Source organism: Struthio camelus, chromosome 28, assembly GCF_040807025.1.
Source record: "Struthio camelus isolate bStrCam1 chromosome 28, bStrCam1.hap1, whole genome shotgun sequence".
In the NCBI taxonomy this organism is placed as follows: domain Eukaryota; kingdom Metazoa; phylum Chordata; class Aves; order Struthioniformes; family Struthionidae; genus Struthio; species Struthio camelus.
Window position 1 is genome coordinate 4,783,356 of NC_090969.1, and position 137,023 is coordinate 4,920,378.

At 56.2% G+C, this 137,023-nt stretch overlaps 1 protein-coding gene and 3 long non-coding RNA genes across 4 annotated transcripts; all 4 read left to right on the top strand.

The window, feature by feature from the left end:
• Window positions 1-27,805: 27,805 nt before the first annotated feature.
• LOC138062659 (uncharacterized) lies at window positions 27,806-29,947 on the top strand. Its single transcript, XR_011136569.1, has 3 exons — window positions 27,806-27,915; window positions 28,975-29,084; window positions 29,682-29,947. It is a non-coding gene; the product is annotated as an uncharacterized lncRNA (long non-coding RNA).
• Window positions 29,948-31,723: 1,776 nt separating this feature from the next.
• On the top strand, window positions 31,724-35,951 carry LOC138062569 (maestro heat-like repeat-containing protein family member 7). The gene is made up of 7 exons (XM_068921341.1): window positions 31,724-32,295; window positions 32,790-32,966; window positions 33,565-33,690; window positions 33,887-33,988; window positions 34,378-34,480; window positions 34,712-34,771; window positions 35,080-35,951. Exons 1-7 carry the CDS (start codon window positions 32,185-32,187, stop codon window positions 35,244-35,246), a joined length of 846 nt encoding a protein of 281 aa, XP_068777442.1. The 5' UTR covers window positions 31,724-32,184; the 3' UTR covers window positions 35,247-35,951.
• A 35,084-nt stretch (window positions 35,952-71,035) lies between these two features.
• On the top strand, window positions 71,036-72,816 carry LOC138062595 (uncharacterized). The gene is made up of 3 exons (XR_011136544.1): window positions 71,036-71,119; window positions 71,807-72,236; window positions 72,709-72,816. It is a non-coding gene; the product is annotated as an uncharacterized lncRNA (long non-coding RNA).
• A 4,264-nt stretch (window positions 72,817-77,080) lies between these two features.
• LOC138062594 (uncharacterized) lies at window positions 77,081-80,286 on the top strand. Its single transcript, XR_011136543.1, has 4 exons — window positions 77,081-77,185; window positions 77,857-78,109; window positions 78,264-78,368; window positions 79,947-80,286. It is a non-coding gene; the product is annotated as an uncharacterized lncRNA (long non-coding RNA).
• The last annotated feature ends 56,737 nt before the right edge of the window (window positions 80,287-137,023 follow it).

The following is a 137,023-nucleotide window of genomic DNA, read 5'->3' on the forward strand; positions in this document are numbered from 1 at the left end:
GGAAACACAACGGTATTCTCACATGATAAGGTGTATGTTCTCACACATTAAGGTATATAAGAGAGGATGGACTATAAAATAAACAATCTCGCTTCACTACACACAAGGTTCGTGTCTTCAATCCCCACATCAGAGCATAAAACAACGGTACGTAAGCCTTTCTGCAGCAACCGAGCAAAACTAGTTGGTGAGCCAGTGGATCCTTGTGCAAGTCGCGTCCAGGTCGGCTGTTGTCCTTTCCAGGGAAATGCAAACAAAAGTTGACTCTCTTCTCCTGCAGGTATACTAAAGAAAGCGGAACTTAAATCTATTACTGTAAACCCCTTAGCCCATACAGGAATTGGAGTTAAAACTGACAACATAGTGATGAATAGCACGTACAGCCTGTACAAATCAATACTCAGGATCTCCCTCACTGTCCAGGCGATGTTTACGTGTACTGGTAAAATGGGTGTATTAAAAGGAGAAATGCAGGGCTTCAAAATCCCCTGTTCTAAATAGGTATCCCTCTGTTTTGGAATATTTTACTCTACCTCATGCAGGACAGCATATTGTTTTACAGCTGGAGGGGGACCTTTTATCTGTATAATTCAAAAGAGACAAAGTAGCCCCTGCAGCCACTAGAAAGGTTACTTGCTTTCCAGCAACTTTCCTGGTTATGCAGCCCTGACTAGCCAAAGGGATTGCATCCAAAAACATACATGCACATTTAATACAATTGTACTCCTCCTCAACGAGTCATTGATCAGTTCGGCCGACATCTTGATTTTCTCCCGAAGGAGGATTCACCCCCGACTGTGGCTGAATTCGTGCACAGCTTGGGCACTCACGCTGCAGATGTCCTCACTTCCCACAATAATAACACTCCCGAGAACCTAACCCAGGTGCAGAAGTTAACGGAATTCCCCTTCCTCCCTTCATGACTCCTCATCCTGCTGCCATCCCACCCATCCACCATCCAGAAAAAGAGCCACAACCTTGTTCAATCACAACTTCATGGGCAGAGAGGAACCTCCTGAGGTTCAACAAAGGCAAGTGCGGGGTCCTGCACCTAGGGAGGAAGAACTCCATGCACCAGGACAGGCTGCGGGTTGACCTGCTGGAAAGAGAGTACAAGAGAGACATGGCCCTACTGGAGAGAGTCCAGCAGAGGGCTACAAAGAGGTTGAGGGGCCACCCGGAGCATCTCTCCTGTGAAGAAAGGCTGAGAGAGCTGGGCCTGTAGAGCCTGGAGAAGAGAAGACTGAGAAGGGATCTCCTCAATGTGTACAAGTGTGTGAAGGGAGGGTGTCAAGAGGATGAGACCAGACTCTCCTCTGGGATGCCAGCAGCTTCTGAGGAAGGCTTGGCCCAGCCTGGGCCATCTCTGGCCCGCTGGAGCCCCCAGCATTTGCGCCCCTTCTCCTGGCAGCCCCTCCCACAGCAGTGGCCCTTCCTCAGTGCCATCCCCGTGGTGAGGGCTGTGCCTGGCTGGAGGGTGCTCACAGCCCCTCAGGACCCCTCCACAGAGACAGTCGAGTGTCTCCAGGTGACGTCTCCCGAGGGGAGCGTTGGCTCCCAGCCCCCACCGCAGCCCCCCCATGCACTCGCCTCTGCCCCACGGACACCCCCCGGCAGTGGGGCAGTGTCAGAGGCCACCTGCATGTTGGCAGGTGCTGTGGAGCAGCTGGGACAGGGCCGGATGGGGCCAGCAGAGGTGCTGCTGGTGCTGTGCGTGGGCAGAGAGTGCGGGAAGGCACTTCCTGAGCTTCCTCGCTGACCTGCTGGTCTCTGCATGGCCTTGGGAGTCTCTGGCTCTTGCCCAGGCTTGGCAGCTCCTTTTCCCTTGCCCCCAGCCCAACAGCAGGGAGCTGAAAGTGGAGACTCAGGGAAGCTCCTTGCCTTTGGTGTTGTCCCTGCCTTGAGCATCCTCCTGAGAAGCCCCTGGGGAAGCGTTCTGGGGGTGAGCGGGAGCTGTGAGCAGCCCTGCCCCACGCAGCCCCTCTCTCCCTGGGGGAATGACCCTGCCCTGCCGGGGCCGCTCCTTCTCCCAGAGCTTCCCCAGCCAGTGTTCAACCAGTTATGCCTGGATGTGGCCTGGAGAAGGCTGCGTTGTGCTTTGTGCCTGCTGGGAGAGCGATGCTGGCGAGGTGTGACTGAAGGACCAGAATGAAAAGTGTCTCTGGCTGAAAGCTGAACTGGAGGGCACAGGCATTTCTTGCCGCCTTGAGTTTTACCTTCTGAAAGGTACAGGCCACTTGGGAGGAATACAGGGACGTTGTCAGAGCGTGCAGGGATGCGACAAGGAAGGCTAAGGCCCAGTTGGAATTAAATCTGGCAAGGGATGTCAAGGACAACAAGAAGGCCTTCTTCAAATACATCAATAGCAAAAGGAAGACTAGGGAAAACGTGGGCCCGCTGCTGAATGGGGCAGGTGCCCTGGTGACGAAGGATACAGAGAAGGCAGAGTTATTGAATGCCTTCTTTGCTTCCGTCTTCACTGCTAAGGCCAGTCCTGAGGAATTCCAGACCTTGGAGACAAGAGAGAAAGGCTGGAGAAAGGAAGACTCTCCCTTGGTGGAGGAGGATCAGGTTAGAGATCTTTTGTCCAAACTTGACACCCATAAATCCATGGGCCCCGATGGGATGCACCCACGAGTGCTGAGGGAGCTGGCGGATGTTATCGCTAGGCCACTCTCCATCATCTTGCAAAGGTCCTGGAGATCAGGAGAGGTGCCTGAGGACTGGAAGAAAGCCAAGGTCACCGCAGTCTCCAAAAAGGGCAAGAAGGAGGAGCCAGGAAACTCCAGGCCTGTCAGCCTCACCTCCGTCCCTGGAAAGCTGATGGAACAGCTCCTCCTGAAGGTCATCACTAAGCATCTGGAGGACAAGAAGGTGATCAGGAGTAGTCAGCATGGATTCACCCAAGGGAAATCATGCTTGACCAATCTGATAGCCTTCTATGACGGAATGACTGGCTGGGTAGATGAGGGCAGAGCAGTGGATGTTGTCTCCCTGGACTTCAGCAAGGCTTTTGACACTGTCTCCCATCACATCCTCCTAGGTAAGCTCAGGAAGTGTGGGCTAGATGAGTGGACGGTGAGGTGGCTTGAGAACTGGCTGGATGGCCGAGCTCCGAGGGTTGTGGTGAATGGCGCAGAGTCAAGTTGGAGGCCTGTGGCTAGTGGTGTCCCCCAGGGGACAGTCCTGGGTCCAGTCTGGTTCAATATATTCATCAACGACCTGGAGGAAGGGACAGAGTGCACCCTCAGCAAGTTTGCTGATGATTCTAAACTGGGGGGAGAGGCTAACACACCAGAAGACTGTGCTGCCATTCAGAGGGACCTGGCCAGGCTGGAGAGGTGGGCGGAGAGGAACCTCCTGAAGTTCAACAAAGGCAAGTGCAAGGTCCTGCACCTAGGCAGGAAGAATCCCATGCACCAGGACAGGCTGGGGGTTGACCTGCTGGAAAGTCGCTCTGCCGAGAAGGACCTGGGAGTGCTGGGGGACAACAAGTTAAACATGAGGCAGCAGTGTGCCCTTGTGGCCAAGAAGGCCAATGGTCTCCTGGGGTGCATTAGGCAGAGTGTTGCCAGCAGGTGGAGGGAGGTGATCCTGCCCCTCTCCTCAGCCCTGGGGAGGCCTCACCTGGAGTACTGTGTCCAGTCCTGGGCTCCCCACTACAAGAGAGACATGGCACTCCTGGAGAGAGTCCAGCGGAGGGCTACCAAGATGATTAGAGGGCTGGAGCACCTCTCCTAGGAAGAAAGACTGCAAGAGCTGGGCCTGTTCAGCCTGGAGAAGGGAAGATTGAGAGGGGATCTCATCAACGTGTACAAGTATCTGAAGGGGGAGTGTCAAGAGGATGAGGCCAGCCTCTTCTCCGTGGTGCCCAGCAACAGGACAAGAGGCAATGGGCAGAAACTGAACCACAGGAAGTTCCATCTGAACCTGAGAAAAAACTTCTTCACTGTGAGGGTGACTGAGCATTGGAACAGGTTGCCCAGAGAGGTGGTGGAGTCTCCTTCCCTGGAGATATTCAAAAGCCGTCTGGATGTGATCCTGGGCAAGATGCTCTAGGTGAGCCTGCTTGAACAGGGAGGTTGGACGAGATGATCTCCAGAGGTCCCTTCCAACCTAAACGATTCTGTGATTCTGTGAAATCCCAGCAGGTGCTGACTGAGAATGTATTTGTGTAGGAATGGATTGGCATGGAAAGTCAAAGCCACCCTCCCCTGTTTTTCTGCTCAGGTCGTCCTGTAGTGATGGTGGTGCCGGCTGGGATTGGGAGCATAACAGTGGAACAGAAATGATGTTGTTGAGGAAAGAGCAAAGTATCCTTGCAGTGTCTGCTGTTCTTTTTGGAAGGCAAGAGAAAGGAAAGCTTAGAAATTGCTTTCCTTCTCTGTTCCTGCAGTGGAAGTTTTCACAAGACTTCCTCTTTGTCTGAGCTGATCTGATGCTTTGACTCGTGCCTTCTGCTCTAGTGGGGAAGTGTGCAGCCGAGACTTTGTGAAAGACCTGGTTCCTGAGCACTGCTTTAACAGTAGGTAATTAAAGTGTGTGTAGGAGTTGTTTTTCCATCTTCCTCACTTGCTTAGACATTTCTACCACAGCTTGTGGTGTGTTGAAGGCAGAGATGTGTGGAGCACCTTTGGGTGTCTCTTGTTACTTAGAGATGGGTCTTCCGGCTTCTCTTGGAGATCTTCAGAAGTCGTGTTTAACCTGATGCCGTGTGCCTGCAGCTGCTCCCTCCCTCTGCGAGGGTCAGCCACAAATGTGGCTTCAGGGTCCGGGCGCTCCTTCAGTCCTGCTGGGGTGATTGTCTGTGGGAGTGGTGTGATGAGGCCGATGAGTGGTGCAGGCGTGAGAGCAGTCCAGCCAGAGCAGTCTGTGATAGCCCTGTGTTTAGCGCGCTGGTCCCTGCGCTGCCTCTTGCCCTGTTCAGTTCCCTTCCATCCCAGGCATGGAGGTGCTGCAGGCACTAGGTCTCAAGCACGTCTCCAGGTTAACAGTGCTGAACAGTGCTTCCCTGCAACTTTTCGGAACAAGCTGACGGGCCAGGGGAGGGACCGTTTGTTCAAGTGCCAAGAAGGAGCTGTTGCTCCCTGCCAAGTAATTGCTGGACATTTCCCTGCAGTCAGTTGTCAGCGCTTCCTTGCCCCGGTGGCAGCAGCCACCTCCACTGTGTCCTGGTGGGGCGAGCATGGGGCAGTGCCCACTGCCCTCCCTCCCAGCCAGGTTTCCTGTGTGCGAGCCATGGCTGGGGTGAGCGCAGCCGCAGTGCCCGGCCCGGCCAGGACCCCCGTCTGGGTTATCCCTGCCCCTGGGTGGGGGCAGGGGCAGCCCTGCAACCACCCTGTGCAGCCCCTGCCTGCTGCAGGGCCAGCCCTGGCCCCCCAGGGGCCCTGGCGCCAGGGGGGAGGCGGGTGTGCCCCCTCTGTGACACGAGCAGTGGTCACAGGGGACATCCCGGGTCACAGTGACAGCTCCCCTCTCCCGTGCCACCCTGGCCTCTCCCCACACGTCCCGGTGAGCCCGAGGGAGCCCAGACGCTGGGACTGCTCTCGGCACCACTCTGCTGCCAGGAGCCACGGAGCCTCAGTGGCGGGGAGGCCAAGGCAGCGTGGGGCTGTGGTGAAGTGTGGAGGAGGAGGAGGAGGAGAGGAGCTGTTTCCTCGTCACCTCCTACTGTGGGGTTGACCCAGGGCGAGGAGGACCAAGATGGAGCTCTGGGAGGCTGGCCACGGGACACGGCGTGGGCAGAGGGTGCCAACACTCCCCGCCCAGGGTAAAGACTTCAGGAGCTCGTTCCCAGGAGCTGTCGCAGAGATCCTTAACTCTGAACATGGCTGTGGAAACCCGGGGGCCGGGGGGAGGCTGGATGGTCTGATGGTCTGACTGATGGTGCCTTTTGGCTCAGATGCCAGTGTGGCCACCAGGACTCCTGGCTCCTGGCCCTGATGCTGCCCCTGCTGTCCTGGGGCACCCCAGGCAGAAGTCCCTGCCCCGAGGGTCACTGCTGGCCTCACAGTGGGGATCACCCACCTGAGATCCTGGTGTGGGAAGGAGGTGGAGCTGCTTGGGTGGCCATGCAGAGCCTGCGTGTGCAGGGATGCCGTATGGGGAAGCTGGCCCCACAGGGGAGCCTCCAGGGGATGCCCTGAGCCCCCGGACTCCCACGGGCACAGCAGCATCCTCTCGCTGGGGTGGAAATCCATTGCCAATATCCCTAGGGAGGGGCTCACCGTGTGAGAGCTGCATTTGTCAGGAAAGGAGAGCTGTGTGAAGAAGGCTGAGGGGTCCTGCAGCTCCTGCTGGGCTCTGGAGAGGCTGCAGGAAACTGCTGTGCTAGAAATGAACCCTTGCACTTTTCCTCAGCTCAGTGGGGCTTTCTGTCCAGGAGCCCAGCCACTGCCTCGAGTCCTTCCCACTGGCTCTCCTTGTACCTCCAGCCTGGCAGAGCAGGCTTTGATCTAGGAGACACACTGTGGATGTCCGGTAGCATGATCTCCATGCCTAATGGCTCTGTTTCAGGTCCCGACCTCGGCTGGGGTCAGTTGACAGGTTCTAGCCTGACGGCCCCTGTGAGGAATGGGGTTAGTTTGGGGAGGGGGTGCTGTTTGATGATGCCTGCCCTCCGCCTCTCCTTGGTTAGGCACGTGCTGAATGGTTGTGAGCCGGCTCACCCAGAGCATGGTGTGTCTTTCCCTTCTTTTCCAGAGACCCTTGCTGTCTGGGAAGGTGTGTGTGACTACATTGTACAGCAGCTGATGCTGAACCAGGTGGGTCTGCCCTCCTGGGCCTCGCCAGGAAGCCCTTCTTCTGGCTCTTATGTATCAAAGGGACGGCTTCTCTGCTTTTACTTGTATTTTTGAGAGGGTGAAGAGGAGAGGGGTGAAAACCTCGGGAAAGGTCTTCACAAGACCTTCTGCAAGGCTTCTCCAAAGCTTTCCAGGAGTAGGGAAAGGCACCGAGCACCATCCCCATGCCCTGACAAGTCACCAGCCTGTCCACCGAAGAGCCTCCTCATTCTTCTCTTCCTTCTTGTTTTCAGGGAGTCCGAATTATTCGCCTTGGGACCTTCGATGTTGTTACGGAACAGATTGTTGGTGGTGGGAAGCGTGGTCTTCTGACTGTGCGCAGACCCCTGTTCCGCCTGTCAAAGAATATCGCGGAGGTCCAGGGCCTCTCCGATGATAACGCCTATGCTCCTGGTAAGAAGACAGGCTGAAACTTTGGCTTCCCCTTGGGGCATCTTTGGGGTGTGCATAAGTGCTGTTCAGCAGTGACTGTTAGAAATCTGGAATTCCTTCACCAGGCCCTGAGAACAGCTTCAGATTGTTTTTTGACTACTCCGGACATCCTAATGCACAGTACAATTACACTCGCTCTCTGCATGACTTGCTTTCACAGCTGGCTACATGCCACATGTATTGGGGCTGCTGCTTCTCATCAGATTTAGTTAACACCGTTGGTTCGTGTTTGTGCCACGCTGGAGCTTGTAAAGGCAAATGCTGGCATCCATTCTCCTGCTCCTTAGAATTAGGTCACAGGCAGCTGTAGAGAGCCCTGAAGCAGAGATGGGAACAGTAGTGTGTATGCAAAGCCATGAGAGGGCAGCTGTTCTGTGATTGCTGGTCAGTGGTAGCAGCACTGCCGCTGTAGTGCACATTGGGGATGCCTGTGGGGCAGCAGGAGCCCTCTGACCCCAAAAGCAGGGATGTTTGCTGTGCACTGCTGAGGGTGCTGCGGGTGACTGGAAGGATCTAAAGAGGAGCGAGGCAGTGCTTGGGTTTTCCTTCTTCCTTGAATCCCTGTGACATGGCACAGCCAAATCTCTCCCAACCTGGAAGGCACTGAGTGCGGGCACAAGTGCTGTGGTGGCACCCACTCCCCCATCATGGGAAGTGGCCTCCTTTCTCCTCTCCTTCTTCTGCCATCGTGTCTCTTGTTCGTAGGAGATGGCTAGGGCCCTTTCTTTCTCCCTGTGTAGGGAAGGAAGCATTGCTGTGCTCTTGGCACATCTGGTTGCAGAGTGCTTTGACCTTCTCCTCGGGAGGCATGGCATCAGCTTCCCACGTGAGCTTTACCAGCAGGGTTAAAGACGACAGCTCTGTAGCAGTGTCTTGCGGGAAGACCTCAAAGCTGCCAATGCTCCGTTGTAGCCTGCTGAACTGCTTTGTTAGGCACTGTGTTCTTGCTGTGTTGCTTCCTAGGTCATAAGCAAGCCGAGCCCCTGAAGTATGCTCGCATAGCCTCGCACATCTCTGTTCCTCGGAAAACAGTGGAGTCTTGCATAGAAGAGAGCACGTGTCTTTTCTCTCGCTGCCTCAAGAGCGGGAAGAATGTTGCCTTTGTGTGGAAGGACATTGGCCTGCTTGTCATTCAAGGAAAAGACGTGAAAATGAGGTTTTACAGAGACTTTCTGCAAAGGCTAAATGGGACTGGGCAGCTGACAGCAGCTCTTCTCCGGGTAAGGTTTCCCTTTCTCCACTGCTGCTTCTAATCTTTTGGGAATCCTAGCAAAGGGCGAGTGAGTGGATTTCGGGTGGCCTGCCATGACCTTTCTGGGCGCGTGGTTAGTCGTGGCCTCGAGTAATACCAGCTCCCTGCACTGCTCTTCTCTGGCATTCAGAGGACTTGGTGACATAGAAGACCTTGGGGATTTCTGTCCTGGGTCAAAGCAAAGCTCCCTCCTGCCCAGGATCCCATTCCAGTGTGGTGAGGGACAAATTCAAAGAAAAGGGCAGGTCTGCGGTCTGTTTTCCCCTTAGATTTGTCTCCTCCCAGAAAGCCATGGTTTCGTGCTGCAGCCGAGCCGTGCCCTGCTTCCCAGCTCTGTCTCTTCCTTCTGTCTTAGTCCGTGGTGTCTTTTGAGGCTGTTCTCTGGGCCAAGGCTGTTCTCCAGCCTTTGTTCCAGTGGGTCCCAGAGCAGGGCCCTCAGCTGCTCCTTGAACACCCACCAGAGGCTTGGCCCTCACAGTTGTTACCCGCTGTGCAAAGGGGAAGGAAGGGCTGAGTGCCTCTATTCCTCCAGGGTGCAGAGGCAGCCATTTGAATGCTAGGAGAGACTGTGGGGTTAAGGGCACGTGTGACGCCTTTGTTCTCAGCTCAGGAGGCGTCAGCTGAAGCCAGCAGGGAAACCACAGCAGCCAGGAAGCCTGGCTAGTGAAATGCCTTCCGCTGTGCTTGCCTCCGTGGCCTTCGGCATGAGGCAAGACCTGGTCCCTGGGCTGAGTCTCTGGATTGTCAGCCTTGCAAAAAGCCTGACAGTGTGCTTGCCCTTTCTCGTTTATTTCCCTCCAGTTGCTTTGCTGTAGCACTGAGGGGCTGCTGTAAGGAAGCGAGTGCTTTGTTTCAGCATTTCTGAGAGGCAGGTTCTTCTCTGAGCCATGGGAAAGTGTGCTGCCCTTGTGAGCACGGACCTCGTTTTCTTGGCATCATCTCCCCTGTGTCTCTCACCTTGCAGATGCCAGAGATGAGGGATTCAGTCCTGTCGGGCACCAAAACTGCTGCTTCTCTCACCCTTTGTGGCCGTGTCATAGTCTTTCCAGAGTGAGTATGTTTGCCTGTGAGCCCCTGGCTGCCACAGGAGATGGCAGATGGTCTGCCATGGCAGCACAGGGGAGGGAGGTGAAAATGAGCTTTCTGCCAGGGAGGATGGGGAAGCTGATGCCCCTGCAGGCACTGGAGGACTTCCTGATGTTACTCAGCTTGCTAATGGAGTCCTCCAGGATGTGGCATATTCTGCATCTTCTGCTTTGGAAAAGGGTGGACTTCACAGTAGCTCCGCAGTGCCACTGCGTCCCCATTCTTTGCCCAAGGTGCAAAGGAAGCGGGCTGCCCTCCCTTCACACTGCTGTGTTTTGCCTGTGTCCAGGTACAAGCTTGAGAGGGTAGTTAGAAAACCCCGCGTGAAGCCCGCGGCACCTGTGAAGCCCACATGGGAAGAGGAGAGGAGAAAAGCTGACTCCAGGGGCAAGCAAGGTAGTGGAAGAGCTGATTCGTGGCAGGGCTTTGTGCCTTCTCCTCCTCCTGTGCTCCTTGGTAGGGCATAGGAGCCCAGGTGGCAGTGCCCAGGTGGCCTCAGGTAGCATGAGGCACTAGGCTTCCGCAATATGGGCAATCTCCGGAGGGAACAAGACCTTGGGGCAGCCCAGCACCCCTACCTGCAGTGGCTACCTCCGAGTTAAACTTGCCCCCATTTCCATGGGGGTCCTGAGAACAGCTGGCCCATCTCAGGGAACCAATGTGTTTTCATCTGATGGGAAAAGTCACCCCGAGTAGATGGTAACAAGTCTAGGAGCCTGTGCCAAGGCTTCCTTTCATTTTCAAAGCAAGGAGTAACCTTTCTTTCTTCATTTCTCATCATCATCCCCAAAACAACGCCTTTGGGTTGACTCTGTCAACAGAGGACTTGTAGGCAATATGAGAGGAGTGGGCAGATGCAAGGTTCTGTTCCCTCGTGTGCAATGATTACCTCTCAAGGGACTCTGGTCACTGGCACATCCCAGCAAGTCCCCTTTTGCATCATGTGACTGGGACAGAGCATGAGAAAATGAATAGCCCAAGAAATGCTGTGGCACAGTACAAGCGGAAAGTTGGACAGGCGGCAGTGCCCAGAAGGGCCTAAGACCCCCCCAGAAAACAAAGCTTCAAAGGAATCAGCTTGAGGCCTCACAGTTTTACCACAGGCTTGCTTGAGCAGATTTGCATCTCATTCCTGCTCAGAAGGAGTCCACAGTGCTGTCCTGAAGTGTTTTCTTGTCTCCTGCTTGCAGGAAATCTCCCTGCCAACCACCTGCTCTTCAGAGAGCAGCCTCCTCCACCCAGAATGCCTGCTCTCCACGTGGACAAAGGAAAGGGAGACACAGGCAAGGGCAAAGCTCCTCCTGGCAGGTGAGGCACTTGGAGAAAGGGCTGAGGGTGACCCTGTACTCTTGTTGTTTGAGTGAGACAGTGTCTCCTTTGGAGACAGTGTTGATGGTAACTCTGAAGGCCTTTGACCACACGCCACAATGACCTCTGCTCCCTTGCTGGATGGCCAGCACACAGCAAGTTCTTGGGAGACCCCCGGGTTCGCTTCATGGTTCTCCTGACTCTGCCTCCAGAGTACAGGCTTTTTGGCAAGTCAGTGCAAACGTAGCTTCTGGGAGACCAGGACCCTTTTCTCATGCCCTCTAGAGGTAAGTAAGCAGCAGCCTTTCTTTCTTGGTGACAAGAAGGTTGGGGATGCACAGCCATTTTCCAAGGATGACGGAAAGACTGAATGCTCTTGGAATGGCTTTCAGACAGAGCAGGTGTTTGTCTGAGCTCTGTGCCACTCTCTGGGCTCTTTGCAATGGCCACTGAGTACTAAGTCAGAAAGGATTAAACAGGGAGGAGCTCTTTCTTTGAATGGAAAGGACATTGCTTTGCAAGGCAAAGTGAAGTTGCAGTTCTCCTGCCAGCCAGGATACAGAGCAGGAGGGTCTGCTAATGATTTGGTTCCCTTTAAGCCTTTTCATTCATCTGAAGAGCTGTCTTGTGCCTGGCACGAGAGAGTGCCAGGGATGGGTAAATGGCAGGCGTGCTTTCCTCCCCTGATCACTTGCTCCATTCTTGACACTGAGTCCCCAGTGAAAAAACATTTCCCATCCCCAACCACAGAGTATTTTGGACCACCGAGCAGTGATAAACATAACTGCCAGGAAGGGGCCTGGATGTGGGCGTCCGGAGCATTTCTGTGGGCATGTTGTGCAGCCCGGGGTGTTTCAGCCAGGGGTGATCTCTGTCTCTGTGGCACAGAGAACACATGTATTGGAACGCACGTCATTCCCCTGCACAACTGTCTTGTGCTGCAGAGGCAGGTGGCCAGCTCGTGAGTGCGGGCTGGGGAGCAAACTGCCCCTGTGCTCACACCACCTCCCCGTGATGTGTGTTTTCAGCGTGCTGCCAGCCATCCGAGGGAGCTCCTCAAGGAAGGTGGAGAAAGGCAGGAGGAAGCCAAGTGCTGAAGCCAGACTCCCAGAATCATCGGGAAAGCAAAAGGAAAAGAAAGCAAAGGCGGCACTGAAGGCAGAGAGAGAAATGGAAGAGCCAGAGAGAAGCCAGGTACCGGAAGCCTTTGTAAACCTTCAGGCAGAAAAAGCCTTTCCTCTACTCCAGGGAAGCTGAACCCGGAAGATAGCTCAGGAACCTGTCACAGGTGCCTGGTGATGCATCTGTAAGAGGCCAAGGAGCCCCAGCAATGGGCTCCGTGGTCCAAGAGAAGTGCCAGTGGTATGAAAGGCCCATTGCTGGGCTGTTGGGTGTTGGGGAAGCAGCAGGCGAGGCCATGAGCACTGATGCTGATGGTGCAACCAGGGGTCACTCTTGATGTGCTGAACGCCACAGCAGGGCTGCATTCATAGTTCCTGCTCAGCCTACAGCAGTTTCCTCCCCTCCTTAGCTGGGCCATGAGAGATGTGTGACTGAGCTAGAAAGCTTGTCTGGCATCACTGTGGAGCCTTGGTGAGGCTGGGCCGTGCCCTGAGGGCTGTGTGGAGTTGGTTGTCCAGCTTCTGGCTGTCCAGCTACGGCTGGAGCGTCCCTGCCTGAGCAAGGGCTTTCTCCTGCCTTGGGGTACCTGCGGCCCCACCAGGGGGGCTCCTGCAGGTGCCGGCTGCTCTAGTGTGGCATGTTCAGAGCATCCAAGTGAGGGGAGACCCAGCATACAAAGCCTGCTCTGATGCCAATGCAGGTTCGGCGGATGTCGCAAACACTGACAAACCTGCGGCCTGACCTCCGCCTACCCGAGAGGGCTGGTGATCGTCCTGCAGAGAGAAAGCCCACCATTAAGGAAGTGTACATCTACCACCTGGGGCCAGAAGAAGAGATGACAGTGTTCCTCTACTTCTCCCACATAGATGAGGAGGAGAAGAAAAAGCAGCAGCCATCGGAAGAGATGGGATATGACGTGAGTGTGTGTGATTCTGAGGGTGAAGGCTGAGCTCAGTAGGGCTTGTGAGGACTGTGGGCTGTGAGCTGCTGAGCCCGGAAGGAGGGTTTCATTTTGGAGTTGTGCTCTGGCAGTGGCAATGTTCTCTGCTTGTTGCTGAGGTGAGGAGTGCGACCCTGGAGGGATAGTGGGGGCCAATGGGGAAATTGCAGTGATGCCCTGGTCATGCTCTAGCATGCCCCTGAGAGCGTGTGGAGGTCACTTCATGGGCTGTAGCGCTGCTGCGGAGCGCTCCTAGGGGAAGTTGCCTGTGGATCTGTGGGCTGGGCAGCAGCACTGCGCAGTCTCAAGGTTGTATGAGAGTCTCTGCGCATGTGCAGGATTCCTTCACTTGCTGGGTGATGGAGGAGTGGGAGGAGTATAAAGGCGAGTCATCTCCAGAGGACAAGGCCAGCGGCAGCTCCCTGCAAAGGTACGTGTGCCCCAGCTGCAGCAAGGCCTTGTGGCATTTGGATGGCAGTGACCCCCCTGCAGGGTGAGGAAGCCACATTGCTGGGTGGTGGGGCTGAAGTGCCCCAGGAGCCTCGGATTTCTCTGGGCAGATGAGAAATGCCTGGGGTAGAGCCTGCTGGCAAGTGCCTCTCAGCATCCTCAACCAAGTAGCAACAACTTGTCCGGTGCTGGGGGCTCTCAGTCCAATTGGGAGTGTGTGTGTACAGGGCCTTTGAGAGACAGGAGGGCTCCGCTCCTTCCAGAGCGTGAGAGAGACTCTGTCCCTGCTCTCGCAGGATGGTTTCCAAACAAAGGCTGCAGGCGCTTCGAGCAGCAGCGAGCAGTCTCGACAAGGAGGCAGAGAAGAGTCAGGTGGAAGAGATGGGAGCAAGGAACGCTGCTGAAGAAGGGGAGTGCCTCAGGTGAATATCTCCAAAAACAAGTGTTGCTTCCCCTTGGGCAGTGCCCTTCCTTCTGCCCCCAGCAGCATGAGGGAAAGAGGGTCTTTTCCGGAGAGCTGTCACGGGACAGAGAGCAGCAGGCTTGCACGTCTGTGCCCTTGAATCGGCTCAGATAGCCCTTCCACCCACCAGGCAGTTTTTGGACACTCACAGGAGGCTTTCCATGTGGGACAGGAGTGATGGAGGACTGCAGAGACAAAGGGAGAGAGCAGGGTGCGTTGCTAGTGTTTTAGGTTGACTCAGTTCCTGGGAAAGCTCTTCTTTTGTATTACAGCCTGCTTTTATGCCTGGCACGAGAGAGTGGCAGGGATGGGTAAATGGCAGGCGTGCTTTCCTCCCCGGATCACTTGCTCCATTCTTGACACTGAGTCCCCAGTGAAAAAACATTTCCCATCCCTAACCACAGAGTATTTTGGACCACTGAGCAGTGATAAACGTAACTGCCAGGAAGGGGCGTACTGGTGTCTCTCGGAGCCTGTCCTTGCACATGACGTGGCGCCACAAGTCCTGGCTGCATCAAGAGAGAGCCTGGATGTGGGGGCATCCGGAGCATTTCTGTGGGCATGTTGTGCAGCCCGGGGTGTTTCAGCCAGGGGTGATCTCTGTCTCTGTGGCACAGAGAACACATGTATTGGAACGCACGTCATTCCCCTGCACAACTGTCTTGTGCTGCAGAGGCAGGTGGCCAGCTCGTGAGTGCGGGCTGGGGAGCAAACTGCCCCTGTGCTCACACCACCTCCCCGTGATGTGTGTTTTCAGCGTGCTGCCAGCCATCCGAGGGAGCTCCTCAAGGAAGGTGGAGAAAGGCAGGAGGAAGCCAAGTGCTGAAGCCAGACTCCCCGCTGTGAGCCCTCTCAGTAAAAGCGGGGAGAGGGCAGGACAGGTAGGTGATAGTGACTGAGGTCCTCCTTGTGCCACATGGGCTTGTAGAAAAGTGCAGTTCTATGGGCCGCGGGTATGGAAGCCTCCTTCCTAAGTGTTCATTAGACCTTGGATTGGCCTCTTCAGGGGCTTGCTTTAAAGGGCGCAGGCTAGGCTCTATTTTCTCTAGGCGTTGGTCACTACTGCCTTCTCCGGAATCACATCAAAAGCCCCTCTTTGGCCCTGTTCCTCGTGGAAGTGCACCTGCTGGGCCTTTCAGGGATGGAAGGAGGGCACCTTCTGTTTCTCTGAGTGGTTATTTAGCTCCCTGGTCAGAAGAAAGCAGGGATTTTCTGTCTGGCCAGAACTAGCTTTAGGGCCTAAGAGCGCCCAGAGAAAGGCTCAAGACAAAGGGCTGCAGAGAGAGAGAAATTACCTTCTGGCCCTGGAAAGAAACAGATGCCAGTAGTGCTCCTTGCTGTGTCTTTTCTGTGGCCCTGCAGCACGCAGCCTTTCTGTCTGTTGTGCAGGGGCAAAGAGATCTTTGGGACTCCTCAGCTAAGCCAAAAGAGAAGAAAGAAAGGGCAGGCCTGAAAGGCAAGGGAGAAAAGGAAGAGCCAGAGAGGAGCCAGGTACTTTGTAAACCTTCCGACAGAAAAAGCCTTTCCTCTGCTCCAGGGCAGCGGAGCCTTGCAGGTTCCTCAGGGAGCCAGGTTGGAGGTGCCTTGTTGCTGCCAAAGAGCGAGGCAGGGGAGTCCTGTCTTTCCTAAAATCTGAACGCCCAGGAAGATTTTCCTTTCCTGTGGGTTTGGCTGAAAAGGCAAGCAAGGCAACTGAAGACAGAGGAGCATGTTTGAAGAAGACCGCCGTATTCCCTCTGGAGCTCTTTTGCAGAAGCATCCATAAGAGGCCAAGGACGCCCAGGAATGGGCTCCGTGGTCCAAGAGAAGTGCCAGTGGTATGAAAGGCCCATTGCTGGGCTGTTGGGGGTTAGGGAAGCAGCAGGCGAGGCCATGAGCACTGATGCTGATGGTGCAACCTGAGGTCAGCAGGGGCGCTCAGGGTTGTTTGGTGTGGCGTGCTGAACGCCACAGCAGGGCTGCCTTCCCAGCTCCTGCTCAGCCAACAGCAATTCCTTCCCCTCCTTTGTGACGACTGTGTGCTCTGAGCCACTGAGCCCGGTGGGAGGATTTCATTTTGGAGTTCTGCTCTAGCACTGGCAATGCCTTCCACTCATCCATGATGTGAGGAGTGAGCTCCTGGTGGGAGAGGGGGGGCCAATGGGGAATTGTAGTGATGCCCTGGTGATGCATCAGTTTCCCCTTGAGAGCATGTTGAGGTTGCTTTCTAGGTAGAAAAGAGCCCCTGTGCAAAGTTGTGGGCTGTGTTTGCTTAAGGGAGTTGAGGCTTAGTATTGCAAATATTAGCTTAAGATTGCTGACTGGATGGCTCAAGTCAAGCGGCAGAGGAGACAGTTGTGAGACAATTGTGCCCTGTAGGAAGAACGAGCCCTGCTAAACCCCATCCCCAGTCTTTGCCTGCGATGAAGGCAGGGCAGGTGTCCTGCTCTGCAAGTCACAATTCCCTTCCCTCGTTTGTGTTGCCTCGGGAGATCCCAGCTTGAGAGAGGAGTGCCCGTGGGAAGCAGCAGTGACACCTGGTCAGGCTGTGACATAGCTAGGGTATGTTGCAGTGACCCTGCCAGTTCTGTAGCTACAGTGGCAGTGTGCCTTCATGGGGTGCCTGAGGCCAGGCCAGAGCAAGGGGTCTGGTGACAGCAGAGATCCTGCAGGCACTGGCTGCTCTCTTGGTGCCTGTAGAGAGCCTCTGAGCGTGCTCGGAAGTGGGGCTAAAACCTTCCTTGACTTGTCTTGCAGGTTCAGCAGAGAAGTGAAACCCAGTCAAGGGTCCAGTCGGGCTCATCCCTAGCCCCAGCTGGGAAAGAGGAGGAGAGTGCTGGGAAGCTGCGTGAAGAAAAGCCGCCTTCTCAGGATGTCCTCCAGTACTGCCTGGCACCAGATGAGGATGTGACCATCAATGTTTTATTCTCCCGCATAGACGAGGAGCAGAAAAGAGCAGCCGAGAGGCTGGGGGCACAGCAGACGGAGTAAGTGTGTGCCAGCTCCAGGCAAAGCCTGGGAGCGTGCAGGGGTAGTGACCCACCGAGGTGTCAGAATCCCAATCCCAGAGCCACTGGTTTGAATAGGAGTTGTTGTGACTTGGGATTGACCTGGCTTAGACCTTGATCCCATGCCCCTCTCTGCAGCCCCAAGCAAATGCCCAGCACTGCCTTGGAGGTGGATGCCTCAGACATGCCTTCCCTCCAAGGGGCAGCTGTTGGGCACTCCAAATAGGATTACAGTGTGGGACATGGAAGTCTTGAGCAACTGAACACAAAGGCATGTTTGTCTGCCCCTTTTCAAACCTCCCCCGGAATGCTGAATGCTGAATGCTGAATGCTGAATGCTCAAGCCAAGGAATGGGTTTCCCGCCCAGTCTTGGCCCCACCAGGCTCAGCCTCAGCCTGACCAACTGCTCCAAGGACTTTGGGTAGAGCCAGGGGCCTGTATCACAGCCCAGTGAGTATGGAAATGCCATCAGACGCACAGCCACAAATATATGGCCTGCAATCGCCTGCAGTGTTTCTCTGCCTTTCTGCCTGTGCATCCCACTGAGCCTCTTCCTTTCTTGCTCCTTAGCTCTGGAGAGAAGAGCCGCCTGCCGAGCCAACAGCAGAGGTACCAGTGAGTGCCAGCCATCCCGGCCCTCACAGAATTGTCTTCCTGTGCATTAAACCAGAGCTCCAAGGGGCTGTGGCTATTTCCTTGGCCTGGTGTGAACTCTGCCATTTGCAGCATGTGACTGTCCAGAGGGGCCCCAAAACAAGAGCTCAGCAGTCAGGGGTTGAGTGTCAGTGCCTGCTGCCAGGGCAGCTCTCTCCCAAGGTCATGCCATAACTATTTGTCGGCAGCTGTGGTCCCGATGGCTCAGGGACCTCCTACTCTTTGCAGGAGCCAGTCAGAGGAGTGGAGTCAGCCCCTGCCTGGCAGCACATCCCCTGGTGACAAGGGGACACTCCAGGGAGGTGGGAAGAGCTGGTGTAGCCCTCCTGAGGCAGAAGCAGGTGGAGCCAGGGCCTCCCTCTCCTGCTGCCAGGCCTGGCAGAAGGCTGCACCTTGATAGGCAGGCAAACAAACAGAGGTATCAGGCGACTGACTTGGCTGAGCCGGGAACTCATGATGGAACTGCAGTGCAAAAAAGGGAGCAGAGAGGAGGTGGAAGCAAGGAGCAGAGGAATACAGAAACAAGCCCCGCGTGTGTAGGGATGGTGTCAAGAAGGCCAAAGCTCAGCTGGAGTTGAGGCTTGCGAGGGACGTCGAGGACAAGAGCTTCCTCTGCTAAATGTGCAGGCTGAACTGGAAAATACTGGTACCTTGCTGAATAGGGTGGCTGAATTAAGGAGAGCAAAGCAATGAGGCGGAGCTACTGTGTGCCACCTTTGCCTCAGTCTTCCCCAAAAGGTCTCTGGGCCTCTGTGCTTAGGGAAAGGGTTCAAGGAGGAGAAGAACCGGCAGCAGTGGTGGAGGATGGGGTCAGGGCTCTTTGATCCAACCAGGCCAGCTCTCGGATGCCTTGGGTGACCTCCCAACAGCTGCCCTGCTGCCTGCCCGCTGCTGCCTTATCACATGGCTGAGACAGGAGTGACCTCACCGTCAAGGCACCAGCCATGTCCTCTCTCCTGTCCTTCCTCTCCTCTGCCCCAAATCTGTCACCTTGGCTGGGGCAATGTTCTGATGCCCTTGAGGACATCACAATGCCTGCCCAGCTGCCTGGTTGCTGATGACCTATGGAGTTGCTGTGATCCAGATGACCGCAGAGTTTGTCAGGGCCCTGAGGGCACTAACAGGCCTTTATGTCCCTGGCCAGCCCCACCTGGGGCCTCCTCTAGTAGCGTCCCCTAAAGCTTGCAGCCCAGCACCCCACCCAGACGGCTTTTGAATCTCTCCAAGGGGGGAGACTCCACAGCCTCTCTGGGCAACCTCTGCCAGTGCTCGGTCACCCTCACAGTCCAGAACTTTTGCCTTCTGTTCAGGTGGAACTTCCTGTGTCTCAGTGTGTGCTGAACATCATGCTGAAGACTGCAAACAGACTTTGCTTTTGTGTTCCCTAGTCCCTCGGTACCAGCTCACAGCACAAATGTCTCAGTCCTCCCCACTTCCCTTACCAAACCTACTCGCTCACCAGACTGTCCCGGCCAGCCCAGCTACAGCACCTTGCAGCCCTCCGCCCCTGCACAGAAGGGGAAGGCCTGCTCCTGCAACCCCACGAGTGGTTTCGGGCCTCTTGCCCCTCTTGCCAGCTCTTGCTGCTGCCGAACCCTGCTCTCCCGTCAGCAGCTCAGCTGCGACTGTGACCCAGGACATCCCACTCTGTCTCTAGTCTCAGCCTGTCTCCAGCCAACAAATCAGGCCAAGGCTCGAGCACAGCCTGGACTGAGAGCACTGTCCTCTCCCCCGAGGTTGCGCTCAGGGTGGATGAAGGACTGACCTTACCATGGCAGGGGGGTCTCTGGCAGAGCTGTCTGAGCATCAGGCAGATGTCTGAATAGCTCTCATGTCGCCACCCAGGTGCTGGAGCAGGGGGCTCAGCCAGCCTCTTTCACTGCCCCATGCCACTGCACCCTCCCTTCTCCCCGTTCAGTAACGAGATGTACGGACACGCCCACCCAGCGCTGACACACACTCTTCCCTCTTCTGTCCTTCCCATCAGGGAAGGAGATGGCACAACTCAGCTCAGCTCAGTGGCAACAGGACACGCGCGCATCCCCCATGCTGGTCTCCAGCTTCTCTGGCCATCCCACATGCTCCAGAAAGGACATCCCACAGCGACATGCATGTCCCAGCCACCAGCAGATCTGCTGTGCCAGAGCTCACTCCCCAGAGATGTGCCTCCAGGGAAGTTGGGCTTTTGTTGTGACTGACTCGGAGAGGAAGCTGCTGCCAGCTTTGAGAAGGAGCTTGAAAAGGCTTGCCTGTAGGGACAGGAACTGCAGGACTCTCACTGCCCCAACACACTCCTTCCAGGTGGGTCTTGAGCCAGAAACAGGAGTGTCTTTGAGGAGGATGGGGTTGGAGGCAGAATAGATTAGCACTGAATCCTCTTGGCCACCTCACCACCATCTTGCTGTTGTCAGTTTGTAGTTTCAACTTTTGACAAAACAAATTGAGCTACGGCACGTTCCTCTTGACTTTTGGTTTTGTTTTGGAACATCAGGGCTGACCAGCAGGGAGAAGCCTGAACGACATGTCCTGTGCTCTTGTAGGTCGTGCTGAGCATTCCTGAAGAGCCTATATCCCATTATTGCAGGGTTCCGGTGCTGTGAGCTATCCCATCACATGCCATTTTTCAAGACAAGCAGCCAGCCTCCACAATTTTATACACAGTCCCAAGGAGAGCGCAAAGCACACAATGATCACACAGAACAGAATCCCTACAGCATGCAGCAAACAATCATACAAGCCAGAAGTGGTGGGAGACCACCCAAACAAAGTTTCCCACCATTTATGCTCCGCGTCTCTTTTTGGTTCTTTCAAGTATCGCTTGACTCTGTTGTGTATCATGCTCTGCAGTCATCAGGGTACTTTTCCCTGTTTCTTTGACCTTCTGGAGTGATGTCCGCAACTGCTCATGGTGTAATCATTCTTTCACTGACCTGAGATGCATTCCAGTAGGTACTGGTGATAATTCTTGAATCCATGAATAATCTCCCTGGAGTAACTGGTGAGTTGTTACGGGGCTTGTAAAATTGTAGCCACATCCCTTCATCATTGTACAGTTACACATGCACAAATTTAAACTATTATTGTGATGCAACATTGCACCATCAAGTATAACAGTGCAACTGACTGCGCAAACATAGACAACCCTTTCCAGGAGAGACCAAAGTTGCCTTCTCATTTGCACTTTGGGTCTGCACCCCAACATGACAAACACTGTGTTCCGTGGCTAAACAAATGTCTTGAGTTTGTAGGCCATTACCTTCACGTACAAATCCTAATTGACCCCAACCCATCCAGGTGGCTAAATCTATAGTGTTCCATTTATCACGACTTTGCTGTGCCCATCCCCTGTGTTCCAAAGGACATAATGTAACATCCCCATGGACCCGGCCTAGAGGCACACTAGGAGAGATTGTAGAGACCTGTGCTTCTTGAATAGTGAGAACGAGAGCAGTTATCACTTTTTGCTCCTTATTGAATGGGAAAATTAAGCATTTGCCACCAAGCTGGATATTTCCCTTCAAATACAGTACTCTTTTCCCATATCAAGTTTCAGATTTCTACAGGAAGCATACCATTCTCTCCTTCCCTTGTGAGGGATGCAGCTACTGTTTGTAGCCAAAGTTGGGCTTGAATGCAACTAAGGGCATGTATTCCTTCACATACCCCTAAAGGGTCTACTATTAATCGGTGGTCTTGCTCATTCATCTCCTCCCACCGAGGAAACACGTCTGATATTAGCCATTGTCTTTTCCCTAATGCCGTCACAGAGGACCGCAATGGATGTTGCAACTTATACAAATCTGCTGTGGATGCACCCAATTTATCTGCTATAGTCCCAGTACTATGGTTCGGCATTTCCCAACAATGATTCCTGCAGCAGCCACCGCACGCATACATCCAGGAGTCCCCAGAAGGACAGCATCCAACTGTACTGAAGAATACGTGACTGGTCTGGGTTGAGGACCTAGCATTTGAGCCAGCACTCCACTGGCAAGCCCTTGTTGTTCATGAATGTACAGCTGGGAAAGTTTTTTATAATGGGGGAGCCCTAAAGCCAGGGATTCACCGAATGCCTCCTTAATTTTGTTAAATGCCAAATCTCTCTGGCTGTCCACTTTATAGCTTCTACTGCTTCCTCTTCAGCTGCTTCCACTAATGGGTTAACTAAGTCCCCAAGCCAGCAATCCATGGCCTACAGAAGCCTACTGCCCCTAAAAAACCCCTAATCTGCTTTTTCATCAGAGGTCGAGGTAAATCTTCAATTGCTTTCATGTGTTCAGGATCAATAGATCTTTTTCCTTCCGTTAGAATGAATCCTAAATATTTTCCTCTTTCTTGACAGAACTGGCGCGTAGGTGGGGATGCACGATGTCCCTTTTCAGCTAAGGCTGTACACAAAATTATTGCATGTGAGGTACAAGCAGTTTTTGTTCTCCTAGCAAGCAATAAATCGTCTACATCCTGTATTAGCATGGAATCCGAGTGTCGGGGGCGATGTGTACCAGAAGACGCCTGGGAGCAGCAGCAAAGTATTTTCTCAGTGCCACAAGCCCTGGGAAAGTGCACCGAAGACTTGAGGCAGTGCCAAGACGGACGGGGGCACCTGAGCTGGGCAAGGACGGCAGAGAGAGAAGAGACTCTCGATGCAGAGCGCCGCTTGTAGCAATGCAGCAAAATAACAAGTAACTTTAATCTGGAAACACAACGGTATTCTCACATGATAAGGTGTATGTTCTCACCCATTAAGGTATATAAGAGAGGATGGACTATAAAATATACAATCTTGCTTCACTACACACAAGGTTCGTGTCTTCAATCCCCACATCAGAGCATAAAACAACGGTACGTAAGCCTTTCTGCAGCAACCGAGCAAAACTAGTTGGTGAGCCAGTGGATCCTTGTGCAAGTCGCGTCCAGGTCGGTTGTTGTCCTTTCCAGGGAAATGCAAACAAAAGTTGACTCTCTTCTCCTGCAGGTATACTAAAGAAAGCGGAACTTAAATCTATTACTGTAAACCCCTTAGCCCATACAGGAATTGGAGTTAAAACTGACAACATAGTGATGAATAGCACGTACAGCCTGTACAAATCGATACTCAGGATCTCCCTCACTGTCCAGGCGATGTTTACGTGTACTGGTAAAATGGGTGTATTAAAAGGAGAAATGCAGGGCTTCAAAATCCCCTGTTCTAAATAGGTATCCCTCTGTTTTGGAATATTTTACTCTACCTCATGCAGGACAGCATATTGTTTTACAGCTGGAGGGGGACCTTTTATCTGTATAATTCAAAAGAGACAAAGTAGCCCCTGCAGCCACTAGAAAGGTTACTTGCTTTCCAGCAACTTTCCTGGTTATGCAGCCCTGACTAGCCAAAGGGATTGCATCCAAAAACATACATGCACATTTAATACAATTGTACTCCTCCTCAACGAGTCATTGATCAGTTCGGCCGACATCTTGATTTTCTCCCGAAGGAGGATTCACCCCCGACTGTGGCTGAATTCGTGCACAGCTTGGGCACTCACGCTGCATATGTCCTCACTTCCCACAATAATAAGACTCCCGAGAACCTAACCCGGGTGCAGAAGTTAATGGAATTCCCCTTCCTCCCTTCATGACTCCGCATCCTGCTGCCATCCCACCCATCCACCATCCAGAAAAAGAGCCACAACCTTGTTCAATCACAACTTCATGGGCAGAGAGGAACCTCCTGAGGTTCAACAAAGGCAAGTGCAGGGTCCTGCACCTAGGGAGGAAGAACTCCATGCACCAGGACAGGCTGGGGGTTGACCTGCTGGAAAGAGAGTACAAGAGAGACATGGCCCTACTGGAGAGAGTCCAGCGGAGGGCTACAAAGAGGTTGAGGGGCTACCTGGAGCATCTCTCCTGTGAAGAAAGGCTGAGAGAGCTGGGCCTGTAGAGCCTGGAGAAGAGAAGACTGAGAGGGGATCTCATCAGTGTCTTCAAGTCTCTGAAGGGAGGGTGTCGAGGGGATGGGGCCAGACTCTTCTTAGTGGTGCCCAGCGACAGGACAAGAGGCAACGGGCACAAACTGAACCACAGGAAGTTCCACGTGCACAGGAGGAAAAACTTCTGGCCTGAGCACTGGCACAGCTTGCCCAGAGAGGCAGTGGAGTCTCCTTCCCTGGAGATTTTCAAAAGCCATCTGGACGCGATCCTGGGCAATGGGCTCTAGAGGACCCTGCTTGAGCAGGGGGGTTGGACTAGATGATCTCCAGAGGTCCATTCCAACCTCAACCGTCCTGTCATTCTGTGGGTCTCCAGGACTTTGACAGGGTTTTCAAAGGAATTCGTGCAGCTACTGACACAAACCCCTCATCTAGGGGACTTCCTCTTGTAGTAATGGCCCCACCCGAGGTTTCCGAGGGGCAGAGTCTCACGTACATAAAGCAGCAAAATTAATTATTTCTTTGAATGGCAGTACAGCAAAACAACAGCTCCAGCTGGCTGCCTCCACAGAGAGACCCTGGACAAAGACATTCTGGGGTAATTCGACCCTTTACAGTCTTATTTCCCTGCCTGCCACTGAAGGTCTCCTCCAGTCTTCTTTACTGAGTCGGTGGTCACTCCCCTTCTGATTGGTGGCTCTCTCCTCCTGACAGCTCCTGGCCTACATCCCACGCTGGTTGCCGTGTCCTTCTCTTGCATAGTCCCTTATTGCCTCCAAGGTCAACCACAACGCACGTGCATCCCTTCTTGTCTCCTGCATCCTATTTTATATCCTCATTAGCTGGGTTTGCAGCCTTAGTAGCTGGGCTTAACTGGTTTTGCAGTGACATTGCCAGCAATGTTTCTCGAGTTCATAGAGGTCGGCCTTGAGGCCCGCAGCCTTCATCTACTTTAGGCACTGAGACTAAGCTGAAGCTCAGTCAGATACAATGTCCTTCTCTAACACTTCCCAATGAGCCAAGAAGGTTGCCTGTCCTTATTTAGCCAACTTCAGACTTCCCACCAATGCAATCCCCACTTTGAAGTACTCGAAGAGAGAAGAGTCACTCTTGCATTGCTGTTCTTTCTCTCATCCATGCCATCTTTCTCCTCCCCCATTGCATTGAGCTCGACACGGTAGGTGGAAAGGCCACTGGACTCCATGGGAAGAACTCCACCTTTGCAGTTCTTTGGTCTTACAAATGTCATCCATTATCAGATTGCATTTCTGTGGGAAAGGGCAAAGGAGCAAGCCACCGCTTCAAACCAGCAGTGCTTGCTGCACCAGCTGCAGCTCACCTGCGCAGCACATTCCCTCTACTGCTCATCGTTTCTGCTCCTGGAAGGATGGATTTCCAGCCTTCAGGGGTTTGCAGGAGTCCAGAGGATGCCTTAAAACAAAGGCCAGCCTGTGGCTCTCTTTGTGCTGAGATTCATCCAGCTTTCTTGGCAACACCTGTGGTCAGTCACAGCCAGGCTTCTGCCCTCCACCTTCTTCCATTGTGGGGATGTATTGCTTGGCCACAACGCAATAAGCAGAGAGAGTTCCACTTCTTGGGATAGGTGCTAGCATGCCACACTAGAAAGCACATCGGTGCCTTTGTCAACATCAACACCTACAGGTGTGAAAAGAGCCTACTAGGCTGAAATAGACTCACATATGAAGGTCAAAGAACACAGACTCAAGGGTTTGGAAAAGAAAGAGTGCTTTTTCTCCTAAAAAAGAAAAAAACCCTCAGTTTTCATGCAGTCATCCCAGAGAAATTGCTCCTTGAGTTCACACGAGGTTAGCTGTCTGGCTTTCGTGAAACACAGGGAAAAGGTTTTAGGTTTTACAACAAGTTCTTTTAGGCAACGGGCAGGCATCATTCTCCAGCTCCAACCGTGCCAGCTGAACGGGCCAACATCCTCCTACTTGTAGGAGTGGAGGGCGTAATTTCTACGCTGTATGACGTGCTCCAGCCTGAACCAGTGCAGGCTGCTCACCAGCTCTTTGACCGACGTCCCTGTGGTTTTCCGCCCACTTGGGAGCCCTGCCATGGCCCCGGGTGCCAGCAGAACTGGCAAGGCCAATAATCTGTGCCGTGCAGAGAAGGGGCCAGGTGCCGGGCGGGATGACGCTGCGCGGAGGCGGTGGGGCTGCGGGCAGAGCGAGCGGCTCTCTGCAGCCTCCTTTTCTCCACAGAGCTGAGCTGCAGCTTCTGCTTGGCGCCAGCAGCTGCCGCGGGCGGCCGGCTGGAGAGCCCGCCCCCTGCCCGGCCAATCGGGGAGCGAGGGGAGGCAGCGAGCGAATGGGTGCCCGGGAGGGGCGGGGTGAGCCCTGAGCGACACGCAGGCCGCCCAATGGCCGCCCGGCGGGCTGTCCCTGCGCCACGGCCGCGCCCCAGCAGCCTGCTGCGCTGCCTGTCCCGCCGCGGGGGGCCCGGCTGGTGCCCCGTCCCTGCCATGGCCCCGCCCCTCCGCCCCCGGCCCCGGCCCAGGAGTTTGGTGCTGCCCTGGCCCAAAATGGCGAGGCAGGAAATTCCCCCTGAGCGCAGGAAATGGTCCTGCTGGCCTTCCCTGTCCCCTCTCGCACCCCCCACGTCTCTCTTCCCCGTCTGTCAGCAAGAGGCGCAGAAGCTGAAGTTTCTAGCGTCCATCGGCAGCCTCTGCGGAGGCAGCAGCGCCAAGACCTTGTCCTGGGCCTGGAGGTGTTCTGCTGCCGACACGAGCTGGTCGAGCAAATCGAGGTGAGGGGAGAGGCAGCGGGTGTGAGGACAGGGGCGAGGCCAGCTGGGCCCTGGGTCTGCTGGTGCTGGGTGGTGGCAGTTGCCGCGCTGAATGCGGGTTGTGCTCTGCAGGTGCTGCTGGAAGAGGAGCCCTTGGAGCGCCTGGGCACAGCCGTGCGTCAGCAAGCCAGGCTTGCTATCACGGCAATGAGGTACCTAGCAGAGCCCCTGGTTTGGCCAGGACCTGCGCACAGCATGTGCCTGATGGCACCGTCCCTGGCCGGGAGGTGTGCACCATGGTGGGAGGAGGCTGGCGGTGCCGTCTGCTGCACTTCTGCTCTCCCCTGGCCCAGGCTTGTCAGCAGGGCAGAGGGCCCCAGGTAATCCAGGCACCGCTCCCAGCACCAGTGTCCAAGAGGCATTGCTGTCTCTCTCTCTTTCTCTTTGCAGTGCAGTGGAGCCGGTTGGGGAGGGCAAAAAGAGCAGCCTCCTCCATGCCTGCTTCAAGAGTGTCTTCTTGCTTCCTCCAAGAGAAGACATGGAGACCGTGGACATGTCCCTCTACTCCAAGGTAGGCGCTGGGTGAGCTACAGGGAGCCCGCCAGCCCCTCTGGGCTTGCCCCTGGCTCCGCTGTGCTGAGAGGCGACTGCCAGATAGATCCAAGGCTGGGCAGGATCTCAGACTTGTTTTCCCACCCTCCTGCCTTCATGCCCTTCCAGTGCCCAGGGGCTGGTCCGTGCACAGCAGGTCTCCTGCCCTGAGGCCTCTGCTTGGCCCGTGCAGGGCAGCGGGTGTCCTCCCTGGGCAGCAGGGGTCCAACTGAGTCTGCTGTGGGTCAGAGGCAGTGGGGAAGGAATGCCACAACCCCCTGTCCTCCTTGCCATGGACCCTCGATGCCATGGATAGCATGTTGGAGGTGCTGGTGCTCAAGTCGGCCACTTCCAGCCTCCTGGAGCTGCAGAAGATCTTGCAGGTGTGGCATTTGCAAAGAGTGGGCTGCATTGGGCCTGTTCCTCAGCAGAGGGAAGTGACACCCTCGAGTGGACATTCCCCACCCGAGTGCCATGTACAGGCAGCACGCTGCAGGCTCTTTCCTCCATGAACACTCCTGGGCCACCTCTGCCCCCAAAGCTCTCCTTGCACCAGAGCAGTGCGAGGACTGTCACCCTTCTTCTCTAGGCACCGCACAGATGGCAGCTGGTGCTGCTGCCCCCCTGCCTCCCCGTGCCTTGTGCTTTCCTTGCCAGATCGGAATGGGGCAGAGACCCACTGGGAGCTGCGTGTCCTGCAAGGGGAGTCGAGCCTGGAAGCTTGGTTCTTCTGCCATGCCAAGAGGTCGGAGGCCAGGCAGCCCACTGCAGACCCCTAGGGAAGGTGTGGCCTGAAAGCCCTGCCATCCTGAAGAGGGCACCCGGGGCCATGTGCAGGCACAGGAGCAGAGGCTGGGAGGGGGTTTAGGTGTGGCTGGCTGCCTGAGGGCAAGGTGGGCCTTGCAGGCTGGGGCCTGTAGGGGCAGGAAGGCCATTCCAGGCTTGGCTGTAGCTCCGAGGAAGCCTTGGTGCACTGTATCACTGCAGGCAGGCGCTTAGCAGAGCTGCTTCTGCTGGAGTGGACGTCAGCTCCCCGGGCAGAGCAGTAGCCTTTCTCCTTGCAGATGCTGCTGCCCTTCAGCAAGACGGAGAGAGCAGCTGTGCGTGAGAGGGCCGTGGGGAGGATTGGGAGGCTGAGCAAGTTGCTGGCCAACTCTTCCTCGCTGGAGGTAAGGAGCCAAGCACCGTGCAGCCCCCGCTTTGGCCCTTTGCAGCAGCCCAGAGCACCGTGCAGCTCAGGGGTCCCTCGGAGGGAAGCGTGGGCACAGGTTAAGGCAGTGAGCAAGGCTCTGCCCTGAAGCAAAGCTCTTTGGCGCTCTCTCCATGGGCTTTTCTCTGCAGTCCCTTTGTCGCAGGAGCCAGCTGTGCCCCCAGCCCTGTGCAGGGGAGCAGTGCGCACGGAGCATGATGTGAGCCGCAGCCTGGCAGTGCTGCCTGTGCTGGGCTGCTGCTTTGGCAGGCAAGGCCTGCAGGGCCCTCGAGAGCTTTGGCTCCCCTGGGATCCATGCCTGGGCAGAGTCTTGGCTTCAGGGCTTTGGTGGTGACTGCCTCCCGTCAGCCCTTCTACCTGTCCCACCCGCCTTCCGCCGATGTGGCACCCCTTTGGAGGAGTGGATGAGAGCCCTGCCTGCTATGGGAAGGCACTGCTGTCCCATGCCAATGCTGGGACAGCTGGTGGGCTGCCTCATCCTTTGCTGTGCGTACGAGGATGCGGAGACCAAGTGTGGGGCCTTGGATGCTCTCCATTGCCTCTTCAGATTCATTGTGCAGTGAAGACGTAAGAGAAGCAGTGCTGGGCTGTGTGCTTCTGCACGCGGCCATGCTGGCAAGGCCGGGGAAGGCATCGCACTGCCTTGGCCCCTCTGCTCAGTGAGGCAAAGGAGCAGGAGGCACGGCTGATGTAGGAGCAGGGGAGCAGGCTGTTAGTACCTGTCCTGGATACCACTGGCCTGGAAAATGCTCAGCAGCCCCTGCTCAGGGGCTACGGCTTGTGTCGGGCTTCCCACTGGAAAGTCCAATCAAATCCGTGGGGCTTTTAGTACCCTTTGAAGCAACTGCCCTTCTCTGCCCTGGAATAGGCCCCGACCCTCCCTGGGAATCTTGCTCCCCATACATTCCTGGCATGCCCTTTGTCTCTGCCAGGCTGGTTGCTCTCTGACGCCATGAGTCTGCCACCTGCAGCTCTCCATGACTCCTCCTGACCACTGTGTCTTTCTGCTGCTGTTCAGGCCGGGCGATGTTGCAGGATGATCCAGAGTATGTGGAGCCCCAGAAGGAGAGGGAAGCCGACAATGAGCTCTGCCTTTTGTGGACGAGCAACATCAGCGTGATCGTGAGGGTGAGGAGCACTTCCCTTGCTGGGACTGTTGGCCATGGGGTCCTGAGGAGACGTGGATGAGCAAAGGGATGCCTAATGAGTGGGGCTGAGGGGGCCTTGGGGTTGGTACGGAGGTGGTGGTGGAGAAGGAAGCAGCTCTGAGTGGCACCTAGAGTACTGGTTGCTGTGTGGTAGCAGCCCCGCTCTCACTGCTGTGTCTCCCACTGTCGCTGAGCGGGGACTAGCCAGAGGCTTGGCTCCAAGAGTCCCAGCAGCAGCTGCAGCCTGCTGGCCACCAGCAAGCTAGGGTTGCCTGCAGAGCCAGTGCACTGTGAGCCTGCTCCCAAGCATCCTGCCTTGCCCTGGTGGCCCTCTGGCCACATGCCCCATGGTGCTGCTACCCAGCACAGCACCTGCTCCTGGCTCTCCTGGGCCATGGTGCAAGGGGCTTCAGCTTGGTCACGTCGTGCCTGCCTGGGCAGGACCCTCTTGGGGCTCTCAGCGAGGAGGGGGTGGGCAGGGGCAGGGCTGGCACACAGCTGGGGACCTCCAGGGCTGGCCCAGGCTACGGTGCTGCGGCCAAGGAGGCACCACTGACAGAGCGCTCTTGGCCTGCAGCACTGCCGTGAGCATGTGGAAGGTGCTGATGGATAAGCCGATGCTTGCGCTGGACATGCTGCGGGAGCTGCTGAGCTTGCTGGAGGAGTGGCCACTGCACAAGCAGTCCAGCTCCAACAGGGACAACAACTGCATCCTTCCGCTGGCCATGAGTCAGGGGACGAGGCCTCCCGTGCCCCCAGGCTGGTGCCTGCCTCTCTAGGCCCCCTCTCGCCCTCTCCCCTGCCGGAGTGTCCCCAAGCAGGGACCTCTCCTGGGCCCATGGATACAACATGCCCAGTGCCAGGCCTCTGACTGCGCCAGCGCACAGGGCTGCCAAGTGCTGCCTGGCCTCTCTGCACACAAACAGCCAGGCTGGCCATGCCCAGGAAATGTCCATCCTGCATACCCTGTCCCTGCATCCGCCGACCTTGCTCAGCAGGCTGGAAAGCCAGGGTAAGGTTCGGGGCAAGGTGAGGGGCAGGAGTAGGGCTCCTGCAAAACCTGGGCAGGCAGCACGGCCTGGGACAGGGAGCCTGGCAGAGCGTGCACGCTACACGAAGCCTGCCGAGGTGATGGTCATGCTGAGGCAGGAAGGCTCACTGTGTACAACCAGGAGCTGAGGCCAAAGAGCCTGCGGGTGCTGGCCCTGGTCAGGCAGCCAGGCTGAGGCCTCCATCTGCATTTCCCATGCTCCAAGGCTGTGCCCGAGCCTCCCACCTCGAGGGCTGTGGAAGCATGCCAGGGGCTGCTCGGGAGTGCGAGGTGTGTCTGGGTGTTTTCTGCAGGCAACGAGGGCACTGTGTGAGATCGTCCGGGAGCCCGTCTGCCCAGAGGCGGTGAAGGCGTTTTTCCCCCAGCTCTTCCTGGCGCTGCTCTTGCAGATGGTCTTCACAGCAGAGTTCAGCCACCAGGAAGCAAATATGTTTTTGAGGGAATGCCAAGGGGATGAGTCCCGTCCCACCAGCCACGTCAGGTGCTCGATCCCGGTGGCCCTGTCTCTGCGCTGCACCTGGAGGCAGGGCCAGGCTGCCAGTATGACCTGGGCTTTGCTGTGCATGCAGGTGCGCCGTGCAGGCCATGAAAAGTCTGCTGCGCTGTGCTCACTATGAGACCATAGCCGTGGCTGTTGAGAGGAAGGGTGGCTGGGACCTATTTCTGCATGCGGACACCTCCCAGAAGGGAGTGGTGGTGCTGGCCAGGTTGAGCCCTTTCCGGCCTGCTGTGGCCCAGCACCTCTTCCCTGGATGTGGGGTGTGCCACCCCTTGTGCTTCTTGTTGGGGGAGGGGGAGCGCCAGTTCTCCAAGAAAGGGGCTGCAGCCTCAGCCCTTGTGGCAAGGGCTCGCCCAGCAGAAGGGCCCTGGGAGCTGCCATGCTGCCCAGCTTGGAGAGCTGCTGGGGGAGCAGGTGGTGTTAGGAGCTGTGGGAGAGGGTCGCGTGCAGGAGTGGTCCCCTCCCAAAGGCCTGGAGTGCCGTCCTGTGGGGCCTGGGCTCACATGACCGAGAGCACTGGGGACGGTGTGCCTGCAGTGCCCCCGAGGGCAGAGCCCCAGGAAAGGTGCAAGAGGCACAGGAGAACATGGGGAGGGCCCAGGGGCACAGGAATCCAAAGCGGGCAGGAGCGGGGATGTGTGGGCAGGCCATGCCGCCTGGGCAGGAAGGCTGTTTCTCCGGTCTCCCACCAAAAGGAACGTAATGATGACTGACGCTGGCTTTCTAATGGCAAGGTGTGGTAGGGCAAGAGCAGTGCTCCATGATGAAATGCCGCTGGCTGCAGGAGCTGCGTGCCAAGCACTGCCTTGGCCTGCCTTGCCCTGTGCTGGAGGGACATGGCTCGAGAGGGCAGAGAGATGCCAGAGGAGGTTTGCCTGCTCACCTGAGGCCCAGCACTGCCTTCTTGCCTCTGACAGAGCGATGAGGGGGGCTCCCAGTCACCTGCGTTGCTGGATCTTCCACCAGCTGGCAAGGCTGCTGAGGAGGGAGGACCAGTTTCATCAGCTGCCCGTCATGGCTTTCTTTGTCGAGGTGGGCCTCATGGCAAGCGGTGCCTCTCTGGAGGGGCCTCTAAATGCTGTAGCTCGCTTGTGCACATGCGTGTGGGGTGATGCTGGTGAATGGAGCTGGGGCAATGCATACGCTCCTGTTAGTAGCCCCAGCCTTGGCTCGTTTCTGCTGGGCGACCACTCGTAAGCACTTGTATTTTGTGCCTCCTTTGTGGCAGTTCTCTGTGTGTTCAATTGCTCCTCCAAGGGATGAGAACAAGAGGCTGCAGAGGGTTCAGGGGACGGGAGGAGGAGGCGAGCGGTGTGTGCAGCGTGCCATGAGGTGCAGGGCTGGGAGCAGGGCCCAGGGGTGTCTGCACAATGCCTGCTGTGTTTGGGCTGAGCTTTGTGAGGGCCTGGTGCCCTTGCCCTGGATGGTGGGTGGGATGGAGAGCTGCACGCTGCAGGCAGTCCTGCCGGCTCTGCCAGTCTTTCAGTGCTGAGTGCATTTCAGCTGCTGGAATGCCCTGACCTTGCTGACATGGATGAGGAGGTCCTGCCACTCGTCCAGAGTTATGTGCAGAGTGAGAGCCTGGAGATGTGCAGACTGGCGTTCAGAGGCCTCGTGACTCTGTTGAAGAGACCCAAGATGGTGAGGAGGGGGGCAGGCGGGTGAAGCCGTGCTGGCAGCCTGGGGCTTGACAGGAGACACTGGGTCAGAGAGTGGCTTGGACTTTGCTGGCAATCCGGAGGTGCGGTAGCTGCTCCCAAGTCTCCGCTGCCCCATTCATCTGCCCCAAGTGTCATGCCAGGCCCTTGGCCGTGCTGCACAAGGAGAAAGGCACCAATGCCCACTGGGAAGATCCGGGAGAGGGACAATGAGCTGGAGCACAGGGCCGGGCAAACGCAGCCAGGTGCTCCTGGGCCTTGAGGCAGCAGCTTTTGTCCTTACAGAGGCCAGTGCCTGCTGAGGGCCCCCTTGGAGATCTGTGCCCTGCACTGCAGCCTCTGTGCCCAAGGCCTGTGTGTGTGCAGAGCCCTGGCCCTGGCCACTGAGCCCTGATGGGAAAAGAGCACACAGAGCACTTTTGGGTGGGGGGGGGTCTGTCCTTGCTTCCCACAAAGAAAGTTGTGTGTTTCCCACAGAAAAGGAGAATGCAGAGCCTGCTCCCAGACAGCATGGAGTGGCTGCAGCATGCTTGCAGGGAAGTGTGTGTGGGAAGCCTGATGCTGCTGAGAAACATCCTCAGCTACCTGGAACAGAAGGGCTCCAACCCGATTGTTCTGCAGCTGGCCAAGAAGCTTCTGCCACGCTTTGATGACGTAAGGCTGGTGGGAGAGCCGGGGCTCTGCTGGTGTGTCCGGGGGTCCGTATGCGTGGTCTGGGTGCTGTGTGCCCCTCTGCATATGTGCCTGTTGGCGCGTCCCCGCACAGGCCCTGCTGTGTGTCAGGAAACCTTTTGCCCTGTGGTTCTCAGCCCATGGCCTGTGCTGGCCTTGGTGTCCTGGGCTGTGGGAGTAGAGCAAACCAGCCCCCTGTCTGCTCTCGGCCGTGGCCTGGGGCAGTGATGAGCAGAGAAGCAGGAGCAGGCTAGAGAGTGAGGGAGAGGCTGTGCCCCGGGGCTGTCCCTTTCTGTCCTTTTCTGTGCGGGGGCCCTGATGGAGCCCTCGGGAAATCCAAGAAGCTCCCTCCAGAGGGAGAGGGAGACAGAGCCCAGGGAAGCTTGTCGTGCTGCTGCCGCCGACAACCCTCATTGTCCAGGCTGCCTCAGCAGAGGCTTGTCCTCAGCTCCGACCTCTGGCCGGGCTGGGGGACAGTTGTGCCCAGAGAGGACGAGGCCTTACAACAGCAAACGCTCTTGTCGGGCCCCATTCCTGGAGTCGTTGCTGAGGCCTCCCCTCCTCTCCTCCCTGCCCGCAGGAAGACAGCAGAGTGCGAGAGCTCTCCATGCTCCTCTTCAAAGACCTGCTGGAGATTGTGGTGGGGAAGAACAAACGGAACCTGAAGCAGCATGCACAGAGGAGCCTGGTGCCGCTCTTCCTCCACGTGAGTGACAAGGTGCAGAGAGTGGCCCAGGTAGGGAGCAGTGTTTTGGGGAAGCAATGCTGACATGCCGTGGGTGGAGGTGAGCAGCAAGGCAAGGGCTGCTGCCAAGTGTGCCTTGGAACGCATGGCAGCATGAGGTGCAGCTTCCTGTGTGCTGTGGCTGCGGTGGCATCTCTTGGTCTCTGTTGCTCTGCAGGCCTCTCAGGAAGCCCTGGTCAGTGCTGCACAGTTCCTGAAGTGGGAGGAGCTCAAGCAGCTGGCCAGAAGAGCGGAGACGTGGAAGATCGGGGAGTACGTGGTAAGGACGTGGCCAAAGCCCCCGGGGCCCCGGCGGGACGAGGCCTGCCACCATGGCCAGTGTGCAGGGTGCACAACTGTGCCCCTCACGCACTGCTGCAGCCCAGAGCCCCCGCTGTGCTGGGCTGTGCTGCAGGGCCCTCTGCTCTAAGTGCCCGCTGGGGTGCTGAAGGGGCCCCTGGCCTGGCTGGGCCTTGGCAGAAGCATGGCGGGGATCTCAGCACCCACAGGCCCCGCTCTGCCCTCTGCTCCCTCTGAACCTGGCTACCAGCCAGCTTCTAGCTGGGAGGCGTGAACAGGAAGGAAGAGGAGGCCGGAGCAGGGAGGAGGGACAGGCCTGGCCTTCTGGGGAGGCTCGGTGCCAACCCCCTGTCCTTGTGCTGTCTGCAGCTGCTGAGGGACAGGAGCAGAGCAGAGCAACACCTGTGCCTGAGCCTGCCATACCTGGAGAACCCGGACGCATCCTTGCGGGAGGCAGCTGTGAGGTTCATTGGTGAGCCACAAGCCCAGGGCCATGCCTGCCCACCCAGACGGGCACACAGGAGGGTCTTCAGTCCCTCCCACCGTCCCTGGGTCCTGCACCCTGGGGACCCTGGGGACGGGGCTGGGGCCAGCCTTGCTCAAGGGGAGGAGGCTTCATGGCCAAGCTGGCAAGGCCAGATGGGAGCTGTGCTGCTCGGGGCTTGGTGAGGAGTATGAGGGGTGAGCGGAGGTGTTTGCCTAGGGCTCATCGGGCAGCAAGTGAAGAAGCGGAGAAAGGAGAAGGTGCAGGAGATGTGCACTGGTGAGTGAGAGCAGCGCTGTGTCAGGCAGCCCTGGCAGGGAGGAGGGAGGAGGCTGGGAAGTGAGCTCCAGTTCACTGGCCTGCCCCAGGCGAGGAAGGCTCTGTGTCCGTATGTGGGGGAGAGCAGGGGGTATTTGGGGGGCATCTGGGGCTTGGCCAACCGGCAAGTGCCAGCTGATCCATTTGTCCTACCTGCTGCCTCCTCCCCATGGGAAGAGCTGAGTGGGGCTGGCCCTGCCTGGCGGGGGATTCCTGGGATCTCTGCAAAGGTGGGAGTCTGTTCTCAGCTCGGTGCCTTTCTCTCGCAGCCCTCCAGCCCCTGGAAAATGATGCTGAACCTTTAGTCCGTTGCCTGGTGTCACAGACCATCATGAACCTGAGGGTGCCAAGGAGAGCATCAAGATTCCACCTCGGAGCACTGTGTCCCTGGCTCCAGAGAGCATGGGTGAGGTGGCACCCTCCCGCCAGGAGGTGACTCCGTTTGAGCAGAGCTGACGCAGCTGTGCCAATGCCATGGTGCTGCACAGCACGGACACACGCAAGTGTGCTGGAAGGTCTGGCTCATTGCTGGCATCTCCCGCCACCACAGGACAGCTCGACTCCTCAAGCACAGCCCCTGTTGTGCTACCACTTCATGGCTTTGTTGTACTTCCCGCAAAGATACAGCCCCGTTTCCTCAGCCAGAGTGAGTGTTCTTTTTTTAGGGAGCCAAAGGCAAGGGGCAAAAGTTGCTGCCTGCAAGAATCTGGCTTGTCCTGGGTGGGACGGGGTGTCCACTCGTTCCAATATCCCAGGCCAGCATAGAGCAGCCTGACACACTTTGGTTTTGCTGCAAAGCGTCAACTGCTCTACTGGCCTACAATAGCCAAGGGAAAGTGGGAGAAAAGCTTTGGCCTCCCCTGCCCTCTCCAGTCACCCCAGGGCAAGAGCAGGCCCCTGCTGTCTTCAGGGCTTGCATCTCAGGTGGAAGGGCAGAGCTGGGGTATGACATGCAGCTCTGTTTCTATCACCACTGCCTACCCTGCGCATGCTGGCCTCAAGGCCGAACCGTCCATGAACTCCAGAATCATTGCTGAGGATGTAACTGCCAAACCCATTAAAAGCAGCTAATAAAGATACACACCTAGCTCATGAGGCTACGAAGTAGACTGCAGGAGACAAGATGGGATGCACGTGGGTTGGGGTTGACCTCTGAGGAGATAAGGGACTGTGGGGAACAAGGACATGGCAACGAGCCAGGGCTGAAGGCCAAGACCAAGCAGAACGAGAGCGACACCAACCAGAAGGAGAGTAAAGAAGACTCAGTAAAGAGGATTGGGGGAGACCTTCCCTGGCAGGTGGGAAATAAAACTGTAAGGGGTCTAATTACGCCAGGATTTCTTTGTTCAGGGTCCCTCCCTGGAGGCACCCAGCTCCAGCAGTTACTATGCTGCAGCATCAGTTACATAAATCAAATTTTGCTGCTAGATGTGCGTGAGGCTCTGCTCCTCGGACACCTAGGGTCAAAGTGTTTCCACAGCACTTTGGCACCCCAGATGGGAGTGTAGCCAATCACCATTAGACCCTCTTGGCTCCAAACGTCCAAAATTAGAAAAGGAAAAGGAAAAAAGAAGACAAAAGGCAGTACAGTAAAGTTATGCAAAAAGCTAGCTGTCACTTGATGTCAGGATGATTGTCCATCTGACAATTAATGTGGGGGTTAACCCAAAGAAGGAGCCTTCGACTCTACGAAATTCGCTATGCTATGACGTATATTGGAAGATGAAAATCCTCACTGAATGGATTATTGGTATGTGTGGAATAACTGAGCACGGGACCGGTGATATCCAAGGAGGACAAATGGCACCCTGTGTAAAACTACTCTTGCTGCAGCAGATATAGGTGTCCCAAATAACTCCCCAGGAGCTACTGCTCCGCCTTACACTCCTCCGGTGGTGCCTCCTGAAGATCTGTCTATCTGTCCCTCTCCTTGCCTTACTCAGACTTCCCCTCCTCCCGTGGCAGGACTCCATCCTATGGTTTCTAATGTTTTACCTACTGCAGCAGCATTACAACCGAGTGCTGCGGGGGGAGCTAACCCCCCTCACGTGGTACTGCATGTATTCACTAGCCAGCCCTGGAGTCCGAGTGATTGAGCATTGTGGGCAAGCAAAATGGCCAGGTTGAGGGAGGATGCGGAAAGGAGCGCTCAGCTGTTTTCTAATATATATGCACTGGGTATAATCCAAACTGGCGGGACACCCAAGTACTCTTGAGAGAGTTGTTCTGACCAAACGAGCGAGATAAAATAGTTAATAAAGAGGCAAAGTTTGTACAACAGACTGGGGGAAACAGAAATCGTTAGCCAGCAAACGATCCAAATTGGGATTACAGTAACGCAGGGGACAGAGTCACTTGCCAGACAGGACTCCGGAACTTGGTAGAAGCTATTAGAGCATGTAGGAAATTAGGAGTGGATTGGACTAGAGTGCAGGAGCGTAGACAGAGCTTGGACAAAGAGGCCAGGGATTTTTGGGGACGACTAGGGCAAGCCTTGTTGAACTATGGGGGAATGACTTTCCAGAACTGGAATGATGCACTAGCCATTAGTGTCTTTGTCCATCAGGCCACTCCGGAGAGCCCGAAATAGTTGAAGGAGCACATGCCAGGGTGGCAAGGCAAACTTCACAAAGGATTTCAAGTGTAGCAGTATTGGTCTATGACGGGAGAGAGGAGAAACAGAAAGTGAAGCAAGCAAAGGAACGGAAAAAGGAAAAACAAGAAGAGGCTAATCTCTTAGCAGCAGCTTCAGGACGGAACTTGCAAATTAGAGGAAGGGGTAGAAGAAGAGACAGAGGAGGCCGAGGAAGGCTAGGACAATGCCAAGGGCAAGGACAAGAAGGAGACAGGAGAAGATGGGGAGACAGTGAGGGACCGGAATGTTATTTCTGTGGAAATGTAGGACGTAGGCAGAGAGAAGGTCCCCTCTGTCCAAGAAGGTCCCCAGGAGTAAGGAGCCCCCAGGGAAGCGGATCAGCTCGGGAGGGTGGACAGTATTCACAATGACTAGAGACAGGGGAATCCAAAAACTCTGAGGAGAGAGAAATGTTTAGCATATTGTGTACATCTTCGAGATGCTGTCTCTTAGGGAGATACCTGCTTTTTCAAGAGGTGCAGACAAACTTCCAAAAGAGCAGTACCATCTTCATGTTTGCTTAACAGAAGGATTATGCTAGTTAAGGCTGGCTTATCTCCTTCAGTGTTCTGCCTTCAATAACTAAAAATGCTAACATAACTTCTTGTTTGTCTTAATGCACTATTGGGAACGGGATTACAATCGAAAAAGAGGAATGCCTATACTTTGCGCTTAATGAATTAGTGCCTGGCTGCAAAAGCACAGCTGCATCTCAGTTCTTGAGTCTCCAAACCAAATCAGTGCAGAAAGGCTTTCTTAACAACCCAGCAACACCTTGGCGCCTTTTCAAGTGACTTGTGATTTGTGGCATAATGATAAAGCTTTTGCTTCTCTCTGTTTGGTTTTCTGAAACATTGATTTGTAATTTAACTCGATTGCCTTGTCTGATGTGTTTGTATGAGAACCCTTTGTCATTTTATAATCATAAATACTATTGCTGTAGATGCAAGCAATCACCCAAAGATTTGTATCCGTAACTTTCCTGGAATCCTGGGATGCAACTGGAATTACTCAGCTCCTATTACATCTCAACAGCAGCTGCAGTCCAATTCTACACTAAACCAGTACAAAAGAAAAATCAAAAGAACATCATTAGTGAGGAACTCTTTCTGAATGGTCACTAACAGCAACAGGAATTTTTAACCTTATGCTTCACCCGGTAGTGATATTGCTAGCATCAACATTGTTCTCTTTACTGCTCATAATCCTCTTACACCTCTGTGTGTGGTAGTTATTGCGAAAGACACAAGCCCTGCTGTTACATACTGAATTAATATATGCTGATCAGTAGACACTGAGGTCTATTTATACCACGAAGGCAAGAGGCAGCTGTACGGCCACTTTGTGAGGTGGATGGTTTGACTCTAGTTGGGGGGGAGGTGGGGGGGAAGGTGGCAGGACCTTCACCCTCCGCTTTCCCAAGTGATTGACCATGACCTCGGCACGTACAAACGACTAGTGGTAAAGTCACTAGCAAAAAGCCCGGGTGAGAAGTCCTCGCTGGGGAGCAAACGAGAAACTTCCTCCTAAAATTTAAAAGGTACGTGACTTCCAATATGACACACTGTGGCTAGATGACACCTGATTTGGCTAATGGTACAAATCATGGATGTAGTATAAATAGATGTCGCTCAGGACAGCCATTTGAACTCTCCTGAGGATGAAGCCTGCAGGCCTCAAGGCTGAACTGTCCAGGAACTCCAGAATCACTGCTAAGGCTGTGACATTGCCAATGTTGTAACTGCAAAACCAGTTACAACTAGCTGACAAAGATACAAAACTAGCTAATGAGGCTACAAAGTAGACTGCAGGAGACAAGATGAGATGCACGTGGGTTGGGGTTGACCTTGGAGAAGATAAGGGCCTGGGAGAAACAAGGACATGGCATCCAGCCTGGGCTGTAGGCCAGGAGCTGTCAGAAGGAGAGAGACACCAATGAGAAGGGGAGAGACCACCATCTCAGTAAAGAAGATTGGAGGAGACCTTCACTGGCAGGTGGGAAAATAAAACTGTAAGGGGTCTAATTACCCCAGAATTTCTTTGTTCGGCATCCTTCTCCAGAGGCAGCCAGCTCAAGCTGTTACTATGCTGTACAGTCATTTAAATAAATCATTATTTTTCCTGTTCTCCCTGCATGAGACTCTGCTCCTCAGAAACCTAGGGTCACACTGTTTCCATAACAAGATACAATTATGGAGGCTGGCTGCTCGTCTTGAAAAAGGGATACATTACTAAGAAACAGCCAGAAAAACAAATGGGGGATTTGTAAGAAAACTCCTGTTCTTTCCCTTGGCATAACCTTGATTAAAGTTAGCCTCAGTGCTTGGAGTAGCGAAGCCTGCAGGCCTAAGCTTGAACTTTAACCAAACCTGTGGGCTACTGTTGGCACAACAACTGCAGAACCAGCCAGAATCAGCCCTCCAACATACAGCACACAATGGACAGAGGTCACGGTTAACCTCCAGATAAGATACGGCACTGTGAAGCAGGAACACAGCAACCGTCCTGGGATGTAGGCACGAACCATTCACAAGGAAAGAGACCAGCAACTCAGGAAAGAAGACTGGAAGAGACTGTCACTGGCAGGCAGGGAAATAAGACTGGAAGGAGTATAATTAGCCCAGAATGTCTTTGTTCTGGGTCCCTCTTTGGAGGCACCCAGCTCGAGCTGAAACAAACGATCGTATGAGAGTCTGACTCTGACTCAGTGGTGAATGCCTGGGGTCCTTTATAACACACGCATCTCGGAAGGACTGCCATTGAGCTGCAAGGCTTGAGCTCCAGTTTGTGCCAGCTGAGTTTGCCAGGAGGAGATAGACATCCTCAGCATTGCTCCTGCACTCAGAGCGAACAGCTGGGATTCCTGAGAGGCAAAAGGATTCACTCTGGCTTTAGTGCAGGGTGAGGAGAGCTGGCCTGTCCATCTGTCTTGTTCCCAGCTGCCCTGTGCTCACACCTCTGAGGTGGAGGACAATTGCACCCATGTTGCCCTAAAGAGGAATGACACTGCTGAGAGCAGAGGAATCCCCTTCCAAAGTGCAGATCAACACACTCACCAGCCTTTCTCCGAGCATCTGAGGTGGGTCTCAACGTTCCCCTTCTAGCCAGGAAGACATCGGGCTCATTTCAGCTGCCCACAACCTGCTGCCCAGCAGCATTTTCATGGCCTTAATACCTAGGTGGCTTCTCCATGACGTTCCTAGATGATGCAGAGATGCAATGGGAGACCTGTGGCCTTCTGGAGAGCAGCTTGCAGCCCAGCTTGGCTCATTCCAAGCCCTGACACTGCATTGCCCAGAGCCCCAGAAGTTAGAGAGAGGGACTTGGGCACCTCAGGGTCACGGACAAAGCTGCATGGCAGGACCTGCAGTGGGTCTCAGTCACCCGCACACAAGCACCTAGTGACGTGAGAAGAGACAGAGGTGGTCCAAGGCATGTGCCAGTGCCTGCTTGCTCTGATGGAGCAACTGTGAGACCACATCCTTCTAGAGCATCAAGTGGGGGCCAGGTGCTCATCTGAAATGACCCTCAATGCCTACTACTACGAGAGCTCTCGCCACTTACTATGAAGCTGAGGCACATGCAGATCCCTACAGTGCAAACAGCTAATGGAATTCAGTGCAGACTCTTGCCTTAAGACCTAAAAAGAGGCTGGAAGGGGCCATGTTGAATGTCTAGGGTGTCCAGCACAACCACATGTTTCGAGCAGATACAGCGTGGGACCTACAGAAAAACCATGCCCTTTTGGAGTGGCTGCTGGGGAAGTGCCCAGGGCATCTCAGATTTCCTACCTGGGCCCAAACAACTTAATCCCACCTCTGCCTTTAGGCCAAGTCCACCCCATCTACAGCCAAGTGTGCTTCATCAATGCGAAGCACAGCACACCAAGCTCTCCACTCATGTCCCTGCACTCGTAAATAAATCTTCCAGCTTTCCTTCCCCTGAACCTCTTCTCAGCCCCAGATGATATCATCAGGGACTGTGCAGGGCATCCCTGATATCATCAGGGACATCCACAGGGCAGCTGGCTTGCAGGCTGTCCAGGCCCAGGGACTTCCTCAGGCACACCTTGGCCTTCCCAGAGACCACTTCAAGTCTGTCACAGGCACCAAGGTGCTGCAGAGGTCATTTGCTCAGCAAAGCCCTCTCCTGCCATTCCTGCACAGCCCACCTCTGGTTCCTGCTGGCCCTGGGCTCTGCAGGGTTTGCTCTGTGGGTGGGAACCCCATTTCACCATTGCACTGCCCCCTGCTATCTATGCCAGCATGTCTCTAGTCTGAAGTGCACACATGGTGTCCTTGCCTCTTGGTAACAGGGTTCACCATGACCAAGCTGCTCCCCCTCTCCTCAGCCCTGGGGAGGCCTCACCTGGAGCTCTGTGTCCAATTCTGGGCTCCCCAGGACAAGAGAGACATGGCGCTACTGGAGAGAGTCCAGCGGAGGGCCACAAAGATGATGAGGGGCCACCCGGAGCATCTGTCCTCTGAAGAAAGGCTGAGAGAGCTGGGCCTGTGGAGCCTGGAGAAGAGAAGACTGAGAAGGGATCTCATCAATGTGTACAAGTCTCTGAAGGGAGGGTGTCGAGGGGATGGGGCCAGACTCTTCTCCGTGGTGCCCAGCGACAGGACAAGAGGCAACAGGCACAAACTGAACCACAGGCAGTTCCATGTGCACAAGAGGAAAAACTTCTGGACTGGGAGGGTGACGGAGCACTGGCACAGGTTGCCCAGAGAGGCTGTGCAGTCTCCTTCCCTGGAGATACTCAAAAGCCATCTGGACACAATCCTGGGCAACGGGCTCGAGATGGCCTTGCTTGAGCAGGGGGGTTGGACTAGATGATCTCCAGAGGTCCCCTCCAACCTCCACAGTTCTGTGATTCAGTGATTCTGTGACTGCGTGGGAGCAGTGATCATGAAACTGAAGGCAGCAGGGCCTCCTGTCCCACCAAAACCAAAACTGCTTACACCTACAGAGCTGTTCTGGAAACACCCTGCAGGCTGCTTCCAGGGTCCCAGCTCTCAGGGCAAAGCAAGAGGCATGGAGCAAGAACAATGGCTGGGGCACGGCGTGACGTATGGGGACAGCCTCTCTCAGAGCCATGCCAAAATGCAATTTTCCAAACAAAAGAGAACATGGGGAAGGGCACCTCGCGAGCACACCAGCCACCTGGTCAGCCTTTGCCCAGGAGCTCCCAAACGCAGCTCTGGGCAGCACCTGGGGGCTGCGGGGGCAGCAGCAGCTCAGGGAAACGCTTTCCAATGGGTCTCAGAGCTGCCACAGGGGCAAAGTTTCTTGCACCCAACACCCCAGTGAGCCGCCCCGGCGGACGGGGCCGGGGCAGGGTGGCCCGTCGCACTGGTGGCCAGCTCCCCTCTGGCCCAGGCCGCTCTGTCCCGTGGTCACAGCCCCACCAGCCCCGTCGGCAGCTCCTGGGCCAAAGCAGCCCCGCCGCCAGCCCCGCTGCCCCCGCCCCAGCGCCAGGGCACCCGCCGGCATTTCCACGCACCTGCCGCCCCCCCGACCCGCTCGCACCCGCTCTCCCTCCCGCTCCCTCTCTCCTGCTGCTCTCCCTCACCTCTTCCCCTTCTCTCTTGCACCCTTTTCCCCTCTCGCCCCCCTCGCTCCCTCTCTCTCCTCCCTCTTCTCTCCCCCACACCAGGCCCCACCGCTCCCTCCCCTCCCCCGTGCTGGACTCGGATTGGCTGGCAGAGCCATCCATCACACCCAGCCCCGCCCTCCTGCTCTCCTCAGCCACCAGGAGGGCAGCACTGGGGCGTTGCTGTGGCAACCCTTGGGCCATGTGAGGCCTGGGCAGTTCCCCGCTGGGGCGCCATGTTGTGGCGGGAGGGCGGGTCGTGGCAGGGCCTGGGGGCAGCCCGGGGGCCCCTAGTGCCCGGGCAGTGCGGGGCCGCGGGGCCGGGCGGCTGCCGGCAGGGGCTGGGCTCTGCCGCAGGGGCCGGGGCTCCTGGGTGCCCTGCACCCGGGGGCCGGGCCGGGTGCCGGGGAGCAGCCCCGGGGCCTGTGCTGACGCCGGCCCTGGCGCCGGCCTGGGGGCCCTGGGGACGGCCGGGGTGCCGGAGCCGGCGGCAGCGTCCTGCTGCGCCCAGGGCAGGGCAGCGTCCTCTCGCGCCCTCTGCCCCGGCCCCGTGGCCGTCCCGGGGCTCGGCAGCCCTCCCGCTGTGGCCGGCAGGGCCGGGCCTTGGCTGTGGCCGTGCTGGCCCAGGGCCCTGCCTGCCGGCCGGGAGGCACCGACCAGCTCTGGCCGCGGGCTGGCTCCAGCAGCCGGGGCCTGGCCCGCGGCAGGGGGTCCCCAGCCCCTGCAGGAGCCTGAGGGGCAGCACTGTGCTGCTGCACAGCCGAGGGCCAGGGCTGAGGAGAGGGGCCAGCAGAGACCAGCTGTGGCCAGGCTCAGCGCTGGGGCTCTGCCTTGTTTTGCCGCCTCTGGGCTTGAGCGCAGAGCTGCTGCCCAGGAGGCCCCGTGGGAGCAGCGCAGAGGGGCCTGCCTGCACGGGCAGCACCAAGCGTCCAGCTGCCTTGCACGGTGCCCCTAAAGCTCTGGCTCCAGTGCACAGTATCAGTAACCCAGGCTGGTTGGGGAGCGCCAACACGTGCCCAGGTGAGGTCCCAGCCCGGGGGCTTTGGTGGGGAAAGGGAAAGATGGGCCCCGTTGTAGCCCAGCCTCCTGCTGTCTGAGCATGAGGGCAGCACTGGGGGCACCCCTGTCCTCCTGCAAATCTCAGGGCCAAACTGCTGCACCCAAAAGAAAACATGTTTGGGAGAGCAGCGGGGAAACAAGGGGGAGATGTGAACGCCCTCCCAGCAAGTGCTGGCTGCCGCCAGGGTTGGTGCCTGCAGGCGGGGCGGGCAGTGCTGGGGTGAGTCCAGCAGGGCCATCTCCCCCAGCCCCCGGGGCGGCCCCCTTCTGCTCCCCCTTCCGCTTCCATCCCGAGGGACCGTTATCGCCATGGGAACACAGATGCACCCGGGGCTCCGGCCGTTGGATCTCTGTGCCAGAGCGGTTCTCCCCACGGTCGGTGGCTATCGGTGTGCGCTGCTCAGGATGCCCAGGCGTGGAGGAGGGAAGGCGGAGGCCCATCGCCTCCCCGGCGTTGGCCAGGGGAGAAGGGGCCGGGTGCGCAGCAGGGCCGGCCAGCTCGGGCAGGTAGGCCTGGGGCTGGTGTGGGGGAGGCCTGCAGGGTGGGTGGGAGGGGAGGCAGGCCTGCAAGAGGGGGCTGTTGGGGCAGGGGATGATGGAGGTGAGGTGGGGAGAGCTGAGGTTGGGCTGCTCGTTTCCCTGTGAACCTTTCCACTTTCCCCACGGCCTTGGGGAGCAGCTCCCAGGGTGGATGTGGTGGAGGCGAAGGAGGAGCTGGCCTGGCCTGGGCAGTCTGCACTGGACCGTGGGGGATGGGACTAGGGAGGGGCTGTGGCTGCTGGGGAGCTGGTCCCGGCCCCCGGGGAGCCTGCAGCCTGGAGGGGAATGTGTGGGTGAGAGCCTGGAGTCTTTTGTGGGTTAAAATCCTGAAGGTGAACCGTTGCCTGATGTTCTGGGGGTGTTGGAGAGAGGCTGCACTGCAGATGGTCAGCTGGTGTGGGGGAGTTTTGGGAGAAGGTACTTAGGGCAGGGGCTCTTGGAGATGCAGAGGAAAAAGACCTTGTCATTAGATCCTGAACTGCTTGCAACTGCCCTGGCCAAGGGAGACAAAGCCTGTGGGCTGCTAGCCATGCCTGACCTGCAGGTGAAGGGAGAGCCACAGGGGCGTATGGGCGCATTGCTCAGTGGTGACGCAGTTGTAGGTGCTGGGTGAAGCAGAGGCAGGCGTGCCTCTCTGCCCTTTGCCAGCAGACAGGGCAGGCGGCAGGCTTTTGTGCGCTGGCCTTCGTCCTGGGCTGAGGAGGAGGGGGAGAGCCTGACCAGGGCCTGGCAGGGCTGGCTGAGGTCCCAGGTGGGCTGCCTAATGCAAAGGGCTTGTGCAGGCCGGAGGGGAGGAGGCCCGGAGGCAGCACTGACGTCCTGTGATGCTTGGCTAGTAGGCGAGAGGCCCTGTCAGGAGCCGATGCCTTCAGAGGTGGTGTGTGTCCTGCTTGTAAAGGGCTACTTCCTCCACCAGGTGGTCGGGGAAGCAGTGAGAAAATACAGTGGTGGCCTTGGTCTGGATGGTTGCACAGGCTCTAGTTGGAGAGGTAGTGGGGAGAGTCACTCTGGGGTGGTGAGCGCAGCTGGGCTTAACATGAGACTAGCAGAGTGGGAAGCAACCAGAGCTTGGCTGTACCTAGCTCATTTCAAGACAGGGAGCGCTGTAAAGAAGAGTCAATTAGTAAAACCCTAGAGAGGACTGCCTAGGAGGAACCCCCAGAGCCAGGAGTGTGCAGGCTGCAAAACTGAGCATGAGCAGAACAAGCAGCCTGTTTCTTACGCTCAAGAGGAAAAGATGAAGGGGCCCAGTAAACCCCCTGTCTGGTTCCCTACCAAAGCAAGGAGAGAGTCTAGAGCAGGGAAAGGCTGTCCTGGGAGTCCTGGTGAGTTAGTCAAGGTGAGGAGAGCAGGGCAGCATGTAAGACCAGCTAGGCTCAGGCCTTCAAGAGAGCTTGGGCTGAGCTTTGGGGAAGGGGCTCAGGCTCCTAGTACACAAGTTACTGCAATGCAGCCAAAGGAAGAGGGGAGTGAGGGAAGGGGGAAGGACTGCCTGAGGACACAGGTCATAAGTGACCATGTGGGGAGAGGAACTTGGTGACCTCTCTCTTCTCTCCATTGTCCTTCACTGCCAACTCTGCAGAGGAGATTTCCCCATAAAGACCAATTCCAAGAGCAGGTATTTCAGAGGACGCCATTACACTGTGTGAGGGCAAGCTGTGGGCTAGATGAAATGCTGGTGTCTACGAGAAATAGCTAGTGGCATTGCGAGAAGTGAGAATCAATAACTGCTTTTCTGTTGGGCTATTGAAGCTTGCAGCTATGCACTAAAAATGAGCTTGTGGGGAAAAGGAGGGATGTGGGCTGTGGCTACTAAAATTTCTGACTTGCAACCTGCTGGAGTAGATTGCAAAGGAGAGAGAAGGGATGGTGGCAGAGAGGTGATGTATCTAGAGGGATGTGATAAAAGTGTGTAGTCCTGAGGAGGAGTGAACTTTGGAAGAGAAAGGTGGACTATGTGTCATGTGTCCATCCTTATCTGTGGGCAGTAAGAGAAAATGGGATGAGAGTTGATGAGTCCATGACGGGATCAGAGTGGGAATGTTTGTTGGCGTTGTGGTGTGGCAGGAGATGGGAGGGAAGAGGCAGTGTGTGTTGGAGGGGCTTTGTGTGTGGCTTTGTGTGGAAATGGGTGGTTGTGTTGTGCAGGCGGCGAAGAGCGCTGGGGTGTCATCAGGCAGCACAGCCCAGCCCATGGAGTGGACAAGCGCAGGCAGCAGCTCGCAGGTGGGTGGTGGCAAGGTTTTGTTTAGGGAGGTCTGGGGAGAGTGTGTTAGGTGTTGTGGTGGGTGCGTTGGGTGTTGCAGGGGGAGGTTGTATGTGGAGGGGAGAGGAAGGGTGTGTTGTTGGTGGTGCAGAGGAGGTGTTTGAGTAGGGGTGCGTGTTGTGTGTGTGTGTGGCAAGGTGAGGAGGTGGGAAGCAGGTGGGAGGTTGATAGGTGAGTGTGTGCGTGGGTCAGGGGAGAGTAGAGCTTGGGAAGGGTGTGTGAGTGGAGGAAGGGGAGGAGGAGGTGTAGAAAGAGTGTGGGTGTGTGGGGCAAGGTGTGAATGGAGGGTGAGAGGGCTGGAGGGGTTGTTGTGGAGTGGGGCTGTGTGTGTAGTGGGGTGTGTTTTGTTGTTGTGGCTGTGGGGGTTGTTGTTGGGTGTTGTGGTGGTGTGTGGGGTTGGTTGTGAGGGGTGTGGGGCGGAGGGTTTGTGGGGGAAGGGTGTTGGAGGGTGTGGAGGGTAAGTGGGAAGGGGAGTGTCTGTGTGCGGAGGTGGTGGAGGGCAGGTGAGAATGGGGGAAGGTGGTTGCGTCCTAGTTGTTGGAGGAGGAGGAGGAGGGAGAGGAGAGGTGAGGAGGTGTGTGTAGGCTAGGTAGTGTAGGAGGCATGAAGGGCAAAGGGGTGAGAGGTGGGTGGAGTGAGGCGGGGTCCCCGTGGGCAGGCGTGGTGGAGGTGGGAGGAGGCCTGTGTGTTGGGCAGGACACGGGGAAGGGTGGCTGGTGCAGGGTGTGTGAGGGTGAGGAAAGAGGGGGCGCTGGGAGGTGGTCTTGGAAGAGCGAGCTTGGAAGGAGGTAGTGTGTGCAGGCTTGTGTGCCTTTGGTTGTGTGGAGTGGAGGAGAGGAGGAGAGGGTTTGTTGCGGGCAGGCGTGGGAATGTGTTTGTTGGCGTTGTGGTGTGGCAGGAGATGGGAGGGAAGAGGCAGTGTGTGTTGGTGGGGCTTTGTGTGTGGCTTTGTGTGGAAATGGGTGGTTGTGTTGTGCAGGCAGCGAAAAGAACTAGGCTGTCATCAGGCAGCACAGCCCAGCCGATGGAGTGGACAAGCGCAGGCAGCAGCTCGCAGGTGGGTGGTGGCAAGGTTTGGTTTAGGGAGGTCTGGGGAGAGTGTGTTAGGTGTTGTGGTGGGTGCGTTGGGTGTTGCAGGGGGAGGTTGTATGTGGAGGGGAGAGGAAGGGTGTGTTGTTGGTGGTGCAGAGGAGGTGTTTGAGTAGGGGTGCGTGTTGTGTGTGTGTGGCAAGGTGAGGAGGTGTGAAGCAGGTGGGAGGTTGATAGGTGAGTGTGTGCGTGGGTCAGGGGAGAGTAGAGCTTGGGAAGGGTGTGTGAGTGGAGGAAGGGGAGGAGGAGGTGTAGAAAGAGTGTGGGTGTGTGGGGCAAGGTGTGAATGGAGGGTGAGAGGGCTGGAGGGGTTGTTGTGGAGTGGGGCTGTGTGTGTAGTGGGGTGTGTTTTGTTGTTGTGGCTGTGGGGGTTGTTGTTGGGTGTTGTTGTGGTGGTGTGGGGGGTGGGTTGTGAGGGGTGTGGGGCGGAGGGTTTGTGGGGGGAGTGTGTTGGAGGGTGTGGAGGGTGAGTGGGAAGGGGAGTGTCTGTGTGCGGAGGTGGTGGAGGGCAGGTGAGGATGGGGGAAGGTGGGTGCGTCCTGGTTGTTGGAGGAGGAGGAGGAGGGAGAAGAGAGGTGAGGAGGTGTGTGTAGGCTAGGTAGTGTAGGAGGCATGAAGGGCAAAGGGGTGAGAGGTGGGTGGAGTGAGGCGGGGTCCCCGTGGGCAGGCGTGGTGGAGGTGGGAGGAGGCCTGTGTGTTGGGCAGGACACGGGGAAGGGTGGCTGGTGCAGGGTGTGTGAGGGTGAGGAAAGAGGGGGCGCTGGGAGGTGGTCTTGGAAGAGCGAGCTTGGAAGGAGGTAGTGTGTGCAGGCTTGTGTGCCTTTGGTTGTGTGGAGTGGAGGAGAGGAGGAGAGGGTTTGTTGCGGGCAGGCGTGGGAATGTGTTTGTTGGCGTTGTGGTGTGGCAGGAGATGGGAGGGAAGAGGCAGTGTGTGTTGGAGGGGCTTTGTGTGTGGCTTTGTGTGGAAATGGGTGGTTGTGTTGTGCAGGCAGCGAAGAGCGCTGGGGTGTCGTCAGGCAGCACAGCCCAGCCGATGGAGTGGACAAGCGCAGGCAGTAGCTCGCAGGTGGGTGGTGGCAGGTTTTGTTTAGGGAGGTCTGGGGAGAGTGTGTTAGGTGTTGTGGTGGGTGCGTTGGGTGTTGCAGGGGGAGGTTGTATGTGGAGGGGAGAGGAAGGGTGTGTTGTTGGTGGTGCAGAGGAGGTGTTTGAGTAGGGGTGGGTGTTGTGTGTGTGTGTGGCAAGGTGAGGAGGTGGGAAGCAGGTGGGAGGTTGATAGGTGAGTGTGTGTGTGGGTCAGGGGAGAGTAGAGCTTGGGAAGGGTGTGTGAGTGGAGGAAGGGGATGAGGAGGTGTAGAAAGAGTGTGGGTGTGTGGGGCAAGGTGTGAATGGAGGGTGAGAGGTCTGGAGGGGTTGTTGTGGAGTGGGGCTGTGTGTGTAGTGGGGTGTGTTTTGTTGTTGTGGCTGTGGGGGTTGTTGGGTGTTGTTGTGGTGTGTGGGGTGGGTTGTGAGGGGTGTGGGGCGGAGGGTTTGTGGGGGGAGTGTGTTGGAGGGTGTGGAGGGTGAGTGGGAAGGGGAGTGTCTGTGTGCGGAGGTGGTGGAGGGCAGGTGAGGATGGGGGAAGGTGGGTGCGTCCTGGTTGTTGGAGGAGGAGGAGGAGGGAGAGGAGAGGTGAGGAGGTGTGTGTAGGCTAGGTAGTGTAGGAGGCATGAAGGGCAAAGGGGTGAGAGGTGGGTGGAGTGAGGCGGGGTCCCCGTGGGCAGGCGTGGTGGAGGTGGGAGGAGGCCTGTGTGTTGGGCAGGACACGGGGAAGGGTGGCTGGTGCAGGGTGTGTGAGGGTGAGGAAAGAGGGGGCGCTGGGAGGTGGTCTTGGAAGAGCGAGCTTGGAAGGAGGTAGTGTGTGCAGGCTTGTGTGCCTTTGGTTGTGTGGAGTGGAGGAGAGGAGGAGAGGGTTTGTTGCGGGCAGGCGTGGGAATGTGTTTGTTGGCGTTGTGGTGTGGCAGGAGATGGGAGGGAAGAGGCAGTGTGTGTTGGAGGGGCTTTGTGTGTGGCTTTGTGTGGAAATGGGTGGTTGTGTTGTGCAGGCGGCGAAGAGCGCTGGGGTGTCGTCAGGCAGCACAGCCCAGCCGATGGAGTGGACAAGCGCAGGCAGCAGCTCGCAGGTGGGTGGTGGCAAGGTTTGGTTTAGGGAGGTCTGGGGAGAGTGTGTTAGGTGTTGTGGTGGGTGCGTTGGGTGTTGCAGGGGGAGGTTGTATGTGGAGGGGAGAGGAAGGGTGTGTTGTTGGTGGTGCAGAGGAGGTGTTTGAGTAGGGGTGCGTGTTGTGTGTGTGTGGCAAGGTGAGGAGGTGGGAAGCGGGTGGGAGGTTGATAGGTGAGTGTGTGCGTGGGTCAGGGAAGAGTAGAGCTTGGGAAGGGTGTGTGAGTGGAGGAAGGGGAGGAGGAGGTGTAGAAAGAGTGTGGGTGTGTGGGGCAAGGTGTGAATGGAGGGTGAGAGGGCTGGAGGGGTTGTTGTGGAGTGGGGCTGTGTGTGTAGTGGGGTGTGTTTTGTTGTTGTGGCTGTGGGGGTTGTTGTTGGGTGTTGTGGTGGTGTGTGGGGTTGGTTGTGAGGGGTGTGGGGCGGAGGGTTTGTGGGGGAAGGGTGTTGGAGGGTGTGGTGGGTGAGTGGGAAGGGGAGTGTCTGTGTGCGGAGGTGGTGGAGGGCAGGTGAGGATGGGGGAAGGTGGGTGCGTCCTGGTTGTTGGAGGAGGAGGAGGATGGAGAGGAGAGGTGAGGAGGTGTGTGTAGGCTAGGTAGTGTAGGAGGCATGAAGGGCAAAGGGGTGAGAGGTGGGTGGAGTGAGGCGGGGTCCCCGTGGGCAGGCGTGGTGGAGGTGGGAGGAGGCCTGTGTGTTGGGCAGGACACGGGGAAGGGTGGCTGGTGCAGGGTGTGTGAGGGTGAGGAAAGAGGGGGCGCTGGGAGGTGGTCTTGGAAGAGCGAGCTTGGAAGGAGGTAGTGTGTGCAGGCTTGTGTGCCTTTGGTTGTGTGGAGTGGAGGAGAGGAGGAGAGGGTTTGTTGCGGGCAGGCGTGGGAATGTGTTTGTTGGCGTTGTGGTGTGGCAGGAGATGGGAGGGAAGAGGCAGTGTGTGTTGGAGGGGCTTTGTGTGTGGCTTTGTGTGGAAATGGGTGGTTGTGTTGTGCAGGCGGCGAAGAGCGCTGGGGTGTCATCAGGCAGCACAGCCCAGCCGATGGAGTGGACAAGCGCAGGCAGCAGCTCGCAGGTGGGTGGTGGCAAGGTTTTGTTTAGGGAGGTCTGGGGAGAGTGTGTTAGGTGTTGTGGTGGGTGCGTTGGGTGTTGCAGGGGGAGGTTGTATGTGGAGGGGAGAGGAGGGGTGTGTTGTTGGTGGTGCAGAGGAGGTGTTTGAGTAGGGGTGCGTGTTGTGTGTGTGTGTGGCAAGGTGAGGAGGTGGGAAGCAGGTGGGAGGTTGATAGGTGAGTGTGTGCATGGGTCAGGGGAGAGTAGAGCTTGGGAAGGGTGTGTGAGTGGAGGAAGGGGAGGAGGAGGTGTAGAAAGAGTGTGGGTGTGTGGGGCAAGGTGTGAATGGAGGGTGAGAGGGCTGGAGGGGTTGTTGTGGAGTGGGGCTGTGTGTGTAGTGGGGTGTGTTTTGTTGTGGCTGTGGGGGTTGTTGTTGGGTGTTGTTGTGGTGGTGTGTGGGGTGGGTTGTGAGGGGTGTGGGGCGGAGGGTTTGTGGGGGGAGTGTGTTGGAGGGTGTGGTGGGTGAGTGGGAAGGGGAGTGTCTGTGTGCGGAGGTGGTGGAGGGCAGGTGAGGATGGGGGAAGGTGGGTGCGTCCTGGTTGTTGGAGGAGGAGGAGGAGGGAGGAGAGAGGTGAGGAGGTGTGTGTAGGCTAGGTAGTGTAGGAGGCATGAAGGGCAAAGGGGTGAGAGGTGGGTGGAGTGAGGCGGGGTCCCCGTGGGCAGGCGTGGTGGAGGTGGGAGGAGGCCTGTGTGTTGGGCAGGACACGGGGAAGGGTGGCTGGTGCAGGGTGTGTGAGGGTGAGGAAAGAGGGGGCGCTGGGAGGTGGTCTTGGAAGAGCGAGCTTGGAAGGAGGTAGTGTGTGCAGGCTTGTGTGCCTTTGGTTGTGTGGAGTGGAGGAGAGGAGGAGAGGGTTTGTTGCGGGCAGGCGTGGCAATGTGTTTGTTGGCGTTGTGGTGTGGCAGGAGATGGGAGGGAAGAGGCAGTGTGTGTTGGAGGGGCTTTGTGTGTGGCTTTGTGTGGAAATGGGTGGTTGTGTTGTGCAGGCGGCGAAGAGCGCTGGGGTGTCGTCAGGCAGCACAGCCCAGCCGATGGAGTGGACAAGCGCAGGCAGCAGCTCGCAGGTGGGTGGTGGCAAGGTTTTGTTTAGGGAGGTCTGGGGAGAGTGTGTTAGGTGTTGTGGTGGGTGCGTTGGGTGTTGCAGGGGGAGGTTGTATGTGGAGGGGAGAGGAGGGGTGTGTTGGTGGTGGTGCAGAGGAGGTGTTTGAGTAGGGGTGCGTGTTGTGTGTGTGTGTGGCAAGGTGAGGAGGTGGGAAGCAGGTGGGAGGTTGATAGGTGAGTGTGTGCGTGGGTCAGGGGAGAGTAGAGCTTGGGAAGGGTGTGTGAGTGGAGGAAGGGGAGGAGGAGGTGTAGAAAGAGTGTGGGTGTGTGGGGCAAGGTGTGAATGGAGGGTGAGAGGGCTGGAGGGGTTGTTGTGGAGTGGGGCTGTGTGTGTAGTGGGGTGTGTTTTGTTGTTGTGGCTGTGGGGGTTGTTGGGTGTTGTTGTGGTGGTGTGTGGGGTGGGTTGTGAGGGGTGTGGGGCGGAGGGTTTGTGGGGGGAGTGTGTTGGAGGGTGTGGTGGGTGAGTGGGAAGGGGAGTGTCTGTGTGCGGAGGTGGTGGAGGGCAGGTGAGGATGGGGGAAGGTGGGTGCGTCCTGGTTGTTGGAGGAGGAGGAGGAGGGAGAAGAGAGGTGAGGAGGTGTGTGTAGGCTAGGTAGTGTAGGAGGCATGAAGGGCAAAGGGGTGAGAGGTGGGTGGAGTGAGGCGGGGTCCCCGTGGGCAGGCGTGGTGGAGGTGGGAGGAGGCCTGTGTGTTGGGCAGGACACGGGGAAGGGTGGCTGGTGCAGGGTGTGTGAGGGTGAGGAAAGAGGGGGCGCTGGGAGGTGGTCTTGGAAGAGCGAGCTTGGAAGGAGGTAGTGTGTGCAGGCTTGTGTGCCTTTGGTTGTGTGGAGTGGAGGAGAGGAGGAGAGGGTTTGTTGCGGGCAGGCGTGGCAATGTGTTTGTTGGCGTTGTGGTGTGGCAGGAGATGGGAGGGAAGAGGCAGTGTGTGTTGGAGGGGCTTTGTGTGTGGCTTTGTGTGGAAATGGGTGGTTGTGTTGTGCAGGCGGCGAAGAGCGCTGGGGTGTCGTCAGGCAGCACAGCCCAGCCCATGGAGTGGACAAGCGCAGGCAGCAGCTCGCAGGTGGGTGGTGGCAAGGTTTTGTTTAGGGAGGTCTGGGGAGAGTGTGTTAGGTGTTGGGGTGGGTGCGTTGGGTGTTGCAGGGGGAGGTTGTATGTGGAGGGGAGAGGAAGGGTGTGTTGTTGGTGGTGCAGAGGAGGTGTTTGAGTAGGGGTGCGTGTTGTGTGTGTGTGTGGCAAGGTGAGGAGGTGGGAAGCAGGTGGGAGGTTGATAGGTGAGTGTGTGCGTGGGTCAGGGGAGAGTAGAGCTTGGGAAGGGTGTGTGAGTGGAGGAAGGGGAGGAGGAGGTGTAGAAAGAGTGTGGGTGTGTGGGGCAAGGTGTGAATGGAGGGTGAGAGGGCTGGAGGGGTTGTTGTGGAGTGGGGCTGTGTGTGTAGTGGGGTGTGTTTTGTTGTTGTGGCTGTGGGGGTTGTTGGGTGTTGTTGTGGTGGTGTGTGGGGTGGGTTGTGAGGGGTGTGGGGCGGAGGGTTTGTGGGGGGAGTGTGTTGGAGGGTGTGGTGGGTGAGTGGGAAGGGGAGTGTCTGTGTGCGGAGGTGGTGGAGGGCAGGTGAGGATGGGGGAAGGTGGGTGCGTCCTGGTTGTTGGAGGAGGAGGAGGAGGGAGAAGAGAGGTGAGGAGGTGTGTGTAGGCTAGGTAGTGTAGGAGGCATGAAGGGCAAAGGGGTGAGAGGTGGGTGGAGTGAGGCGGGGTCCCCGTGGGCAGGCGTGGTGGAGGTGGGAGGAGGCCTGTGTGTTGGGCAGGACACGGGGAAGGGTGGCTGGTGCAGGGTGTGTGAGGGTGAGGAAAGAGGGGGCGCTGGGAGGTGGTCTTGGAAGAGCGAGCTTGGAAGGAGGTAGTGTGTGCAGGCTTGTGTGCCTTTGGTTGTGTGGAGTGGAGGAGAGGAGGAGAGGGTTTGTTGCGGGCAGGCGTGGCAATGTGTTTGTTGGCGTTGTGGTGTGGCAGGAGATGGGAGGGAAGAGGCAGTGTGTGTTGGAGGGGCTTTGTGTGTGGCTTTGTGTGGAAATGGGTGGTTGTGTTGTGCAGGCGGCGAAGAGCGCTGGGGTGTCGTCAGGCAGCACAGCCCAGCCCATGGAGTGGACAAGCGCAGGCAGCAGCTCGCAGGTGGGTGGTGGCAAGGTTTTGTTTAGGGAGGTCTGGGGAGAGTGTGTTAGGTGTTGTGGTGGGTGCGTTGGGTGTTGCAGGGGGAGGTTGTATGTGGAGGGGAGAGGAAGGGTGTGTTGTTGGTGGTGCAGAGGAGGTGTTTGAGTAGGGGTGGGTGTTGTGTGTGTGTGTGGCAAGGTGAGGAGGTGGGAAGCAGGTGGGAGGTTGATAGGTGAGTGTGTGCGTGGGTCAGGGGAGAGTAGAGCTTGGGAAGGGTGTGTGAGTGGAGGAAGGGGAGGAGGAGGTGTAGAAAGAGTGTGGGTGTGTGGGGCAAGGTGTGAATGGAGGGTGAGAGGGCTGGAGGGGCTGTTGTGGAGTGGGGCTGTGTGTGTAGTGGGGTGTGTTTTGTTGTGGCTGTGGGGGTTGTTCCTGGGTGTTGTTGTGGTGGTGTGTGGGGTGGGTTGTGAGGGGTGTGGGGCGGAGGGTTTGTGGGGGGAGTGTGTTGGAGGGTGTGGTGGGTGAGTGGGAAGGGGAGTGTCTGTGTGCGGAGGTGGTGGAGGGCAGGTGAGGATGGGGGAAGGTGGGTGCGTCCTGGTTGTTGGAGGAGGAGGAGGAGGGAGGAGAGAGGTGAGGAGGTGTGTGTAGGCTAGGTAGTGTAGGAGGCATGAAGGGCAAAGGGGTGAGAGGTGGGTGGAGTGAGGCGGGGTCCCCGTGGGCAGGCGTGGTGGAGGTGGGAGGAGGCCTGTGTGTTGGGCAGGACACGGGGAAGGGTGGCTGGTGCAGGGTGTGTGAGGGTGAGGAAAGAGGGGGCGCTGGGAGGTGGTCTTGGAAGAGCGAGCTTGGAAGGAGGTAGTGTGTGCAGGCTTGTGTGCCTTTGGTTGTGTGGAGTGGAGGAGAGGAGGAGAGGGTTTGTTGCGGGCAGGCGTGGCAATGTGTTTGTTGGCGTTGTGGTGTGGCAGGAGATGGGAGGGAAGAGGCAGTGTGTGTTGGAGGGGCTTTGTGTGTGGCTTTGTGTGGAAATGGGTGGTTGTGTTGTGCAGGCGGCGAAGAGCGCTGGGGTGTCGTCAGGCAGCACAGCCCAGCCGATGGAGTGGACAAGCGCAGGCAGCAGCTCGCAGGTGGGTGGTGGCAAGGTTTGGTTTAGGGAGGTCTGGGGAGAGTGTGTTAGGTGTTGGGGTGGGTGCGTTGGGTGTTGCAGGGGGAGGTTGTATGTGGAGGGGAGAGGAAGGGTGTGTTGTTGGTGGTGCAGAGGAGGTGTTTGAGTAGGGGTGCGTGTTGTGTGTGTGTGGCAAGGTGAGGAGGTGGGAAGCAGGTGGGAGGTTGATAGGTGAGTGTGTGCGTGGGTCAGGGGAGAGTAGAGCTTGGGAAGGGTGTGTGAGTGGAGGAAGGGGAGGAGGAGGTGTAGAAAGAGTGTGGGTGTGTGGGGCAAGGTGTGAATGGAGGGTGAGAGGGCTGGAGGGGTTGTTGTGGAGTGGGGCTGTGTGTGTAGTGGGGTGTGTTTTGTTGTTGTGGCTGTGGGGGTTGTTGGGTGTTGTTGTGGTGGTGTGTGGGGTGGGTTGTGAGGGGTGTGGGGCGGAGGGTTTGTGGGGGGAGTGTGTTGGAGGGTGTGGAGGGTGAGTGGGAAGGGGAGCGTCTGTGTGCGGAGGTGGTGGAGGGCAGGTGAGGATGGGGGAAGGTGGGTGCGTCCTGGTTGTTGGAGGAGGAGGAGGATGGAGAGGAGAGGTGAGGAGGTGTGTGTAGGCTAGGTAGTGTAGGAGGCATGAAGGGCAAAGGGGTGAGAGGTGGGTGGAGTGAGGCGGGGTCCCCGTGGGCAGGCGTGGTGGAGGTGGGAGGAGGCCTGTGTGTTGGGCAGGACACGGGGAAGGGTGGCTGGTGCAGGGTGTGTGAGGGTGAGGAAAGAGGGGGCGCTGGGAGGTGGTCTTGGAAGAGCGAGCTTGGAAGGAGGTAGTGTGTGCAGGCTTGTGTGCCTTTGGTTGTGTGGAGTGGAGGAGAGGAGGAGAGGGTTTGTTGCGGGCAGGCGTGGGAATGTGTTTGTTGGCGTTGTGGTGTGGCAGGAGATGGGAGGGAAGAGGCAGTGTGTGTTGGAGGGGCTTTGTGTGTGGCTTTGTGTGGAAATGGGTGGTTGTGTTGTGCAGGCGGCGAAGAGCGCTGGGGTGTCGTCAGGCAGCACAGCCCAGCCGATGGAGTGGACAAGCGCAGGCAGCAGCTCGCAGGTGGGTGGTGGCAAGGTTTTGTTTAGGGAGGTCTGGGGAGAGTGTGTTAGGTGTTGGGGTGGGTGCGTTGGGTGTTGCAGGGGGAGGTTGTATGTGGAGGGGAGAGGAAGGGTGTGTTGTTGGTGGTGCAGAGGAGGTGTTTGAGTAGGGGTGCGTGTTGTGTGTGTGTGTGGCAAGGTGAGGAGGTGGGAAGCAGGTGGGAGGTTGATAGGTGAGTGTGTGCGTGGGTCAGGGGAGAGTAGAGCTTGGGAAGGGTGTGTGAGTGGAGGAAGGGGAGGAGGAGGTGTAGAAAGAGTGTGGGTGTGTGGGGCAAGGTGTGAATGGAGGGTGAGAGGGCTGGAGGGGTTGTTGTGGAGTGGGGCTGTGTGTGTAGTGGGGTGTGTTTTGTTGTTGTGGCTGTGGGGGTTGTTGGGTGTTGTTGTGGTGTGTGGGGTGGGTTGTGAGGGGTGTGGGGCGGAGGGTTTGTGGGGGGAGTGTGTTGGAGGGTGTGGTGGGTGAGTGGGAAGGGGAGTGTCTGTGTGCGGAGGTGGTGGAGGGCAGGTGAGGATGGGGGAAGGTGGGTGCGTCCTGGTTGTTGGAGGAGGAGGAGGAGGGAGAGGAGAGGTGAGGAGGTGTGTGTAGGCTAGGTAGTGTAGGAGGCATGAAGGGCAAAGGGGTGAGAGGTGGGTGGAGTGAGGCGGGGTCCCCGTGGGCAGGCGTGGTGGAGGTGGGAGGAGGCCTGTGTGTTGGGCAGGACACGGGGAAGGGTGGCTGGTGCAGGGTGTGTGAGGGTGAGGAAAGAGGGGGCGCTGGGAGGTGGTCTTGGAAGAGCGAGCTTGGAAGGAGGTAGTGTGTGCAGGCTTGTGTGCCTTTGGTTGTGTGGAGTGGAGGAGAGGAGGAGAGGGTTTGTTGCGGGCAGGCGTGGGAATGTGTTTGTTGGCGTTGTGGTGTGGCAGGAGATGGGAGGGAAGAGGCAGTGTGTGTTGGAGGGGCTTTGTGTGTGGCTTTGTGTGGAAATGGGTGGTTGTGTTGTGCAGGCGGCGAAGAGCGCTGGGGTGTCATCAGGCAGCACAGCCCAGCCGATGGAGTGGACAAGCGCAGGCAGCAGCTCGCAGGTGGGTGATGGCAAGGTTTTGTTTAGGGAGGTCTGGGGAGAGTGTGTTAGGTGTTGTGGTGGGTGCGTTGGGTGTTGCAGGGGGAGGTTGTATGTGGAGGGGAGAGGAAGGGTGTGTTGTTGGTGGTGCAGAGGAGGTGTTTGAGTAGGGGTGCGTGTTGTGTGTGTGTGTGGCAAGGTGAGGAGGTGGGAAGCAGGTGGGAGGTTGATAGGTGAGTGTGTGCGTGGGTCAGGGGAGAGTAGAGCTTGGGAAGGGTGTGTGAGTGGAGGAAGGGGAGGAGGAGGTGTAGAAAGAGTGTGGGTGTGTGGGGCAAGGTGTGAATGGAGGGTGAGAGGGCTGGAGGGGTTGTTGTGGAGTGGGGCTGTGTGTGTAGTGGGGTGTGTTTTGTTGTGGCTGTGGGGGTTGTTCCTGGGTGTTGTTGTGGTGGTGTGTGGGGTGGGTTGTGAGGGGTGTGGGGCGGAGGGTTTGTGGGGGGAGTGTGTTGGAGGGTGTGGTGGGTGAGTGGGAAGGGGAGTGTCTGTGTGCGGAGGTGGTGGAGGGCAGGTGAGGATGGGGGAAGGTGGGTGCGTCCTGGTTGTTGGAGGAGGAGGAGGAGGGAGGAGAGAGGTGAGGAGGTGTGTGTAGGCTAGGTAGTGTAGGAGGCATGAAGGGCAAAGGGGTGAGAGGTGGGTGGAGTGAGGCGGGGTCCCCGTGGGCAGGCGTGGTGGAGGTGGGAGGAGGCCTGTGTGTTGGGCAGGACACGGGGAAGGGTGGCTGGTGCAGGGTGTGTGAGGGTGAGGAAAGAGGGGGCGCTGGGAGGTGGTCTTGGAAGAGCGAGCTTGGAAGGAGGTAGTGTGTGCAGGCTTGTGTGCCTTTGGTTGTGTGGAGTGGAGGAGAGGAGGAGAGGGTTTGTTGCGGGCAGGCGTGGCAATGTGTTTGTTGGCGTTGTGGTGTGGCAGGAGATGGGAGGGAAGAGGCAGTGTGTGTTGGAGGGGCTTTGTGTGTGGCTTTGTGTGGAAATGGGTGGTTGTGTTGTGCAGGCGGCGAAGAGCGCTGGGGTGTCGTCAGGCAGCACAGCCCAGCCGATGGAGTGGACAAGCGCAGGCAGCAGCTCGCAGGTGGGTGGTGGCAAGGTTTGGTTTAGGGAGGTCTGGGGAGAGTGTGTTAGGTGTTGGGGTGGGTGCGTTGGGTGTTGCAGGGGGAGGTTGTATGTGGAGGGGAGAGGAAGGGTGTGTTGGTGGTGGTGCAGAGGAGGTGTTTGAGTAGGGGTGCGTGTTGTGTGTGTGTGGCAAGGTGAGGAGGTGGGAAGCAGGTGGGAGGTTGATAGGTGAGTGTGTGCGTGGGTCAGGGGAGAGTAGAGCTTGGGAAGGGTGTGTGAGTGGAGGAAGGGGAGGAGGAGGTGTAGAAAGAGTGTGGGTGTGTGGGGCAAGGTGTGAATGGAGGGTGAGAGGGCTGGAGGGGTTGTTGTGGAGTGGGGCTGTGTGTGTAGTGGGGTGTGTTTTGTTGTTGTGGCTGTGGGGGTTGTTGTTGTGTGTTGTTGTGGTGGTGTGTGGGGTGGGTTGTGAGGGGTGTGGGGCGGAGGGTTTGTGGGGGGAGTGTGTTGGAAGGTGTGGAGGGTGAGTGGGAAGGGGAGCGTCTGTGTGCGGAGGTGGTGGAGGGCAGGTGAGGATGGGGGAAGGTGGGTGCGTCCTGGTTGTTGGAGGAGGAGGAGGAGGGAGAGGAGAGGTGAGGAGGTGTGTGTAGGCTAGGTAGTGTAGGAGGCATGAAGGGCAAAGGGGTGAGAGGTGGGTGGAGTGAGGCGGGGTCCCCGTGGGCAGGCGTGGTGGAGGTGGGAGGAGGCCTGTGTGTTGGGCAGGACACGGGGAAGGGTGGCTGGTGCAGGGTGTGTGAGGGTGAGGAAAGAGGGGGCGCTGGGAGGTGGTCTTGGAAGAGCGAGCTTGGAAGGAGGTAGTGTGTGCAGGCTTGTGTGCCTTTGGTTGTGTGGAGTGGAGGAGAGGAGGAGAGGGTTTGTTGCGGGCAGGCGTGGGAATGTGTTTGTTGGCGTTGTGGTGTGGCAGGAGATGGGAGGGAAGAGGCAGTGTGTGTTGGAGGGGCTTTGTGTGTGGCTTTGTGTGGAAATGGGTGGTTGTGTTGTGCAGGCGGCGAAGAGCGCTGGGGTGTCATCAGGCAGCACAGCCCAGCCGATGGAGTGGACAAGCGCAGGCAGCAGCTCGCAGGTGGGTGGTGGCAAGGTTTGGTTTAGGGAGGTCTGGGGAGAGTGTGTTAGGTGTTGTGGTGGGTGCGTTGGGTGTTGCAGGGGGAGGTTGTATGTGGAGGGGAGAGGAAGGGTGTGTTGTTGGTGGTGCAGAGGAGGTGTTTGAGTAGGGGTGCGTGTTGTGTGTGTGTGTGGCAAGGTGAGGAGGTGGGAAGCAGGTGGGAGGTTGATAGGTGAGTGTGTGCGTGGGTCAGGGGAGAGTAGAGCTTGGGAAGGGTGTGTGAGTGGAGGAAGGGGAGGAGGAGGTGTAGAAAGAGTGTGGGTGTGTGGGGCAAGGTGTGAATGGAGGGTGAGAGGGCTGGAGGGGTTGTTGTGGAGTGGGGCTGTGTGTGTAGTGGGGTGTGTTTTGTTGTTGTGGCTGTGGGGGTTGTTGGGTGTTGTTGTGGTGTGTGGGGTGGGTTGTGAGGGGTGTGGGGCGGAGGGTTTGTGGGGGGAGTGTGTTGGAGGGTGTGGAGGGTGAGTGGGAAGGGGAGTGTCTGTGTGCGGAGGTGGTGGAGGGCAGGTGAGGATGGGGGAAGGTGGGTGCGTCCTGGTTGTTGGAGGAGGAGGAGGAGGGAGAGGAGAGGTGAGGAGGTGTGTGTAGGCTAGGTAGTGTAGGAGGCATGAAGGGCAAAGGGGTGAGAGGTGGGTGGAGTGAGGCGGGGTCCCCGTGGGCAGGCGTGGTGGAGGTGGGAGGAGGCCTGTGTGTTGGGCAGGACACGGGGAAGGGTGGCTGGTGCAGGGTGTGTGAGGGTGAGGAAAGAGGGGGCGCTGGGAGGTGGTCTTGGAAGAGCGAGCTTGGAAGGAGGTAGTGTGTGCAGGCTTGTGTGCCTTTGGTTGTGTGGAGTGGAGGAGAGGAGGAGAGGGTTTGTTGCGGGCAGGCGTGGCAATGTGTTTGTTGGCGTTGTGGTGTGGCAGGAGATGGGAGGGAAGAGGCAGTGTGTGTTGGAGGGGCTTTGTGTGTGGCTTTGTGTGGAAATGGGTGGTTGTGTTGTGCAGGCGGCGAAGAGCGCTGGGGTGTCATCAGGCAGCACAGCCCAGCCGATGGAGTGGACAAGCGCAGGCAGCAGCTCGCAGGTGGGTGGTGGCAAGGTTTTGTTTAGGGAGGTCTGGGGAGAGTGTGTTAGGTGTTGTGGTGGGTGCGTTGGGTGTTGCAGGGGGAGGTTGTATGTGGAGGGGAGAGGAAGGGTGTGTTGGTGGTGGTGCAGAGGAGGTGTTTGAGTAGGGGTGCGTGTTGTGTGTGTGTGGCAAGGTGAGGAGGTGGGAAGCAGGTGGGAGGTTGATAGGTGAGTGTGTGCGTGGGTCAGGGGAGAGTAGAGCTTGGGAAGGGTGTGTGAGTGGAGGAAGGGGAGGAGGAGGTGTAGAAAGAGTGTGGGTGTGTGGGGCAAGGTGTGAATGGAGGGTGAGAGGTCTGGAGGGGTTGTTGTGGAGTGGGGCTGTGTGTGTAGTGGGGTGTGTTTTGTTGTTGTGGCTGTGGGGGTTGTTGTTGGGTGTTGTGGTGGTGGTGTGTGGGGTGGGTTGTGAGGGGTGTGGGGCGGAGGGTTTGTGGGGGGAGTGTGTTGGAGGGTGTGGAGGGTGAGTGGGAAGGGGAGCGTCTGTGTGCGGAGGTGGTGGAGGGCAGGTGAGGATGGGGGAAGGTGGGTGCGTCCTGGTTGTTGGAGGAGGATGAGGAGGGAGAAGAGAGGTGAGGAGGTGTGTGTAGGCTAGGTAGTGTAGGAGGCATGAAGGGCAAAGGGGTGAGAGGTGGGTGGAGTGAGGCGGGGTCCCCGTGGGCAGGCGTGGTGGAGGTGGGAGGAGGCCTGTGTGTTGGGCAGGACACGGGGAAGGGTGGCTGGTGCAGGGTGTGTGAGGGTGAGGAAAGAGGGGGCGCTGGGAGGTGGTCTTGGAAGAGCGAGCTTGGAAGGAGGTAGTGTGTGCAGGCTTGTGTGCCTTTGGTTGTGTGGAGTGGAGGAGAGGAGGAGAGGGTTTGTTGCGGGCAGGCGTGGCAATGTGTTTGTTGGCGTTGTGGTGTGGCAGGAGATGGGAGGGAAGAGGCAGTGTGTGTTGGAGGGGCTTTGTGTGTGGCTTTGTGTGGAAATGGGTGGTTGTGTTGTGCAGGCGGCGAAGAGCGCTGGGGTGTCATCAGGCAGCACAGCCCAGCCGATGGAGTGGACAAGCGCAGGCAACAGCTCGCAGGTGGGTGGTGGCAAGGTTTTGTTTAGGGAGGTCTGGGGAGAGTGTGTTAGGTGTTGGGGTGGGTGCGTTGGGTGTTGCAGGGGGAGGTTGTATGTGGAGGGGAGAGGAAGGGTGTGTTGTTGGTGGTGCAGAGGAGGTGTTTGAGTAGGGGTGCGTGTTGTGTGTGTGTGTGGCAAGGTGAGGAAGTGGGAAGCAGGTGGGAGGTTGATAGGTGAGTGTGTGCGTGGGTCAGGGGAGAGTAGAGCTTGGGAAGGGTGTGTGAGTGGAGGAAGGGGAGGAGGAGGTGTAGAAAGAGTGTGGGTGTGTGGGGCAAGGTGTGAATGGAGGGTGAGAGGTCTGGAGGGGTTGTTGTGGAGTGGGGCTGTGTGTGTAGTGGGGTGTGTTTTGTTGTTGTGGCTGTGGGGGTTGTTGTTGGGTGTTGTGGTGGTGTGTGGGGTTGGTTGTGAGGGGTGTGGGGCGGAGGGTTTGTGGGGGAAGGGTGTTGGAGGGTGTGGTGGGTGAGTGGGAAGGGGAGTGTCTGTGTGCGGAGGTGGTGGAGGGCAGGTGAGGATGGGGGAAGGTGGGTGCGTCCTGGTTGTTGGAGGAGGAGGAGGAGGGAGAGGAGAGGTGAGGAGGTGTGTGTAGGCTAGGTAGTGTAGGAGGCATGAAGGGCAAAGGGGTGAGAGGTGGGTGGAGTGAGGCGGGGTCCCCGTGGGCAGGCGTGGTGGAGGTGGGAGGAGGCCTGTGTGTTGGGCAGGACACGGGGAAGGGTGGCTGGTGCAGGGTGTGTGAGGGTGAGGAAAGAGGGGGCGCTGGGAGGTGGTCTTGGAAGAGCGAGCTTGGAAGGAGGTAGTGTGTGCAGGCTTGTGTGCCTTTGGTTGTGTGGAGTGGAGGAGAGGAGGAGAGGGTTTGTTGCGGGCAGGCGTGGGAATGTGTTTGTTGGCGTTGTGGTGTGGCAGGAGATGGGAGGGAAGAGGCAGTGTGTGTTGGAGGGGCTTTGTGTGTGGCTTTGTGTGGAAATGGGTGGTTGTGTTGTGCAGGCGGCGAAGAGCGCTGGGGTGTCATCAGGCAGCACAGCCCAGCCGATGGAGTGGACAAGCGCAGGCAGCAGCTCGCAGGTGGGTGGTGGCAAGGTTTTGTTTAGGGAGGTCTGGGGAGAGTGTGTTAGGTGTTGGGGTGGGTGCGTTGGGTGTTGCAGGGGGAGGTTGTATGTGGAGGGGAGAGGAAGGGTGTGTTGTTGGTGGTGCAGAGGAGGTGTTTGAGTAGGGGTGCGTGTTGTGTGTGTGTGTGGCAAGGTGAGGAGGTGGGAAGCAGGTGGGAGGTTGATAGGTGAGTGTGTGCGTGGGTCAGGGGAGAGTAGAGCTTGGGAAGGGTGTGTGAGTGGAGGAAGGGGAGGAGGAGGTGTAGAAAGAGTGTGGGTGTGTGGGGCAAGGTGTGAATGGAGGGTGAGAGGGCTGGAGGGGTTGTTGTGGAGTGGGGCTGTGTGTGTAGTGGGGTGTGTTTTGTTGTTGTGGCTGTGGGGGTTGTTGTTGTGTGTTGTTGTGGTGGTGTGTGGGGTGGGTTGTGAGGGGTGTGGGGCGGAGGGTTTGTGGGGGGAGTGTGTTGGAGGGTGTGGAGGGTGAGTGGGAAGGGGAGTGTCTGTGTGCGGAGGTGGTGGAGGGCAGGTGAGGATGGGGGAAGGTGGGTGCGTCCTGGTTGTTGGAGGAGGATGAGGAGGGAGAAGAGAGGTGAGGAGGTGTGTGTAGGCTAGGTAGTGTAGGAGGCATGAAGGGCAAAGGGGTGAGAGGTGGGTGGAGTGAGGCGGGGTCCCCGTGGGCAGGCGTGGTGGAGGTGGGAGGAGGCCTGTGTGTTGGGCAGGACACGGGGAAGGGTGGCTGGTGCAGGGTGTGTGAGGGTGAGGAAAGAGGGGGCGCTGGGAGGTGGTCTTGGAAGAGCGAGCTTGGAAGGAGGTAGTGTGTGCAGGCTTGTGTGCCTTTGGTTGTGTGGAGTGGAGGAGAGGAGGAGAGGGTTTGTTGCGGGCAGGCGTGGGAATGTGTTTGTTGGCGTTGTGGTGTGGCAGGAGATGGGAGGGAAGAGGCAGTGTGTGTTGGAGGGGCTTTGTGTGTGGCTTTGTGTGGAAATGGGTGGTTGTGTTGTGCAGGCGGCGAAGAGCGCTGGGGTGTCATCAGGCAGCACAGCCCAGCCGATGGAGTGGACAAGCGCAGGCAGCAGCTCGCAGGTGGGTGGTGGCAAGGTTTGGTTTAGGGAGGTCTGGGGAGAGTGTGTTAGGTGTTGTGGTGGGTGCGTTGGGTGTTGCAGGGGGAGGTTGTATGTGGAGGGGAGAGGAAGGGTGTGTTGTTGGTGGTGCAGAGGAGGTGTTTGAGTAGGGGTGCGTGTTGTGTGTGTGTGTGGCAAGGTGAGGAGGTGGGAAGCAGGTGGGAGGTTGATAGGTGAGTGTGTGCGTGGGTCAGGGGAGAGTAGAGCTTGGGAAGGGTGTGTGAGTGGAGGAAGGGGAGGAGGAGGTGTAGAAAGAGTGTGGGTGTGTGGGGCAAGGTGTGAATGGAGGGTGAGAGGTCTGGAGGGGTTGTTGTGGAGTGGGGCTGTGTGTGTAGTGGGGTGTGTTTTGTTGTTGTGGCTGTGGGGGTTGTTGTTGGGTGTTGTGGTGGTGTGTGGGGTTGGTTGTGAGGGGTGTGGGGCGGAGGGTTTGTGGGGGGAGTGTGTTGGAGGGTGTGGAGGGTAAATGGGAAGGGGAGTGTCTGTGTGCGGAGGTGGTGGAAGGCAGGTGAGGATGGGGGAAGGTGGTTGCGTCCTAGTTGTTGGAGGAGGAGGAGGAGGGAGAGGAGAGGTGAGGAGGTGTGTGTAGGCTAGGTAGTGTAGGAGGCATGAAGGGCAAAGGGGTGAGAGGTGGGTGGAGTGAGGCGGGGTCCCCGTGGGCAGGCGTGGTGGAGGTGGGAGGAGGCCTGTGTGTTGGGCAGGACACGGGGAAGGGTGGCTGGTGCAGGGTGTGTGAGGGTGAGGAAAGAGGGGGCGCTGGGAGGTGGTCTTGGAAGAGCGAGCTTGGAAGGAGGTAGTGTGTGCAGGCTTGTGTGCCTTTGGTTGTGTGGAGTGGAGGAGAGGAGGAGAGGGTTTGTTGCGGGCAGGCGTGGGAATGTGTTTGTTGGCGTTGTGGTGTGGCAGGAGATGGGAGGGAAGAGGCAGTGTGTGTTGGAGGGGCTTTGTGTGTGGCTTTGTGTGGAAATGGGTGGTTGTGTTGTGCAGGCGGCGAAGAGCGCTGGGGTGTCGTCAGGCAGCACAGCCCAGCCGATGGAGTGGACAAGCGCAGGCAGCAGCTCGCAGGTGGGTGGTGGCAAGGTTTTGTTTAGGGAGGTCTGGGGAGAGTGTGTTAGGTGTTGGGGTGGGTGCGTTGGGTGTTGCAGGGGGAGGTTGTATGTGGAGGGGAGAGGAAGGGTGTGTTGTTGGTGGTGCAGAGGAGGTGTTTGAGTAGGGGTGCGTGTTGTGTGTGTGTGTGGCAAGGTGAGGAGGTGGGAAGCAGGTGGGAGGTTGATAGGTGAGTGTGTGCGTGGGTCAGGGGAGAGTAGAGCTTGGGAAGGGTGTGTGAGTGGAGGAAGGGGAGGAGGAGGTGTAGAAAGAGTGTGGGTGTGTGGGGCAAGGTGTGAATGGAGGGTGAGAGGGCTGGAGGGGTTGTTGTGGAGTGGGGCTGTGTGTGTAGTGGGGTGTGTTTTGTTGTTGTGGCTGTGGGGGTTGTTGTTGTGTGTTGTTGTGGTGGTGTGTGGGGTGGGTTGTGAGGGGTGTGGGGCGGAGGGTTTGTGGGGGGAGTGTGTTGGAGGGTGTGGAGGGTGAGTGGGAAGGGGAGTGTCTGTGTGCGGAGGTGGTGGAGGGCAGGTGAGGATGGGGGAAGGTGGGTGCGTCCTGGTTGTTGGAGGAGGAGGAGGAGGGAGAGGAGAGGTGAGGAGGTGTGTGTAGGCTAGGTAGTGTAGGAGGCATGAAGGGCAAAGGGGTGAGAGGTGGGTGGAGTGAGGCGGGGTCCCCGTGGGCAGGCGTGGTGGAGGTGGGAGGAGGCCTGTGTGTTGGGCAGGACACGGGGAAGGGTGGCTGGTGCAGGGTGTGTGAGGGTGAGGAAAGAGGGGGCGCTGGGAGGTGGTCTTGGAAGAGCGAGCTTGGAAGGAGGTAGTGTGTGCAGGCTTGTGTGCCTTTGGTTGTGTGGAGTGGAGGAGAGGAGGAGAGGGTTTGTTGCGGGCAGGCGTGGCAATGTGTTTGTTGGCGTTGTGGTGTGGCAGGAGATGGGAGGGAAGAGGCAGTGTGTGTTGGAGGGGCTTTGTGTGTGGCTTTGTGTGGAAATGGGTGGTTGTGTTGTGCAGGCGGCGAAGAGTGCTGGGGTGTCATCAGGCAGCACAGCCCAGCCGATGGAGTGGACAAGCGCAGGCAGCAGCTCGCAGGTGGGTGGTGGCAAGGTTTTGTTTAGGGAGGTCTGGGGAGAGTGTGTTAGGTGTTGTGGTGGGTGCATTGGGTGTTGCAGGGGAAGGTTGTATGTGGAGGGGAGAGGAAGGGTGTGTTGTTGGTGGTGCAGAGGAGGTGTTTGAGTAGGGGTGCGTGTTGTGTGTGTGTGTGGCAAGGTGAGGAGGTGGGAAGCAGGTGGGAGGTTGATAGGTGAGTGTGTGCGTGGGTCAGGGGAGAGTAGAGCTTGGGAAGGGTGTGTGAGTGGAGGAAGGGGAGGAGGAGGTGTAGAAAGAGTGTGGGTGTGTGGGGCAAGGTGTGAATGGAGGGTGAGAGGGCTGGAGGGGTTGTTGTGGAGTGGGGCTGTGTGTGTAGTGGGGTGTGTTTTGTTGTTGTGGCTGTGGGGGTTGTTGTTGTGTGTTGTTGTGGTGGTGTGTGGGGTGGGTTGTGAGGGGTGTGGGGCGGAGGGTTTGTGGGGGGAGTGTGTTGGAGGGTGTGGAGGGTGAGTGGGAAGGGGAGCGTCTGTGTGCGGAGGTGGTGGAGGGCAGGTGAGGATGGGGGAAGGTGGGTGCGTCCTGGTTGTTGGAGGAGGATGAGGAGGGAGAAGAGAGGTGAGGAGGTGTGTGTAGGCTAGGTAGTGTAGGAGGCATGAAGGGCAAAGGGGTGAGAGGTGGGTGGAGTGAGGCGGGGTCCCCGTGGGCAGGCGTGGTGGAGGTGGGAGGAGGCCTGTGTGTTGGGCAGGACACGGGGAAGGGTGGCTGGTGCAGGGTGTGTGAGGGTGAGGAAAGAGGGGGCGCTGGGAGGTGGTCTTGGAAGAGCGAGCTTGGAAGGAGGTAGTGTGTGCAGGCTTGTGTGCCTTTGGTTGTGTGGAGTGGAGGAGAGGAGGAGAGGGTTTGTTGCGGGCAGGCGTGGCAATGTGTTTGTTGGCGTTGTGGTGTGGCAGGAGATGGGAGGGAAGAGGCAGTGTGTGTTGGAGGGGCTTTGTGTGTGGCTTTGTGTGGAAATGGGTGGTTGTGTTGTGCAGGCGGCGAAGAGCGCTGGGGTGTCATCAGGCAGCACAGCCCAGCCGATGGAGTGGACAAGCGCAGGCAGCAGCTCGCAGGTGGGTGGTGGCAAGGTTTTGTTTAGGGAGGTCTGGGGAGAGTGTGTTAGGTGTTGGGGTGGGTGCGTTGGGTGTTGCAGGGGGAGGTTGTATGTGGAGGGGAGAGGAAGGGTGTGTTGTTGGTGGTGCAGAGGAGGTGTTTGAGTAGGGGTGCGTGTTGTGTGTGTGTGTGGCAAGGTGAGGAGGTGGGAAGCAGGTGGGAGGTTGATAGGTGAGTGTGTGCGTGGGTCAGGGGAGAGTAGAGCTTGGGAAGGGTGTGTGAGTGGAGGAAGGGGAGGAGGAGGTGTAGAAAGAGTGTGGGTGTGTGGGGCAAGGTGTGAATGGAGGGTGAGAGGTCTGGAGGGGTTGTTGTGGAGTGGGGCTGTGTGTGTAGTGGGGTGTGTTTTGTTGTTGTGGCTGTGGGGGTTGTTGTTCGGTGTTGTGGTGGTGTGTGGGGTTGGTTGTGAGGGGTGTGGGGCGGAGGGTTTGTGGGGGAAGGGTGTTGGAGGGTGTGGAGGGTAAGTGGGAAGGGGAGTGTCTGTGTGCGGAGGTGGTGGAAGGCAGGTGAGGATGGGGGAAGGTGGGTGCGTCCTGGTTGTTGGAGGAGGAGGAGGAGGGAGAGGAGAGGTGAGGAGGTGTGTGTAGGCTAGGTAGTGTAGGAGGCATGAAGGGCAAAGGGGTGAGAGGTGGGTGGGGTGAGGCGGGGTCCCCGTGGGCAGGCGTGGTGGAGGTGGGAGGAGGCCTGTGTGTTGGGCAGGACACGGGGAAGGGTGGCTGGTGCAGGGTGTGTGAGGGTGAGGAAAGAGGGGGCGCTGGGAGGTGGTCTTGGAAGAGCGAGCTTGGAAGGAGGTAGTGTGTGCAGGCTTGTGTGCCTTTGGTTGTGTGGAGTGGAGGAGAGGAGGAGAGGGTTTGTTGCGGGCAGGCGTGGGAATGTGTTTGTTGGCGTTGTGGTGTGGCAGGAGATGGGAGGGAAGAGGCAGTGTGTGTTGGAGGGGCTTTGTGTGTGGCTTTGTGTGGAAATGGGTGGTTGTGTTGTGCAGGCGGCGAAGAGTGCTGGGGTGTCATCAGGCAGCACAGCCCAGCCGATGGAGTGGACAAGCGCAGGCAGCAGCTCGCAGGTGGGTGGTGGCAAGGTTTTGTTTAGGGAGGTCTGGGGAGAGTGTGTTAGGTGTTGGGGTGGGTGCGTTGGGTGTTGCAGGGGGAGGTTGTATGTGGAGGGGAGAGGAAGGGTGTGTTGTTGGTGGTGCAGAGGAGGTGTTTGAGTAGGGGTGCGTGTTGTGTGTGTGTGTGGCAAGGTGAGGAGGTGGGAAGCAGGTGGGAGGTTGATAGGTGAGTGTGTGCGTGGGTCAGGGGAGAGTAGAGCTTGGGAAGGGTGTGTGAGTGGAGGAAGGGGAGGAGGAGGTGTAGAAAGAGTGTGGGTGTGTGGGGCAAGGTGTGAATGGAGGGTGAGAGTGGAACAGCCCATGTCGTGGTTTGGAAGTGTTTTTTTGCTTAAGGTTTCGTTTGTTGTATAGTGGGAACTGGCTGGAATTTTGTTGTTTCGTAACAGATGTGGGTGGACTATGTGTGTGTAGAATTATTGTTAATAGCACAGAATAAGTAGGGGATGTACATTAAGTATGCTTTCTTAAATAGTGTCGCATCACATTTGCTGTACACTGCTATTTCTCACTGCCACAGAGGAAACCTCATAACTGCTGGGGGCAGCTTCTGCAAGAGGGCCTATACTTTGCCTAATGCAGCAGCTGGGAGTTGCTCCTATTAGCATTTCTACAAGCAGATGCTCTTATCAGCATTTGATTTAAGTGGAAAGAGGCTACGTGACCTTTTCGGAAGCACTTTCCAGCAGAATAGGGAGGGCTTTTGTAAGGGAACCTTATTTTGGAGTGTGGTAACATATAGCAATGAGAGAGCTTGAGAGAAAGTGGAAGAGAAGTCAGAGGCATGAGTTGAAGATCCCTTTCAAGAGGCTCCTGCTGCAACATGCTCTGGTTATGGTGTTCTTTCATGTGTTGGTGGCACCCGATGCCTATAGCTGAGGTTGACCATCAGCAGTTCCTGCATTCAAGGTGTAGTTGTGTTTATTTTGGGCCCCTCTTTTGTGGGAAGGAGGCAGCCTAAAGGATTCATCTGTCTTGGATGATAAGAGAGAGGAAGCATTTGGAGGGGGCAGGGGGAACTGTCCTTGCTTCTGCTAAGCAGAGGAGCTCTGATGCTTTCCTGCCTCAGAGCCAGCAGTAGGGAAGTAGGGAGAGGTAGAGCTGTTATTGTGGATGTGCCATCTCCTACTGTTCTAGTGAGTTCCTTTTGCTGCAAGAGCACTGAAAAGGCTGTGAGAGATGGGCGAGCGTTCACCACACACCAGACAGCCCGAGTTGAGCTGCCGCAGGGAAGAGGAGGGCTGAGGAGTCCAGCCACAGGGAGGGGGAGAGCCACCAGAGAGCACTCTGCAAACCTGGAGCCAGCTCCTTATTCTGCAGCTTCAGCTTCCCTCTGCTGCCTATCAGGTACTGGGAAATACTTTGGGAAAATACATGAGGTGGTTGCATTCTTCTTCCTCCCTGCCCTCTCTTCCCCCCATCCCCGTTGTTTCTGTGTTGTCCAGACCGGGAAGAAATACCCACCCACGTTTATAGCACCCATTCCCTATAGGAATATAACAGGCCCTGAGAGGTTTGTACAAGAGCCTTCTCTTGCTATTATGTGTCTCTCCTGCGGTGGCTAGAGGCTTGTCTCAAAGCGAGGAAGTGTGTTCTTCTTTTTGAACTGCTTTCCCTTCTGCTCGTCTTGGGATCCAGAGCCCAGTGTTATTCCTGTTCCCTCGGATCACTGACTGCAGTGCAGACTGTCTTTTTTTTCCTGAAAATACCACCAGTCTGGAAAGCCATCAGAGCACTCCTCAGGGGTGTGGGTGCTTTGTTTTGTTTTTGGTTTGTTTTGGGGTTTTTTTTGCTGCAGGAAAGCAGGTCTGCCCATGTTTGCTGTGAGACCCCTGGGTGGCAGCAAGCAATGAACAGCATGCAGTTGTGTCCTCTGGCCTATCTGGAGCACTAGCAGAAGTGATCCTGGAGGCGCCTAACCAGAGGGGGAAAACCAGGAAAAAAGCCACACTGATTACATTTCTGTCCCAGGTGGTTTGTCCTTCCCATGAGGTTGTTGGCCTGTTGTCAGTAATCCAGTGGCAATGCACCTAGCTTGCTGCTCTCTGTAAGGGAAGGAGTCTTTGTCTTTTCCTGCTGGGGTTGAGGATGATGCTACTCAGCGAAGCCACCTGTGCTCTCTCTCTGCCCTATGTAGGCAAGCTGCAACACGTTTGGTCACTGACTGCACAGTCGCATGTCGATGTTTGGGAGCATGGCGTGTTGGCGTCTCTGAAGGATGGCTGTGCTTCTCAGCAAGAGCCTGATCCTCTTGGTGGGCAGAACGCCAGCAGGTACTGTATTACCTTGTGGGGGAATTTCACTCCAGTTATGGCAAGGAAGCTTTGTCCGACGTGAGAAATTGCAGTGCCAGCAGTCAGTTTGAGAGCAGAGGCTGTGTGAAAGCCCTGGTGATGAGCTCCTTCCCTCAGTAAATGAAAGGCAGCTTTGATGGGGATTGGGTCCGTGGCAGCTGCCCTCAAGGTTTCTCAGTGTACCTTGAAAGAGGCCTGAGAAGCAAGGCGCACCTGTGGGTGGGTTTAGTGCCCCTAACAAGGAAAGGAAATCAAAGCATTTGGCAGTTCACTGCAAGATCCCGCAGGCAGGAGAGCAGAGGCAAAACGGTACCCTGCTCCTTCTCCTGCCGGTCCTCTCGAGTGCACACTGAGCAAGGTGATGGGAGCTGTGCTCCTGCCTTTCTCATGCTGTGGCTGGAGTTGCTGGAGAGCAGCACATCTGCTGTCAGTGCAGCCCAAATAAACAACAGGCCAGGCGTTTAGGGGAAATGCATGCTGGAACAGACTGTAGGACTTGTTGATGTTTGCCAGGAAATTGGTGCAGCTTGTCCACTGGCTGTGAAAATGTTTTTCCCGGGTGAATCAGGGGAGTTTCTTTCCGTCTTTCAGAGCGTCTTGTTCTTGAAAGCCCAGCCCATTCTCACGGGAGGTATGGGCACTCCGTTTCTGTTTGCATTCTTTCAGGCTGCCTCAGTAAAGGTGCTGCAGCAGCGATAGAAGCTGACCACAGTGCAAATCTCAGGGTAAGTACAAGGATAACATGTATTTTCCTCGGCAGGCTAGCTAGCCAGCAGCACCAGTTTACCTGGACTTCCCCAAACAGCATAATGCTGCTAGCGTTCATTGCACTTTGCCCTTAGTTATGGCAGTAGATGAGCGAGACCAACAGTAACTTCCTAAGTTGCTGCATTTACACTGATTCTTTTTTCCCCTCTTTCTTCTCTTCCCTTCTCTTGTTATTTCACCCATTCCGAGTTGCTCCTCTTCTGACCCACGGATGCGGTTCGCTGGACTCAGAAATCACGGAGCTGGTGCGAGTGCCTTTGTCCCCAAGATATCTCCTGTGGTTGGTCTGGAGCAAGAGGATTAAGCATTAAACGGGCACGTTGCAGAAGTATGCAGCATGCTGTGGCCAAAGATTCCCCTTAATTCCTGGGACTCCAAATGGGGAAAAGAGACCTGTCCACACATTGTTGGCACTGCAAGGGGAAGGGCAGGGGTCTATGGAGTAGAGGAGGGGAGGAGCTGACTAGGAGCCTGGACACCTGGGTTCTCTCCCAGCTCCAGCGCACTGCTGGCAGACAAGTCTGGGGAATGTCACTTCTGCCCTCTGGGTCTCAGCCAGTCCCTGGGCTGTTCAGTGCTGGCCCTGGGACAGGGTTTACTTTGGTGGGGGGTCCCTGGGGGAGAGCCCCTGCAGCACCCAGAGACCTCGATTCCCCACTCCACGATCTGGCTTGCACTTGCTCCTGAGCTTCCTAGCTGAAAGGAGAGGTGATCCAGACAGAGCTGTGTATGCTGCAGTGGCCATACGGAGGCCTGTGGGATAGCCCGTGGCATTTAACAGCTCTTCCCCTTTCCTGCAGGGAAATCCAAGGCAAGCAAAAGGCTGGTCGCCCCTGCTCGGAAGAGGCACCAACCATCTTCCTTGGGCCTTTTTAGGAGGAGTTGAGCAGCTGGGATAATACCCCTCTAGGCAGATGCTTTTCAGCGCCAGTGCTACAGAGAGGCCAGCAGTGAGAGCAGCAGTGGCAGCTCCCACATGAGCTTGCCTCCACTCAGCCCTGTAGGTGCACTCAGGTAGGAGACGCTGAGTCCAACAGCCCAACGGAAGCGAGGCTGCCACAGCTCCATGTCTCCTTGTCCAGGCAGTAGCGAGCCTGAGCCTGTTTTCCCAATAGGCAGACAAGCACACCTACACACCCTCCATACAGGTATCACTGACCACACAGATCAACACAGAAAACACAGCACTCCCACAAAGCACAGGCCAGATCCTGTTCCTCTCTCCGACTGATCAGGACAAAAGCCCATGAGTGGAAAAAACAGCTATTGATATCCATACCTACAACATGGATCCGCCCAGGTCTGGCCTTAGACAGGCAGGTCCACTGAGTCGCTCAGCCCTGGATCCCCTGGTCTCCCCAGTCTCTGGTTTCTGGGCATGTGAACCCCAGAGACCCACAGCCCCACTCCAGCTGTGGTCCTGGAGGTCCCCTCGCACCTACGCACTCAATCACACCAGGAAGTGGCCTTAGACACTCAGACTATGCAGTAATGGCCCCTCGAGCCCTGGTCTCCCAGCAGTCTCACTGTCGGGGAGCGGTGAGGGTCAGCTGCTCCCACAGGAATGGAGAGCCAAAGGCAGTAACCCAGCTGGCAGGGCAGGGGCCTCACCAGCCAGCGCCCACCCCCCAGTACCCGAGCGAGGCAAATACGGGCAGGCGCGGGGATGCTGTGCAGGTTCAAGCAAGGATCCAGACCATCAGGAAAGTGTGTGGTGATGTGGCATGTCCACAGTCAAGCCGAGAAGTCAATCCTCAGGTGTGTTGAGGGTGATCAGTGTCAGACACAGTCCAGTGATCGTGGGGCAAATCTATTGTGACGAGGCAGGTCCAAGGCCTGGCTTGGAAATCACTCTGCAGGTCAGAGTGCAGATTCTCAGGGTCCATGGCCAGGCACGGACATGGCTGCGGCTGTGCTGGAGACCAGTCCTCCTACACTGTCGCTCAGGCAGGGACTGAAGGTCCAGGGCTGGTCTTCAGTGATGCCCTGGCACCATGGGCAGAGGGTATGGGTGGAGGCTGCGGGTGAGGCTGGTCAGGGCCATTAAGGCCTGTTAGGCACTGATTCCCCAAGACACACCCATGCAAAAGGGTCTCTCTGCTAACAGGTCCAGCACAATGTGCACACTCGCTCTCTCCAGCTGCGAGCACCCTCAGCTCACATGCCCCAGTGACCCCTGGCCCCTTCACCAGTGGCTGGCACTTGGACCTCCTTAGACACACAGGCACACAGTGTAGAGAGTTTCCTCAGCCTGGACAACAGCTGGAAAAGGGATTTAAGAAGAAGACAGGACCGGCTGCAGTTATCAGGCCCAGGGCATGGCTAGAGAAGCTTGCTGACCAGGCACCTGGTCAGAAGCTCTCTGCCCCTTGCATCCCTTTTCCCCCTCTGCTTCTCCGCATTGGTTCCTCCCCAAACCAGCTTGATCCCTCCCTTTCACAGCCTTTGGGCCTCCTCCGAAACATCCCACATTAAGGCTCATTCAATTTCAGGATGTTCTTCCTGGAATCCCATAATGCATCCCCTACACCTGCAGGCAGTTACCCCCAGCAAGAGGGTCTGCAAGGTGGTCCAGGGAGACCATGTGGTGGGTGTCACACCAGGACAGTGGGTTGAGGAGCCAGGTTCAGGCGCTCTCTCGGACCTGATGAAGTTACAGGGGGTTCCTCAGCCTGTCATTGTTCCTCTGCTCCTCTGCGTTTGTGGAGATTAGCCATTAAAGCTGCATTGCAGATTTAAGAGTCTGGTGATAACCCAGACTCCGGTTTGTATTTCTGTGTACCTGTTTTGCTGACATTTCATCACCTCACTAAGAGTCTCCTGTGTCCTCCACTTTAGTCACCTGTTACAGGCAAAGGTATCCTCAAATCATTTTCATGACTTGACTTAAGCTCCCATGTGAAGCATTCCCTTGCTCGAGAGCTACTTCCAGAATTTCCTTTCCAGGGATTTGAAGCCTTCTCAGATCCAAAGTGCACTTCCCAATGGCAACTTTCGGGGTGTTTGTTCTGGTGCCAGCATTGCCTGGGAGTGTAACTGGTTCTCTGTCCCTAGAGCAACCTCTGTTATCTGTAACAATCAGCCACGGTATTTCCTATGATATCCCTCAAGTGCCACTAAGAACACTTTGGTGGCTGCGGAGAGACTATTGCTTTTTTCAGGATTCTACTGGTGCATTAGTAGTCGGTGATTAGCTGATACACTCAGTTTTGAATCTGGATGAGAAATTTGCAGCAACTTCCACATTTACTGAACCGCGGTTAAGAGCAGAAATTCTGGGGGTTAATCTTGGCTGCCAACATGATGTTCCTGTTCTCTCCTCCTGGGTGCTCCCTGCAGCTACTACTGCCCTGTTCTTTGAGAACTCTAGGATAAAGAGCAAAAATAGAGTCCTGTACTCCAGGAATCTCGGTGAATGTCCTGCTTTTTGCTTTGCTCATCTTCTTTTTTTTTTTTTTTTTTTTTTAACATTTCCTGGGCCAGGAGTAAGCATGTTAACAGAGAGCAAAGTAGGCCATGACCTACATTTACAAGTCTAGGTTTCCTTCTTCTATTAAATCCTGCACTGATTTCCTCATCTTCATGAGACTGAAAGATACAAACTTGTGAAAATCAGTAAAACTAGATGGCTGGATTCCAGGGATCCGGACTTGCTTTCTGCAGAGTAGAACTGTAGGCTAATCTTTTGTGCATACGCAGAGCCTTGATGAAGTTCCTCTGTAGGCACCGAGTGTGCACCTGTCAGATTTTCTGCATGCTTGTGCCTGATCCTTCTTGTCTCTTTTAATTAGGAAAAGCCGAGGAGGAAAGAACGAGAAAGAAACTGAAAAATCTGGGGGTGAAACTGTGAAATTGTGGACAGTGAAGAGGGCAGTGGAGGTTAGGTCTGGCTTTCAGTTTTCTTTACTGGCTTCTGACCCAAAGCCTTACCTTAAACAGTGGAAACAAGCTGAACTGCTGGATATTTTTATCTCTTCACATTTGTCTATCGCCACAGAGCTTACAGACCACAGTCATGGACTCCAGGGCCCTGCTCGTAAGCTCAGGACAGAGAGTCAGCAGAAGAAATCAGTGCCTTTCCCAAATGCTTACAACATAGCAGAACAGAAAAGGCAACAGCTGGCTGTTGGCAGGTGGGCATACAAGGCAATGGATAGTCCTACTCTGAATGATAAGCCCTGCTCTCACTATAGCAGTAGCCTGACATGGGTTTTGAGGAGCCCAGCAAGAATTGTCAGGAGGTAATCTGAATGCAAACATCTCGGTGGAAGACTTTCCAGGTACTTTACAGAAGCTACTGGCATAAACTTGTCCTGCATGCATTTGGGTATGTTTTTTCTCATTGGGGAATGTTCCAGTTGGGAACTTGCCTGTTGTTGCTCATGTCATCTGGGGCAGAGCTCAGCCTTGGAAAAGGAAAACCAAGGAAAACTGTTGAATGCTGTCAAGCTCCGTTGGAAAGTAGGTTATATGCGCAATTCCTGGGAAGGGCTGATTTCTTGTGTACAAGCAGGATATAATTTCAGGAAGGAAAAGCATATAAACACCCACGCTACTTTTCTTTAAATTTCTTGCTGTCATTCTGCAAGTCAAGTTCCCTGGTTTTGCTAGATGCAGGTCTCTGCACACGCTGTATTTCTTTGTCACTTGGCCTACTCCTTGCTGTTTTCCTTTTTTTAGATACACTGGTCTGTGTCTAAAGGGTATCAGAGGTCTACTGCAGATGTAATGCTAACATTTGCAGAGTGTGACTTCCACAGGTCTACTCTCTCTAATTCAGCTTCGTTTCCTACTCGGAGTCTGCGCTGGGTAATACCATTTCCATTTCATTGCACTACTTTTACCAAAGAGTTACCGACTGAGTTTTACTGTTTCCATATCAAACTTCCCGGCTTTCAGTTAAAGCTCTCCACACAGAGTTAAAACAATGGCCTGGGTATCCCTCAAAGAACAGTACCCAAACCAGCTTCCTCGCTCTCTCTGGGGTGACTTTTAGTCCTCCTGAAAAAGCAGGCGTGTGTGTAGTCCACTTGACTTGGGCATTGATAAAAGACACTTGAAACGTCCCTGTGGTCCAAAAAGAGATGGGTGAAACACCTCGCATGTTCTGCCTCACGGCTAACCTGATTTATCTTAAAGGCGCTGGTAACACTCTTCTGAATTCTTTGCTTTCAGACAAAGTAAGATATTGTGTGCACGCTGGTCTTCTGCAGTCACACAAACGTGCACGTTTAGAAGTGCCCAGTCATGAAGCCTTTGCTGCAAAAGACCTAATCGGTAAGTGTATGGCCAACGATCGTTCTTCTTTATCAGTCGTAGTGTCAGTCACAACTCCCCAAAATGCTTTAAAGGATTTTCAGATGGGTGGTAATTACAGAATCCTTGTAGCATGGTAACTGTGACAGTCTGAAGGTACAAAGGAAGCCAGATCTTTTCCTTGGGAGACAGAATACCTTTCAAGAGCTAGTGATTTCAAAAACTGCAACGCCTGAGGTCAGGGATGACAGGATTCAGGAAGTATTGGCTGAGATTCTGTACCTGAAATCCTTTTTGTTCTGCACTTGAAGCCACAAGCCGCTTCTCAAAATCTTCATCAGACTATTTAATCGTCAAGGATAGCCAAGGATTTCGGAAACCGGGTAGGTAATTTAGTTAGACTTAGCAGAAGAGTCTGTTTAGAAGCTTTCCAGTATTCTTAGTCTCTTCTGTTCCACGATTCAGAAAGGGTTCATGAAAACTTTTTCATTCGACTCAGAGGTGGAACTCAGTTCTTGTTTCTATGCCAAATTCAGAGCAGCTCATCTGTCCTTAGGGTCAATAAAGAAGCTGGAACCAACTGTTAGCTTACAGGCAGAACTGGGTATGCCGCTCGGTCAGTACTTCCGCGTTATGTAGGGCATCAGATAATCTCTATTGTCACTTGGTTTTTTACGCCATCTATTTTGTAGCCTGCCAGGATGTTAAAGAAGACTGAGAACTTATGTCCAGGCACGCCTTTCCACTGGCAGGCTGCTAGACCCAGCTGGTGCTGCCTTTGAATAGATCTGCATCTGCTTTCCAAGCTCCATGCACCACTGCCTGCTCTACCTGTGGCAAAGAGGCACACTGTGAGGAAAACCAAGGCAGAGACACAGAGGAGTCATAGTTCAACATTTCCCCTTCCCAAGGAAGACTGAATTTTGCTCTCACAAGGGAAAACAGGTAATGCTTTTTGAAATCACGTGCCTGAGGAATAAAACGGACTGGAAAGTTCATAGCTCTCACAGGACATTCTGAGAGAGAGCTCCCTTGAGTCTTGGCAGGACTTAGTGTGTTCTTAACCTTGTTTTTGTTGTTGCCTTTCCAATGCTTTCAGATGGAAAGATGAACTCTACAACAGTACTTCCCCATCCTCCTCCTCTAATGATGAGGAACATTTTCAGAGGCATAGGAAGCAGAGCCCTAACAGAGCTTCCAGAAGGTGAGTGTCACTAGAGAACAGGGGAGGGAGGAAATTACTGAAGACGAGGAGCAGCTGCCTGACTGTGAAGTGTTCCCCTCCCTGCTCTCCTATGGAATCTAAATGGGGGCAGTGTTTAATCCACTGGCATAAGATTTAATCTGTTGGCACTGATGGCTTTAAGTGGGCTCTCTTTTAGAACGGATTCTTCAAGCGCAGTTAGATTTCTTTGGAGGGGTTAGGAGCAAACTCTAAAGAGTCTAATGTAAAATCCCACGGTGCCTCTGCTCTACAGTAGGTTATTCAGAAAGAATAACAGAAAACATATAGAGACAATGATGGGAGTTTCTTTACCTTTCTTTGACACGTGGCTTGTGTGGAATTCATCTTGAGGAACACTTTGATGATGTGGGTGGTCTCTTTGACCAAATTTCAGCTTTTAGAAGAGAAATGGTCATTCTTCCATTGCCTTATCCAGAAGTCCTGTGACAGATTCAAAGTGTGACATCCAAGGCAATGGAGGCTGTGTTAGAACTACAAATGCTGACTCAGCTGTTTGCAGGAGAAGAGACCTGAGGAATCAATACATTTGTGTGCTTGCAAAACTTCTGTCAGGACTGAGCTGTTATAGGAGTAGAAAAAACTAGTTTCTTAAGAATGGATAAAATGCCAAACGTATGTGGATTCCAAATACAAACAATGCCTTGTCAGGGTTGAAGGCTTAGTGTCTGCTGTAATAAAAAAGGGGAGCATACTCCCTAAAACCAGTCTTCTGGTTTAAAAAGGTGGGCTTGGGGAGGTTGTTGTCTGTGTGTTCTCTGTACATGCCAGCCTGAGTGGTTTCTAAGCAGGCCAGGTATATCTAGTGGGAGTCACTTGTACTTTGTTGCTTGAAAGACCTTTATGGGAGTGCTATCTGTAGATTTAACGATTAGCTGTATGCATCCTGGGTCAGCAAAACTCAACCCACAGTAGGCTGAACTACGACTTTAAGTTCTTTGGTTTCAACAACGTAAACATTGCTGAAAGCAATGAAACAAGAACCTTCACAGGATTTGCTGCTTTGAAATTCTCTTCTAGAAAACAGCAGGCTAGCTTTTCTAGTTGAGATTTAAGTGGTTATCTGGACATGCAGAAAACCTTTTTCTTGCTGCCAGCTGTAGACTTTCTCTTCAGCTATTGTGAAAAATGTGGGGAGACCAAATCCAGGAACTGACATCCTTTTAGGAAGGAATGGCAGGCTTTCCTGTCAAGTCCTCCTGCCTGTCCATCTGGAGACAGATCAGATACATGGGTGAGGACTGACTAGTGGGCTGCGTTTAGTGAGCTGCTGAAGACATGAAGTGGAAATGGGAGGAGGCAGATGGACTGCGTGGAAGCAGCACTAGTTTGGGGAGAAGCGGCAAGGTTTCAGATAGCAGGACAGCATTAGTCACACTATTTGAAGGAGCTGCAAGAAAGGCTTCAGGTAGAGGCTCAAAGGTGTCAGGGTTTGAGGCAGTGCTACTTGGGCTGGAGGGCTTTGAACTCTTTGAGGAGGCCAATGTTACCTCTTATATCCCAAATCCGTTTCTTTCTCATCCTCTCTGAAAAAATAAGGCAGGAACTTGGCACCCTGGCTCCTGGACATCAGAGAGCGACGTGGCTTCTCCGATCCTGACGAAAGGGAGGACTGTTTCCAGGGCCAGCACTGACCCCTGACCTGGGGCATAGCCTTGAACTACTCGAGCCGTCTGTGAGAAGATGGACCTGCCAGGAACTGTTGACACACTGGAATTTCAGTATTCAGCCTTAGAAGGAGTTTACCAGCAGTATCCAAGTTATGCACTTTCAAAGCATTTGATGGAAACAGTATCCAGTTAGGAATTTTGTTTCCATAGTCAGGAAAACATCATCAGCTGCAGAGTAACTTGTTTCATCTTGTAAACCCCTTCCTTTAATGCCAACTCTCAGCAGGCTAGAAAGTGAAGGCTGTATGTCGACGGAAGCGTGCTGATGGAAATCAAGGTAGTTGTCTTCCTAAAGTCACTGAAACACAAGACGGAATTTAGCTTCCTAATTTGTAAAGCTTTGGCCTATATGAAGAAAGAGCTGACACTGTAGTCAAGGCATGGAAACGCTCAATCGATTTCTCTTCTGAAAACTGTAACCACTACACTTGGCAGTGGCAAACTGTTGGGAGGTAGGCTTTTAGTGCACACATCCTGACTGCCTTGTACGTGACACGCCTGCATACGCTTAAGTCAGGCTATAAATAGCCATCTCAAAGTCCCTGGAGTGATTCTCCTAGGGAAATTTGTAGATCTGCCTAATAAGCCTCTGTGTGGGGGAACGTGGGCAAGGCTGGCTCCAAGGCAATCTCTTGACTCAGAAAACAGTTTAGACACAAGTTGTCAGGATTGTTTTCTGCCTAAGCAAACCATACGAGATTCCGGTAGGGTGCCCTAGTGACAACAGCATCCGGTTCCTTGGGACAGCACAGCACTCAGGTGCTTCAAGGGCACAGAAATGAAAATGAAAGTGGGAAAGGCAAATGACATGAAACTCAATATTTTATCTACGTAGCCATACGCCTGGAGTTGCAAGCAACACAACTGGTGCATGTGCTGCACTGCTCTGCAACAATGTTGTAAGTGGAGCTTTCAATGAGACTCCCATATCCTCCCAGCATACATGGGCATGGGGAGTATAAAGGACAGTTGGTGCCTTCCTCTGGGCTTCCCAGATGCTGGTGACAAGGAAGTTGGTATGAGAACCTGGAGGCATGTAGAATAGGCTGCTGTGGAGCTCATAACTATGGATCTCTGCAAACTAACACATGGGAGCACATGTAAACAGGATGTCAGCTGAAAACTGTGCAGCAACCACACAGCACTAAGTGTCAGAACACACCTACCAAGACAAACCCGTTGCTTAACACGAAAGTATAATTTCTGCTTTGATTACATTCAAGACCTAGCTGCACAAAGAGAAACAGACCTTAACCTCTGCCTGACTTCAGAGCTCCTGAGATGCAAGGTCACTCCTCAGGAGCCTCACAGCTCGATTCGGCTCGGGGTGTGCTTGAGAAAAGAAGCCGAGCCCTTCAGCAAGGGGGATGAGCCTGGGTGCACTGCTACACCCCCGGGACTGCCAAGTTTTCAGTTCAGGGTGGGCTTGTGCCCAAGTCAGCCTGGAGCACAAGCAGCACAACGCACTCAGACAAGGTGAGGGCAGGCACTGTCAAAGCAGCCTGGCTATGAATCGCAGTTTCAAAGTTAATTCTAGAGGAGGTGACCAGCCTTCAAGCTCTCTGAAGAGCTCCCCAGCTCACAGCCTGCTCTCTCCTTTCCAGAGGCTCCTTTGGACCACGTTCCTCGCTCAGGCAGACCACAAGCCATTGCCTCCACATGATACCTCAAGCACATAAGCAGACCAGCCTCTACCTCATGAACAAAGCAGCAAGCACTCTTTCACGGGATGCATTTCTCTCTGCATCTGATCACATCCTCAAGACTCCGACAGTCCTGGTCCCCAGGTGGAAAGTGCTAGCAGTAGCTAGACATTCTTGGGAGATGACCACAGAAGCAGCCCTCACATCAGGCAACTAGAGATAATCCTCTTATGTGACAGAGGAGCATCCAGCCACGTTACAGGTCTGTCTGCACTTTCACAGCTCTCAGCTGCTTCTCCTAAAGGTCCAGATGCTGCCAAACAACAGCATAGACTGCCTGCCTAAAAGTAAAAAGGAACAAAACATCACTAAGCCTATTGGTGCTTTATCCGTCTCCTTAAGACAAAGAGACGGCTGTAGACAGAGAAGGGTTCTGAGAGTTGAAATGCTTTATAGCACCTGCAATGCAGCATGACAGGCTGTCGGACTGGTTATGTTTGGAAAACGCACCCAGCTAAAGGAAATGTTCATATTAATCGACAAGTGTACTATAACTGTTCCTCTCAAGTTAAATGAAAGAAAAGAAACGCCTTTCTTGCCGCAAAGAAACTTTGGTTGCATTACCCCATTATAACAAAAGGAGGCCAGAAAAAGTGCACGACCTACAGTCAGGCTGATGCAGGGCCATCTCCTGGGAGCTACAGAGTCTTCTGAGGCGATGAAACCCACGGTCTGAATCCCACTGAGGTCAGCAGGAGTTCTTGCCATGCACAGAGCATGGCAGCAGCATCTTCCAGCTCCCTGAACTGCCAGCAACATCCTTTCAGCATCTTTCATCCAGCAACTTTCAATTTGGAGCGGAAAACATGGTCATGCGCAACATCCTTAGTTGAGGTCATTCAATCCAAAAGAAAACGTGGGTATTAAGGCAGAAATAACAGGCAGCACATTAAAACCAGGCCACCTCCTTAACCACCAATCCCACCTTCCTCACCTGAGTCAATTAATCCTATGAGAGTAAAGAATCACCGAATGGCCAAGGTTGGAAGGGACCTCGGGAGATCATCCAGTGCAACCCCCCTGCTCAAGCAGGGTCCTCTAGAGCACATGGCCCAGGATCGCGTCCAGGTGGGTTTTGAATATCTCCAGGGAAGGAGACTGCACAACGTCTCTGGGCAACCTGTGCCAGTGCACTGTCACCCTTCCCAGTCCAGAAGTTTTTCCTCCTGTTCAGATGGAACTTCCTGTGGTTCAGCTTGTGCCTGTTGCCTCTTGTCCTGTTGCTGGGCACCACGGTGAAGAGTCTGGCCCCGTCCTCTCAACACCCTCCCTTCACATACTTGTACACATTGAGCACAACCCCTCTCAGTCTTCTCTTCTCCAGACTCTACAGGCCAGCTCTCGCAGCCTTTCTTCAGAGGAGACATGCTCCAGGCAGCCCCTCATCATCTTTGTAGCCCTCCGCTGGACTCTCTCCAGCAGCGCCATGGCTCTCTTGTCCTGCGGAGCCCAGAATTGGACACAGTGCCCCAGGTGAGGCCTCACCAGGGCTGAGGAGAGGGCGAGGATCACCTCCCTCCACCTGCTGGCAACACTCAATGCACCCACCCCAGGATCCCATTGGCCTCTTGGCCACAAGGGCACACTGCTGCCTCATGCTTCACTTGGTGTCCACCAGCACTCCCAGCTCCTTCTCTCCAGACATCCTTTCCAGCAGGTCAACCCCCAGCCTGTCCTGGCCCATTAGAGTTCTTCCTCCCTAGGTGCAGCACCCTGCACTTGCCCTTGTTAAACTTCAGGAGGTTCCTCTCTGCCCAGCTCTCCAGCCTGTCTACATCCAGCTGAATGGCAGCACAGTCTTCTGGTGTGTTAGCCTCTCCCCCCACTTTAGTCTCATCAGCAAACTTGCTGAGGGTGCACTCTGTCCCTTCCTCCAGGTCATTGAGGAATACATTGAACCAGACTGGACCCAGGACTGTCCCCTGGGGGACACCGCTAACTACAGGCCTCCAACTAGACTCTGCTCCACTGACCACAACCCTCGGAGCTCGGCCATCCAGCCAGTTCTCAACCCACCTCACTGGCCACTCCGCCAAACCACACTTCCTGAGTTTACCTGGGAGGATGGGATGCGAGGCAGTGTCCAAAGCCTTGCTGAAGTCCAGGCAGACAACACCCACTGCTCTGCCCTCATCTCCCCAGCCACTCATCCCCTCCGAGAAGGCTATCAGGTTGGTCCAGCATGGTGTCCCTTTGGTGAGTCCATGCTGACTACTCCTGATCACCTTCTTGTCCTCCACATGCTTAGTGAGGACCTCCAGGAAGAGCTGTTCCATCACCTTTCCAGGGATGGAGGGGAGGCTGACAGGCTTGTAGTTTCCTGCCTCCTCCTTCTTGCTCTTTTGGAAGACTGGGGTGACACTGGCTTTCTTCCAGGCCTCAGGCACCTCTCCTGATCTCCAGGACCTTTCCAAGATGATGGAGAGTGGCCTAGCAATAACATCCGCCAGCTCCCTCTGCCTCATGGGTGCATCCCATCAGGGCCTGTGGATGTCAGGTTTGCCCAAATGATCTCTAACTCGATCCTCCTCGACCAAGGGAGAGTCTTCCTTTCTCCAGACTTTCCCTCTTGTCCCCAGGCTCTGGAATTCCCCAGGGCTGGCCTTAGCAGTAAAGACTGAAGCAAAGAAGGCATTCAGCAACTCTGCCTTCTCTGTATCCCTATATTGCTCCCAAGTGGCCTGTCAACTTTGCCACATTCTGTAGACTGCCTTCTTCTGTTGGAGTTTTGCCAGGAGTTCCTTGCTCAGCCAGGCAGCTCTCCTGCCCCCTTTGCTGGACTTCTTACTCAGAGGCATGCACTGCTCTTGAGCCTGGAGGAAGTGATACTTGACTATTAACCAGCTCTCCTGGACCTGCCTTCCTTCTAGGACCCTACCCCATGAGATTCCTCCAAGTAGGTCCCTCAAGAGGCCAAAGTTAGCTCTCCTCAAGTCCAGAGTTGTGGTCTTACTTATTGCCCTGATCCCTCCTCACAGCATCCTGAACTCCACCATCTCCTGGGCACTGCAGCCAAGGCTGCCCCCAACCTTCACATTTCCAACCAGACCTTCTTTGTTTGTTAGGACAAGGTCTAGCAGCACACCTCTCCTTGTTAGCGTCTCCACCACCTGGGTCAAGAAGTTATCCTCAGTGCTCTGCAGGAACCTCCTTGACTGTTTGTGCCTAGCTGTGCTCTCTTCCCAGCAGATGTCAGGGTGGTTGAAATCTCCCAGGAGAACCAAGGCCTGTGATCGTGAGGCTACTTCCAGCTGTCTGTAGAAGGCCTCATCAACTTCCTCTTCCTGATCAGGTGGCCTGCAGTAAACCCCCACCACCGTGTCACCCATGCTAGCCTGCCCTTTAAGCCTGACCCATAAGCTCTCAACTTGCTCTTCAGCCACCTCCAGGCAGAGCTCCACACATTCTAGTTGCTCCCTCACATGAGGAGCAACTCCACCACCTCACCTTCCTGGCCTGTCTTTCCTAAAAAGCACAGAGCCATCCATGACAGCATTCCAGTCATGTGAGCTATCCCACCATGTTTCTGTAACTGCAGTGAGATCACGGCCCTGCAACCCCACACAGATCTCTAATTCTTCCTGCTTATTCCCCTGGCTGTGTGCATTGGTGTACAGGCATTTCAGAGAGCCAATCGAGCATGCAGCCTCTCAGGAGAGGTATAAGAAGATCTTTGGCAGTCTTTCCATGACATCTCTTATTCGAGCCCCTGGCAGGCAGCAAACCTCTCTAGACAAGAGGGTCGGTCAGCAGATAGGTGCCTCTGTCCCCTGCAGCAGGGAGTCACCCACAACAATTACTCGCCACTTCTTCCGGGTGTTCCCGCATGGCCAGTCTGTCAGGTCTGTCAGGCCAGTAGCTTCCCTTGAAGTCATGCCCAGCTCCTCCTCAGCCTGCAGGGCACTAAACTTGTTCCTCAAGGGCAAGTCTTGAGGGGGAGCAAGAGCCTTTCTCCTGCTACAAGAAGTGACCACTTTCCAGCCTTCTTCAACAGTGTTATGATGTACTGTTTCACACGGTACAGAGCCCTCCAGCAACTCCATTGCAGTGCGGGGTGGGGACTCCTGGAGCTGCACAGTCTCCGAGAATACCCCGTCCATCTCTTACTCATCTTCTTGGATGCTGCACAGCCTACTGGCTTCCTCCCTGCCTGACTCCTTTACCTGCCAATACAACTGATCAACCAGAGCACACCTTCTGCAGGAGAGCTGACTGTCAGCCCAGGCCTCACAGAGAGGCCCCAGGCACTCCCTGCAGCCTGACACCTCTACAGCTGCATCTGCTGTCAGAGGGTCTGTCTGGGTTGAAGCTTCAGACACAGGTGATGCAGCAACTCCAGCAGCCACTGGGGAAGGTGCTCTGCAGCATGTCATGACCACACCTGAGGAAGCACACACCACTACCAGAAATGGAAGGTGCCTCCTGCACAAACTGCTGCCTCTGTTCACTGTGCTCTAGGCCTGGCTCTTCTAGAGGCCTCTGCCTAGCAGTGACTCACAGGGTGCTTGACCCACCCAATCAAGGTGGTGCCACCTGGATCAAAAGCCCCAACTCCCTCTCCTCAGGGGCAACCCAGGTGCTGCTCCTTAGCAGCAGCCACACCTAGCTACAACTTCCCAGGAGAAGTCAAGGCCTCCCGCAGTTGTCCTTGCCTAGCTCTCCTTTCCTGCTAGCAGCAAGCACCGTCTAGTTCCTCGGGGGTCCCCGCAAAGCCTCCACAACTTCCAACAAGCTCCTCCAAAGGCCCAAGCAGAGCCCCGACAGGTGGTGGGGATGTGGTGTTAACAAGCAGACCTGACAGGCCCAGGGTATGAACTGCCAACTTTTCCCAAGCACGTCTTGCTGCAGGCTCCAAAGGAGACCTTGGCCTGTAGCCTGGCTCTCCAGCTCTTTAGAGCCCTGCCCTGGACCATGCTGGCTGGCAACCAGCATTTCAACAACAGCAATTGCAAAGAAAGAGATATAAAAATAAAGTTAGCAAGGAAGGCAGAGATGTTACTGGTTTTTTCTTCTCTTTCCCCCTCCCCGCCACTTTTGTTGTTGTTAATAGTCTCCATCCTCCAGCAGGTAACAAGCTCTTCTGGGATCAGGAAGACTACCACAGCCCATTTTCTGGCTGACTCATACCACACCTCCCCTAAGCAATCCTGCCGAGCCCCACCACGTCTGCTGGTTCCCCACTATGCTGTCTAGGCAAGTGATGGTTCTCACATAACACACGGCCACTGGCCAGCCAAATGCACGCAGGGACAAGGGCTCAGGTGACTGATCTGGGGGAGAAGTACAACTTTCTCCCTCAGCACGCACCCGCCGGGATTTCTTCACCACCCAGACACTCGTTTTCGTGATGCCGGGAGCAGAGTAGCCTTTTTAGGGGGAAAAAAGGGGGGATCGAAACACATGCAGTTGTGCAATGTTATTCCCACTACATAATTCACTGCTGTTTTAACAATGCTGGAAGTGGGAAGGGCAAAGAGGGCTACACAAATCTGTATAGGTTTTTTATCTAAAAGGAGAGACAGCACATTTCTTTGGGCTTGAGTTACTGAAGCAATACCCTGGATTAAATCAACGGGTCCCAATAGTCTGTGGATCTTTTATGTGCAAGAAAAGGCAGCTGGGTCCTTCCATTTGATCCACAATAGCAATGTACTTTCCTGGAACTTTCGTACCTAGATTTATCTTTGTGCTTACTTCTTGCATGTATTGAGATAACCCTCCCTCCCTGACAAACTTGTCTTTACTCCCTCCTCTACATCCCCTCACGCTGACAACAGCAAGGACTGCTTACAAAGACCCAGCACTCTGAAGAGTTGGAATCCAAAGGACCCAGACAGTTACCTGTTTCGTCTACTGGGCATCTGATGACAGAACTCATCTTCAAACCCTGAAGCTGATTCTTCACCACTATGCAGTGCATCCTCTGTTACGATATGATTTATCCTGTCGGAAAGACAAGAGAGATTAGTTCACTCCCCTGAATAGTCCACATGCCTCACTTGCACTAGTACAGCTTCTAAATTAGGGCTGGAATGCCTTATCTTGCATTTTTTGATTTAATGGCAACACGCTATTTGCTTAAAACTCCATCCTACCGCCCAGCCAAGGAGACTCTACAAACAGTCTCCACAAGGCACCCCTGAATCCCCTGATTTGCCTGAGGCTATTTCTGCAGTGGTGAAAAGCCCTATTCTCCCAAGAATAAAAACAGCTGACCATCAGGAATGCCTTCTGTAGTTCCTAGACACCATACATATGGGGTCTCTATGCAAACATATATAATATGTGTGTATGTGTGTGTATATACATATATATATGCACACATACATATATTTCATGACAGAGCACTTGTCCCCACACAAGTGAACAGAGTCACCACCCAACTGCATGAGCTGTGTTGTCAAGGCTGCGTGTGGTGTGCGGTTCATTGGAACGAGCTGATAAATCTTGTTTTTAAGTGTAACAGCAGTCTATTTCAGTGTGGAAAGACAATCCCAACCAAACCAACCAAACCCCTGCTTGCGTGAACTCAGTGCTGAGTCTACTCAGTGGACTCCAGGCAGCCTGCTGGATCCATGGCAGTGGGAGCCCACACAAGCCCCCTGCCCAGCACCGCCTCGGGGCGGCTCAGGCCTCCCCAGAGTGCCCCAGCCCAGCAGGGAACAGCCCTGCAAGGCCAGCGCATTTCTGGCCTCTCATCTGCAGAGACAGAAGTGTCCCCACAAGCAATTTCCCAGCCCTCTTCCTGCTGATCAGCTGCTCAGACTGACGGGACCTCACAGTGGCTTAGCTGATGCTGCTCCTGCTGCTGACCTATCCGGTACTCAGGCAGAAGTCCTCTCACAAGCACAAACCCCAGCCACCTCCCTGCTGCTGCCCTCTCATGTTCTCAAACAGAAGCGACACTTCCATTAACTCCCAGGAACACGCGGAAGGTTTTTCCCCTGGGAAAAACCTAGCAGGTTGCACGGCCCTGGCCCCAGGCACGGGTCAGCACCCTCACTTTGCAAGGGACCTGTGCCTCCTCCTCCCAGTCCTCTGAGAGGCTAGTACCTCTCCCACAGGGTGGCAAGAGCCTGAGGGCTCCTTGCCCACCTGCAAGGCATGGTCCTGATGCACACAGCACCCTGGCGTGCAGGGACACTGCTCTGAATTACAGAAATTGTTTGTTTACAATAAATTAAATTGTTCATTTGCAATAAAAGACAGAAAAGCAACTCACAGGCACCCATTTAAATCACCTGCTGCTAAAGCAGGGCTCAGGAACCAGGTCTTTCCACAAGTCTCAGTCAGCTGCACACTTCCGCACTAGGCAGAAGGCAACGGTCAGCTGAAACATTTTGCCAGCTGAAACAAAGCTGGAGTCTTGCAAAGAGTTCTGCTACAGCAACACAGACTGAAAGCGCTTTCTCAGGTCTCTTCTAGCTGCTTTCAAAACAACAAGGAAACCCTCGGAGGCTTCTTCAGGCTTTCTTCAACAAAATCCCTTCTTCTCCACGCTTTTGCTCCCAAAGGCAGCCTGTACCATCACCCCTGGACTATCTCCCTCCTGCGGCAGCTACACAAAAACTTCCTACAACAGAACTGATATGCTTAACTGCACCTTTCACCCTACCCAGGGAAGAGTTGCCATCAATATACTACTAAAGGCAGACAGAATCTATCGGGGGGTAGATGGTAAAGGCAAATCTATTCCTATAAAAACACCTTCTCATTCCACGTACTCTGTTTTTTTCAGAAGGCCAAACTCAAGCAGGCAACACATTGCTGTGTCCTCCAGTTGAACCTTTAGCACAACACAAGTTTCAGTCGAGCTGCCTCCAGGCACTGCCTGCCAGCATCAGCCTTCCAGCAGAGGCTAAGTACAATTCCACCGTCTCCAGGTGACCTGCAGGGAGAAATAGAGTCTCAGTACCTGGCTGTGGGAACAACACCCGCAAGCACACCCTGCTCCAGTTTTAGGAGAGCACTCAACGTCCGTGAGAACGTCATTCGGCCCTTTGTCAAACGCTTGGGGGATGAGAAATACCTTGATGACACAGGAGGATCCATTTTCTCTTCACAATTTGGGGAAGGAAAGGGGAAAACTGGACTTTCTACAGCAGCCAGAGCCCGCAAACATGGATGGACACAAGGCAGAAGCAAGGAAAAAATCCATCTATGCTTAGCTACCCCCCACAGCAATGCACACCTCCCTGAGAGGGTTACGCTCGGTCTTGACACCGGAGGTTTAACCAAGGGCCTGGGAGAAAGGAACAAGGACACTGGTGCTGAGGAATATTGGAAACCAAGAGGAAACCCGGGCTCCAGCCGGAGAACCTTCTGAAAAGGCTCTCCACGCCAGGGGGTGCTCGCATCCCTCTCCTCGGTCTAGCAGGGCAGAGCCCGTTTGTGCCCCACCTTTGACTTTCCTCCTTAGCAAGGGCAGCACAACAAGGAAGCTGTCCAACAGGCGCTAGCGCCCTGCACAGGCAGGCAGGCGCTCAGGCCCTGCCCTTTGCACAGCCCTCTTTTCTGCCCGTCCCTGGCCACGGCAGCCGGCAGCAGCTCCCGGCAGCAGCGTCTCCCTCTCCCGCGCAGGCTCCCCCGGAGGACAACTCCCGCCGCCCCGGGGCCGCCGGCCAGAGCGGGGCCCCCGCGCTCCCCGCTCCGCCCCAGCCCCCGGGACCCCGCCGGCTCCCGGCGCAGCAGCCGGCAACAACCATTTTGGCTCCGCTGCTTCTCCTCGGCCTCCACAGCGGCACCAGGGCCGGCGGCCACGCCCACACAGCCCCGCCCCCTGCACCGGAAGTGACGGTTCCAGCGCCCCCGCCCCGCCCACCCCGCACTCCCCCATTCGCTCCGGAGGGGGCGGGGCCTCTGGGGTGGGACCTGCAGGAGGGACAGGCGGGGGGCGGCAGTGCGCGTGCGTAGTGTGGGGGGGGGCGGGGAGGGGCGGGGCCATGGCAGAGCATGGGCGCTGAGGTGGAGGGGGACAAGAAGGTGGTCAGGAGTAGTCAGCGTGGACTCACCAAAGGGACCTCATGCTGGACCAACCTGATGGCCTTCTCGGAGGGGATGAGTGGCTGGGGAGATGAGGGCAGAGCAGTGGGTGTTGTCTGCCTGGACTTCAGCAAGGCCTTGGACACTGCCTCGCATCCCATCCTCCCAGGTAAACTCAGGAAGTGTGGTTTGGCGGAGTGGCCAGTGAGGTGGGTTGAGAACTGGCTGGATGGCCGAGCTCCGAGGGCTGTGGTCAGTGGAGCAGAGTCTAGTTGGAGGCCTGTAGTTAGCGGTGTCCCCCAGGGGACAGTCCTGGGTCCAGTCTGGTTCAATGTATTCCTCAATGACCTGGAGGAAGGGACAGAGTGCACCCTCAGCAAGTTTGCTGATGAGACTAAAGTGGGAGGAGTGGCTGACACAGCAGAAGGCTGTGCTGCCATTCAGCTGGATGTAGACAGGCTGGAGAGGTGGGCAGAGAGGAACCTCCTGAAGTTTAACAAGGGCAAGTGCAGGGTGCTGCACCTAGGGAGGAAGAACTCTAATGGGCCAGGACAGGCTGGGGGTTGACCTGCTGGAAAGGATGTCTGGAGAGAAGGAGCTGGGAGTGCTGGTGAACACCAAGTGAAGCATGAGGCAGCAGTGTGCCCTTGTGGCCAAGAAGGCCAATGGGATCCTGGGGTGGGTGCATTGAGTGTTGCCAGCAGGTGGAGGGAGGTGATCCTCGCCCTCTCCTCAGCCCTGAGGGCTTTCAGACAGAGCAGGTGTTTGTCTGAGCTCTGTGCCACTCTCTGGGCTCTTTGCAATGGCCACTGAGTACTAAGTCAGAAAGGATTAAACAGGGAGGAGCTCTTTCTTTGAATGGAAAGGACGTTGCTTTGCAAGGCAAAGTGAAGTTGCAGTTCTCCTGCCAGCCAGGATACAGAGCAGGAGGGTCTGCTAATGATTTGGTTCCCTTTAAGCCTTTTCATTCATCTGAAGAGCTGTCTTGTGCCTGGCACGAGAGAGTGCCAGGGATGGGTAAATGGCAGGCGTGCTTTCCTCCCCTGATCACTTGCTCCATTCTTGACACTGAGTCCCCAGTGAAAAAACATTTCCCATCCCCAACCACAGAGTATTTTGGACCACCGAGCAGTGATAAACATAACTGCCAGGAAGGGGCCTGGATGTGGGCGTCCGGAGCATTTCTGTGGGCATGTTGTGCAGCCCGGGGTGTTTCAGCCAGGGGTGATCTCTGTCTCTGTGGCACAGAGAACACATGTATTGGAACGCACGTCATTCCCCTGCACAACTGTCTTGTGCTGCAGAGGCAGGTGGCCAGCTCGTGAGTGCGGGCTGGGGAGCAAACTGCCCCTGTGCTCACACCACCTCCCCGTGATGTGTGTTTTCAGCGTGCTGCCAGCCATCCGAGGGAGCTCCTCAAGGAAGGTGGAGAAAGGCAGGAGGAAGCAAAGTGCTGAAGCCAGACTCCCAGAATCATCGGGAAAGCAAAAGGAAAAGAAAGCAAAGGCGGCACTGAAGGCAGAGAGAGAAATGGAAGAGCCAGAGAGAAGCCAGGTACCGGAAGCCTTTGTAAACCTTCAGGCAGAAAAAGCCTTTCCTCTACTCCAGGGAAGCTGAACCCGGAAGATAGCTCAGGAACCTGTCACAGGTGCCTGGTGATGCATCTGTAAGAGGCCAAGGAGCCCCAGGAATGGGCTCCGTGGTCCAAGAGAAGTGCCAGTGGTATGAAAGGCCCATTGCTGGGCTGTTGGGTGTTGGGGAAGCAGCAGGCGAGGCCATGAGCACTGATGCTGATGGTACAACCAGGGGTCACTCTTGATGTGCTGAACGCCACAGCAGGGCTGCATTCATAGTTCCTGCTCAGCCTACAGCAGTTTCCTCCCCTCCTTAGCTGGGCCATGAGAGATGTGTGACTGAGCTAGAAAGCTTGTCTGGCATCACTGTGGAGCCTTGGTGAGGCTGGGCCGTGCCCTGAGGGCTGTGTGGAGTTGGTTGTCCAGCTTCTGGCTGTCCAGCTACGGCTGGAGCGTCCCTGCCTGAGCAAGGGCTTTCTCCTGCCTTGGGGTACCTGCGGCCCCACCAGGGGGGCTCCTGCAGGTGCCGGCTGCTCTAGTGTGGCATGTTCAGAGCATCCAAGTGAGGGGAGACCCAGCATACAAAGCCTGCTCTGATGCCAATGCAGGTTCGGCGGATGTCGCAAACACTGACAAACCTGCGGCCTGACCTCCGCCTACCCGAGAGGGCTGGTGATCGTCCTGCAGAGAGAAAGCCCACCATTAAGGAAGTGTACATCTACCACCTGGGGCCAGAAGAAGAGATGACAGTGTTCCTCTACTTCTCCCACATAGATGAGGAGGAGAAGAAAAAGCAGCAGCCATCGGAAGAGATGGGATATGACGTGAGTGTGTGTGATTCTGAGGGTGAAGGCTGAGCTCAGTAGGGCTTGTGAGGACTGTGGGCTGTGAGCCGCTGAGCCCGGAAGGAGGGTTTCATTTTGGAGTTGTGCTCTGGCAGTGGCAATGTTCTCTGCTTGTTGCTGAGGTGAGGAGTGCGACCCTGGTGGGATAGTGGGGGCCAATGGGGAAATTGCAGTGATGCCCTGGTCATGCTCTAGCATGCCCCTGAGAGCGTGTGGAGGTCACTTCATGGGCTGTAGCGCTGCTGCGGAGCGCTCCTAGGGGAAGTTGCCTGTGGATCTGTGGGCTGGGCAGCAGCACTGCGCAGTCTCAAGGTTGTATGAGAGTCTCTGCGCATGTGCAGGATTCCTTCACTTGCTGGGTGATGGAGGAGTGGGAGGAGTATAAAGGCGAGTCATCTCCAGAGGACAAGGCCAGCGGCAGCTCCCTGCAAAGGTACGTGTGCCCCAGCTGCAGCAAGGCCTTGTGGCATTTGGATGGCAGTGATCCCCCTGCAGGGTGAGGAAGCCACATTGCTGGGTGGTGGAGCTGAAGTGCCCCAGGAGCCTCGGATTTCTCTGGGCAGATGAGAAATGCCTGGGGTAGAGCCTGCTGGCAAGTGCCTCTCAGCATCCTCAACCAAGTAGCAACAACTTGTCTGGCGCTGGGGGCTCTCAGTCCAATTGGGAGTGTGTGTGTACAGGGCCTTTGAGAGACAGGAGGGCTCCGCTCCTTCCAGAGCGTGAGAGAGACTCTGTCCCTGCTCTCGCAGGATGGTTTCCAAACAAAGGCTGCAGGCGCTTCGAGCAGCAGCGAGCAGTCTCGACAAGGAGGCAGAGAAGAGTCAGGTGGAAGAGATGGGAGCAAGGAACGTTGCTGAAGAAGGGGAGTGCCTCAGGTGAATATCTCCAAAAACAAGTGTTGCTTCCCCTTGGGCAGTGCCCTTCCTTCTGCCCCCAGCAGCATGAGGGAAAGAGGGTCTTTTCCGGAGAGCTGTCACGGGACAGAGAGCAGCAGGCTTGCACGTCTGTGCCCTTGGATCGGCTCAGATAGCCCTTCCACCCACCAGGCAGTTTTTGGACACTCACAGGAGGCTTTCCATGTGGGACAGGAGTGATGGAGGACTGCAGAGACAAAGGGAGAGAGCAGGCTGCGTTGCTAGGGTTTTAGGTTGACTCAGTTCCTGGGAAAGCTCTTCTTTTGTATTACAGCCTGCTTTTATGCCTGGCACGAGAGAGTGGCAGGGATGGGTAAATGGCAGGCGTGCTTTCCTCCCCGGATCACTTGCTCCATTCTTGACACTGAGTCCCCAGTGAAAAAACATTTCCCATCCCCAACCACAGAGTATTTTGGACCACCGAGCAGTGATAAACGTAACTGCCAGGAAGGGGCGTACTGGTGTCTCTCGGAGCCTGTCCTTGCACATGACGTGGCGCCACAAGTCCTGGCTGCATCAAGAGAGAGCCTGGATGTGGGGGCATCCGGAGCATTTCTGTGGGCATGTTGTGCAGCCCGGGGTGTTTCAGCCAGGGGTGATCTCTGTCTCTGTGGCACAGAGAACACATGTATTGGAACGCACGTCATTCCCCTGCACAACTGTCTTGTGCTGCAGAGGCAGGTGGCCAGCTCGTGAGTGCGGGCTGGGGAGCAAACTGCCCCTGTGCTCACACCACCTCCCCGTGATGTGTGTTTTCAGCGTGCTGCCAGCCATCCGAGGGAGCTCCTCAAGGAAGGTGGAGAAAGGCAGGAGGAAGCAAAGTGCTGAAGCCAGACTCCCAGAATCATCGGGAAAGCAAAAGGAAAAGAAAGCAAAGGCGGCACTGAAGGCAGAGAGAGAAATGGAAGAGCCAGAGAGAAGCCAGGTACCGGAAGCCTTTGTAAACCTTCAGGCAGAAAAAGCCTTTCCTCTACTCGAGGGAAGCTGAACCCGGAAGATAGCTCAGGAACCTGTCACAGGTGCCTGCTGATGCATCTGTAAGAGGCCAAGGAGCCCCAGGAATGGGCTCCGTGGTCCAAGAGAAGTGCCAGTGGTATGAAAGGCCCATTGCTGGGCTGTTGGGTGTTGGGGAAGCAGCAGGCGAGGCCATGAGCACTGATGCTGATGGTACAACCAGGGGTCACTCTTGATGTGCTGAACGCCACAGCAGGGCTGCATTCATAGTTCCTGCTCAGCCTACAGCAGTTTCCTCCCCTCCTTAGCTGGGCCATGAGAGATGTGTGACTGAGCTAGAAAGCTTGTCTGGCATCACTGTGGAGCCTTGGTGAGGCTGGGCCGTGCCCTGAGGGCTGTGTGGAGTTGGTTGTCCAGCTTCTGGCTGTCCAGCTACGGCTGGAGCGTCCCTGCCTGAGCAAGGGCTTTCTCCTGCCTTGGGGTACCTGCGGCCCCACCAGGGGGGCTCCTGCAGGTGCCGGCTGCTCTAGTGTGGCATGTTCAGAGCATCCAAGTGAGGGGAGACCCAGCATACAAAGCCTGCTCTGATGCCAATGCAGGTTCGGCGGATGTCGCAAACACTGACAAACCTGCGGCCTGACCTCCGCCTACCCGAGAGGGCTGGTGATCGTCCTGCAGAGAGAAAGCCCACCATTAAGGAAGTGTACATCTACCACCTGGGGCCAGAAGACGAGATGACAGTGTTCCTCTACTTCTCCCACATAGATGAGGAGGAGAAGAAAAAGCAGCAGCCATCGGAAGAGATGGGATATGACGTGAGTGTGTGTGATTCTGAGGGTGAAGGCTGAGCTCAGTAGGGCTTGTGAGGACTGTGGGCTGTGAGCCGCTGAGCCCGGAAGGAGGGTTTCATTTTGGAGTTGTGCTCTGGCAGTGGCAATGTTCTCTGCTTGTTGCTGAGGTGAGGAGTGCGACCCTGGTGGGATAGTGGGGGCCAATGGGGAAATTGCAGTGATGCCCTGGTCATGCTCTAGCATGCCCCTGAGAGCGTGTGGAGGTCACTTCATGGGCTGTAGCGCTGCTGCGGAGCGCTCCTAGGGGAAGTTGCCTGTGGATCTGTGGGCTGGGCAGCAGCACTGCGCAGTCTCAAGGTTGTATGAGAGTCTCTGCGCATGTGCAGGATTCCTTCACTTGCTGGGTGATGGAGGAGTGGGAGGAGTATAAAGGCGAGTCATCTCCAGAGGACAAGGCCAGCGGCAGCTCCCTGCAAAGGTACGTGTGCCCCAGCTGCAGCAAGGCCTTGTGGCATTTGGATGGCAGTGATCCCCCTGCAGGGTGAGGAAGCCACATTGCTGGGTGGTGGAGCTGAAGTGCCCCAGGAGCCTCGGATTTCTCTGGGCAGATGAGAAATGCCTGGGGTAGAGCCTGCTGGCAAGTGCCTCTCAGCATCCTCAACCAAGTAGCAACAACTTGTCCGGCGCTGGGGGCTCTCAGTCCAATTGGGAGTGTGTGTGTACAGGGCCTTTGAGAGACAGGAGGGCTCCGCTCCTTCCAGAGCGTGAGAGAGACTCTGTCCCTGCTCTCGCAGGATGGTTTCCAAACAAAGGCTGCAGGCGCTTCGAGCAGCAGCGAGCAGTCTCGACAAGGAGGCAGAGAAGAGTCAGGTGGAAGAGATGGGAGCAAGGAACGTTGCTGAAGAAGGGGAGTGCCTCAGGTGAATATCTCCAAAAACAAGTGTTGCTTCCCCTTGGGCAGTGCCCTTCCTTCTGCCCCCAGCAGCATGAGGGAAAGAGGGTCTTTTCCGGAGAGCTGTCACGGGACAGAGAGCAGCAGGCTTGCACGTCTGTGCCCTTGGATCGGCTCAGATAGCCCTTCCACCCACCAGGCAGTTTTTGGACACTCACAGGAGGCTTTCCATGTGGGACAGGAGTGATGGAGGACTGCAGAGACAAAGGGAGAGAGCAGGCTGCGTTGCTAGTGTTTTAGGTTGACTCAGTTCCTGGGAAAGCTCTTCTTTTGTATTACAGCCTGCTTTTATGCCTGGCACGAGAGAGTGGCAGGGATGGGTAAATGGCAGGCGTGCTTTCCTCCCCGGATCACTTGCTCCATTCTTGACACTGAGTCCCCAGTGAAAAAACATTTCCCATCCCCAACCACAGAGTATTTTGGACCACCGAGCAGTGATAAACGTAACTGCCAGGAAGGGGTGTACTGGTGTCTCTCGGAGCCTGTCCTTGCACATGACGTGGCGCCACAAGTCCTGGCTGCATCAAGAGAGAGCCTGGATGTGGGGGCATCCGGAGCATTTCTGTGGGCATGTTGTGCAGCCCGGGGTGTTTCAGCCAGGGGTGATCTCTGTCTCTGTGGCACAGAGAACACATGTATTGGAACGCACGTCATTCCCCTGCACAACTGTCTTGTGCTGCAGAGGCAGGTGGCCAGCTTGTGAGTGCGGGCTGGGGAGCAAACTGCCCCTGTGCTCACACCACCTCCCCGTGATGTGTGTTTTCAGCGTGCTGCCAGCCATCCGAGGGAGCTCCTCAAGGAAGGTGGAGAAAGGCAGGAGGAAGCCAAGTGCTGAAGCCAGACTCCCAGAATCATCGGGAAAGCAAAAGGAAAAGAAAGCAAAGGCGGCACTGAAGGCAGAGAGAGAAATGGAAGAGCCAGAGAGAAGCCAGGTACCGGAAGCCTTTGTAAACCTTCAGGCAGAAAAAGCCTTTCCTCTACTCCAGGGAAGCTGAACCCGGAAGATAGCTCAGGAACCTGTCACAGGTGCCTGGTGATGCATCTGTAAGAGGCCAAGGAGCCCCAGGAATGGGCTCCGTGGTCCAAGAGAAGTGCCAGTGGTATGAAAGGCCCATTGCTGGGCTGTTGGGTGTTGGGGAAGCAGCAGGCGAGGCCATGAGCACTGATGCTGATGGTACAACCAGGGGTCACTCTTGATGTGCTGAACGCCACAGCAGGGCTGCATTCATAGTTCCTGCTCAGCCTACAGCAGTTTCCTCCCCTCCTTAGCTGGGCCATGAGAGATGTGTGACTGAGCTAGAAAGCTTGTCTGGCATCACTGTGGAGCCTTGGTGAGGCTGGGCCGTGCCCTGAGGGCTGTGTGGAGTTGGTTGTCCAGCTTCTGGCTGTCCAGCTACGGCTGGAGCGTCCCTGCCTGAGCAAGGGCTTTCTCCTGCCTTGGGGTACCTGCGGCCCCACCAGGGGGGCTCCTGCAGGTGCCGGCTGCTCTAGTGTGGCATGTTCAGAGCATCCAAGTGAGGGGAGACCCAGCATACAAAGCCTGCTCTGATGCCAATGCAGGTTCGGCGGATGTCGCAAACACTGACAAACCTGCGGCCTGACCTCCGCCTACCCGAGAGGGCTGGTGATCGTCCTGCAGAGAGAAAGCCCACCATTAAGGAAGTGTACATCTACCACCTGGGGCCAGAAGAAGAGATGACAGTGTTCCTCTACTTCTCCCACATAGATGAGGAGGAGAAGAAAAAGCAGCAGCCATCGGAAGAGATGGGATATGACGTGAGTGTGTGTGATTCTGAGGGTGAAGGCTGAGCTCAGTAGGGCTTGTGAGGACTGTGGGCTGTGAGCCGCTGAGCCCGGAAGGAGGGTTTCATTTTGGAGTTGTGCTCTGGCAGTGGCAATGTTCTCTGCTTGTTGCTGAGGTGAGGAGTGCGACCCTGGTGGGATAGTGGGGGCCAATGGGGAAATTGCAGTGATGCCCTGGTCATGCTCTAGCATGCCCCTGAGAGCGTGTGGAGGTCACTTCATGGGCTGTAGCGCTGCTGCGGAGCGCTCCTAGGGGAAGTTGCCTGTGGATCTGTGGGCTGGGCAGCAGCACTGCGCAGTCTCAAGGTTGTATGAGAGTCTCTGCGCATGTGCAGGATTCCTTCACTTGCTGGGTGATGGAGGAGTGGGAGGAGTATAAAGGCGAGTCATCTCCAGAGGACAAGGCCAGCGGCAGCTCCCTGCAAAGGTACGTGTGCCCCAGCTGCAGCAAGGCCTTGTGGCATTTGGATGGCAGTGATCCCCCTGCAGGGTGAGGAAGCCACATTGCTGGGTGGTGGAGCTGAAGTGCCCCAGGAGCCTCGGATTTCTCTGGGCAGATGAGAAATGCCTGGGGTAGAGCCTGCTGGCAAGTGCCTCTCAGCATCCTCAACCAAGTAGCAACAACTTGTCTGGCGCTGGGGGCTCTCAGTCCAATTGGGAGTGTGTGTGTACAGGGCCTTTGAGAGACAGGAGGGCTCCGCTCCTTCCAGAGCGTGAGAGAGACTCTGTCCCTGCTCTCGCAGGATGGTTTCCAAACAAAGGCTGCAGGCGCTTCGAGCAGCAGCGAGCAGTCTCGACAAGGAGGCAGAGAAGAGTCAGGTGGAAGAGATGGGAGCAAGGAACGTTGCTGAAGAAGGGGAGTGCCTCAGGTGAATATCTCCAAAAACAAGTGTTGCTTCCCCTTGGGCAGTGCCCTTCCTTCTGCCCCCAGCAGCATGAGGGAAAGAGGGTCTTTTCCGGAGAGCTGTCACGGGACAGAGAGCAGCAGGCTTGCACGTCTGTGCCCTTGGATCGGCTCAGATAGCCCTTCCACCCACCAGGCAGTTTTTGGACACTCACAGGAGGCTTTCCATGTGGGACAGGAGTGATGGAGGACTGCAGAGACAAAGGGAGAGAGCAGGCTGCGTTGCTAGTGTTTTAGGTTGACTCAGTTCCTGGGAAAGCTCTTCTTTTGTATTACAGCCTGCTTTTATGCCTGGCACGAGAGAGTGGCAGGGATGGGTAAATGGCAGGCGTGCTTTCCTCCCCGGATCACTTGCTCCATTCTTGACACTGAGTCCCCAGTGAAAAAACATTTCCCATCCCCAACCACAGAGTATTTTGGACCACCGAGCAGTGATAAACGTAACTGCCAGGAAGGGGTGTACTGGTGTCTCTCGGAGCCTGTCCTTGCACATGACGTGGCGCCACAAGTCCTGGCTGCATCAAGAGAGAGCCTGGATGTGGGGGCATCCGGAGCATTTCTGTGGGCATGTTGTGCAGCCCGGGGTGTTTCAGCCAGGGGTGATCTCTGTCTCTGTGGCACAGAGAACACATGTATTGGAACGCACGTCATTCCCCTGCACAACTGTCTTGTGCTGCAGAGGCAGGTGGCCAGCTCGTGAGTGCGGGCTGGGGAGCAAACTGCCCCTGTGCTCACACCACCTCCCCGTGATGTGTGTTTTCAGCGTGCTGCCAGCCATCCGAGGGAGCTCCTCAAGGAAGGTGGAGAAAGGCAGGAGGAAGCAAAGTGCTGAAGCCAGACTCCCAGAATCATCGGGAAAGCAAAAGGAAAAGAAAGCAAAGGCGGCACTGAAGGCAGAGAGAGAAATGGAAGAGCCAGAGAGAAGCCAGGTACCGGAAGCCTTTGTAAACCTTCAGGCAGAAAAAGCCTTTCCTCTACTCCAGGGAAGCTGAACCCGGAAGATAGCTCAGGAACCTGTCACAGGTGCCTGGTGATGCATCTGTAAGAGGCCAAGGAGCCCCAGGAATGGGCTCCGTGGTCCAAGAGAAGTGCCAGTGGTATGAAAGGCCCATTGCTGGGCTGTTGGGTGTTGGGGAAGCAGCAGGCGAGGCCATGAGCACTGATGCTGATGGTACAACCAGGGGTCACTCTTGATGTGCTGAACGCCACAGCAGGGCTGCATTCATAGTTCCTGCTCAGCCTACAGCAGTTTCCTCCCCTCCTTAGCTGGGCCATGAGAGATGTGTGACTGAGCTAGAAAGCTTGTCTGGCATCACTGTGGAGCCTTGGTGAGGCTGGGCCGTGCCCTGAGGGCTGTGTGGAGTTGGTTGTCCAGCTTCTGGCTGTCCAGCTACGGCTGGAGCGTCCCTGCCTGAGCAAGGGCTTTCTCCTGCCTTGGGGTACCTGCGGCCCCACCAGGGGGGCTCCTGCAGGTGCCGGCTGCTCTAGTGTGGCATGTTCAGAGCATCCAAGTGAGGGGAGACCCAGCATACAAAGCCTGCTCTGATGCCAATGCAGGTTCGGCGGATGTCGCAAACACTGACAAACCTGCGGCCTGACCTCCGCCTACCCGAGAGGGCTGGTGATCGTCCTGCAGAGAGAAAGCCCACCATTAAGGAAGTGTACATCTACCACCTGGGGCCAGAAGAAGAGATGACAGTGTTCCTCTACTTCTCCCACATAGATGAGGAGGAGAAGAAAAAGCAGCAGCCATCGGAAGAGATGGGATATGACGTGAGTGTGTGTGATTCTGAGGGTGAAGGCTGAGCTCAGTAGGGCTTGTGAGGACTGTGGGCTGTGAGCCGCTGAGCCCGGAAGGAGGGTTTCATTTTGGAGTTGTGCTCTGGCAGTGGCAATGTTCTCTGCTTGTTGCTGAGGTGAGGAGTGCGACCCTGGTGGGATAGTGGGGGCCAATGGGGAAATTGCAGTGATGCCCTGGTCATGCTCTAGCATGCCCCTGAGAGCGTGTGGAGGTCACTTCATGGGCTGTAGCGCTGCTGCGGAGCGCTCCTAGGGGAAGTTGCCTGTGGATCTGTGGGCTGGGCAGCAGCACTGCGCAGTCTCAAGGTTGTATGAGAGTCTCTGCACATGTGCAGGATTCCTTCACTTGCTGGGTGATGGAGGAGTGGGAGGAGTATAAAGGCGAGTCATCTCCAGAGGACAAGGCCAGCGGCAGCTCCCTGCAAAGGTACGTGTGCCCCAGCTGCAGCAAGGCCTTGTGGCATTTGGATGGCAGTGATCCCCCTGCAGGGTGAGGAAGCCACATTGCTGGGTGGTGGAGCTGAAGTGCCCCAGGAGCCTCGGATTTCTCTGGGCAGATGAGAAATGCCTGGGGTAGAGCCTGCTGGCAAGTGCCTCTCAGCATCCTCAACCAAGTAGCAACAACTTGTCTGGCGCTGGGGGCTCTCAGTCCAATTGGGAGTGTGTGTGTACAGGGCCTTTGAGAGACAGGAGGGCTCCGCTCCTTCCAGAGCGTGAGAGAGACTCTGTCCCTGCTCTCGCAGGATGGTTTCCAAACAAAGGCTGCAGGCGCTTCGAGCAGCAGCGAGCAGTCTCGACAAGGAGGCAGAGAAGAGTCAGGTGGAAGAGATGGGAGCAAGGAACGTTGCTGAAGAAGGGGAGTGCCTCAGGTGAATATCTCCAAAAACAAGTGTTGCTTCCCCTTGGGCAGTGCCCTTCCTTCTGCCCCCAGCAGCATGAGGGAAAGAGGGTCTTTTCCGGAGAGCTGTCACGGGACAGAGAGCAGCAGGCTTGCACGTCTGTGCCCTTGGATCGGCTCAGATAGCCCTTCCACCCACCAGGCAGTTTTTGGACACTCACAGGAGGCTTTCCATGTGGGACAGGAGTGATGGAGGACTGCAGAGACAAAGGGAGAGAGCAGGCTGCGTTGCTAGTGTTTTAGGTTGACTCAGTTCCTGGGAAAGCTCTTCTTTTGTATTACAGCCTGCTTTTATGCCTGGCACGAGAGAGTGGCAGGGATGGGTAAATGGCAGGCGTGCTTTCCTCCCCGGATCACTTGCTCCATTCTTGACACTGAGTCCCCAGTGAAAAAACATTTCCCATCCCCAACCACAGAGTATTTTGGACCACCGAGCAGTGATAAACGTAACTGCCAGGAAGGGGTGTACTGGTGTCTCTCGGAGCCTGTCCTTGCACATGACGTGGCGCCACAAGTCCTGGCTGCATCAAGAGAGAGCCTGGATGTGGGGGCATCCGGAGCATTTCTGTGGGCATGTTGTGCAGCCCGGGGTGTTTCAGCCAGGGGTGATCTCTGTCTCTGTGGCACAGAGAACACATGTATTGGAACGCACGTCATTCCCCTGCACAACTGTCTTGTGCTGCAGAGGCAGGTGGCCAGCTTGTGAGTGCGGGCTGGGGAGCAAACTGCCCCTGTGCTCACACCACCTCCCCGTGATGTGTGTTTTCAGCGTGCTGCCAGCCATCCGAGGGAGCTCCTCAAGGAAGGTGGAGAAAGGCAGGAGGAAGCCAAGTGCTGAAGCCAGACTCCCAGAATCATCGGGAAAGCAAAAGGAAAAGAAAGCAAAGGCGGCACTGAAGGCAGAGAGAGAAATGGAAGAGCCAGAGAGAAGCCAGGTACCGGAAGCCTTTGTAAACCTTCAGGCAGAAAAAGCCTTTCCTCTACTCCAGGGAAGCTGAACCCGGAAGATAGCTCAGGAACCTGTCACAGGTGCCTGGTGATGCATCTGTAAGAGGCCAAGGAGCCCCAGGAATGGGCTCCGTGGTCCAAGAGAAGTGCCAGTGGTATGAAAGGCCCATTGCTGGGCTGTTGGGTGTTGGGGAAGCAGCAGGCGAGGCCATGAGCACTGATGCTGATGGTACAACCAGGGGTCACTCTTGATGTGCTGAACGCCACAGCAGGGCTGCATTCATAGTTCCTGCTCAGCCTACAGCAGTTTCCTCCCCTCCTTAGCTGGGCCATGAGAGATGTGTGACTGAGCTAGAAAGCTTGTCTGGCATCACTGTGGAGCCTTGGTGAGGCTGGGCCGTGCCCTGAGGGCTGTGTGGAGTTGGTTGTCCAGCTTCTGGCTGTCCAGCTACGGCTGGAGCGTCCCTGCCTGAGCAAGGGCTTTCTCCTGCCTTGGGGTACCTGCGGCCCCACCAGGGGGGCTCCTGCAGGTGCCGGCTGCTCTAGTGTGGCATGTTCAGAGCATCCAAGTGAGGGGAGACCCAGCATACAAAGCCTGCTCTGATGCCAATGCAGGTTCGGCGGATGTCGCAAACACTGACAAACCTGCGGCCTGACCTCCGCCTACCCGAGAGGGCTGGTGATCGTCCTGCAGAGAGAAAGCCCACCATTAAGGAAGTGTACATCTACCACCTGGGGCCAGAAGAAGAGATGACAGTGTTCCTCTACTTCTCCCACATAGATGAGGAGGAGAAGAAAAAGCAGCAGCCATCGGAAGAGATGGGATATGACGTGAGTGTGTGTGATTCTGAGGGTGAAGGCTGAGCTCAGTAGGGCTTGTGAGGACTGTGGGCTGTGAGCCGCTGAGCCCGGAAGGAGGGTTTCATTTTGGAGTTGTGCTCTGGCAGTGGCAATGTTCTCTGCTTGTTGCTGAGGTGAGGAGTGCGACCCTGGTGGGATAGTGGGGGCCAATGGGGAAATTGCAGTGATGCCCTGGTCATGCTCTAGCATGCCCCTGAGAGCGTGTGGAGGTCACTTCATGGGCTGTAGCGCTGCTGCGGAGCGCTCCTAGGGGAAGTTGCCTGTGGATCTGTGGGCTGGGCAGCAGCACTGCGCAGTCTCAAGGTTGTATGAGAGTCTCTGCGCATGTGCAGGATTCCTTCACTTGCTGGGTGATGGAGGAGTGGGAGGAGTATAAAGGCGAGTCATCTCCAGAGGACAAGGCCAGCGGCAGCTCCCTGCAAAGGTACGTGTGCCCCAGCTGCAGCAAGGCCTTGTGGCATTTGGATGGCAGTGATCCCCCTGCAGGGTGAGGAAGCCACATTGCTGGGTGGTGGAGCTGAAGTGCCCCAGGAGCCTCGGATTTCTCTGGGCAGATGAGAAATGCCTGGGGTAGAGCCTGCTGGCAAGTGCCTCTCAGCATCCTCAACCAAGTAGCAACAACTTGTCCGGCGCTGGGGGCTCTCAGTCCAATTGGGAGTGTGTGTGTACAGGGCCTTTGAGAGACAGGAGGGCTCCGCTCCTTCCAGAGCGTGAGAGAGACTCTGTCCCTGCTCTCGCAGGATGGTTTCCAAACAAAGGCTGCAGGCGCTTCGAGCAGCAGCGAGCAGTCTCGACAAGGAGGCAGAGAAGAGTCAGGTGGAAGAGATGGGAGCAAGGAACGTTGCTGAAGAAGGGGAGTGCCTCAGGTGAATATCTCCAAAAACAAGTGTTGCTTCCCCTTGGGCAGTGCCCTTCCTTCTGCCCCCAGCAGCATGAGGGAAAGAGGGTCTTTTCCGGAGAGCTGTCACGGGACAGAGAGCAGCAGGCTTGCACGTCTGTGCCCTTGGATCGGCTCAGATAGCCCTTCCACCCACCAGGCAGTTTTTGGACACTCACAGGAGGCTTTCCATGTGGGACAGGAGTGATGGAGGACTGCAGAGACAAAGGGAGAGAGCAGGCTGCGTTGCTAGTGTTTTAGGTTGACTCAGTTCCTGGGAAAGCTCTTCTTTTGTATTACAGCCTGCTTTTATGCCTGGCACGAGAGAGTGGCAGGGATGGGTAAATGGCAGGCGTGCTTTCCTCCCCGGATCACTTGCTCCATTCTTGACACTGAGTCCCCAGTGAAAAAACATTTCCCATCCCCAACCACAGAGTATTTTGGACCACTGAGCAGTGATAAACGTAACTGCCAGGAAGGGGCGTACTGGTGTCTCTCGGAGCCTGTCCTTGCACATGACGTGGCGCCACAAGTCCTGGCTGCATCAAGAGAGAGCCTGGATGTGGGGGCATCCGGAGCATTTCTGTGGGCATGTTGTGCAGCCCGGGGTGTTTCAGCCAGGGGTGATCTCTGTCTCTGTGGCACAGAGAACACATGTATTGGAACGCACGTCATTCCCCTGCACAACTGTCTTGTGCTGCAGAGGCAGGTGGCCAGCTCGTGAGTGCGGGCTGGGGAGCAAACTGCCCCTGTGCTCACACCACCTCCCCGTGATGTGTGTTTTCAGCGTGCTGCCAGCCATCCGAGGGAGCTCCTCAAGGAAGGTGGAGAAAGGCAGGAGGAAGCCAAGTGCTGAAGCCAGACTCCCAGAATCATCGGGAAAGCAAAAGGAAAAGAAAGCAAAGGCGGCACTGAAGGCAGAGAGAGAAATGGAAGAGCCAGAGAGAAGCCAGGTACCGGAAGCCTTTGTAAACCTTCAGGCAGAAAAAGCCTTTCCTCTACTCCAGGGAAGCTGAACCCGGAAGATAGCTCAGGAACCTGTCACAGGTGCCTGGTGATGCATCTGTAAGAGGCCAAGGAGCCCCAGGAATGGGCTCCGTGGTCCAAGAGAAGTGCCAGTGGTATGAAAGGCCCATTGCTGGGCTGTTGGGTGTTGGGGAAGCAGCAGGCGAGGCCATGAGCACTGATGCTGATGGTACAACCAGGGGTCACTCTTGATGTGCTGAACGCCACAGCAGGGCTGCATTCATAGTTCCTGCTCAGCCTACAGCAGTTTCCTCCCCTCCTTAGCTGGGCCATGAGAGATGTGTGACTGAGCTAGAAAGCTTGTCTGGCATCACTGTGGAGCCTTGGTGAGGCTGGGCCGTGCCCTGAGGGCTGTGTGGAGTTGGTTGTCCAGCTTCTGGCTGTCCAGCTACGGCTGGAGCGTCCCTGCCTGAGCAAGGGCTTTCTCCTGCCTTGGGGTACCTGCGGCCCCACCAGGGGGGCTCCTGCAGGTGCCGGCTGCTCTAGTGTGGCATGTTCAGAGCATCCAAGTGAGGGGAGACCCAGCATACAAAGCCTGCTCTGATGCCAATGCAGGTTCGGCGGATGTCGCAAACACTGACAAACCTGCGGCCTGACCTCCGCCTACCCGAGAGGGCTGGTGATCGTCCTGCAGAGAGAAAGCCCACCATTAAGGAAGTGTACATCTACCACCTGGGGCCAGAAGACGAGATGACAGTGTTCCTCTACTTCTCCCACATAGATGAGGAGGAGAAGAAAAAGCAGCAGCCATCGGAAGAGATGGGATATGACGTGAGTGTGTGTGATTCTGAGGGTGAAGGCTGAGCTCAGTAGGGCTTGTGAGGACTGTGGGCTGTGAGCCGCTGAGCCCGGAAGGAGGGTTTCATTTTGGAGTTGTGCTCTGGCAGTGGCAATGTTCTCTGCTTGTTGCTGAGGTGAGGAGTGCGACCCTGGTGGGATAGTGGGGGCCAATGGGGAAATTGCAGTGATGCCCTGGTCATGCTCTAGCATGCCCCTGAGAGCGTGTGGAGGTCACTTCATGGGCTGTAGCGCTGCTGCGGAGCGCTCCTAGGGGAAGTTGCCTGTGGATCTGTGGGCTGGGCAGCAGCACTGCGCAGTCTCAAGGTTGTATGAGAGTCTCTGCGCATGTGCAGGATTCCTTCACTTGCTGGGTGATGGAGGAGTGGGAGGAGTATAAAGGCGAGTCATCTCCAGAGGACAAGGCCAGCGGCAGCTCCCTGCAAAGGTACGTGTGCCCCAGCTGCAGCAAGGCCTTGTGGCATTTGGATGGCAGTGATCCCCCTGCAGGGTGAGGAAGCCACATTGCTGGGTGGTGGAGCTGAAGTGCCCCAGGAGCCTCGGATTTCTCTGGGCAGATGAGAAATGCCTGGGGTAGAGCCTGCTGGCAAGTGCCTCTCAGCATCCTCAACCAAGTAGCAACAACTTGTCCGGCGCTGGGGGCTCTCAGTCCAATTGGGAGTGTGTGTGTACAGGGCCTTTGAGAGACAGGAGGGCTCCGCTCCTTCCAGAGCGTGAGAGAGACTCTGTCCCTGCTCTCGCAGGATGGTTTCCAAACAAAGGCTGCAGGCGCTTCGAGCAGCAGCGAGCAGTCTCGACAAGGAGGCAGAGAAGAGTCAGGTGGAAGAGATGGGAGCAAGGAACGTTGCTGAAGAAGGGGAGTGCCTCAGGTGAATATCTCCAAAAACAAGTGTTGCTTCCCCTTGGGCAGTGCCCTTCCTTCTGCCCCCAGCAGCATGAGGGAAAGAGGGTCTTTTCCGGAGAGCTGTCACGGGACAGAGAGCAGCAGGCTTGCACGTCTGTGCCCTTGGATCGGCTCAGATAGCCCTTCCACCCACCAGGCAGTTTTTGGACACTCACAGGAGGCTTTCCATGTGGGACAGGAGTGATGGAGGACTGCAGAGACAAAGGGAGAGAGCAGGCTGCGTTGCTAGTGTTTTAGGTTGACTCAGTTCCTGGGAAAGCTCTTCTTTTGTATTACAGCCTGCTTTTATGCCTGGCACGAGAGAGTGGCAGGGATGGGTAAATGGCAGGCGTGCTTTCCTCCCCGGATCACTTGCTCCATTCTTGACACTGAGTCCCCAGTGAAAAAACATTTCCCATCCCCAACCACAGAGTATTTTGGACCACTGAGCAGTGATAAACGTAACTGCCAGGAAGGGGCGTACTGGTGTCTCTCGGAGCCTGTCCTTGCACATGACGTGGCGCCACAAGTCCTGGCTGCATCAAGAGAGAGCCTGGATGTGGGGGCATCCGGAGCATTTCTGTGGGCATGTTGTGCAGCCCGGGGTGTTTCAGCCAGGGGTGATCTCTGTCTCTGTGGCACAGAGAACACATGTATTGGAACGCACGTCATTCCCCTGCACAACTGTCTTGTGCTGCAGAGGCAGGTGGCCAGCTCGTGAGTGCGGGCTGGGGAGCAAACTGCCCCTGTGCTCACACCACCTCCCCGTGATGTGTGTTTTCAGCGTGCTGCCAGCCATCCGAGGGAGCTCCTCAAGGAAGGTGGAGAAAGGCAGGAGGAAGCAAAGTGCTGAAGCCAGACTCCCAGAATCATCGGGAAAGCAAAAGGAAAAGAAAGCAAAGGCGGCACTGAAGGCAGAGAGAGAAATGGAAGAGCCAGAGAGAAGCCAGGTACCGGAAGCCTTTGTAAACCTTCAGGCAGAAAAAGCCTTTCCTCTACTCCAGGGAAGCTGAACCCGGAAGATAGCTCAGGAACCTGTCACAGGTGCCTGGTGATGCATCTGTAAGAGGCCAAGGAGCCCCAGCAATGGGCTCCGTGGTCCAAGAGAAGTGCCAGTGGTATGAAAGGCCCATTGCTGGGCTGTTGGGTGTTGGGGAAGCAGCAGGCGAGGCCATGAGCACTGATGCTGATGGTACAACCAGGGGTCACTCTTGATGTGCTGAACGCCACAGCAGGGCTGCATTCATAGTTCCTGCTCAGCCTACAGCAGTTTCCTCCCCTCCTTAGCTGGGCCATGAGAGATGTGTGACTGAGCTAGAAAGCTTGTCTGGCATCACTGTGGAGCCTTGGTGAGGCTGGGCCGTGCCCTGAGGGCTGTGTGGAGTTGGTTGTCCAGCTTCTGGCTGTCCAGCTACGGCTGGAGCGTCCCTGCCTGAGCAAGGGCTTTCTCCTGCCTTGGGGTACCTGCGGCCCCACCAGGGGGGCTCCTGCAGGTGCCGGCTGCTCTAGTGTGGCATGTTCAGAGCATCCAAGTGAGGGGAGACCCAGCATACAAAGCCTGCTCTGATGCCAATGCAGGTTCGGCAGATGTCGCAAACACTGACAAACCTGCGGCCTGACCTCCGCCTACCCGAGAGGGCTGGTGATCGTCCTGCAGAGAGAAAGCCCACCATTAAGGAAGTGTACATCTACCACCTGGGGCCAGAAGAAGAGATGACAGTGTTCCTCTACTTCTCCCACATAGATGAGGAGGAGAAGAAAAAGCAGCAGCCATCGGAAGAGATGGGATATGACGTGAGTGTGTGTGATTCTGAGGGTGAAGGCTGAGCTCAGTAGGGCTTGTGAGGACTGTGAGCCGCTGAGCCCGGAAGGAGGGTTTCATTTTGGAGTTGTGCTCTGGCAGTGGCAATGTTCTCTGCTTGTTGCTGAGGTGAGGAGTGCGACCCTGGTGGGATAGTGGGGGCCAATGGGGAAATTGCAGTGATGCCCTGGTCATGCTCTAGCATGCCCCTGAGAGCGTGTGGAGGTCACTTCATGGGCTGTAGCGCTGCTGCGGAGCGCTCCTAGGGGAAGTTGCCTGTGGATCTGTGGGCTGGGCAGCAGCACTGCGCAGTCTCAAGGTTGTATGAGAGTCTCTGCGCATGTGCAGGATTCCTTCACTTGCTGGGTGATGGAGGAGTGGGAGGAGTATAAAGGCGAGTCATCTCCAGAGGACAAGGCCAGCGGCAGCTCCCTGCAAAGGTACGTGTGCCCCAGCTGCAGCAAGGCCTTGTGGCATTTGGATGGCAGTGATCCCCCTGCAGGGTGAGGAAGCCACATTGCTGGGTGGTGGAGCTGAAGTGCCCCAGGAGCCTCGGATTTCTCTGGGCAGATGAGAAATGCCTGGGGTAGAGCCTGCTGGCAAGTGCCTCTCAGCATCCTCAACCAAGTAGCAACAACTTGTCTGGCGCTGGGGGCTCTCAGTCCAATTGGGAGTGTGTGTGTACAGGGCCTTTGAGAGACAGGAGGGCTCCTTCCAGAGCGTGAGAGAGACTCTGTCCCTGCTCTCGCAGGATGGTTTCCAAACAAAGGCTGCAGGCGCTTCGAGCAGCAGCGAGCAGTCTCGACAAGGAGGCAGAGAAGAGTCAGGTGGAAGAGATGGGAGCAAGGAACGTTGCTGAAGAAGGGGAGTGCCTCAGGTGAATATCTCCAAAAACAAGTGTTGCTTCCCCTTGGGCAGTGCCCTTCCTTCTGCCCCCAGCAGCATGAGGGAAAGAGGGTCTTTTCCGGAGAGCTGTCACGGGACAGAGAGCAGCAGGCTTGCACGTCTGTGCCCTTGGATCGGCTCAGATAGCCCTTCCACCCACCAGGCAGTTTTTGGACACTCACAGGAGGCTTTCCATGTGGGACAGGAGTGATGGAGGACTGCAGAGACAAAGGGAGAGAGCAGGCTGCGTTGCTAGTGTTTTAGGTTGACTCAGTTCCTGGGAAAGCTCTTCTTTTGTATTACAGCCTGCTTTTATGCCTGGCACGAGAGAGTGGCAGGGATGGGTAAATGGCAGGCGTGCTTTCCTCCCCGGATCACTTGCTCCATTCTTGACACTGAGTCCCCAGTGAAAAAACATTTCCCATCCCCAACCACAGAGTATTTTGGACCACCGAGCAGTGATAAACGTAACTGCCAGGAAGGGGTGTACTGGTGTCTCTCGGAGCCTGTCCTTGCACATGACGTGGCGCCACAAGTCCTGGCTGCATCAAGAGAGAGCCTGGATGTGGGGGCATCCGGAGCATTTCTGTGGGCATGTTGTGCAGCCCGGGGTGTTTCAGCCAGGGGTGATCTCTGTCTCTGTGGCACAGAGAACACATGTATTGGAACGCACGTCATTCCCCTGCACAACTGTCTTGTGCTGCAGAGGCAGGTGGCCAGCTCGTGAGTGCGGGCTGGGGAGCAAACTGCCCCTGTGCTCACACCACCTCCCCGTGATGTGTGTTTTCAGCGTGCTGCCAGCCATCCGAGGGAGCTCCTCAAGGAAGGTGGAGAAAGGCAGGAGGAAGCAAAGTGCTGAAGCCAGACTCCCAGAATCATCGGGAAAGCAAAAGGAAAAGAAAGCAAAGGCGGCACTGAAGGCAGAGAGAGAAATGGAAGAGCCAGAGAGAAGCCAGGTACCGGAAGCCTTTGTAAACCTTCAGGCAGAAAAAGCCTTTCCTCTACTCCAGGGAAGCTGAACCCGGAAGATAGCTCAGGAACCTGTCACAGGTGCCTGGTGATGCATCTGTAAGAGGCCAAGGAGCCCCAGGAATGGGCTCCGTGGTCCAAGAGAAGTGCCAGTGGTATGAAAGGCCCATTGCTGGGCTGTTGGGTGTTGGGGAAGCAGCAGGCGAGGCCATGAGCACTGATGCTGATGGTACAACCAGGGGTCACTCTTGATGTGCTGAACGCCACAGCAGGGCTGCATTCATAGTTCCTGCTCAGCCTACAGCAGTTTCCTCCCCTCCTTAGCTGGGCCATGAGAGATGTGTGACTGAGCTAGAAAGCTTGTCTGGCATCACTGTGGAGCCTTGGTGAGGCTGGGCCGTGCCCTGAGGGCTGTGTGGAGTTGGTTGTCCAGCTTCTGGCTGTCCAGCTACGGCTGGAGCGTCCCTGCCTGAGCAAGGGCTTTCTCCTGCCTTGGGGTACCTGCGGCCCCACCAGGGGGGCTCCTGCAGGTGCCGGCTGCTCTAGTGTGGCATGTTCAGAGCATCCAAGTGAGGGGAGACCCAGCATACAAAGCCTGCTCTGATGCCAATGCAGGTTCGGCGGATGTCGCAAACACTGACAAACCTGCGGCCTGACCTCCGCCTACCCGAGAGGGCTGGTGATCGTCCTGCAGAGAGAAAGCCCACCATTAAGGAAGTGTACATCTACCACCTGGGGCCAGAAGAAGAGATGACAGTGTTCCTCTACTTCTCCCACATAGATGAGGAGGAGAAGAAAAAGCAGCAGCCATCGGAAGAGATGGGATATGACGTGAGTGTGTGTGATTCTGAGGGTGAAGGCTGAGCTCAGTAGGGCTTGTGAGCACTGTGGGCTGTGAGCCGCTGAGCCCGGAAGGAGGGTTTCATTTTGGAGTTGTGCTCTGGCAGTGGCAATGTTCTCTGCTTGTTGCTGAGGTGAGGAGTGCGACCCTGGTGGGATAGTGGGGGCCAATGGGGAAATTGCAGTGATGCCCTGGTCATGCTCTAGCATGCCCCTGAGAGCGTGTGGAGGTCACTTCATGGGCTGTAGCGCTGCTGCGGAGCGCTCCTAGGGGAAGTTGCCTGTGGATCTGTGGGCTGGGCAGCAGCACTGCGCAGTCTCAAGGTTGTATGAGAGTCTCTGCGCATGTGCAGGATTCCTTCACTTGCTGGGTGATGGAGGAGTGGGAGGAGTATAAAGGCGAGTCATCTCCAGAGGACAAGGCCAGCGGCAGCTCCCTGCAAAGGTACGTGTGCCCCAGCTGCAGCAAGGCCTTGTGGCATTTGGATGGCAGTGATCCCCCTGCAGGGTGAGGAAGCCACATTGCTGGGTGGTGGAGCTGAAGTGCCCCAGGAGCCTCGGATTTCTCTGGGCAGATGAGAAATGCCTGGGGTAGAGCCTGCTGGCAAGTGCCTCTCAGCATCCTCAACCAAGTAGCAACAACTTGTCCGGCGCTGGGGGCTCTCAGTCCAATTGGGAGTGTGTGTGTACAGGGCCTTTGAGAGACAGGAGGGCTCCGCTCCTTCCAGAGCGTGAGAGAGACTCTGTCCCTGCTCTCGCAGGATGGTTTCCAAACAAAGGCTGCAGGCGCTTCGAGCAGCAGCGAGCAGTCTCGACAAGGAGGCAGAGAAGAGTCAGGTGGAAGAGATGGGAGCAAGGAACGTTGCTGAAGAAGGGGAGTGCCTCAGGTGAATATCTCCAAAAACAAGTGTTGCTTCCCCTTGGGCAGTGCCCTTCCTTCTGCCCCCAGCAGCATGAGGGAAAGAGGGTCTTTTCCGGAGAGCTGTCACGGGACAGAGAGCAGCAGGCTTGCACGTCTGTGCCCTTGGATCGGCTCAGATAGCCCTTCCACCCACCAGGCAGTTTTTGGACACTCACAGGAGGCTTTCCATGTGGGACAGGAGTGATGGAGGACTGCAGAGACAAAGGGAGAGAGCAGGCTGCGTTGCTAGTGTTTTAGGTTGACTCAGTTCCTGGGAAAGCTCTTCTTTTGTATTACAGCCTGCTTTTATGCCTGGCACGAGAGAGTGGCAGGGATGGGTAAATGGCAGGCGTGCTTTCCTCCCCGGATCACTTGCTCCATTCTTGACACTGAGTCCCCAGTGAAAAAACATTTCCCATCCCCAACCACAGAGTATTTTGGACCACCGAGCAGTGATAAACGTAACTGCCAGGAAGGGGTGTACTGGTGTCTCTCGGAGCCTGTCCTTGCACATGACGTGGCGCCACAAGTCCTGGCTGCATCAAGAGAGAGCCTGGATGTGGGGGCATCCGGAGCATTTCTGTGGGCATGTTGTGCAGCCCGGGGTGTTTCAGCCAGGGGTGATCTCTGTCTCTGTGGCACAGAGAACACATGTATTGGAACGCACGTCATTCCCCTGCACAACTGTCTTGTGCTGCAGAGGCAGGTGGCCAGCTTGTGAGTGCGGGCTGGGGAGCAAACTGCCCCTGTGCTCACACCACCTCCCCGTGATGTGTGTTTTCAGCGTGCTGCCAGCCATCCGAGGGAGCTCCTCAAGGAAGGTGGAGAAAGGCAGGAGGAAGCAAAGTGCTGAAGCCAGACTCCCAGAATCATCGGGAAAGCAAAAGGAAAAGAAAGCAAAGGCGGCACTGAAGGCAGAGAGAGAAATGGAAGAGCCAGAGAGAAGCCAGGTACCGGAAGCCTTTGTAAACCTTCAGGCAGAAAAAGCCTTTCCTCTACTCCAGGGAAGCTGAACCTGGAAGATAGCTCAGGAACCTGTCACAGGTGCCTGGTGATGCATCTGTAAGAGGCCAAGGAGCCCCAGGAATGGGCTCCGTGGTCCAAGAGAAGTGCCAGTGGTATGAAAGGCCCATTGCTGGGCTGTTGGGTGTTGGGGAAGCAGCAGGCGAGGCCATGAGCACTGATGCTGATGGTACAACCAGGGGTCACTCTTGATGTGCTGAACGCCACAGCAGGGCTGCATTCATAGTTCCTGCTCAGCCTACAGCAGTTTCCTCCCCTCCTTAGCTGGGCCATGAGAGATGTGTGACTGAGCTAGAAAGCTTGTCTGGCATCACTGTGGAGCCTTGGTGAGGCTGGGCCGTGCCCTGAGGGCTGTGTGGAGTTGGTTGTCCAGCTTCTGGCTGTCCAGCTACGGCTGGAGCGTCCCTGCCTGAGCAAGGGCTTTCTCCTGCCTTGGGGTACCTGCGGCCCCACCAGGGGGGCTCCTGCAGGTGCCGGCTGCTCTAGTGTGGCATGTTCAGAGCATCCAAGTGAGGGGAGACCCAGCATACAAAGCCTGCTCTGATGCCAATGCAGGTTCGGCGGATGTCGCAAACACTGACAAACCTGCGGCCTGACCTCCGCCTACCCGAGAGGGCTGGTGATCGTCCTGCAGAGAGAAAGCCCACCATTAAGGAAGTGTACATCTACCACCTGGGGCCAGAAGAAGAGATGACAGTGTTCCTCTACTTCTCCCACATAGATGAGGAGGAGAAGAAAAAGCAGCAGCCATCGGAAGAGATGGGATATGACGTGAGTGTGTGTGATTCTGAGGGTGAAGGCTGAGCTCAGTAGGGCTTGTGAGGACTGTGGGCTGTGAGCCGCTGAGCCCGGAAGGAGGGTTTCATTTTGGAGTTGTGCTCTGGCAGTGGCAATGTTCTCTGCTTGTTGCTGAGGTGAGGAGTGCGACCCTGGTGGGATAGTGGGGGCCAATGGGGAAATTGCAGTGATGCCCTGGTCATGCTCTAGCATGCCCCTGAGAGCGTGTGGAGGTCACTTCATGGGCTGTAGCGCTGCTGCGGAGCGCTCCTAGGGGAAGTTGCCTGTGGATCTGTGGGCTGGGCAGCAGCACTGCGCAGTCTCAAGGTTGTATGAGAGTCTCTGCGCATGTGCAGGATTCCTTCACTTGCTGGGTGATGGAGGAGTGGGAGGAGTATAAAGGCGAGTCATCTCCAGAGGACAAGGCCAGCGGCAGCTCCCTGCAAAGGTACGTGTGCCCCAGCTGCAGCAAGGCCTTGTGGCATTTGGATGGCAGTGATCCCCCTGCAGGGTGAGGAAGCCACATTGCTGGGTGGTGGAGCTGAAGTGCCCCAGGAGCCTCGGATTTCTCTGGGCAGATGAGAAATGCCTGGGGTAGAGCCTGCTGGCAAGTGCCTCTCAGCATCCTCAACCAAGTAGCAACAACTTGTCCGGCGCTGGGGGCTCTCAGTCCAATTGGGAGTGTGTGTGTACAGGGCCTTTGAGAGACAGGAGGGCTCCGCTCCTTCCAGAGCGTGAGAGAGACTCTGTCCCTGCTCTCGCAGGATGGTTTCCAAACAAAGGCTGCAGGCGCTTCGAGCAGCAGCGAGCAGTCTCGACAAGGAGGCAGAGAAGAGTCAGGTGGAAGAGATGGGAGCAAGGAACGTTGCTGAAGAAGGGGAGTGCCTCAGGTGAATATCTCCAAAAACAAGTGTTGCTTCCCCTTGGGCAGTGCCCTTCCTTCTGCCCCCAGCAGCATGAGGGAAAGAGGGTCTTTTCCGGAGAGCTGTCACGGGACAGAGAGCAGCAGGCTTGCACGTCTGTGCCCTTGGATCGGCTCAGATAGCCCTTCCACCCACCAGGCAGTTTTTGGACACTCACAGGAGGCTTTCCATGTGGGACAGGAGTGATGGAGGACTGCAGAGACAAAGGGAGAGAGCAGGGTGCGTTGCTAGTGTTTTAGGTTGACTCAGTTCCTGGGAAAGCTCTTCTTTTGTATTACAGCCTGCTTTTATGCCTGGCACGAGAGAGTGGCAGGGATGGGTAAATGGCAGGCGTGCTTTCCTCCCCGGATCACTTGCTCCATTCTTGACACTGAGTCCCCAGTGAAAAAACATTTCCCATCCCCAACCACAGAGTATTTTGGACCACTGAGCAGTGATAAACGTAAGTGCCAGGAAGGGGCGTACTGGTGTCTCTCGGAGCCTGTCCTTGCACATGACGTGGCGCCACAAGTCCTGGCTGCATCAAGAGAGAGCCTGGATGTGGGGGCATCCGGAGCATTTCTGTGGGCATGTTGTGCAGCCCGGGGTGTTTCAGCCAGGGGTGATCTCTGTCTCTGTGGCACAGAGAACACATGTATTGGAACGCACGTCATTCCCCTGCACAACTGTCTTGTGCTGCAGAGGCAGGTGGCCAGCTCGTGAGTGCGGGCTGGGGAGCAAACTGCCCCTGTGCTCACACCACCTCCCCGTGATGTGTGTTTTCAGCGTGCTGCCAGCCATCCGAGGGAGCTCCTCAAGGAAGGTGGAGAAAGGCAGGAGGAAGCAAAGTGCTGAAGCCAGACTCCCAGAATCATCGGGAAAGCAAAAGGAAAAGAAAGCAAAGGCGGCACTGAAGGCAGAGAGAGAAATGGAAGAGCCAGAGAGAAGCCAGGTACCGGAAGCCTTTGTAAACCTTCAGGCAGAAAAAGCCTTTCCTCTACTCCAGGGAAGCTGAACCCGGAAGATAGCTCAGGAACCTGTCACAGGTGCCTGGTGATGCATCTGTAAGAGGCCAAGGAGCCCCAGGAATGGGCTCCGTGGTCCAAGAGAAGTGCCAGTGGTATGAAAGGCCCATTGCTGGGCTGTTGGGTGTTGGGGAAGCAGCAGGCGAGGCCATGAGCACTGATGCTGATGGTACAACCAGGGGTCACTCTTGATGTGCTGAACGCCACAGCAGGGCTGCATTCATAGTTCCTGCTCAGCCTACAGCAGTTTCCTCCCCTCCTTAGCTGGGCCATGAGAGATGTGTGACTGAGCTAGAAAGCTTGTCTGGCATCACTGTGGAGCCTTGGTGAGGCTGGGCCGTGCCCTGAGGGCTGTGTGGAGTTGGTTGTCCAGCTTCTGGCTGTCCAGCTACGGCTGGAGCGTCCCTGCCTGAGCAAGGGCTTTCTCCTGCCTTGGGGTACCTGCGGCCCCACCAGGGGGGCTCCTGCAGGTGCCGGCTGCTCTAGTGTGGCATGTTCAGAGCATCCAAGTGAGGGGAGACCCAGCATACAAAGCCTGCTCTGATGCCAATGCAGGTTCGGCGGATGTCGCAAACACTGACAAACCTGCGGCCTGACCTCCGCCTACCCGAGAGGGCTGGTGATCGTCCTGCAGAGAGAAAGCCCACCATTAAGGAAGTGTACATCTACCACCTGGGGCCAGAAGAAGAGATGACAGTGTTCCTCTACTTCTCCCACATAGATGAGGAGGAGAAGAAAAAGCAGCAGCCATCGGAAGAGATGGGATATGACGTGAGTGTGTGTGATTCTGAGGGTGAAGGCTGAGCTCAGTAGGGCTTGTGAGGACTGTGGGCTGTGAGCCGCTGAGCCCGGAAGGAGGGTTTCATTTTGGAGTTGTGCTCTGGCAGTGGCAATGTTCTCTGCTTGTTGCTGAGGTGAGGAGTGCGACCCTGGTGGGATAGTGGGGGCCAATGGGGAAATTGCAGTGATGCCCTGGTCATGCTCTAGCATGCCCCTGAGAGCGTGTGGAGGTCACTTCATGGGCTGTAGCGCTGCTGCGGAGCGCTCCTAGGGGAAGTTGCCTGTGGATCTGTGGGCTGGGCAGCAGCACTGCGCAGTCTCAAGGTTGTATGAGAGTCTCTGCGCATGTGCAGGATTCCTTCACTTGCTGGGTGATGGAGGAGTGGGAGGAGTATAAAGGCGAGTCATCTCCAGAGGACAAGGCCAGCGGCAGCTCCCTGCAAAGGTACGTGTGCCCCAGCTGCAGCAAGGCCTTGTGGCATTTGGATGGCAGTAACCCCCCTGCAGGGTGAGGAAGCCACATTGCTGGGTGGTGGAGCTGAAGTGCCCCAGGAGCCTCGGATTTCTCTGGGCAGATGAGAAATGCCTGGGGTAGAGCCTGCTGGCAAGTGCCTCTCAGCATCCTCAACCAAGTAGCAACAACTTGTCTGGCGCTGGGGGCTCTCAGTCCAATTGGGAGTGTGTGTGTACAGGGCCTTTGAGAGACAGGAGGGCTCCTTCCAGAGCGTGAGAGAGACTCTGTCCCTGCTCTCGCAGGATGGTTTCCAAACAAAGGCTGCAGGCGCTTCGAGCAGCAGCGAGCAGTCTCGACAAGGAGGCAGAGAAGAGTCAGGTGGAAGAGATGGGAGCAAGGAACGTTGCTGAAGAAGGGGAGTGCCTCAGGTGAATATCTCCAAAAACAAGTGTTGCTTCCCCTTGGGCAGTGCCCTTCCTTCTGCCCCCAGCAGCATGAGGGAAAGAGGGTCTTTTCCGGAGAGCTGTCACGGGACAGAGAGCAGCAGGCTTGCACGTCTGTGCCCTTGGATCGGCTCAGATAGCCCTTCCACCCACCAGGCAGTTTTTGGACACTCACAGGAGGCTTTCCATGTGGGACAGGAGTGATGGAGGACTGCAGAGACAAAGGGAGAGAGCAGGCTGCGTTGCTAGTGTTTTAGGTTGACTCAGTTCCTGGGAAAGCTCTTCTTTTGTATTACAGCCTGCTTTTATGCCTGGCACGAGAGAGTGGCAGGGATGGGTAAATGGCAGGCGTGCTTTCCTCCCCGGATCACTTGCTCCATTCTTGACACTGAGTCCCCAGTGAAAAAACATTTCCCATCCCCAACCACAGAGTATTTTGGACCACCGAGCAGTGATAAACGTAACTGCCAGGAAGGGGTGTACTGGTGTCTCTCGGAGCCTGTCCTTGCACATGACGTGGCGCCACAAGTCCTGGCTGCATCAAGAGAGAGCCTGGATGTGGGGGCATCCGGAGCATTTCTGTGGGCATGTTGTGCAGCCCGGGGTGTTTCAGCCAGGGGTGATCTCTGTCTCTGTGGCACAGAGAACACATGTATTGGAACGCACGTCATTCCCCTGCACAACTGTCTTGTGCTGCAGAGGCAGGTGGCCAGCTCGTGAGTGCGGGCTGGGGAGCAAACTGCCCCTGTGCTCACACCACCTCCCCGTGATGTGTGTTTTCAGCGTGCTGCCAGCCATCCGAGGGAGCTCCTCAAGGAAGGTGGAGAAAGGCAGGAGGAAGCAAAGTGCTGAAGCCAGACTCCCAGAATCATCGGGAAAGCAAAAGGAAAAGAAAGCAAAGGCGGCACTGAAGGCAGAGAGAGAAATGGAAGAGCCAGAGAGAAGCCAGGTACCGGAAGCCTTTGTAAACCTTCAGGCAGAAAAAGCCTTTCCTCTACTCCAGGGAAGCTGAACCCGGAAGATAGCTCAGGAACCTGTCACAGGTGCCTGGTGATGCATCTGTAAGAGGCCAAGGAGCCCCAGGAATGGGCTCCGTGGTCCAAGAGAAGTGCCAGTGGTATGAAAGGCCCATTGCTGGGCTGTTGGGTGTTGGGGAAGCAGCAGGCGAGGCCATGAGCACTGATGCTGATGGTACAACCAGGGGTCACTCTTGATGTGCTGAACGCCACAGCAGGGCTGCATTCATAGTTCCTGCTCAGCCTACAGCAGTTTCCTCCCCTCCTTAGCTGGGCCATGAGAGATGTGTGACTGAGCTAGAAAGCTTGTCTGGCATCACTGTGGAGCCTTGGTGAGGCTGGGCCGTGCCCTGAGGGCTGTGTGGAGTTGGTTGTCCAGCTTCTGGTTGTCCAGCTACGGCTGGAGCGTCCCTGCCTGAGCAAGGGCTTTCTCCTGCCTTGGGGTACCTGCGGCCCCACCAGGGGGGCTCCTGCAGGTGCCGGCTGCTCTAGTGTGGCATGTTCAGAGCATCCAAGTGAGGGGAGACCCAGCATACAAAGCCTGCTCTGATGCCAATGCAGGTTCGGCGGATGTCGCAAACACTGACAAACCTGCGGCCTGACCTCCGCCTACCCGAGAGGGCTGGTGATCGTCCTGCAGAGAGAAAGCCCACCATTAAGGAAGTGTACATCTACCACCTGGGGCCAGAAGAAGAGATGACAGTGTTCCTCTACTTCTCCCACATAGATGAGGAGGAGAAGAAAAAGCAGCAGCCATCGGAAGAGATGGGATATGACGTGAGTGTGTGTGATTCTGAGGGTGAAGGCTGAGCTCAGTAGGGCTTGTGAGGACTGTGGGCTGTGAGCCGCTGAGCCCGGAAGGAGGGTTTCATTTTGGAGTTGTGCTCTGGCAGTGGCAATGTTCTCTGCTTGTTGCTGAGGTGAGGAGTGCGACCCTGGTGGGATAGTGGGGGCCAATGGGGAAATTGCAGTGATGCCCTGGTCATGCTCTAGCATGCCCCTGAGAGCGTGTGGAGGTCACTTCATGGGCTGTAGCGCTGCTGCGGAGCGCTCCTAGGGGAAGTTGCCTGTGGATCTGTGGGCTGGGCAGCAGCACTGCGCAGTCTCAAGGTTGTATGAGAGTCTCTGCGCATGTGCAGGATTCCTTCACTTGCTGGATGATGGAGGAGTGGGAGGAGTATAAAGGCGAGTCATCTCCAGAGGACAAGGCCAGCGGCAGCTCCCTGCAAAGGTACGTGTGCCCCAGCTGCAGCAAGGCCTTGTGGCATTTGGATGGCAGTGATCCCCCTGCAGGGTGAGGAAGCCACATTGCTGGGTGGTGGAGCTGAAGTGCCCCAGGAGCCTCGGATTTCTCTGGGCAGATGAGAAATGCCTGGGGTAGAGCCTGCTGGCAAGTGCCTCTCAGCATCCTCAACCAAGTAGCAACAACTTGTCCGGCGCTGGGGGCTCTCAGTCCAATTGGGAGTGTGTGTGTACAGGGCCTTTGAGAGACAGGAGGGCTCCGCTCCTTCCAGAGCGTGAGAGAGACTCTGTCCCTGCTCTCGCAGGATGGTTTCCAAACAAAGGCTGCAGGCGCTTCGAGCAGCAGCGAGCAGTCTCGACAAGGAGGCAGAGAAGAGTCAGGTGGAAGAGATGGGAGCAAGGAACGTTGCTGAAGAAGGGGAGTGCCTCAGGTGAATATCTCCAAAAACAAGTGTTGCTTCCCCTTGGGCAGTGCCCTTCCTTCTGCCCCCAGCAGCATGAGGGAAAGAGGGTCTTTTCCGGAGAGCTGTCACGGGACAGAGAGCAGCAGGCTTGCACGTCTGTGCCCTTGAATCGGCTCAGATAGCCCTTCCACCCACCAGGCAGTTTTTGGACACTCACAGGAGGCTTTCCATGTGGGACAGGAGTGATGGAGGACTGCAGAGACAAAGGGAGAGAGCAGGGTGCGTTGCTAGTGTTTTAGGTTGACTCAGTTCCTGGGAAAGCTCTTCTTTTGTATTACAGCCTGCTTTTATGCCTGGCACGAGAGAGTGGCAGAGATGGGTAAATGGCAGGCGTGCTTTCCTCCCCGGATCACTTGCTCCATTCTTGACACTGAGTCCCCAGTGAAAAAACATTTCCCATCCCCAACCACAGAGTATTTTGGACCACTGAGCAGTGATAAACGTAACTGCCAGGAAGGGGCGTACTGGTGTCTCTCGGAGCCTGTCCTTGCACATGACGTGGCGCCACAAGTCCTGGCTGCATCAAGAGAGAGCCTGGATGTGGGGGCATCCGGAGCATTTCTGTGGGCATGTTGTGCAGCCCGGGGTGTTTCAGCCAGGGGTGATCTCTGTCTCTGTGGCACAGAGAACACATGTATTGGAACGCACGTCATTCCCCTGCACAACTGTCTTGTGCTGCAGAGGCAGGTGGCCAGCTCGTGAGTGCGGGCTGGGGAGCAAACTGCCCCTGTGCTCACACCACCTCCCCGTGATGTGTGTTTTCAGCGTGCTGCCAGCCATCCGAGGGAGCTCCTCAAGGAAGGTGGAGAAAGGCAGGAGGAAGCAAAGTGCTGAAGCCAGACTCCCAGAATCATCGGGAAAGCAAAAGGAAAAGAAAGCAAAGGCGGCACTGAAGGCAGAGAGAGAAATGGAAGAGCCAGAGAGAAGCCAGGTACCGGAAGCCTTTGTAAACCTTCAGGCAGAAAAAGCCTTTCCTCTACTCCAGGGAAGCTGAACCTGGAAGATAGCTCAGGAACCTGTCACAGGTGCCTGGTGATGCATCTGTAAGAGGCCAAGGAGCCCCAGGAATGGGCTCCGTGGTCCAAGAGAAGTGCCAGTGGTATGAAAGGCCCATTGCTGGGCTGTTGGGTGTTGGGGAAGCAGCAGGCGAGGCCATGAGCACTGATGCTGATGGTACAACCAGGGGTCACTCTTGATGTGCTGAACGCCACAGCAGGGCTGCATTCATAGTTCCTGCTCAGCCTACAGCAGTTTCCTCCCCTCCTTAGCTGGGCCATGAGAGATGTGTGACTGAGCTAGAAAGCTTGTCTGGCATCACTGTGGAGCCTTGGTGAGGCTGGGCCGTGCCCTGAGGGCTGTGTGGAGTTGGTTGTCCAGCTTCTGGCTGTCCAGCTACGGCTGGAGCGTCCCTGCCTGAGCAAGGGCTTTCTCCTGCCTTGGGGTACCTGCGGCCCCACCAGGGGGGCTCCTGCAGGTGCCGGCTGCTCTAGTGTGGCATGTTCAGAGCATCCAAGTGAGGGGAGACCCAGCATACAAAGCCTGCTCTGATGCCAATGCAGGTTCGGCGGATGTCGCAAACACTGACAAACCTGCGGCCTGACCTCCGCCTACCCGAGAGGGCTGGTGATCGTCCTGCAGAGAGAAAGCCCACCATTAAGGAAGTGTACATCTACCACCTGGGGCCAGAAGAAGAGATGACAGTGTTCCTCTACTTCTCCCACATAGATGAGGAGGAGAAGAAAAAGCAGCAGCCATCGGAAGAGATGGGATATGACGTGAGTGTGTGTGATTCTGAGGGTGAAGGCTGAGCTCAGTAGGGCTTGTGAGGACTGTGGGCTGTGAGCCGCTGAGCCCGGAAGGAGGGTTTCATTTTGGAGTTGTGCTCTGGCAGTGGCAATGTTCTCTGCTTGTTGCTGAGGTGAGGAGTGCGACCCTGGTGGGATAGTGGGGGCCAATGGGGAAATTGCAGTGATGCCCTGGTCATGCTCTAGCATGCCCCTGAGAGCGTGTGGAGGTCACTTCATGGGCTGTAGCGCTGCTGCGGAGCGCTCCTAGGGGAAGTTGCCTGTGGATCTGTGGGCTGGGCAGCAGCACTGCGCAGTCTCAAGGTTGTATGAGAGTCTCTGCGCATGTGCAGGATTCCTTCACTTGCTGGATGATGGAGGAGTGGGAGGAGTATAAAGGCGAGTCATCTCCAGAGGACAAGGCCAGCGGCAGCTCCCTGCAAAGGTACGTGTGCCCCAGCTGCAGCAAGGCCTTGTGGCATTTGGATGGCAGTGATCCCCCTGCAGGGTGAGGAAGCCACATTGCTGGGTGGTGGAGCTGAAGTGCCCCAGGAGCCTCGGATTTCTCTGGGCAGATGAGAAATGCCTGGGGTAGAGCCTGCTGGCAAGTGCCTCTCAGCATCCTCAACCAAGTAGCAACAACTTGTCCGGCGCTGGGGGCTCTCAGTCCAATTGGGAGTGTGTGTGTACAGGGCCTTTGAGAGACAGGAGGGCTCCGCTCCTTCCAGAGCGTGAGAGAGACTCTGTCCCTGCTCTCGCAGGATGGTTTCCAAACAAAGGCTGCAGGCGCTTCGAGCAGCAGCGAGCAGTCTCGACAAGGAGGCAGAGAAGAGTCAGGTGGAAGAGATGGGAGCAAGGAACGTTGCTGAAGAAGGGGAGTGCCTCAGGTGAATATCTCCAAAAACAAGTGTTGCTTCCCCTTGGGCAGTGCCCTTCCTTCTGCCCCCAGCAGCATGAGGGAAAGAGGGTCTTTTCCGGAGAGCTGTCACGGGACAGAGAGCAGCAGGCTTGCACGTCTGTGCCCTTGAATCGGCTCAGATAGCCCTTCCACCCACCAGGCAGTTTTTGGACACTCACAGGAGGCTTTCCATGTGGGACAGGAGTGATGGAGGACTGCAGAGACAAAGGGAGAGAGCAGGCTGCGTTGCTAGTGTTTTAGGTTGACTCAGTTCCTGGGAAAGCTCTTCTTTTGTATTACAGCCTGCTTTTATGCCTGGCACGAGAGAGTGGCAGGGATGGGTAAATGGCAGGCGTGCTTTCCTCCCCGGATCACTTGCTCCATTCTTGACACTGAGTCCCCAGTGAAAAAACATTTCCCATCCCCAACCACAGAGTATTTTGGACCACTGAGCAGTGATAAACGTAACTGCCAGGAAGGGGCGTACTGGTGTCTCTCGGAGCCTGTCCTTGCACATGACGTGGCGCCACAAGTCCTGGCTGCATCAAGAGAGAGCCTGGATGTGGGGGCATCCGGAGCATTTCTGTGGGCATGTTGTGCAGCCCGGGGTGTTTCAGCCAGGGGTGATCTCTGTCTCTGTGGCACAGAGAACACATGTATTGGAACGCACGTCATTCCCCTGCACAACTGTCTTGTGCTGCAGAGGCAGGTGGCCAGCTCGTGAGTGCGGGCTGGGGAGCAAACTGCCCCTGTGCTCACACCACCTCCCCGTGATGTGTGTTTTCAGCGTGCTGCCAGCCATCCGAGGGAGCTCCTCAAGGAAGGTGGAGAAAGGCAGGAGGAAGCAAAGTGCTGAAGCCAGACTCCCAGAATCATCGGGAAAGCAAAAGGAAAAGAAAGCAAAGGCGGCACTGAAGGCAGAGAGAGAAATGGAAGAGCCAGAGAGAAGCCAGGTACCGGAAGCCTTTGTAAACCTTCAGGCAGAAAAAGCCTTTCCTCTACTCCAGGGAAGCTGAACCTGGAAGATAGCTCAGGAACCTGTCACAGGTGCCTGGTGATGCATCTGTAAGAGGCCAAGGAGCCCCAGCAATGGGCTCCGTGGTCCAAGAGAAGTGCCAGTGGTATGAAAGGCCCATTGCTGGGCTGTTGGGTGTTGGGGAAGCAGCAGGCGAGGCCATGAGCACTGATGCTGATGGTACAACCAGGGGTCACTCTTGATGTGCTGAACGCCACAGCAGGGCTGCATTCATAGTTCCTGCTCAGCCTACAGCAGTTTCCTCCCCTCCTTAGCTGGGCCATGAGAGATGTGTGACTGAGCTAGAAAGCTTGTCTGGCATCACTGTGGAGCCTTGGTGAGGCTGGGCCGTGCCCTGAGGGCTGTGTGGAGTTGGTTGTCCAGCTTCTGGCTGTCCAGCTACGGCTGGAGCGTCCCTGCCTGAGCAAGGGCTTTCTCCTGCCTTGGGGTACCTGCGGCCCCACCAGGGGGGCTCCTGCAGGTGCCGGCTGCTCTAGTGTGGCATGTTCAGAGCATCCAAGTGAGGGGAGACCCAGCATACAAAGCCTGCTCTGATGCCAATGCAGGTTCGGCGGATGTCGCAAACACTGACAAACCTGCGGCCTGACCTCCGCCTACCCGAGAGGGCTGGTGATCGTCCTGCAGAGAGAAAGCCCACCATTAAGGAAGTGTACATCTACCACCTGGGGCCAGAAGAAGAGATGACAGTGTTCCTCTACTTCTCCCACATAGATGAGGAGGAGAAGAAAAAGCAGCAGCCATCGGAAGAGATGGGATATGACGTGAGTGTGTGTGATTCTGAGGGTGAAGGCTGAGCTCAGTAGGGCTTGTGAGGACTGTGGGCTGTGAGCCGCTGAGCCCGGAAGGAGGGTTTCATTTTGGAGTTGTGCTCTGGCAGTGGCAATGTTCTCTGCTTGTTGCTGAGGTGAGGAGTGCGACCCTGGTGGGATAGTGGGGGCCAATGGGGAAATTGCAGTGATGCCCTGGTCATGCTCTAGCATGCCCCTGAGAGCGTGTGGAGGTCACTTCATGGGCTGTAGCGCTGCTGCGGAGCGCTCCTAGGGGAAGTTGCCTGTGGATCTGTGGGCTGGGCAGCAGCACTGCGCAGTCTCAAGGTTGTATGAGAGTCTCTGCGCATGTGCAGGATTCCTTCACTTGCTGGGTGATGGAGGAGTGGGAGGAGTATAAAGGCGAGTCATCTCCAGAGGACAAGGCCAGCGGCAGCTCCCTGCAAAGGTACGTGTGCCCCAGCTGCAGCAAGGCCTTGTGGCATTTGGATGGCAGTAACCCCCCTGCAGGGTGAGGAAGCCACATTGCTGGGTGGTGGAGCTGAAGTGCCCCAGGAGCCTCGGATTTCTCTGGGCAGATGAGAAATGCCTGGGGTAGAGCCTGCTGGCAAGTGCCTCTCAGCATCCTCAACCAAGTAGCAACAACTTGTCCGGCGCTGGGGGCTCTCAGTCCAATTGGGAGTGTGTGTGTACAGGGCCTTTGAGAGACAGGAGGGCTCCTTCCAGAGCGTGAGAGAGACTCTGTCCCTGCTCTCGCAGGATGGTTTCCAAACAAAGGCTGCAGGCGCTTCGAGCAGCAGCGAGCAGTCTCGACAAGGAGGCAGAGAAGAGTCAGGTGGAAGAGATGGGAGCAAGGAACGCTGCTGAAGAAGGGGAGTGCCTCAGGTGAATATCTCCAAAAACAAGTGTTGCTTCCCCTTGGGCAGTGCCCTTCCTTCTGCCCCCAGCAGCATGAGGGAAAGAGGGTCTTTTCCGGAGAGCTGTCACGGGACAGAGAGCAGCAGGCTTGCACGTCTGTGCCCTTGGATCGGCTCAGATAGCCCTTCCACCCACCAGGCAGTTTTTGGACACTCACAGGAGGCTTTCCATGTGGGACAGGAGTGATGGAGGACTGCAGAGACAAAGGGAGAGAGCAGGCTGCGTTGCTAGTGTTTTAGGTTGACTCAGTTCCTGGGAAAGCTCTTCTTTTGTATTACAGCCTGCTTTTATGCCTGGCACGAGAGAGTGGCAGGGATGGGTAAATGGCAGGCGTGCTTTCCTCCCCGGATCACTTGCTCCATTCTTGACACTGAGTCCCCAGTGAAAAAACATTTCCCATCCCCAACCACAGAGTATTTTGGACCACTGAGCAGTGATAAACGTAACTGCCAGGAAGGGGTGTACTGGTGTCTCTCGGAGCCTGTCCTTGCACATGACGTGGCGCCACAAGTCCTGGCTGCATCAAGAGAGAGCCTGGATGTGGGGGCATCCGGAGCATTTCTGTGGGCATGTTGTGCAGCCCGGGGTGTTTCAGCCAGGGGTGATCTCTGTCTCTGTGGCACAGAGAACACATGTATTGGAACGCACGTCATTCCCCTGCACAACTGTCTTGTGCTGCAGAGGCAGGTGGCCAGCTCGTGAGTGCGGGCTGGGGAGCAAACTGCCCCTGTGCTCACACCACCTCCCCGTGATGTGTGTTTTCAGCGTGCTGCCAGCCATCCGAGGGAGCTCCTCAAGGAAGGTGGAGAAAGGCAGGAGGAAGCCAAGTGCTGAAGCCAGACTCCCAGAATCATCGGGAAAGCAAAAGGAAAAGAAAGCAAAGGCGGCACTGAAGGCAGAGAGAGAAATGGAAGAGCCAGAGAGAAGCCAGGTACCGGAAGCCTTTGTAAACCTTCAGGCAGAAAAAGCCTTTCCTCTACTCCAGGGAAGCTGAACCCGGAAGATAGCTCAGGAACCTGTCACAGGTGCCTGGTGATGCATCTGTAAGAGGCCAAGGAGCCCCAGGAATGGGCTCCGTGGTCCAAGAGAAGTGCCAGTGGTATGAAAGGCCCATTGCTGGGCTGTTGGGTGTTGGGGAAGCAGCAGGCGAGGCCATGAGCACTGATGCTGATGGTACAACCAGGGGTCACTCTTGATGTGCTGAACGCCACAGCAGGGCTGCATTCATAGTTCCTGCTCAGCCTACAGCAGTTTCCTCCCCTCCTTAGCTGGGCCATGAGAGATGTGTGACTGAGCTAGAAAGCTTGTCTGGCATCACTGTGGAGCCTTGGTGAGGCTGGGCCGTGCCCTGAGGGCTGTGTGGAGTTGGTTGTCCAGCTTCTGGCTGTCCAGCTACGGCTGGAGCGTCCCTGCCTGAGCAAGGGCTTTCTCCTGCCTTGGGGTACCTGCGGCCCCACCAGGGGGGCTCCTGCAGGTGCCGGCTGCTCTAGTGTGGCATGTTCAGAGCATCCAAGTGAGGGGAGACCCAGCATACAAAGCCTGCTCTGATGCCAATGCAGGTTCGGCGGATGTCGCAAACACTGACAAACCTGCGGCCTGACCTCCGCCTACCCGAGAGGGCTGGTGATCGTCCTGCAGAGAGAAAGCCCACCATTAAGGAAGTGTACATCTACCACCTGGGGCCAGAAGAAGAGATGACAGTGTTCCTCTACTTCTCCCACATAGATGAGGAGGAGAAGAAAAAGCAGCAGCCATCGGAAGAGATGGGATATGACGTGAGTGTGTGTGATTCTGAGGGTGAAGGCTGAGCTCAGTAGGGCTTGTGAGGACTGTGGGCTGTGAGCCGCTGAGCCCGGAAGGAGGGTTTCATTTTGGAGTTGTGCTCTGGCAGTGGCAATGTTCTCTGCTTGTTGCTGAGGTGAGGAGTGCGACCCTGGTGGGATAGTGGGGGCCAATGGGGAAATTGCAGTGATGCCCTGGTCATGCTCTAGCATGCCCCTGAGAGCGTGTGGAGGTCACTTCATGGGCTGTAGCGCTGCTGCGGAGCGCTCCTAGGGGAAGTTGCCTGTGGATCTGTGGGCTGGGCAGCAGCACTGCGCAGTCTCAAGGTTGTATGAGAGTCTCTGCGCATGTGCAGGATTCCTTCACTTGCTGGATGATGGAGGAGTGGGAGGAGTATAAAGGCGAGTCATCTCCAGAGGACAAGGCCAGCGGCAGCTCCCTGCAAAGGTACGTGTGCCCCAGCTGCAGCAAGGCCTTGTGGCATTTGGATGGCAGTGATCCCCCTGCAGGGTGAGGAAGCCACATTGCTGGGTGGTGGGGCTGAAGTGCCCCAGGAGCCTCGGATTTCTCTGGGCAGATGAGAAATGCCTGGGGTAGAGCCTGCTGGCAAGTGCCTCTCAGCATCCTCAACCAAGTAGCAACAACTTGTCCGGCGCTGGGGGCTCTCAGTCCAATTGGGAGTGTGTGTGTACAGGGCCTTTGAGAGACAGGAGGGCTCCGCTCCTTCCAGAGCGTGAGAGAGACTCTGTCCCTGCTCTCGCAGGATGGTTTCCAAACAAAGGCTGCAGGCGCTTCGAGCAGCAGCGAGCAGTCTCGACAAGGAGGCAGAGAAGAGTCAGGTGGAAGAGATGGGAGCAAGGAACGTTGCTGAAGAAGGGGAGTGCCTCAGGTGAATATCTCCAAAAACAAGTGTTGCTTCCCCTTGGGCAGTGCCCTTCCTTCTGCCCCCAGCAGCATGAGGGAAAGAGGGTCTTTTCCGGAGAGCTGTCACGGGACAGAGAGCAGCAGGCTTGCACGTCTGTGCCCTTGAATCGGCTCAGATAGCCCTTCCACCCACCAGGCAGTTTTTGGACACTCACAGGAGGCTTTCCATGTGGGACAGGAGTGATGGAGGACTGCAGAGACAAAGGGAGAGAGCAGGGTGCGTTGCTAGTGTTTTAGGTTGACTCAGTTCCTGGGAAAGCTCTTCTTTTGTATTACAGCCTGCTTTTATGCCTGGCACGAGAGAGTGGCAGGGATGGGTAAATGGCAGGCGTGCTTTCCTCCCCGGATCACTTGCTCCATTCTTGACACTGAGTCCCCAGTGAAAAAACATTTCCCATCCCCAACCACAGAGTATTTTGGACCACTGAGCAGTGATAAACGTAACTGCCAGGAAGGGGCGTACTGGTGTCTCTCGGAGCCTGTCCTTGCACATGACGTGGCGCCACAAGTCCTGGCTGCATCAAGAGAGAGCCTGGATGTGGGGGCATCCGGAGCATTTCTGTGGGCATGTTGTGCAGCCCGGGGTGTTTCAGCCAGGGGTGATCTCTGTCTCTGTGGCACAGAGAACACATGTATTGGAACGCACGTCATTCCCCTGCACAACTGTCTTGTGCTGCAGAGGCAGGTGGCCAGCTTGTGAGTGCGGGCTGGGGAGCAAACTGCCCCTGTGCTCACACCACCTCCCCGTGATGTGTGTTTTCAGCGTGCTGCCAGCCATCCGAGGGAGCTCCTCAAGGAAGGTGGAGAAAGGCAGGAGGAAGCAAAGTGCTGAAGCCAGACTCCCAGAATCATCGGGAAAGCAAAAGGAAAAGAAAGCAAAGGCGGCACTGAAGGCAGAGAGAGAAATGGAAGAGCCAGAGAGAAGCCAGGTACCGGAAGCCTTTGTAAACCTTCAGGCAGAAAAAGCCTTTCCTCTACTCCAGGGAAGCTGAACCCGGAAGATAGCTCAGGAACCTGTCACAGGTGCCTGGTGATGCATCTGTAAGAGGCCAAGGAGCCCCAGGAATGGGCTCCGTGGTCCAAGAGAAGTGCCAGTGGTATGAAAGGCCCATTGCTGGGCTGTTGGGTGTTGGGGAAGCAGCAGGCGAGGCCATGAGCACTGATGCTGATGGTACAACCAGGGGTCACTCTTGATGTGCTGAACGCCACAGCAGGGCTGCATTCATAGTTCCTGCTCAGCCTACAGCAGTTTCCTCCCCTCCTTAGCTGGGCCATGAGAGATGTGTGACTGAGCTAGAAAGCTTGTCTGGCATCACTGTGGAGCCTTGGTGAGGCTGGGCCGTGCCCTGAGGGCTGTGTGGAGTTGGTTGTCCAGCTTCTGGCTGTCCAGCTACGGCTGGAGCGTCCCTGCCTGAGCAAGGGCTTTCTCCTGCCTTGGGGTACCTGCGGCCCCACCAGGGGGGCTCCTGCAGGTGCCGGCTGCTCTAGTGTGGCATGTTCAGAGCATCCAAGTGAGGGGAGACCCAGCATACAAAGCCTGCTCTGATGCCAATGCAGGTTCGGCGGATGTCGCAAACACTGACAAACCTGCGGCCTGACCTCCGCCTACCCGAGAGGGCTGGTGATCGTCCTGCAGAGAGAAAGCCCACCATTAAGGAAGTGTACATCTACCACCTGGGGCCAGAAGAAGAGATGACAGTGTTCCTCTACTTCTCCCACATAGATGAGGAGGAGAAGAAAAAGCAGCAGCCATCGGAAGAGATGGGATATGACGTGAGTGTGTGTGATTCTGAGGGTGAAGGCTGAGCTCAGTAGGGCTTGTGAGGACTGTGGGCTGTGAGCCGCTGAGCCCGGAAGGAGGGTTTCATTTTGGAGTTGTGCTCTGGCAGTGGCAATGTTCTCTGCTTGTTGCTGAGGTGAGGAGTGCGACCCTGGTGGGATAGTGGGGGCCAATGGGGAAATTGCAGTGATGCCCTGGTCATGCTCTAGCATGCCCCTGAGAGCGTGTGGAGGTCACTTCATGGGCTGTAGCGCTGCTGCGGAGCGCTCCTAGGGGAAGTTGCCTGTGGATCTGTGGGCTGGGCAGCAGCACTGCGCAGTCTCAAGGTTGTATGAGAGTCTCTGCGCATGTGCAGGATTCCTTCACTTGCTGGGTGATGGAGGAGTGGGAGGAGTATAAAGGCGAGTCATCTCCAGAGGACAAGGCCAGCGGCAGCTCCCTGCAAAGGTACGTGTGCCCCAGCTGCAGCAAGGCCTTGTGGCATTTGGATGGCAGTGATCCCCCTGCAGGGTGAGGAAGCCACATTGCTGGGTGGTGGAGCTGAAGTGCCCCAGGAGCCTCGGATTTCTCTGGGCAGATGAGAAATGCCTGGGGTAGAGCCTGCTGGCAAGTGCCTCTCAGCATCCTCAACCAAGTAGCAACAACTTGTCCGGCGCTGGGGGCTCTCAGTCCAATTGGGAGTGTGTGTGTACAGGGCCTTTGAGAGACAGGAGGGCTCCGCTCCTTCCAGAGCGTGAGAGAGACTCTGTCCCTGCTCTCGCAGGATGGTTTCCAAACAAAGGCTGCAGGCGCTTCGAGCAGCAGCGAGCAGTCTCGACAAGGAGGCAGAGAAGAGTCAGGTGGAAGAGATGGGAGCAAGGAACGCTGCTGAAGAAGGGGAGTGCCTCAGGTGAATATCTCCAAAAACAAGTGTTGCTTCCCCTTGGGCAGTGCCCTTCCTTCTGCCCCCAGCAGCATGAGGGAAAGAGGGTCTTTTCCGGAGAGCTGTCACGGGACAGAGAGCAGCAGGCTTGCACGTCTGTGCCCTTGGATCGGCTCAGATAGCCCTTCCACCCACCAGGCAGTTTTTGGACACTCACAGGAGGCTTTCCATGTGGGACAGGAGTGATGGAGGACTGCAGAGACAAAGGGAGAGAGCAGGCTGCGTTGCTAGTGTTTTAGGTTGACTCAGTTCCTGGGAAAGCTCTTCTTTTGTATTACAGCCTGCTTTTATGCCTGGCACGAGAGAGTGGCAGGGATGGGTAAATGGCAGGCGTGCTTTCCTCCCCGGATCACTTGCTCCATTCTTGACACTGAGTCCCCAGTGAAAAAACATTTCCCATCCCCAACCACAGAGTATTTTGGACCACTGAGCAGTGATAAACGTAACTGCCAGGAAGGGGCGTACTGGTGTCTCTCGGAGCCTGTCCTTGCACATGACGTGGCGCCACAAGTCCTGGCTGCATCAAGAGAGAGCCTGGATGTGGGGGCATCCGGAGCATTTCTGTGGGCATGTTGTGCAGCCCGGGGTGTTTCAGCCAGGGGTGATCTCTGTCTCTGTGGCACAGAGAACACATGTATTGGAACGCACGTCATTCCCCTGCACAACTGTCTTGTGCTGCAGAGGCAGGTGGCCAGCTCGTGAGTGCGGGCTGGGGAGCAAACTGCCCCTGTGCTCACACCACCTCCCCGTGATGTGTGTTTTCAGCGTGCTGCCAGCCATCCGAGGGAGCTCCTCAAGGAAGGTGGAGAAAGGCAGGAGGAAGCAAAGTGCTGAAGCCAGACTCCCAGAATCATCGGGAAAGCAAAAGGAAAAGAAAGCAAAGGCGGCACTGAAGGCAGAGAGAGAAATGGAAGAGCCAGAGAGAAGCCAGGTACCGGAAGCCTTTGTAAACCTTCAGGCAGAAAAAGCCTTTCCTCTACTCCAGGGAAGCTGAACCTGGAAGATAGCTCAGGAACCTGTCACAGGTGCCTGGTGATGCATCTGTAAGAGGCCAAGGAGCCCCAGGAATGGGCTCCGTGGTCCAAGAGAAGTGCCAGTGGTATGAAAGGCCCATTGCTGGGCTGTTGGGTGTTGGGGAAGCAGCAGGCGAGGCCATGAGCACTGATGCTGATGGTACAACCAGGGGTCACTCTTGATGTGCTGAACGCCACAGCAGGGCTGCATTCATAGTTCCTGCTCAGCCTACAGCAGTTTCCTCCCCTCCTTAGCTGGGCCATGAGAGATGTGTGACTGAGCTAGAAAGCTTGTCTGGCATCACTGTGGAGCCTTGGTGAGGCTGGGCCGTGCCCTGAGGGCTGTGTGGAGTTGGTTGTCCAGCTTCTGGTTGTCCAGCTATGGCTGGAGCGTCCCTGCCTGAGCAAGGGCTTTCTCCTGCCTTGGGGTACCTGCGGCCCCACCAGGGGGGCTCCTGCAGGTGCCGGCTGCTCTAGTGTGGCATGTTCAGAGCATCCAAGTGAGGGGAGACCCAGCATACAAAGCCTGCTCTGATGCCAATGCAGGTTCGGCGGATGTCGCAAACACTGACAAACCTGCGGCCTGACCTCCGCCTACCCGAGAGGGCTGGTGATCGTCCTGCAGAGAGAAAGCCCACCATTAAGGAAGTGTACATCTACCACCTGGGGCCAGAAGAAGAGATGACAGTGTTCCTCTACTTCTCCCACATAGATGAGGAGGAGAAGAAAAAGCAGCAGCCATCGGAAGAGATGGGATATGACGTGAGTGTGTGTGATTCTGAGGGTGAAGGCTGAGCTCAGTAGGGCTTGTGAGGACTGTGGGCTGTGAGCCGCTGAGCCCGGAAGGAGGGTTTCATTTTGGAGTTGTGCTCTGGCAGTGGCAATGTTCTCTGCTTGTTGCTGAGGTGAGGAGTGCGACCCTGGTGGGATAGTGGGGGCCAATGGGGAAATTGCAGTGATGCCCTGGTCATGCTCTAGCATGCCCCTGAGAGCGTGTGGAGGTCACTTCATGGGCTGTAGCGCTGCTGCGGAGCGCTCCTAGGGGAAGTTGCCTGTGGATCTGTGGGCTGGGCAGCAGCACTGCGCAGTCTCAAGGTTGTATGAGAGTCTCTGCGCATGTGCAGGATTCCTTCACTTGCTGGATGATGGAGGAGTGGGAGGAGTATAAAGGCGAGTCATCTCCAGAGGACAAGGCCAGCGGCAGCTCCCTGCAAAGGTACGTGTACCCCAGCTGCAGCAAGGCCTTGTGGCATTTGGATGGCAGTGACCCCCCTGCAGGGTGAGGAAGCCACATTGCTGGGTGGTGGAGCTGAAGTGCCCCAGGAGCCTCGGATTTCTCTGGGCAGATGAGAAATGCCTGGGGTAGAGCCTGCTGGCAAGTGCCTCTCAGCATCCTCAACCAAGTAGCAACAACTTGTCCGGCGCTGGGGGCTCTCAGTCCAATTGGGAGTGTGTGTGTACAGGGCCTTTGAGAGACAGGAGGGCTCCGCTCCTTCCAGAGCGTGAGAGAGACTCTGTCCCTGCTCTCGCAGGATGGTTTCCAAACAAAGGCTGCAGGCGCTTCGAGCAGCAGCGAGCAGTCTCGACAAGGAGGCAGAGAAGAGTCAGGTGGAAGAGATGGGAGCAAGGAACGTTGCTGAAGAAGGGGAGTGCCTCAGGTGAATATCTCCAAAAACAAGTGTTGCTTCCCCTTGGGCAGTGCCCTTCCTTCTGCCCCCAGCAGCATGAGGGAAAGAGGGTCTTTTCCGGAGAGCTGTCACGGGACAGAGAGCAGCAGGCTTGCACGTCTGTGCCCTTGGATCGGCTCAGATAGCCCTTCCACCCACCAGGCAGTTTTTGGACACTCACAGGAGGCTTTCCATGTGGGACAGGAGTGATGGAGGACTGCAGAGACAAAGGGAGAGAGCAGGCTGCGTTGCTAGTGTTTTAGGTTGACTCAGTTCCTGGGAAAGCTCTTCTTTTGTATTACAGCCTGCTTTTATGCCTGGCACGAGAGAGTGGCAGGGATGGGTAAATGGCAGGCGTGCTTTCCTCCCCGGATCACTTGCTCCATTCTTGACACTGAGTCCCCAGTGAAAAAACATTTCCCATCCCCAACCACAGAGTATTTTGGACCACTGAGCAGTGATAAACGTAACTGCCAGGAAGGGGCGTACTGGTGTCTCTCGGAGCCTGTCCTTGCACATGACGTGGCGCCACAAGTCCTGGCTGCATCAAGAGAGAGCCTGGATGTGGGGGCATCCGGAGCATTTCTGTGGGCATGTTGTGCAGCCCGGGGTGTTTCAGCCAGGGGTGATCTCTGTCTCTGTGGCACAGAGAACACATGTATTGGAACGCACGTCATTCCCCTGCACAACTGTCTTGTGCTGCAGAGGCAGGTGGCCAGCTCGTGAGTGCGGGCTGGGGAGCAAACTGCCCCTGTGCTCACACCACCTCCCCGTGATGTGTGTTTTCAGCGTGCTGCCAGCCATCCGAGGGAGCTCCTCAAGGAAGGTGGAGAAAGGCAGGAGGAAGCAAAGTGCTGAAGCCAGACTCCCAGAATCATCGGGAAAGCAAAAGGAAAAGAAAGCAAAGGCGGCACTGAAGGCAGAGAGAGAAATGGAAGAGCCAGAGAGAAGCCAGGTACCGGAAGCCTTTGTAAACCTTCAGGCAGAAAAAGCCTTTCCTCTACTCCAGGGAAGCTGAACCCGGAAGATAGCTCAGGAACCTGTCACAGGTGCCTGGTGATGCATCTGTAAGAGGCCAAGGAGCCCCAGGAATGGGCTCCGTGGTCCAAGAGAAGTGCCAGTGGTATGAAAGGCCCATTGCTGGGCTGTTGGGTGTTGGGGAAGCAGCAGGCGAGGCCATGAGCACTGATGCTGATGGTACAACCAGGGGTCACTCTTGATGTGCTGAACGCCACAGCAGGGCTGCATTCATAGTTCCTGCTCAGCCTACAGCAGTTTCCTCCCCTCCTTAGCTGGGCCATGAGAGATGTGTGACTGAGCTAGAAAGCTTGTCTGGCATCACTGTGGAGCCTTGGTGAGGCTGGGCCGTGCCCTGAGGGCTGTGTGGAGTTGGTTGTCCAGCTTCTGGCTGTCCAGCTACGGCTGGAGCGTCCCTGCCTGAGCAAGGGCTTTCTCCTGCCTTGGGGTACCTGCGGCCCCACCAGGGGGGCTCCTGCAGGTGCCGGCTGCTCTAGTGTGGCATGTTCAGAGCATCCAAGTGAGGGGAGACCCAGCATACAAAGCCTGCTCTGATGCCAATGCAGGTTCGGCGGATGTCGCAAACACTGACAAACCTGCGGCCTGACCTCCGCCTACCCGAGAGGGCTGGTGATCGTCCTGCAGAGAGAAAGCCCACCATTAAGGAAGTGTACATCTACCACCTGGGGCCAGAAGAAGAGATGACAGTGTTCCTCTACTTCTCCCACATAGATGAGGAGGAGAAGAAAAAGCAGCAGCCATCGGAAGAGATGGGATATGACGTGAGTGTGTGTGATTCTGAGGGTGAAGGCTGAGCTCAGTAGGGCTTGTGAGGACTGTGGGCTGTGAGCCGCTGAGCCCGGAAGGAGGGTTTCATTTTGGAGTTGTGCTCTGGCAGTGGCAATGTTCTCTGCTTGTTGCTGAGGTGAGGAGTGCGACCCTGGTGGGATAGTGGGGGCCAATGGGGAAATTGCAGTGATGCCCTGGTCATGCTCTAGCATGCCCCTGAGAGCGTGTGGAGGTCACTTCATGGGCTGTAGCGCTGCTGCGGAGCGCTCCTAGGGGAAGTTGCCTGTGGATCTGTGGGCTGGGCAGCAGCACTGCGCAGTCTCAAGGTTGTATGAGAGTCTCTGCGCATGTGCAGGATTCCTTCACTTGCTGGGTGATGGAGGAGTGGGAGGAGTATAAAGGCGAGTCATCTCCAGAGGACAAGGCCAGCGGCAGCTCCCTGCAAAGGTACGTGTGCCCCAGCTGCAGCAAGGCCTTGTGGCATTTGGATGGCAGTGATCCCCCTGCAGGGTGAGGAAGCCACATTGCTGGGTGGTGGAGCTGAAGTGCCCCAGGAGCCTCGGATTTCTCTGGGCAGATGAGAAATGCCTGGGGTAGAGCCTGCTGGCAAGTGC

Coding starts and splice junctions, on each gene's coding strand:
- LOC138062569 (XM_068921341.1), top strand. CDS start 32,185: ATGGATGAGGAGGTCCTGCCACTCGTCCAGAGTTATGTGCAGAGTGAG. Junction 32,296..32,789: donor TGTTGAAGAGACCCAAGATG/GTGAGGAGGGGG, acceptor TGTTTCCCACAG/AAAAGGAGAATGCAGAGCCT. Junction 33,691..33,886: donor TGGTGCCGCTCTTCCTCCAC/GTGAGTGACAAG, acceptor GTTGCTCTGCAG/GCCTCTCAGGAAGCCCTGGT.